The sequence below is a fragment of the Vicugna pacos genome, chromosome 14 (genome assembly GCF_048564905.1).
Source record: "Vicugna pacos chromosome 14, VicPac4, whole genome shotgun sequence".
Taxonomy (NCBI): domain Eukaryota; kingdom Metazoa; phylum Chordata; class Mammalia; order Artiodactyla; family Camelidae; genus Vicugna; species Vicugna pacos.
This window is the reverse complement of record NC_133000.1, coordinates 18213472-18357650: the sequence shown is the minus strand read 5'-3', so window position 1 is coordinate 18357650 and position 144179 is coordinate 18213472. Positions and strand designations below refer to the sequence as shown.

The following is a 144179-nucleotide window of genomic DNA, read 5'->3' as shown; positions in this document are numbered from 1 at the left end:
ACCTGCATTAGCTAATTATCTGATTGAGAAATACATTTCTGCTGTATTAAGCTACTGAAACATGGGGGATTATTTCTTACCACAGCTAGCATTACTCTAACTTTATCAGTGAACAATATATAATCTTTATCCCTGAGATGCTAATACCAGACTTGCATTTTAGAAGCTTCTTTCCAGCCCTGGGATGAAGTATAGACAGAAGGGGGCCACTTCAGAAAGAAGATTGGTATATAATAATAATAATATATCTCAGCTATTATTTTTATTTTTGCAGGCCCACCATTTATTCTCCCTTCTTCTTATAACAACACCCCAATTTTTCTTCATCCATGTAGTTTAAATGGGACCAATTCATCGAAGTTCTAAAGATCTGTGCAAAAAGATCAGAACCAATTAGAGCTACACTAGGACTTTTTCTAGAAGGGTGAGAGAGGTATTCTCTCTCCTCATTGGGTTACAGAGAGGAGAGATTATCGAACCAAAGCTCAAGACTCCCATCTTGCCTCCATCAGGGGAGAAATTGCTGAGAGTGGAATGGATGAGGAAGAAGGGGTTAAAATACCTGGACTGTAATCCATTCTCTCCCAATTATTAGAGAGACTTCCTTGGAGAGAGAAGGCAAGTGACCTAGTTGAATCTCTTTCTAAATGGGCTGATAACTGACCTCCTGATAAATAATTAGCAATAGTTCAAGAAGGAAAGTCCTTATCTGTGGAATGTTCTTAGCAGGATGCTCCTGGTTTTGGATTGCTTATGGTAAACAACTCTAGAATGGATATGTGAGCCATGGCTCCCTGAAAAATGTCACTTAAGCTCAGTAACAATCTTGCTATAAAATGGAGATGCTCATCACATAAATATTCCCTGCTGTATAATATGAGCACAAACATTACTTAGAGACCACATCTCATTACTCTGAGCCAAAAAGCATGTCTTATAAAGGAAGGACCCGGGGAACCACATGGGCTGTTCCAAATCTCTCTGTATTCAGTTATCTATTGCTGTGTAATAAATTTCCTCAAAATTCAGCGATTTCAAACAAAATCATTTCATCATAAGTCAGGAATCTGGGCAGGGTGTAGCAGAGTCAAAATGTCTGCTCTGTAATGTCTTGCAGGGGTGTGGGGGTAGGTGGGGCAGCTGGGAGGACTCCAAAATTGGAGGTGATTCAGAGGCTGGGGCTGGAATGCCTGAGGCCTCATTCACTAACAGTGAAGGGAGATCACTGCTGCCAGGAGACTCAGCTAGAACCAAGGATGGGGTCCCCTTCCACATGGCCTCTCCATAGCTTGTTTGGCTTCCTCACTGCATGGTAGCTTGGATCCAAAAGAGTATCTTTAAAGGAACAAGCAAAAGCACTATCACCTTTAATGACCTAGACTCAAAAGCCATATAGCATCACAGCCAGATCCACATGCCCACCCAGCCACAGCGGAAGGAAATGTAGACCCCACCTCTTGAGAGGAAGTGTGACAATGTCATATTACAAAAGGAGCACGTGGGATGGGAGATCTTGGGATTATTTTGAAAATGCAATCTGCCTTATACTGCTTTGCCTATGTTGTTTGATTACCTATATTTTTGAAGTTACGAGTAAAGATTACTAGCAAAGGCAAGAGCTCTGATTTGACAGAAGAAATCAGAGCCAAGAGCCATGATGACCATGTTTGTGCTCTATATTTGGCTACATTTGAAGTCAAAATCATTCTTGCACTGCCCAATTGCATGAGCCAATAATGTCCCCCCTTTTTAAAGTGAAGCTGGTTTGATTTTCTTTCATTTATAATCAAAAGACTTCAAAGTAACATAGTGTGTATATATCATTTACCACCTTATTAGGTGGTATTTTAGGCTGCTTATGAAAATATACACGTACCACGCAGCAAGATAAAAATGTTTTTTAAAAAACTGAGGAAATTAGAACCAAGAGAATACAACAATAGGAAAAAATTTTAATTAAACTAAGACTGGGGTAAGAACTCATAATTCATGCTGGAAGATCATGAACACTTAATGGAAATAGAATCAACTAAGAAATTGTTGAGATAATCCAGGTAAGTGTGAGAAGAGAGATGAGTGGATAGATTCAATAGGATTTGTTGACTGACTAAATGTGAAGAAAGAGTAGGGTACATGGAAATTTCACGAGGATTCCTGTGCTTCTGGCTTAGGTGACTTGGGCAGGCAGAAGTACAACTCATGAAGATAGGGATATCTCAGTGAATACCAAGTTCAGGGGGATTACTTGGAGGTAAGGTGCTCTTTCTGGACATTTTGAAAATGTGGTACTATGATCATGCAAACGGAAATGCAAATGGGCAATTGGGTTTTTTATTTTTATTTTTATATATATTTTTTTTTTACTTTTTTGGGGGGGCAGATAATTAGGTTATTTATTTATTTTTTTAAAGGAAGTACTGGGGGATTGAACCCAGGATCTCGTGTATGCTAAGCACACACCACCGAGCTATACCTTCCCCCAGCAATTGGTTTTCTAAGGTAGCAAATGAGGAGTAGCTCTGAACAAGAGACACAAAATCAGTTAGCAACAAAATATTTTGTAAGATTCTAATTATGGGCAGGGAACTGTGCTAATTGCTGGAGATAAACGGATGAGCACAATAGGCAAGATTTCTGACATTCCAGCAAGTACGTGACGCTTGAGGCCATGGATGTGCATGACATCACCCAAGCACCTTGTCTTAGGCAAGAAGAGGAGACAGTCCTACAAAGGACAGTGAGAATGGCCAGAGAGGTGGGAGGAGAACCAGAGGGATATTCTAAAAGCCACCCAGGAGAGAGGATGTGGAGCATATAGTAAAGTATTCAGTCAGTACGATGTAAATATGTTTTATTATCATTGTCATTCTTGGCTCTCATCTCTCTCTGCTTTTTCTATGATTATTTTTAGGTACTTACCTAAGTTTCTTAAGGGTGGAGACATTTTGTACCTTGGTACCCCTGAGTAGCCTGATCTGTGTCTTATACCATAGTCAGTGTCTGTGAAAGTATCATGTCTATTAATTACTGTTCATGTGTGTACGTGTGTGTGTGCGTGTATGTGTGTGTGTATGAATCCCTGTCTGATCTCTCTAACTGGATCAAGCTGGCCAAGTGTCTGAGGACAGGGGCTGGATAGGGATTTGGGTTCTGTGTCATCAGATTTCCCATTCAGTCTCCAACATATTAAGTCACTCAATCTGTATGTATTGAACTAAACTTTCTCTCTTGTTCCAGAGGCTAAGCATTCCTGAATGGTCTCTGAGCATGAATGTACTACCTGTAGAGAAACAATTTGTTCTCTGTGCTCTGTTGTTCCTTTGCACAATGTGTTCTCACAGAACTGTTTTTATTCCAGTGTTGGAATCAAGGTTTCCAAGGTTAATAAGCAGGGCACTTAACCTAACCACGCCCCAAGCAAACCAGGTTCCCAGACTCCCAGGCCTTTGGTCCTTGCACTGGACCCAAGATTTCCTCTTAAACACCCATTATGGAATAATATTTGTGAAAACCTGAGGCTGGGAATTTCTCCAGACTCAAATCTTATACTCTTACTGCAAGACCTTCATACCACCATCTTTCTTTAACTGGCGGTCACTTTAGAATGTCAGGACAAGGGGAAATAACCCTAACAGATGCGAAAAACCAAAAAATTTTAAAATGATTGCTCACTTTCATTTACATCTCACCTGAAGTCCTAATCTTCTATTTGCAATGTTATAATTCTCTCCAGTAGCGACTAATCGTGGCGTCACAAAGAAAGGATTATAAGTCTGGTTGAGGAATAAGTAGTAGATGGAGAGGAAAGATCCTGTTTCCATGTCAGTGTTTCTAGCAAATTTGTTTTTAAAGGCACAAAACAAACCACCCACTTTATTCTCATATTTATTAAAAACAGTAATGTTTACTATCTCTTGAGTCTCTTGGTGAGTCCTTCACATATGTGATCCTGGTGGAAAGATGCATTTCTGCACCTGAGGCATGAATCCTCTCCTCTCAGTGCATCCAGAAGAAAGTCTCTCTCCCCACAGTTCCCAGAGGTTCTGGGATTGTCTCCCCTGACTCTAACTGGCCTGTGTCCAGTGGCCACAGCCACTGGAGGCCTGTGGCCTCCAACCACCATAGGCAGGTAGCACAGCGGTCACATTCCCACACCTGCAGCAGCTCCACCCAACCCATAAGGACAGTAACTGCAGGATAGCGAGTTTCTCAAGGAAAATCAGGATGCTACTGACTACTAGAGGGGGGAGGAAAGGAAACAAGAGATGTCTATTAAAGAGTCAAATTGCAGCCTAGCCTAAGCTGCCAAAGGTTGCAACAGAGGTTAAAAAAAGTCATCAAACAATACAAACTAAGTAAAGAAGCTCCCAGAATCAGAGCCCTATCTCCCATCTTCTGTGAAGTTTGGCTTTGCATCTACCACACAGACCTGAACATTCATCTGAAAAAATAAAGACATAGTTTGTTATAGAACTGGGTTTCTCAACTTCCACACTATTAGCATTTGGGGCTGAATAATGGTTTGTTATGGGAGGTCTGTTCTGGGCACTGCAGAACATTTAACAGCATCCCTCACCTCCATCCCCTAGATACTAGTCCAACCCACCCCCAGTTATGAAACTGAAAATGTCTCCAGACATTGCCAAATGTTTTCCAGGGGGCAAAATTGGCCCCCAATTAAAAACCACCATATTATAAGGCATGAGAATGATCTATATACAATGGAATATTACTTAGCCACAAAAAAGAGAAAAATAATGCCATTTACAGCAATGTGGAAGGATCTGGAGATTGCCATCCTAAGTGAAATAAGCCAGAAAGATAAAGGAAAATACCATATGACATCACTTACATGTGGGATCTTCAAAAATGACACAAATGAACTTATTTACAAAACAGAAACAGACGTAGAAAACAAATATGGTTCCCAGGGGGAAAGAGGGTAGGGAGGGATAAATTGGGAGTTTGGGATTTGCAAATACAAACTACTATATATAAAATAGATAAACAATAAGGTATAGCATAGAGAACTATATTCTATATCTTGTAACAGCCCACAATGAAAAAGAATATGAAAAGGAATATATATATATATGCACAATTGAATCACTATATTATACACCAGAAATTAACACAACATTGTAAGCAGACTATACTTCAATAAAAATCAATAATTAGAAGACAAGAGAACAGAAAAGAAGGGCTTTATTCACTAACCAGGAAGGACAAATCCAAGTCACCTGGTCCAGCTGGCCCCTCTGAAACCCTGGGGCCTGAATGGTTGGAATTCTGGGCAGAAGAAATGGACACTACTGGACACTAGGAGCCAGAGCCGGAGATCTGCTTGAAAACTTTGCTAGGGGCTGGCCTCAGAGATGCCAGGATCTCCCCTCTAATTCAAGTTTCATGTGGTCACAAATCTTACCACTTACTGAGTGCCTATGGCATGCAAGGCACCACCGGGTGCTTACATGCAACTTCTCACTTAATCACATATCAACATTCCAATGCAGGTGTTAGCTGCATTTCAGAGGAGGAAACTGAAGCTCTGAGAAATTAGTTGCCCTAATTTCGCACTTCGTAAATGGTAAAGCTGAGATTCAAAACCAGTTGTCAGATTCCAGGGTCCTCACCTCTCCTAACACACCCTGTGGCCTCCCTGCATGTCTACTCTGATGGCCAAGCTCCCATGACTTTCCATTTCTAGTCCAGTTTCTCTTTCCTTTGAGATCTTATTTTATATCTTTTCTTGTTCTTCTCCCTGTGCTCTCCGTTACTGCTTCATCTGCTTTAATCGCTTCATCTCCACAGGTCTAACGTAACAAAGGAAGGGAACAACAGTAACAACTGCTCACCTTCAGATGAAGAACCACACTTCACTCTTCTCTTGGCAATTTGGTCATTTTAGAGATTGGTTTCCAACTTAATTCTGCCTGAGTTTAAATTTATCATTTCAGAGACCTCATAGTATGATGAAAGGGCGTATGTTTGGGACTCAAAAGACCTGGGTTTTAATTTTGGCCCTAATACAAACTTGCTGTGTGACATTGGGAAAATGACTCAACGTCTCTGAGTCTCAAATTGGAAGCCTAGATTTATTCATCTACAAGGACTCTCCTAGCAATTTGGCATTAAATGTAAAATTAATTTCACAGCCATTTAAAAAGTCTAAAATACTTAGAAGAGGTTTGAAATAAGTAAACAAGGGCTGCTTCTCAGGGAGATGGCTGGAGAAGAGCCCCACTGTGTGGAATAACAGCTCGAAGCTGACTTCCGCTGTGTTCCATGAGGACAGAGAAAGGGACAGGCCTGTGTCACCTGAGTCTGGATATAAAAGGTGATTAGAAATGCATGCCCAGGCTGAAGGAGGACACCGAGTGAATTAGTGATGGCCCTCAGATGTCTGTTGCCTGGTGACAGCGAGGCAGAAGGTGGGGCACCTGGTAAGGCCCCGCAGAAGACTGGTGTGAACAGAGCGCCCCGCCTGGAGCCCCTGCGCGCCTGGTTGTGGGTGTAGCCCTGGCGCAGAAGGAGGCCGCCTCCAAGTATTAGGTGAACATGATTCATTTAGCAGAAGCCGGGCGAGCCCGGCGCCTGTCACACCCAGAGACACACGCGCGCCAACCCTCCCGCCTTCCGTCTCACAGGCACTGGCTGCCCAGAAAACAGCGACCCTGTGGTCAAAAACGGGGAGCCCCGCAGCAGGAAGGGCTCCCTGCAGAGATGACGGGGTGGCCTGAACCCCTGCCCGGAGCCGGAGCCGGAGCCGGAGCCGGGACCGCTGAGGCCAGGAGGGAGCTTGTAGAGCGGGAGCGCCCTCCCTCCCTCGGCCTCGCTCTCCCATCCCTAACTCGGCTGTCTTCACACTGTATTTTCTGTTCTGAGGCCTCAGAGGGAGTCTCTAATGGCTCCTCACAGCCGAAGAATTAGAAGCCCACTGAGGTGCGGGGAACCCACCCGAGCTTTGTAGTAAAGGTGGTCTGAGAGCTTGAGAGGAAAACCTCCAGGGAGTGGCCAAAGAAAGGGGCCCCTTCCTCTCCCTGGCCACGCCGCGCGCCATTTTCCCGGTGCCGACTCGGCGGTGGGGGTGGGGGTGGGGGGCGGCCCGGAGGATTCTGGGAAACCGCCCAGGGCCTCCCCTGGCTCCGCGAGTCCTGGGCGGATACAGAGGCCAAGCAGGTGAGGACAGGCCCTGGCGCGCTCGGTCCTGTGGACAGGGAAAGTCAGCCCCGGGCAGTGGAGACGAGGACACAGTTCAGCGGACTGAGTGTGAAGGGAGGGTGGGGTGGGATGTCAGAGGGCTCCAAGCTGGGCAAGGTGTCTGCGAGACACCGGTCACTGCGTCTGGGAAGCAGACACGTCCAGCCAGGGGTAGACAGAGGGCTTGGCACTCAGGGGTCATCTGGGGTCATCAGGGAGCAGGAAGAAGTTGACACGTGGAGGGTGGACCAGTTTGCACAGTGGAAGCACATAGGCTGAGAAGATGGGTAACAAGAAAAATGTCGTTTTAAAGTGTCCTCTGTTCAGAGGCTGTGTTTCCTGGGCCAGGTCACTTTTGAGTTACTAGGAAATGTAATGGTGATGATCACCACACAGAACCTTCACGAAAGTTTAAAGTCACGATTGAAAGAACAGTCAGCAGTCCCTCCTGAGCGTCTTCCAAGTTTTTACAGGTAATTGCGCTGAGAAAGCTGCCTGACTCCTCCAGGAAGGGATGCCTCCGCCATCCACTAGACAGTGCCTCCTCTGTTTCACCCAGAGAAGGCAACACCTTCATCTGTTTGGTGTATCCTTGTACCCTAAGTGTTAGAACAATCTCGATCACACGGAAGAGACTCAATAACTGTATGATGAATGAATAAATCATTTAATCATCAATCTTTAGACTGAATAGTAGACCTCCTTTCAAAAAATCATTTCTATATCCAAAGCCTCTAAACCAGTGCTTGATACACAGTAGGTGCTGAATAAACGTTTTTGAATGAGACAAATGTTTCCAGATACCAACAGCAGGAATGTTTGCTCCCTGGCTGCCCGGGGAATCATTTACTCCCAACCCAACACCCACCACGCCACCCCCTCATCCCTCACCTAAAATTTGGATACATTTCTGAGTTGTTCTCTAGACAAGCAATACATTCACTTCTTTCTTCTCTAAAAATGTATATGCAAAAGAAATAAATAAAAATAAAAATGTATATGCAAACTTTTTTTTTTTTTTGGCTAAAAATCAAGCCTGGTAAACCTCTGTCCTCCCTAACAGCTAGAAAATAAACACAGGACACAGGAAAGACATGGCTTAAAGGAGGAGAAAATGTCTACCTGTTTTAGGTAATTTGAAGAGCTGATTTTATAAGAGACTGTGTGTGTTTGCCGGATTATAAATGAGAGCTTCCAGACCCACAGGCTCTATTTGGTGATGCTAACCGCCGCCCCACCACCACCATGAATCCCCGCAGGAGCAGGCTGGCAGGACAGCACCTCAACCACCAAATCTGCATAATAGACATAATTACTACCATCAGGGTGAGTGACAGAAACACTGTCATTAACGATGTTGTATAATCTTCCTTTTTTGTTTTGGCCTATGGTAAATTAAGATCATTTCCCTCTCCTCTTGAAAGGATTCAGCTGTCCTGTTTCTCATTCTCTCCCCCACCTCAGATCCACAGCGTCCCCCCTCCCAACTCCCACCCCAGCCCCCGGGCCCCTCTCTCTTCAGCTCTCCCTCCTGTTCCCACACCCATCAGCCACTGACTCACCTCCCCATGTTTTCCTCAGGGATCTGACCACTAGCCTCCTCCTTTCCCTTTTAATTTAGGGTTGTGACATCTTCCCTGGCGAGGTCACTAACCTTTATTTAGGAGACCGGGAGCCATTACCCACCACCACAGAGGCTGCCCAACCCTCCCGCCTTGGAATTTGGTCTGAAGGCGGCATTACTGCCACGTGCGGGCTTCGGGTGGGAAACCTATTCCTGGCACTGAATTTTTGGTGGCAGTTTTTGGTGCAGTGGGAACTGAACTGAGTGGCCTTTTGTTTGAAGCCAATCCAGTGGTGGCCGAGCATGGGGCAAAGCCAACCTTTTGCTACAAGTTAATGCCAGTTCTGAAAAGCAGGGTGTTTCAGGCACTAAAGCTTGGGTTAATAAAAAAGCCCAGTGTTAATAAAAAACTAAAAGCAATTATAATATTACCATTTTTATTAGTTTCCTAGGGCTGCAATTACTACAAATTGCCACAAACTGGATGGCTTAAAACAACAGAAGTTTATTCCCTCACAGTTCTGGAGGCTAGAAGCTTAAAATCAAGGAGCTCTGTCCAAAGCTTTCGGGGGATATTTCCTTGCTCCTCTTAGCTTCTGGCGGCTCCGGCCATCCCAGGTCTTGTAGATTCGTCCCTCCAACCTCCGCCTCCATCTCCACGTGGCCTTCTTCTCAGTGCGTGCATCTCTGTGTCCTCTGCTCTCCTCAAAGGACATCATTCATTGGGTTTGGGATCCACTTTAATCCAGCATGCTCTCATAGTAACTAATTGCGCCTGCAAAGACTAGTTCCAGATCTGAGATTCCAAGTGGACACGAACTTTGGGACACTATTCAACCCAATGCATTACTTTAAAGACTTAGGAAGATAGATTTTTTTTTAAACATTTCTGAATTTCTTCATATTCTCTGGCATATCTCTCAAGTATCATCTAGAGGAGAAGGGAAGCAATGAAAGAATATAGTATGTTAATTTGGGGATTTTTTAATCCCAAAGTGTTCCCTCAAAGCTAATTTAAATGTAGGGACCTCTATATGACCCAGCAATCCCACTCCTGGGCACCTATCTGGAGAAAACTCTAATTCAAAAAGAGAGACAGGAGAGATTGGGAACACCAGATCATTTGTGTGCCTGTGCTCTGTGCTCTAAATAAAATTAGTTCCATTAAAAAAAAAAAAGATACATGCTCTCCATTGTTCATAGCAGCACTATTTACAGTAGCCAAGATATGGAAGCAACCTAAATGTCCATTGACAGATGATTGGATAAAGAAGCTGTGGTATATTTATACAATGGAATACTACTCAGCCATAAGAATGAAATAATGCCATTGGCAGCACTTGGATGGACCTAGAGATTATCATACTAAGTGAAGTAAGTCAGACAGAGAAAGACAAATATTATATGATATCACTTAGATATGGAATCTAAAATATGATACAAATGAAATTATTTGCAAAACATAAAGAGACTCACAGACATAGAAAACAAACTTATGGTTCCCAAAGGGGAAAGTAGGGGGAGGGATAAATTAGAAGTTTGGGATTAGCAGGTACAAACTACTATATATAAAATAGATAAACAATAAAGTCCTACTGTATAGCACAGGGAATTATTTTCAATATCTTGTAATAAACCAGGAATGGAATAGAATATGAAAAATAATACATATGTGTGTATAACTGAATCACTTTGCTGTACAATGTGCAGAAACTAACACATTGTAAATCAACTATACCCCAATAAAGATTAAAATAATTACAAAATTAAAAATTAAAAAAATAAACTTAGGAGCGTCAAGAAAAAAAAATCACAATCCTCCTTAGTGTTTATTTTTCAGCTCAATATACTCATCTCCTCTTTGGGTAGAGGCCCTTTCCTCTGTGCCTCACCTCTCCCACCTCCCAAATTCAGGTGCTGCCTTAAAGTACTTACTTACCTGCAAAGACAGGTACATACTGTACGAACAGCAGAAATGTTAATGTGAAGTGTGGAAGAAAGATCCCTTAGGGCTTTCAAAGCCTCATTTTAGAGTGAATTAAACCTTATTTGTATAAACTTTGCATAAGCTTTTCTTAAAATGGAGCTAAATAATATTCGGTAACTAGAACAAAGGTGGCCTTTCTACTACTTAAATTTCCAGTTCCTATGTCCACACAATTATAGTGAAAGGAGCAAAGTCAATGACCAGGGTACTTCAGATCCAAAATTCTGATTTAAAAAACAAAAACATAAAAATAAACCAATTAAAAAAAAAATAAAACACTGGTTCTCAACCAGGAGGAATTTTGCTCCCTGGGGAGCAATTGGCAATATAGGGGATATTTTTGGTTGTCATGCTTAGAGGGGTGCTACTGGAACTAGAGACCAGGGATGCTGCTAAACATCCTACAAAGCACAGGAAAGCCCTTCACCACAAAGAATGATCCAGCCCCAAGCATCAATAGTACCAAGACAGAGAAGTCTTGGTGTAACACGAAGAAAATCTTTCTACAACCACATTTGGATCACATTTCACTCCTGCTTAAATGGCTGCATGTTATCTTTCAAAATGCAAGCTCCTTGGCCTTTAAGACCTTCCAAAACTTTCCCCAGGTTCCCTTTCCAGCCTTCTCTCTCACTACTCCCAATATGAACTCTTCTTATCTACAACCCTGAGCCTGCAGTTACCCTGCTCACCCTACTTTGAAAATGTTTCCTCCTCTCTCACCCTCAGAGCTCATCTGTCCTCCAAGGACCAGCTCAAGCTCCTCACCTTCCAGAAGTCTCTGGGACCAGTCTTCTCCTCTCAGTCTCATCTTGCCTTCCTCTCCCCTCACTCAGGACACTCCAGCCACACTGGTCCTCCTTGCTGTGCCACTAACACACCAAGCTCTGTTCCTCTCTCCTCATCTGGCTCCTTTTATGACTGGCAGCTTATTCTTTAGATTTTCAGCTTAAATGCCATCAACTCAAAAAGGCCCTCCTTGAGCCTCCTATTCACTGCCCAAGTGCTCTGTCATCACTCTATTTGGTTCCTTCCTAATATTTATCTCTGCTCAGTGTCCTGTTTATTCACCTGCTTGCTTCTTTCCTGTCTTTTTTCTCACACTAGGATGAGCACTCTGAGGGCAGGAAACTTGTTTAGTTTTTTATCAATATGTCTCAGCCCTTTCACAATTAGTCTGACTCATAATAAGATGTTCAATAAATATTTATTAAATGAATAAATGAATGAACTCATAGGCAGATATTGTAGAAATTGTTTTCTAATGGAGGTACTGCGGATTAAACCCAGAACCTTGTGCATGCAATTCATGTACTTTCCCACTAAGCTATACCTACCCCCACCATTGAACTCTTGAGGAACATATCTCTCATTCTCAAGAGCAGAACTGCCCCACCCCCACAGTACAGCATGATGCTTTGGGTAAGTTTCTAGTAATTGTGCACTGGATGAGTAAGTGCCTGCCACAAATTTATTATCTGTAGAGTTTACATTCCAGTATTTCTAGATCTAGACCCCACAGTGGACCTGCTTTATTGTTCGTTCTAAGTGGTGGGTGTGGGAGCAGGAGGCAATACTCTGACTGATGAGGTAAATTACCTGGTAGCCACTACATTCTGATGAGGATTTCAGAATTGCTCCAATTCTGTTTTATGGCACTATCATGCCTTGTTTATTATCGCTAGTCTTCATACTCTTTCCAGGAATAAATTTCCATTGATCTGTTTATCTAAATCTATGCAGTTCCTTGCTCTGCAGAGAGGCTCTCAATTCTTTGATTTTTCCTCCCCCGAGGCAGTTGCAAAGATCCAACAGTGTTCTTACGAGGCATTGTGCCATATTTCCTCTAGTCACCTATGGCAGAGATGCTAACTATCTCCTGATACTCCTTTTCCTCATGGTTGTAGACTGTTTAGTTGGGACACGGCCGCCCCAGTTGAAGCCCACATTTCCCAGACTCCTTTGCACTGAGGTACGGCCATGAGACAAAGTTCTAGCCACCGGAATATGCATGGTATGTGTGCGGCTTCCTGATGGAGAGCTTGAAAGGTGAATGCTTTCCTCTTCTTTCTCTTTTCTGGCTTAAATGTGGATGAGGTAGTGTCCACCCTGCAGATGAGGGCAATATTCCAACAATGGCAGAACAACAAAGTTGAAGGCAATCAGGTCAATGACTCTATGGCTGCCGTGCAGGCCTGGATTCCTTAGGCTCAGAAGATTCTGTGGGAGAAAACACTTTCTATCTTGTTTAATTAACTGTTATTTGGGGTCTATCAGATGACCTGATAGCCTTACCCTTTCCTACCTTCCCCACTAAGAAAGTCAGCAGTACCGTCCCAGTTTTGCCAAACTGCAATAAAGAGGGTTTATGCTGCTCTCCCCCCTACCTCTCTCCCCCCCATCCCCATCACCCAGTAAAATTGGCAGAAATGGGAGCACTGAGGCAGGACTTCCCGCCTCTCTCTGCTGCCTCTCCTTGGCTGCTCATAGCTCCTTCCAACCTCGCTCTTATCCACGGGCACTGATCAAGGAGCACAACACAGTATGAGTAAAGGATTATTTTAAGGGACCCTGAGCAGGCTTATCTCCAGCCAGCAGTGCTTTTTTACATTCCCAGGTGGAATTCACCCCATTCCTTTTCCTCAGCTTTCCCTGAGGTTTCATTTACCCGCACCAACACTGAGCATGGTTCCTTCAGGTTTTAAGGATGCCTCCAGAACTTGTGATCTGAGTCTTGTCTCTGTGGATTGTTTTCAGGTTATCAGAGACCACCCCCCCTCAAGCACGAATACTCTTTACCGGCATCGAAGTGCCTTGCGGTGGTCTCCATTTACCATTTGTTGAAAATAGATGACCTTAGTGTCCCTCAGCTTTCTCAATGAAAGCAGCCAAGAAAAAAGATGGGACAGTCGACTTGTTCATGTGACAAGTGTAGGCACTGAGAATGCATCGGAGAGTAAGACAGACAAGGTCCCTGCCTCCCAGAGCTCCTGTTTTAGTGCAGGAGACAGGCGCCCAAGAAAACCAGGAAGACCTAGGAAGGAGAGAGAAGGAGATGGGGAGCTAGGACAGGGAGAAGAAGAAGTTGGCTCACATTGTGATGAACACGCTATGAAGAAAACACAACGGGAGGTGGGCCAGGCAGGCCTCTCCTAGGAGAGACTGATTGAGCAGAGGCTTGAATGACACCATGCCAGTTGTGGGGATAAAGATCTGGGGAAGGATTCCAGAAGAGGGAACAACAGATGCCAATGCCTGGGGATGGGAACACGCTGAGTGTGCTGAGGGGCAAATGGATGACCCTTCTTGGCTACAGTGACACGACTAAGAAGGAAACGCATGAGATGCATCTGCTCAGCCTCCTCCCAGCCCTCAAAAGTCCACACGTGGAGTTGGAAAGGTGGGCTTGAGGGTCAGGAAAAGAGGAAACGAGAGGCCTACCCTTAACCAATGTCTTTCCCAAGGAGAAAGGAGCTTAAGGATTCTCTGAACATCTGTTTCAACTGCGCCCAGGCCCTCATGATCTCAGGGTCCTTTAGAGAGGGCTCTGCCTGTGTTTACACTTGGATGTGTGGTGATTATGGTGATGACGATAGGCATTGGCAATTGAAAGTTTCGCTAAACTTTAGTGTTAAATGTATCCTCTTCTAAATTCTCTAAAATATGTACCTTCTAGCACAAGCAGAAAGTAGAACTTCCTCTTCTGGGGAGGGGGTAGCATGCACGAGGTCCTGGGTTCAATCCCCAGTATCTCCATAGGAAAAATAAATAAATAAAACTTCCTTTCTAAGACTCACTACTTAATAGAACAGCTCATCCTAAAGCAGAACCAAGAGTATAAAAAGGCAGATTCTTGCCTTGACGCCATTTCATTCCCCATTTAGGATGTTGTAGCCCAGATGGCCTCAACTTAGCTTGAGTGACCCAAAACAAAAGTTCTGATCAGGTCTCTGAGATGACTGAGATGGGCTCATGTGACTCATTTTATGGCTTTGGGCCTCAATTTTATCTTTGAAATGAATCTAAATGCCTTGGAGACTAATATCAGCTAACTGGTAAGTAGCCTCTAGAGTCTACCTGTTCTCATTTTTGTAAATCATGCCTCTCTCTGTGGCATACTTCCCATAATTTTCCAGAAATTCCTGACAGATCTGTGATCAGTTAGTCATTCATTGCCTGGGCAGTCAATGGCCAGACCAGGATGGACAGGATGGCCATGGTCCCTGCCTTCAAGAAACTAAGTCTAGTGGAGAACACAGATACTCAGCAAGTAATTTCTAGAGTAAGTGCCATGCAGGAGAAATTCAGGTCCTTTTGGAAACAGCCAACTACAATGCCCAGCCCTAGGCTTAGAGAATTCAACTCTCCTTGAAGGTCTCATTCATCTTGGGAAATTGGTTCTAGCCTTTGAGGATTGTTTTGCTTCCTGTCACCTATCTCCCTAAGCATGGCCCAGCCCTATCTTTCTCTAAATATACTTTTGAGCAGTGTAACAGAAAAAGTGATGTGGGGTGATGGAAAGACCCAGCATTTGGCCTGAGATGCTCTGGGCTCAAATCCCAGCTCTGCCTCTGAGAAGTCCCCCCACACTCTGAGGACAATAACTCCTCCCCCTCCCACCCCGCAAGGATTATTGTGAGGATCCACGTGATCATTTACATGAAAATGCTTCGCAAACCATGGAGCATTATTCTCGTGTCAGCTGCTATTTCACAAGTCTTAGCATATTCTGGACTTCAGCTTTTCCTGACACTAATATACAGATTCCTGCTATTCTTTTGTGGCACCCTTCATTACATGCCCCTCCTTCCATCTTTTGTTGGTGTTCATTTAAAATCAGAGCTACAGCAGCCTTCGCCCACCGCCCCGTTGGCTCTTTTAGCTGCCTCTTCCTTTTCTTCCTTGTGATTTTTTTTTTGTCCTCGTACAGATACGGTTGAAGCTTCATAACCTTCCCGGGGTCATTTCAGAGTCATCCTCAACTCCAAATTGCAGACATCCCTCTATTCCGTTTACCAACTTGGAAAATCAGCAAACTCCCTTTAATCCAAATCAAAATGATCTCTCACAGCCTGGGGTCAAGCAAGAATCGGAGTAGCCCTGGCTTTTCCGTGAAATCGCTCCCATTTGGTGGTGGTCGTGGAGGAACTATATGGAAGCTCTGGGAGTCAAAATTCCCTTGAGAATCGAAGGAGGTTTTCAGAGAACCCAGCAGCTATCTATCTAGGGACTCCTTCTCACACCCCAGAGTTTCCTTAGGGCTCCCAGACTCACCCCACAACTGGCCTCTTCAAATGGAGAAGCTGGGTCTCCGCTCGCTGGCCCACCACCACAGAACACCACCTTGGCCTCCTGGGCAGCTGGTGGTTGGTGATGAGGGCAGGCTGGCCTGGGGGCAGGGCATTTCTCCCAGGACCTGCCAGAGACAGTTCACACTTGAGCTTCCCTTCCTCATCCAGGCAAGCCACTACTGACCCTGATGTCACCCAGCCAGCTGCATTCCTGCCCTCTCTGTTCCTGACCATCACAAAGGGCTTTACATCCGAGCACTTAGAGCCAGAGCAAGTGTCTCCTAATCTTTCACTCAGGGAGTTCAGCGATTGCCAGGTGACTTCACAGGCAGGATTGGGGAGAACTCCTGAGGCAGGCAAGCAGGGAGAGACCGTGGATTAAGCTGGTGTTTAAGTACAAACACATGAAAACTCAAGCACACAGAAAGGAAATTAACATCACTTTTTGTCCCATTTCAGTGAAAGAGATCCCTCCTGTGTAACTGCAGCTCAGGCACAATTTCTTTATTGGAAGTGTCTTGCCACCAACGACAATAGACAGAGAAGCAAGTGGGATGGATTACAAAACCTCGGGTTGTTACTGTGAGGGGAGGGGCCTCGCATCATACTGGAAGGACTCCGCTATGGAAGCAGCCTTTCCCAGCTGTGGACACCTCGGCCACAGTCCCCAGCCCAGAATTCACAGCTTACTTCCCTGGCCAAGGCAGTGTGGTCCCTGGAAACACAAAGAAACACCCACAAAGAGCAGCCCATTAAAAAGGATGAAGCTCTTGAGTAAAGAACCAAAGCATGGTGGGGCCATGGCTGCTCCCCAGCTCCCTGACCTCTGCTTTACCAGGCGACAGTAGCTTTCTCCCGAGTGACTTGTGAGGAATCCCGGGAGAGGGTGCATGTGTTTTCAAACAAAGACACAGGAGCTCTTTGGTTGCTGCACAGGACTGAGACTTTCTCTCTCTCTTTCTTTCCTTTTTTTAGCCTTCTTAATTCAATTTACCCATCTTCCATAGTCATTACCAAATGTCACTGAATCCCCCGTGTCAGATGGAAATAACTACTGTTTGCCTGAAACCTAGGTTCGTTTATGTGCTGGAATATGACACATCTTAGAAACACCAAATCAAGAAGCGTTCTGAGAAATAAGCACTCACAAGAAAAAGAGAATGTAACTGTATAGTGTCCAAAACATTCAACTGGGAAATAGCTTCATTTTCCTTTGGCTGCAGTCAGAGCCATTAAAGGGGTCTCATCTTTCTAATTCTGAGTACTTCTTAACAATGTGTGAACCTATAGGTTCTGGCAAGACTGAGGGCTTTGTTGTTGCTTTGGTGATGATTTCAGAACTGTTTTAAGAGTTTCTTGGAGTTGTTTAGGAAAGTTTTTCTTTATTTTCTCCTTTTCTTTTCTTTTTTTTTTTTCTTTTTCTTTTTGGTTTTATGGAAATATTGACCCATGAGGATTTACTTAAATCCTCCTTGGTTATAGGCCTCCAAAGACAAAGGCATATCCATGGCAACCACAGGCCGCCCAGCAGAAGAGAGAACACACCAGACCCAGAACATAATAGCTCTGTTTACTGATGACTAAGATCTTGAAAGCACTACTGTACATGCCGACTCCCGGCTCAGGGCAGGACTCCAGGCTGTCCTCACCCTCCAGACCCAGGAATCTATAATCAGAGCCACAGAAAGGGAGAGAAGCCCTTTTCCCAGCCCTTGGATGTTCCTCCTCCCTGGGAGGGAGGAATGTGCCACTTCTCGCAAGGCTCCCGATAGTCCTGCTGAAGAGGAAACTGTGAGCCAACAGGAGAAGGGGGCAGGGACAGGGCAAGTCACGTGGAGGGGAGCGCACCAGCTCATGGGAGCCCGAGGTGGGGGCTGGTGTCCTGCCCAGCTGCGAGCCCTCCGAGGACACCCTCGTGCCCAGGCCACCTCACCTCCAGAGGCAGAGGCACACCTAGCAGGAGCCCTACTAGAGCCGCGGTCACAGCCAAGCTGTGATTTACCCGTTGACCCCCTTCTTGCACCAGCAGACCTAATTCTGTGCATCTCTTCCAGGTGTGGGTAAAAATCTGGCAAACACACAAACCCAAGTAAAGGGTTGTGTGCACGATGCACCTCCCCACTTTCCGATACACGCCAGTCAAGTCTCGGGCTTAGGAAGCGCCCTCACATACCTAGCCCTGCCGTCCCTCCAGAAAGTGAGTCCATCCGAGAAAACACCAAAATGAAAAGAACTCCTGCCCAAGATGCATTAATTTCAACCCAAAACACACTGGAGCCCTCCCTGGGAGGATTTCAGTTACCTAGATCTGGGAAGGAGAAGGGGTAGTGAAAGATGGGGAGGATGGAAGGGGCCAGCGATCCATTCCCATCATGCGCCTGCACTCCCCCCAGGGTCTCCCAGTAAAGGAGAAAGGCCATCCCCAAGGCACTTAAAATTGCTGGAAACTTCTTCCGAAGAAAAGATGGTGGAACAAAGCAAGCACTTCCTTTGTAAGCAGCTTGGGGGTTTTATCAGTTTTCTTTGCCTGGCATCTACATACATATTTATTTGAATGTTTTAGAAGTTTCAGCCATAAGAAGTTTGAAAGTCACAGCTCTAGAGACAGGAAAAGGGGATAAACAGCAGGAGGAGGAGGAGGAGGGAGCGAAGAGGAAGGGTCTCAGAGTGCCTACTGGGCACCTTTATATTGGTTTGTTCACACTTCCATTGACCTGATCACATGGGCATTGCATTTTCAGCTGGCTTTTACTTGAAGAACTAGTATTTGAAGAAAATACAGAATTTCCCCCTAAAGTCACATATTGGCAGTAGAATCAATTCTAAGCCCTGTGTCAAGTTGAAGCTGTAACCCAAGGCTATTTGATTCACCTCCCAGCTTTATTTCTCTGTAAAACTAGTAGCTGTTTGTATATGATTACAGATGACAAAATAAAGAAAGCTTACGCAGTCTGCCAAGCTTTGATGAGAAATTCAGAATGTTTGGGGACCTGCTAATATCCCCACAGGTCCTACGCTGAAGCAATCACTGTGATCAAACCCTCGGTGCCATATTTACTCTAAAGTCTAAAAGCTCTGCTGAAAAGTGGGATTCTGTTTCTTGTCACCAGTGCCCCAGGTGCTCTCTGTTTCAGATCCCAGTGCTTCGGAGATGTTTAGGTTGCTCCGTTTTTACCATCACATAGCAAGAACTTGCTGGGAAATGGAGCCAGCTCTCTATGTACAGGGAATTGTCCACAGTGTTCTTCCCAGAAAGGGAACATGGGCTCCGGTTATGAGGCAAAGTGGAAAGGATTTTGGAGAAGCTCCGTTCAGAGCTGTGCGCTGGGCAACCCCTTCCTGCACAGAACCAGCTTTTGTGCTCAAAAAGGCTCATGGAAGCAGCCACAGTTCTTTGACCAGAATTGCTAGCTTTTAAAAAATTTTGACCAATTGGGAATCTCGCCAGAGAAGGTTGGGTCTAGCTTCAGCATCCAGGGCAAACAGAGTTGATGAGGTAACATTGCCCCCAGGTGCACTGCATCTGGTCACTGAGATCATTTCATTCATCAGTGGCTTGTGGCCCACGCAGAAGGTGGAGAATGAATCCATGACACCAACTTAAAAAAGACTCTTCCATTAGCTGCACACTTGACCCCAGAACATCCACAGGAACTGTTGACCTTGTTTGACCTAACTCAGCCCTGGGTGGAACAAGCAAGCAGTTGGTGGTGAGCAAAAGACAGAGGACCTCGGGTGTCTACACTGGAGTTCAACAGCAATGCATCTACCCCTGCGTCTATACCTAGTCATCTAAAACTAAACAGCCCAGAGGGGAGGGGATAGCTCAGTGGTAAGGCGCATGCTCAACATGCATGAGGTCCTGGGTTCAATCCCTAGTTTGAAAATAAAAAATAAATAAATCTAATTACCTCTCTCCTTCCAAAAAAAATAATAAAGTAAATAAAATTTTTTAAAAAATTAAAAATAAACAGCCGAAACAAAACAAAAAACCCATACAACCAACCAACATTATCCTTCCCCTTGTCATACCGCTCCCCCCTGCCCCACCCCAAGTATTCACAGAAATACTACTATTGCTTCCTCTGTCTGCTGGCAGAACAGTAAAACCCTAGGCTGTCTCTTTTGGTCTCTCTACATCCCCTCTACCCACTACTCCCAAGCCAGTTACCCTCCCTTCACCAGCACCTAACTACCTCTGTGTCGTGCACCTAGGGATGGTGGCCAAAGTCATTATAAGGAATCTTTAGTACTTAGGCTCCTAATGTTTCTTGTTCTCACTTAATTTCTTTTAACTTTTTATTTTGAAATAATTGTAGATTCATAAGAAGCCGCTAAATATTTAAATGTTAATACTCATTTATGTGAGAGGAGAGCTGTAGTCACACCCTCTTCCTCATAGGTCTCTTTGCCCCTTGGAGGACTCAACCTGAGGAAAAGAGTCATTGGAGACTGGAGATTTATGAACTCTTGGTGGGGAGGGGTCTAACCTTCTTGGAAGCAGAATGGTTTTCTACATATATACATGTCTATGTATATTTATATCACATCCTCAGAAGATCATGTTTGAAAAATAGAGTGCTCTCTCTAAATATCCAAGTTATTATGCTTTTATTACTTCTGAGCCTAACATGGAATGAATTCTATTATCTCTTTTTACTGTTTTATTTGTCATACCTGACATTGACCTCTTCCCAGCTTATGAAAGTAGCCATTATTTCGGCTAACCCTCAGCTAAGAATTCAAATTATTGTGATTCTTGATATGAAATTTCATTTTGATAAATCTCCCAGGGGTTTCCATACCCAGCAGATCAGAAATCCACCTGAAAACAATTAAAAAAAAAAAAACACTCCATGGACCTAGAGATTATCTACTGAGTGAAGTAAGTCAGAGAAAGACAAATGTCATATGATGTCACTTATATGTGGAATCTAAAAAAATGACACAAATGAACTTATTTACAAAACAGAAACTAGCTCACAGACATAGAAAAAAACATGGTTACCGAAAGGGAAGAGGCAGAGGGGTAAATTAGGAGTTTGGGATTAGCAGATACAAACTACTACACATAAAATAAACAACAAGGTCCTACTGTATAGCACAGGGAACTATATTCAATAGTTTGAAATAACCTATAGTGAAAAGGAATATGAAAAACAACTTTTACGTATAACTGAATCACTATGCTGTACACCAAAAACTAACACAACGTTGTAAATCAACTATAATAAAAAAAAATTTTTTAAACACTCAGATTTTCATTTGTAAAAGAGCAGTAAAGAAAAGCAGCACTCCGACGAGAAATTACCAGATGGGGAAGGCTAATGGGATCTGGGTTAAGCACTTAAAAAGCCTTTGGATGCTAGAAAAGAGCTCACAGTGAATGGCTAATGGACAATCTTGGTTAACTAAGAGAACGTCACTTAACAGATAAAACAGCATTTCCTGTGCAAGACCGAGGGCATCCAGGTTTCGTTCTCCAGTGAGAAAGGGGACTACCCAGGGCACCCTGGGTGAGGGCATGAAGGGGCAATTAGTGGGCCTGCACCCTTGTCCCTTCAGCCCCGCCCACTGCAGGGATCAGCCCAGAACCTACATCTAAAGTGTGAAAGTGCCAAATAGAAGCTTTCAAAAGGTTGGACAGCTCTGAAACTGGGAACACATTATAGAATATCTCATGCCACTCAACACAGACTCCCAAGCCATATGGATTTATTTTGGGGGAAAAGTTCCTGACTAGGAAAGTAATTATATACCGCTTTCAAACATAATTTGGAAAACTGAAATAAGTACAAGGAAAAAATTAAATGTAACCGTACCATCCAGAAATAGCCACTGCTAACTTTTTGGTATATTTCCTTCCTGTGTTTATGTATGTGTGTATATTTCCTTCCATACAAAGTTGGACAGAGTTTACGATTCTGCTTTTTCCTGTGTCATTAGATCATCTTGGCTGCAAATAATCAGCTGTACAATATTCCACCATATGGATGTACCATGTGTTCGCTCATTCTCCTGTTATAGGATCTTGTTATCATTTTAGCATTTTTTAATGATAGATGATGCTGTAAGGGAAAAAACTGCCTTGTTCATCAGTCTATATCTTTGCTCTTCTCTGATTCTTCCCTTGATGTCAATTTCTAAAAGTATAATTACCAGATAAAAGGAAGAAGCATCTTTATGGCTCTCGATATGTATTACACGCTAAACAGTTTTCCATGAAATTTGTATCAAGTCAGCTTTCCAGTGGGCCCCACAATCACACACAAAGCATGTGCAGCAAATGCAGCAAACATGAAAGTACCCAGTTTATAAAATAATTAGCAGCTCAAAGTCTTTGACTGATTCTTCCCCCATAATGTAACAAGATCAGAAGGGACTGAAAAATTTGCAGGCTTTATTAACCAAGACTTTTTTTTTTTTTTAAGACAGCCTAACAAGCAGCCTAGAGCCTCTGCCAGCTTATGTATACCTTTGCTCAACTTGGAAAAAGTCACACCTTCCTCAAGACATTTTACGGCCATCTGCCAGAAAATTATCATGGTAAATATCAAATCCATGATGACCACAGAGGACCGGAGGCCCTCTGAGCTGCGCAGTGCACAGTCAATGCCTTTGAGAAGCGTCACTGCCGGGCTAGAGGTCTATGTACCAAAGTTTGTGTCTGTCACTTCTGGCCAGGTACACGACAGAATCTGTCACATCCTCCCAAGCACACACCCTCTCTGTAAGACCCCACTGCTGGCAACTGCTAGGCACCATTCAGTGAGAAAACCGAAAACCCCAAACCCCGAAGACTCTTATTTGCCTGAAAATGACAATTGCCCCCCGAGGGGTCTGCTTTCGCAGGTGTTCCAGCCTGAATTGCCTGCACTCTTCATTTGCTCCATTTAGATGTCCCAGCAGTGCCTCAAATTTGTCAGAGGAGACACATTTCATTCTCTCTGCCCCACTTCTCTGTCTCTCTGGGGATGCTTATCATCTTGGGGTTGTCAAAGAATCATCCCTTCCTTTCACACCCCACCGCTGAGCTGTTGCCAAATTCTGATTATTCCTCCTTCACTTCCCTTAGTGCAGTGCTCTCTCTGCCTCCCTTGAATCTATTAACCCCAATCAGGACATTAACAAGCACAGGCCATGGAAAATTACTTTAGCTTCTGATAACTGTCAGATTCACTGTTCCCACCTCAGACTCAATGAACACATTTGATGCTTACAAAATCTCCTGCCTTCCTCTGCACACCGCACCCTACTCCCTGGCATCTCCTGTATTAGAGCTTAGAAAGGAAAACAGCACCGACTGAACAGAGAGGCACCCAGAGGCAAAAAATAAATGGTGGGTCTCTCTGCATTTGGCAAATGGACTTGCTAAGTTTATACATAATGAAAGAGTCAGGGTCAAAGGTGACGCATACAGACTGCTTCAGGTGTTGGGCCAACATAGCTAAAACCCACTGAGGGTGGGGATAGGGGTTCCCTGATAAGAACAAGGTGGACTCCCCAAGTCCTCTGTCAGATGCTGCAAGATCCGGACAAAATCCTGACAGGCCTCCATTTTCTGCACGTGATTCTGTAATTTTTGCTTTGGCGCTTCCAGTGAAGATCCTAATGCAGGTGACATCCATCAAACTAATTGCAGTTCTGATGAGACAGAAACCCCCAGCACCAGACACTCCCCCAAAGGCCCACTGTTTCCATTTAAAAGTCAGACTGTGATGTGGGGTACCCCACAGCCTCTCCTGACCCCTCCTTCTGGAACTTTCCCTTAGGGAAAAAGATGGAGGAGCGGTCACAGCCATCATGAGCTGGTGCCCTGAGCACTTACTTAACGTTTTGGTAAACAGTTTGTGGCAATAACCAATCCCATCTCTTCTCCATTTCCATTGAGAAGAAAACTAGAAAAAAATGCTGTGTAGTGAAGAATGCGGCCTTGCCCAAAGAGAGGTCTGGCCTTACCCTTGGCTTCTGGGAAGTAATCGATGTCATACCTGAGAGGAGTGTCTTTGTTTAGGGCAGGCGCTGGCCATACCTGATAGCTTTAGGGTGGAGCTGGCCAAGCCAGAAAGACCAACCATGTGACTTAGGGTAGGGACTTTGGCTCACATGTTGTCAGGCAGCCTACAGGAAGAGTTCAACCACATGGGCAATGAATGAATTAATCATGCCTACATAATGAAGCCCCAATAAAAACTGAGGTGGGTGTCCCTGGTTGGCAGTATTCCATGCATGTTGTCAGCCATCAATCCTGGGAGGGTAATGCATCCTGGCTCCACGGGGAGAGAGAACAACAGAAAGCTGGCACTTGGGACCCTCCCAGACTCTGCCCTGTGTGCCTCTTCCATTGGCTGATTTCAATCTGTATCCTTTTCCTGTTATAAACCCTAATTGTGGATACCTCAGCTTTCAGTGAGTTCTGTGGGTTCTTCCAGCACATTACCAATCTCGAGCATGGTTTTGGCAACACCCCAAACTTGCAGACCATGTCCAAAGTGAGGGGAGTCCTGGGGACTGTGTCTCCAAATATTGCAGTTTGGCTAACTCCAGAAATACGGGCTGAAAGCAAAGTATAATGTGATTTGGTTTAGTCTACAAGGAAACTTTATTTTATGACAAAGTTGCCAAATTCTGAAAAGAGGTTATGGAAGCCATCTCAAAGACCTTTTAAACATTCTCATCTTCCTATAAAAGTGTGGTCGGTGCTGACCACAAACAGAGAACCTGCCCAGAAGACTCTCAAAGCCCCTCAAATCCAGGGAGTCTCATCTTGGAAGTAGAACCCAGCCTCTGCTTAAACCTCCAGAGTTATCCCATCACATTTAGAATGAAACCCAGACTTCTTACCTTATTCATGTGTTTTTGTGTGTGTGGAAGATTCCCCAACTAAAATGTAAATCTAAATGGTGCTGGCACATACCAGCTGCCTATAAATATGTGCTGGATAAATGAGCAGCTCAAATAAAAGGAATATAAAAAATGATTATTTTGCCAGCGATATTTTATTTCTGGCTTAATTTTTTTTCTTTTTTAAATTGAGATATAATTCATATACTATAAAATTCAGCCTTTTACATTCAGGGGGGTTTTAGTATATTCACAAAGTTGTGAAACCATCACCACTATTTAATTTCCTTGGCTTAATTTTAAAACCTGTTCCTCCTTCCTCTCCACCACGTGGTTCTAATGAAGGCTGCCAATCATAATACCCCACATGCATCAACCATCGGGAGGGCACAGGGCCCAAGGAAGGCCATGTTCCTCCCCAGCACTTTCCCACAGAAACTACAAAAAGAAAGACCTTCCCTCTTGGTTGGGGGAGCTGTGAGGAATGAGTACGGAGCTGGTGGTATCCGGATCCCTGCCATGTGGAAACAGCTGGTCCATAGTAGTTGAGAATAAATCTGACACATGGACAGACAGAGAGGGAACACTGGTTCTGGTTGTCCCCGAGGCCAGCCACACCACTCCACTTTCCACAGTTTGGTTATATAAGCCAAGTATTCTCTCTCAGGCCTGAACTAGATCCAGTGGCTTTCTGTAACTTGGAACCTAAGATGTTCCTTGGGACAATACAGTCCTTGTCCGGCTCACACATTCCCTCAATGCATGTTTATTAAGTATTTACTGTGGACAGGGAACTGGCCTTGGAGCATGCGATCTAGGGAGGGCCATGGCAAGTGTGGTAAATATGAGAGGGAATTGTGCAGAGCAAGCATCTCCCCCCGTGTCAATGAGGCAGGAGAGGCTTCTGGAGGAAGTAACATCTAAGCTAAGACCTGAAGTTAGAGAGAGGTTAACATCAGAAGACAGGTACACAAGATGCTAAGGGGAATTAGAAGAGATTCCCATCAGGCATCTCCCAGCAGGAGAGGTAAGGGATGCTACGTAAAGAACCAGACATTTGAATTAAGCCTTAAAGGGTGGCTAAGATGCAGACATTTAGAGAAAGGGCACAAGAGCATTTCAGTAGAGGGAAAATTGAGCAGAGGCCAGATACAGGGCACAGTGAGAAATTACCCGGCATCTGGGTGCATGGAGGGAAGAGGTAGGAGTAGGTTGCAAAGGTAGGTTGGGAGCACATGGCAGGCCAAAGCCCTGAAGGTACAGGTGCGAGGGCAGCACCCTCAGCTCTGTGCTAGGACGGGCAGTATGATGTGAGATAGAGAAGATGGGTGAGATGAGGGTCAGAGAAACCAGTTTGGTGTCTGGTGCAATAATCCAGGGACCAAGATGATCTGAACCAGAAAAGGGGCAGGAGAAATAGGTAAGAACATACCTGGGCAGCACTGAAGAGGTAGAAATGATCAGGTTTAACGTTGCAATGAGAAGTAGAGAAAGAGGAATTCAACATGATAATGATGACAATGATGATGGTGGTAATGACGGCACACAATGGTCATTGGCCCTAAACTGAGCCAAGCAGTTTATATCCATTATCTTATCTAATCTCCACAACTTTATGAGGTAGATCCAATTAGTATCCCCATCTTAGGGTCTAGGAAACTGAGGAACAGAGAGATGAAGTAATATGCACAAAGAAAATCTGAATAACATTAAAAAAAAAAAAAAGGAGCCCAGGCAGTAGAGACTTGGGAAGGACAAGGTCATTTCTGACTAGAATGAGGGTGGGTTGCCTATCTGGGTGAAACTGAGCTCTGAACTTGGATTTGAATGTGTCACTGCCAGACAGCAATAGCCTTACCTACACTTTCTTCAGGAGTACCCAACACAGAACAAAATTTCAAGGTTTCTTCAGTCAGGATGGATTATCTTGACTGCTCCCTACATCCACCAAGCCTGTCACTCTGTGACAAAAGGAAATTAGATTCACCTGATAAGCTTTGTTTTTCACAAAGCTATGTAGGATGATTACCCAGTACCCTGTGGTCTTCTAGGGGTTTGCAAATTGATTTTTTGATTATTTGTTCCAGTGATTTTCCAAGTATTCAGTGTTTTTCCAAGTTCTTCAGTTTTACAACGTAGGTGAGTTAAAATTCACATTTGCCTTCCCTTTCTTGTCATAATACGAAGTTTTAATGTTGCGATTATTTAGGAAATTTTTTTGCATGTAGCATATACCTCTGAGGGAACACACATGCAAATCTATGTTACTCTATATACACATGTAGGTGGGCACCAAGGGATCTCTATGCAGACTCGCTCACTCAGAGTTTATGACCATATGCAAAAATGGAAGCATGTTGAAAACCTATGACTAGTTCAAATAACCCAAATAAAGATCATCACTCTCTAGAAAATATTTGAGTTTTAAAATGGGGGGGGGGCGTTGGGTATAGCTCAATGGTAGAGTGCATGCTTAGCATGCCTCAGGTCATGGGTTCAATCCCAGTACTGCCATTAAAATAAAGAAACCTAATTACCTTCCCTTCCAAAAACAAACAAACAAAAAAGACCAACTAAAATAAAATAAAATTTTTTAAAATCCTCAACATTTCAAATAGAAAAATTGTTACAACTGTGTTCATGTAGCTATCCTGTGAACACTAATCAAAAGCGAGATACAACAGAATTTCTCAAATTCACCTTCTCTGCACCCTATCCCCTTTCCTGAAGCCGGGTTTTGGAAGGACTGGTATCTGTCCAGGACACTATGCAAAATTCATTTTGAGGGATAGAGTCTAAAGTCCAATACTAGGGAATCAGAGGCAAACAGTCCCGGACCCATGCTTCAAGGGTGAAGTGAGGGGCTCGATAAAATGACTGCAAAGGGCATCTGCAACTCAAATAGTCTATGCATCTAAAGACTGATTATGACGATGATTAATGAAAACTATGGCAAAATGTTTTGTGAAAATACAAGGCTTTAAGAAATGCCAAATAGACCTCAAGGAACCATGTCTCCATAAAGTCACACTCTCATTTTATTAAGTACTTGTCTGTAGAAGTATCTCCTCTGCTCTGGGTCTCTTAAGTATCGTATGCACCCGAAGGAAGCTTTTGTCAACTTTGTGAGGCCACAGATCTGTTTTATGGAAATGAGCAATTCATAGGATGCGTAGATTTAACAGCCTTCATGTGAATGAATTCACCTGCCCTATGAAAACAAGTGTTAAGACAAACAAAACCCACAGCTCCTCAGTGGCAGCCCTCTCCATCAGCCACCCCAACTCCCTTACTCATTTTAGGCCCAGGAGCCCTGAAGACTAGCATTATTCCTTGTTGTTTTCCTAGACCCTAAGTAAAACCTAAATCGTACCTTGATTAAACTCATTAAGAATCATCAGTTTCCTACTGGGCCTCTGGCGGATAGAGACATAACATTTTAAACGGTGCTTAAAGCATTCATCCTGTATGTGCTCAATAAATACTGCCTACTATTATTAGACTTTTTATTTTCTTATCATTTTTGTCCTACTGGATTCAAGAAATGCAGGTTACCTGCTGATGATCAATTGCTCCCCTAAGCTCCTTATTAGGAATTTTGAATAAGCATAGATTTATCCTAGTGTTTTTCCCATGAAGGATGACATTTTTGTGCCCCTGAAAATCCCAAAGGACTTTAAAAGGAGCACATTTCAAAGTCACATGGATGCCAAGTCTTTTTCACAGACATTTCTCAGTGTAAAAGGCAGTCTGGGAACAATCGGGGGACGCTTCTGAGTTCAACACCAGTGGGAAAGAAGTGTGACTTCTAAATGCCTGGAGGTTTTTCCTAATGGCAAATGTTTGGAGAGGTAAGCCAGACAAATGAGCACAGCAGAGGAGGCACTTATTTGGGTAACAGTTGTAAACTGTCTTGTCACACATCGGTACTAAGATTTCTAATTCTAGAGATCTTATTGAGCATATCATGAATTCTTGAAATTTTTTAAACATAATGTGTCAAATAAATATGTTAGGGCGTGAGAAGAAAGTGTTGCTTTTACCATTGCCTCACTCCTCGGTATTTGTAATAACCTAATTTTCTTTTTTCTTCTGCCCCACCCCCACCCCGCAATAACTGGTTTAGTGAGTCCTTTGGATCGCAAACACAGTAGATTGCACACTGAACCACTCTGCCCTTTAATGATATGTTGTTTTCTGGAAATCTTGCTGTCCTTCTCAAAGGAATAGCTTTAGGCAGCTTAAAAGCCCTATAATGTCCTACAATGTGTCTTTTCTTTTTTTTCAAAGAAGAGCACTTTTTGGTCATTTGCTCACAGTACAAGGAGAAATTACGCAGAAAAACCAGCTGAAACATGTATCTTAGCACGGGACCGGTTGGCTCCTGCTCCTCAGGTTTAAAGGCTTATTTCAAAAGCTAACTTCGCACTCTTTCGAGTTACCTCCTTACCGCCTGCTCCAGCCAGCCGACCGGGTTTGGGTTGGCTGTGTTCTCAAGCTCGTTCCAGGGCAGACTTGACTCTCTCCGGTCTCTATCTCTCTAGGCTGCTCTGAAATGCGGTTACAGGGTTTTCTAAAAACACTAGTCTTCTCCTAAATTAAAAGGGGACCTAAGTTAATTTTCCCCCCTGTAAAAAGGTTCCGCGTTCCCACACCGGGAGTCGAACCCGGGCCGCCTGGGTGAAAACCAGGAATCCTAACCGCTAGACCATGTGGGAGACGACAACAGCCGCTGCAAGCCTAGGCAAATTGAGTCTTCTCCACCGGCTTCCTCTCGCCCCGCCGCGCCCGCCCTCGGCTGTCAGACTTGCTTCTGCGCATGCGGGGGCCCCTTCCAGCCGAGCGCTATCCTTCCGCGCCTTGCAGAGGAAGCTCGAATCTAGTTTCTCTCCACGCTCGTGTCTTTGTGATCTTATTCTGTCTCCTGATTCTGGACACCATTATTCAGAATTCCTCACGAGAAATCCAGCCAAGTAGCATGGTAGTAGTGTTTGGACTGTAGACTCAATAATAAGAAACAAGTGTCTGTTAAGTGAAATAAGTCAGATACAAAAGAACAGCTGTTGTCTGATTCCACTTACATGAGGCACCTAGCATAGGCAAGTTTATAGCGACAGAGCCCATGAGAGGTTACCAGGGGCCGAAGGGACGTGGGAATGGGGATTTAGTGTTTCATGGCAGTTTCTGTTTGGGGGGATGTAAAAGTTTTGCAAACGTTGTGAGTGTAATTGTTCACTTAAAATGGTCAAAACTTTTAGGTTATGTATATTTTATCACAATTTTTTTTTAAAAAAAACCTTTCAAAGGAAAAAAAGAAAAACACGTGTCGTGTGGAGCCGTGAAAGGGCCACCGCAGAGGCCCGAGTGGGCTCGGCGCTCGGTCCCTGGTGGCCGCTGACCAGCCGCTCGGAGCGCAGCGGGCACGGCCTCTGTGCAGCCCGCCCGGCTCGCCGAACGCCAGGCACAACCTCCCGCCTGGGCAAACGCACGCGCCGTGGGCCCCGGGCCGATGGGGCTGCAGAGCCCGGGGGTCCCTAGCGTCCAGGCTTGTGTCTCTCCCCTCCGCTCTGTGCAGGGCCGGCCGCAGGCCATATCTCATCCCCGGAAAGTTTCTTTCCCCTCAAGAAACAGGAGCGAGGGCCGCCTGGAAGCCTGGAACATTCGAGGTTCTGTTGACTCAACGGCAAAAGGCAGGGCTTGTGTCACTGAAGAGTTGGGGGATGGTGGGTTGTGAAGGTAGTTTAAAAATCTGGAGAGAGTCCCTCACTGCAAGCGGGCGTGATTGATGGAAGGTCCCGGTGGTTTCCCAGCCTGGTCTGGACTGGAAGCAGCATCTCGCTGGGAGCAGTTTTTCTGCTTTACAATCTGCTGCATGGATTAGGGAAGCACAAAGGGCCAGTTATTCGGGCAGCGGGTGTGGGAGAGCTGCGGTCCTGGGGCCTCGTGGCGGCTTAAACTACATAGAAGTTGTTTTCACTTGCGCCGGGCACTTTGGAGCCGGTTTAAAAGCTAGTTCTGGTTCTCCTTTCTCGCCTCCTCTCTTCCCACCTGTCAAAGGGTCTTAGAAGATTCTCGCTCTAAGGCTTCCATTGTGACATTCATCAGCAAGAGAGACCTAAAATGGAAAGAGACCTAAAATAGAAACGATTCTTACATTTATTAACACGGATGAAGCTCCCTGAGAGGGAATCAACATAATCCACCAACACTGAACCTTAATGACGCTCTGAAGGAAAATCACAACCTACTGACTGCGGACCTACTATGTATATTAGACACGTTCAAATGTTTGCTCTTTTAACCCTCACAGTATACCCCTGAGGTAGGTCTTATCCACATCTTTGAGGGTTCTTCCTGTACTATCTTCTAACAGTTTGTGGGTTTGTTGGGGGTTTTTTGTTTGTTTTTGTTTTTGTTTTTGTTTTTGTTTTTTTGATCAGTGAGACAGCTGCCTTCCTTTGGGGGACATCTGTTTTGGAAGAGTAAAGAAAACTCTCCGAAACAGACCTCATCAACTACAGAATATCCTACGTCTGTGGTTCTCACTCTGGGGCCAGAGATATCACCTATACGTTTCAGAATTTTGTATTTCCACTTAACGATAGTTCTTTTTTAAAAATATCTTACGAGTTTTAAAGATAAAAGTTCCCGATGTAACCTATACATTGGACAGCACCATCCTTAGAATATAACCAAAATGAAACTTTGCTTTGGTGTCTTACTAGCCCCAGACTGAAATTTGTTCAGTTTTTCCCTTGTCACTGGATGAGAACTTGAGCAGTGACAGAAAGCTCTGTAGTCACTTTAACTCTATACTCTATAGCAGGGTGCAGGACAATGTTCTATTCAGCAACTCAGTCTTCATTCTAGATAGTTCTCCCCCACTGCCCCATCTTGGCCATGACTTTGGGCTATGAACAGTGGTGAGCTGGGTCTGGCTTCTACCAGCTCACAAGATCTAATTGTAGGCATCTCTTTCTAACCCTGCATCCAGTGACATCACATTGGTAGCCCCAGATGGCCATGCTGCGAGAGTATTTACACCACGGAAATAGGCAGATACTCCAAGGCAGGGCTGTTTACTTTGGAGGGCAGTGTGCTGGTCAAAGACTAGTGTTGTGCTAGTTAAATATTTACCAGCAGACAGGGGGCCAGGGTCTGCTGTCCAGGAAAGAGGGTGTGATCTACTTGTCATTTCTTTCTTTGGCCTTCCTCCCTTTGGGACTTCAAAGGCCCTCCAAGAATGGAGTGTAGGGAGGGCAGGAAAAAGGGGGACTGAAACTTCCCAATGGACTGGTACTGTCGAAAGTCCGCTTCCTGCTGTCTGGGCCTGAATGTGTTTCAGGCCTGACTTTTTTTCTCAGCGGTTCTCTGCTAGTTCATCAGGGGCTTCCCTGCTTGGACCCCTTAGAAAGTGTCTCCCAGAAGGCCAGCAGTGGTCTCCCAGTGTGGGTCTTACACCAGTGACACCAGGATCACCAGTGCCTTTGTTTAACTGCAGATTCCCAACCCCACCCAGAACTTCTGAATGGGAGCTTCTAGGAGCAGGGCCTGAAAGTCTGAATTTTAACAAACATGCTTCCCCACCCCAAATGATTCTGATGCCACTCTGGTTTGAGAAACACTGAACTATAAGACTGTAGGTTCCTTTCAACCTCCAAAACCCCATGAGCCCTGAAGCACCACTTCCATCATTTCCCTTTCCTGATCAAAAACCTGAAGAAATGGCTTCCGGTTGCCTATTGAGTAAAATCTAAATTCTCTGGCCAAGTCGTCCCAGCTTTCCCTAATCCAGCCTTCATAGAACCACTAATATCGTGCTCCCTAATGCTGCCAATTACCCTACTTTCTGTGTCCCATTGCCCCTCGTGCTTTCCTGCCCTGACCCCTTTGTTCCACATCTTTGTGCTGCCCTCCATCCTCTTCTCCCCCCATCTGACCCCCAACTCCAAGGCCTGCTCAGCCCCATAAAACTGCTTCAGGTCTACTGGATTCATTTCCTCTGAATCCCAAAGCACAGGCCTTTAAGAATGGTGAAGTAGGCTTATACCTTGTCACTCTTATTATTTAAGTTATTTAATAGGAAAGTCCATGAATAAAAATCAGATTCCATAATCCCCCTGGGAACCCAGTCCTGTACTCAATCATTCTGCCAAGTAGTCCTTCCTTTTATCTAACTTAAATACTTCCTGCTGTACTTCTATGTGAAAGCTGCCCCCTTTTAACCACCAGCGTGAACAAAATGTTCCTGGGAGGAGGGGAAAAAAACCACAAATTTTTGAAGTTTAGCCAGACCAGTAAGTGAGCTGCATTTCTTTAGTTCCGCACACACAAAAAAAGCCTCCTTGTTGACACAGGAACCACTGCTATTCCTGTTCCCATGCATCTGAGGTTGACTCTCCCTGGGCAGCTCTCCCATTTCATCCACCATTTGATACATTTGATTCTGGAAAAAAGCCCCAAATACATTATACTTGCCGGGCATCTACATTAGCCAAAGCAGCGGGTGCAATTCAGGTCCCCTGCCTGCCGGTCACTTAGGAGTACAAATGGTTTCCATTTCAGTGGGCCCAGAAGTCACCCTTTATAAGGGCATTGAAAATAAGTGCCAATTAAATTCCACTCTCCCAAGGAGAGCTCTGGCCAGCGCAGACCCAGCCTACGGCATGAAGTTAACCTCAAAGCTCTTTTGGGTAACAGCATCTGCCCCTGCTGACCAGTTGGGGTGAGTTAATCTTCATGGCCTAACACTAGGTTCAACTTCTAAAATTGGATCTGGGCTCAGGCGGCCACTGGGATAACAGAGCTTCCTCAGGGCTTGCTTCTGTTACAGAACTCTGCCTTTCACCTCTACCCCAAATCTAGCAACTCCTACTCGTCCTATGACTCAGGACAAGTACCCTTGAACTCTCAAAACTGGGTTAGGTGCTCGCTCTGCGGGCCCACCCCCTTAGTCACCGGGCTGGATGAATTTCCCTGCTTCCCTCTCCGTGGTCGACTGTAAGCTCCTGATGGCAGAGTCTGGGTCTCATTCTGCTGTATCTCCAGCTTCCAGCACAGTGCTTGGCAGGAAGAAACTGTTCCTCAGCCAGGTAAAAATATCTCCACGGTGTGGTGTGTTTCCTGACACATCAGCCACACTCAGTATATGTTTGAGTGGTTGCTTACTCCATTCATTCATTCACTTAATAATCAGTCAGTCTGTCAATCGCAGGGGAATAGTCTTGGTTTCCACCTAGCACCCAAGTGGCAAAGCAAGTCGCTAAGAGTTTCAGGGGGGGCCACAATTTCAGTACCTGAGCACCTACAACATCGAACGTGAAACCACATCTCTGTCTCCCAGTGTCCTTCCCCACCTCATAGACACACTCTTCCCGCACCACTCCACCTTCCCTTTCTCTGCTCTGATCGCACAAGACAGGGAGGCCCTATTTATACTACCCCCATTGTCTGCTCCTACCAAGGCTCAGCCCTGGGGCAGACAAGAGCTTTTCTCGTTTTTCTGGAGGACTGCTCTCTGGAGTTGTGAGGTTCAGATGCTCCACAGCCTGGCATCTAGAAAACTTGCCCAGCATTGTGGTTTCCTATTCCACATGGCAATTGCCCACATATTGAAAGTATGGCCCTCTGAGGCCCTCAAATCTGTTGCTTTACCACTTAAGTGCTAGGTACAAATCAAGGTGGACCTTGTGTGGAAGGTTAAAACTATTTCTGATTCATTTCTGGACTTCCCATTAGCAGTTCTGAGTTGAGTGAGCTTTCTAACCTCATTTTCTTCTTTACCTGTGAGATAATCTGTCTCAATTATCATCAGTAGATCCACAGCCAGGGATTATGTCCAGTTCAGTGTTCATCATGGCACCCAGAATATGAGACAGTGCTTGGTATAAAAAAAATAGTTATCACATGTGTAAGAGTCACTCTGTGCCATATAATTCTAAACACTTAAATATATTAACATTTTAATTCTCACAATGACTCAGTGGGATAGGTACTAATATTATTCCCATTTTAAAGATTAGAAAACTGAAGCATAAGAAGGTTTCTAACTTGCTAAAAGTCTTACAACTTATAAATAATAGAAGCAGGATTCAGATCCAGGCATTTTGTCCCCAGAATCTTAACTCTTAATATCGAACTGCCTCTTCTGTTATATGTATTGCATAAATCAGGGGACTGTCATTGATAATAATAATAATATAATGGCATCAGCAACAATGACAACATGCAGGGGAGAGCAAAGATGTTATGGGCTCTTTCTAAACCAATGAAAATAAACATGTCATGATCTAAGACCTCACAGATGCTGACGTTGACCCAGAGATGATACCTGTGGTCCCTTCCTCATCATCTAGTCATTTTCAGAAATACCACCTTCATTATTATCCAAAAAATAGTATTTTCCTTCTCTCGAAGTCTAGGATTAGAAATCTGGGCAGGTGGGAGATGGAAGTATAGCTCAGGGGTACAGCATGTGCTTAGCATGCACAAGGTCCTGGGTTCAATCTCCAGTACCTCCTCTAAAAATAAATAAATAAACCTTAATATCTCCCCCTCAAAAAAAGAAGAGAAATCTTGTAACTTTTCCCCCTAATCTCTATTCAGAATTATTGCTCACTGTTGATTAAATGATTCACACAATCCAGAGAGGCACAAAGGTTCATGCCTTTCCAAAGCCACAGCCTACTTGACAGCTGCATGTGGATGACTGCTGAGCATCTGAAACTTAACATGTTTAAATCTGAGCTCCTGAGAGTCCACTACTCCCATTGCCCCAAACCAGCAACTTCTGCCATCTTCTCCATTTCCATTCATGGCTGCCACATTCTCCAGTTGCTCTGACTCAAAACCCTGGAATCACCCTTGATTCCATTCTCTCTCACATTCCACACCCCAGACCTCAGGAGATCCAGTTGGCACTATCATGGAACTGTATAAAGAATTTGATCACGTCTCCCCACATCTTCCTCTGGCCCAACTCACCATCCTCTCTTACCTGAAATAGTCTCACTCCTGCTTCTGCCCAAAGCCCCCCACCTCCCACAGCCTATTCTCAACAGCACAGCTAGAGACTTTTAAGACAAATCAGATCATGTCACTTCTCAAAACCCTCCAACGGCTTCCCATCTCACAAAGAATAGAAGCCCAGATCCCGACTATGATCTACAAGACCACCCTCTCATTCATTGTCCCCCTGTGCACCGGCCTCCAGCCACACGGCTCTCCTGATCATTCTTCAAATCCCTTAGGTATGCTCTCATCCTAGGGCCTTTGCACCATATAGGGAAGGAAGAGCTTTCTTCCCAGGTAGAGGAAACATGTTCATGGCTTGCTCCTTCACTTCCCTCCAGTCCTTTAGAAATTTTCCTAATAGGACCATCCCTGGCCACCCTATCCAGATTCAGGAACCTGCCTTTTCCTGCTTTATGTTTTCTCATTAGCACTTATTGACATTTGATATACCGTGTCCTTTATGTATTTATCTTTTTCATTGTCTTTCCTGCCAGAGTGTTAACATTTCTGCTGTTTTGTTCACGGCTGTATCCCCTGCCTTGAACAAAACTTAGAATTTCGTGGACATTCAGTAAGCATTTGTTGGCGAGGTGAACGAATGAAGACAGTTACAAAGATGACTGCATTGAAGGGCACTCTTGAGTAATGTGGACAACAACCACTGTAAGAATTAAGAGGGAAATGTCTGAGCTGAGCTTTTAGAAATGGGGAACCTTTGGGTAAGTGCAGGTGGAGGGGAGAGCCCCATTGTGAGAGTGGAACAGGAGCAGGTACACACAGGGTGTGGTGGGAGGTAGTGTTCAGACCAGCGTGCCTGAATGGAGGTTCCTAGAGGAAGAGAGTGCCGAAGAGTGAGGCTGGGTGACTGAGAAGGCTTCTTGTGCAACCCAAGAACTTGGATGTCGTGGATCAGGATTTCACATCAGTCTTAATTTACCACTTCATTTGTCCAGGCCATAATCATAGCTGGCTCCACCACCACAGTGTATCTAACACCTCTGTGATGCTAGGGCATAAGGAAGGTCAAAAGGATTTCTCATCAGTCAGAGAGGAATATTTACTGACCACTCGCTAGTCACAGAACCTGTGTTGCCAGTTAACTTACTGTTCCCAAGAACAGAAAGGCAGCTTTGACCCAAATATCTGGAGGCTCGGACTATGACTTTTAGCAATGCACATATCAGAGTTGTAAAAACAAATTGGAATTCATCTTCCAGTCAGTATGTTATGATTTCCCTCATATTACCATTAAGTGTATCTTTCTGAGATGCAGCAAATTAGAAAGCAACTGAATTGAGTATTGTCCCAAACTTATAAGCAAATGTGATTTTTGGAGGGGGCATTCAGTAGAACATTAACTTCCAAGCAGCTGATAGTTCCCACTATTAGACGCTGTGGAGCAATAATAATATCCTTCTTTGGAGCCACCCTCAGGATAGCAAAACTTTTATAAAGAGGGCTAGGATGTAATACTGAGTACAGGATAAGTCAACTACTGATTACTGATCCAAGAGGAGCTGAACATCCCCTTAACAATGTCCCCTTAAAATTAAAAATCTATTTGGACTACAAAAAAAATACACCTGTTAAGTATAATAAAGGCTGATGTAACAGCATCTCATACGACAGCGCTCCTTACCTAGATCCAGATCAACTCCTGGAACACCTCCAGACTTAAAATTATCCACCATGAAAGCCTGGTGTGGCATGAGATTTGTCCAATTCCTGGTATCAGACCATAAATAAATTCCATTCAATTAAAATAAGTGGATTCTAAAAATAAATGTCTATTATGAAACATTCAAGCACTTTCAAAGTCAGTCAAGCGCTATTTTTAAAAATTTTTTTCTCTTTTTTGGGGGGGTAATTAGGTTTTTATTTATTTATTTTAATGGAGGTACTGGGGATGGAACTCAGGACCTTGTGCATGCTAAACACACACGCTACCACTGAGCTACACCCTTTCTCAAGTCATGCTATTTTAAAATAGCAACAATTCATGGACTAGTGTTCTCTATTGAGATATTTGTCCAATTTACCTGGGTCCAAATTCTGGCTTTGAAAAGAATAGTCAGGAGGGCCATTATTTGTAAACATCAAATCTTAAAAGTGTAAAAACCACTCTTAATTTTGTAAGTTCTGAGCCTTTACTCTCTGTTCTCTTTATCTCCTCTGAAATCCTCCCTTGGATACAGAAACCCATCACTTCCCTAGAAACTCAGTTACGGACCAGAAAGGATACATATAATAAATACCACTTCTCATTTGCATCATGCTTTGCAGTTTATAAGTCAGGTCAGACATAATGAGGTCATGTGGACCACAAGTTATGGGTGAGATACAATCAAACATCTGCAGTATTCTATCCCTTAACAGATACCAGTCATTATCAGGGGGTGGGACAGACATGGGAATTTGCACAAGCTCTAGGACAAGCCCATAAACTTGTATGCAATCTAATAAAGTTGCCAGTGGGCCCCTCTCCCTGGATCACATGAGTGTGTTCCTTCCTGCCTCCACCCAACGTACCCCATAAAATGGTTCAGGTAACTGCCCAAGCTACTGAGTAACAATACAGGATTTCGAAGTCAGCTGTCCTTGGCTACTTCCTTCCCTGACCTAAAGAAAGATACTAAGTTCAAGTTCGTGCTGAAGACTCCTCCAGCTGCCCCAGGAAATGAATTGTTCCCTCCTCCTCCCTCCTTCTAACCTCTAGTCTAATAGGCTTTTTAAAATTCTGTGCTGGTTATTTCTCCCCTCTCCTCTGAGATGCTGGCTGGGACATCACTCTGCAACCCTGCTCCCTTTGCCAGGGCGTACGTTTGGCTGTACCACTAGGGAGCACTAAAGGGAGACTGGGAAACTGTTTCCAGTTGCCCAAGTTGACCACAACCACCACATTTGCTCATCTTAGTAGCAGCTTTTGGTTCCGGTAGCAGCAGTTGCTTCCAACACTTCTAGAACCAGCCTGATCACCACCTCCTCTCTCCGCTCAGAGACACCAGCATTAACTGGCCAGCATCCCTTCATCAAAGGTCTGAGTGCCAGCTCCACAGTCTTCCTTTTAAACTTCTGAGGAACCGGGACCAACAAAGCAGGATTTCCTCCAGCCCAGAGGGCTGAAGCAGGGCCTGCCCCAAGTGTCTAAGTTTCAAAAAAATCCAAGCCTCCGACTTGTCCTAACCCAGCCCAAGGGGTGATTACTGTTTTGTGACACCTCAGTGTCCCCTCTTTGCCTTTTTTCTTCCCTAATACTTGACTAGCAATCCTTTATATTAAGTTTCCTATTAAAATATCTCCTGTGATTTCTGTCTCCTGATTGGACTCTGATTGATTCAAGTCCAATAAAGGAACTCTTTCCATCTGATTTCATATTAACAATTGTTTAAGAACACAAGTGCTGGTTACTATGTTCCAAGAGGTCTCTATTTACTTCTAATTCATGCTCCAAGGTCAGGGATCAGTCCTCAATCTGATAGGATCAGAATTGACTATGTCAGTAAATAAAAGCAAATCAGTCCCTCATGTCACCGCCACGAGGAAAGAGACACCTGAGTCAGCAGTAGCCACAAGTTAGCCTGACCGGTTTCATGGATGCTGAAAGACCCAAAATTCCTGGATCAGAGACAAAGGGCTTTCTACTCATGGCAATAGTACAGCCAAGTGTCAGCATTTCCAGCACTTCCTCAAGCTCCACTTTCCACATGACACTAAGAAGAGGACTGCGTGACACCTGTACATGCAGTGGATTGAGTTATAGGACAGGAACCCTGAGTTTACGGAACCTGAATCTTTTTATAACATGCAGCAAGCATGTCTGCCTTATGCTCTAGAGAGACAACAGCTCTTTTCAAGGCTGGTTGCCATACAAAGATCTTTGAAAAGACAGTCCAGAAAAAAAAAAGGAAACACAAGAGACCCTAGGAGAACTGTCTCCCAACATTGATCTGAAGCTTGCATGTAAACATAGACTTAGAGGGAGGACAATTCGCTGGATAATTGAATTGTTCACATTTCCACACTAGGGATCTATCTACAGGACCCAGGGCTGAGTCTTTGGGCCAGGGTCCCCCTTTCTTATTTAGTGCCCTTACGTCTCTCTGAATCTAGATTTTTCTATATTATAGGATATTGATCCCTTTTCTCATGAACATAGATGTAATTTAGATACACAAATATTGTTGTCAAGTCTTGTTCTGGCCAGTAACTAAACCATCCTGTCCCTATAAAGTGCACACACTGTCCAATGTTCCTCATTATGAAATTTATGTAGAGAGGACAGTCATATTTGCAAGGAAAGCAGTCCCCCCTTACCCATGGGGGATACGTTCAAGATCCCCAACAGATGTCTGAAACTGTGGATAGTACCAAACTCTATAAATACAATGTTTTTCCTTATGCACACATACCTATGATATAGTTTAATTTATAAATTGGGCACAGTAAGAGATTAACAATAACTAATAATAAAATGTAACAATTGTAACAGTATAATGTAATAAAACTTATGTGAATTTGCTATCTTATTGTACTGTACTCACTCTTCTTCTTGTGATCATGTGAGATTCTTGTCCAGGGCAGGACAAAGTGGGACAGTGTGAGATTTCTTCATGCTACTCAGAGCAGCACACAATTTAAAACTTATGAATTATTTATTTCTGGAACTTTCCATTTAATATTTTTGGACTGTGGTTGACCACAGGTGACTGAAAACGCAGAAAGTGAAACAGTGGAAAAGGGGGGAACACTGTAGCTGGAACTTAACTTACTCTTCCTTGGTACCACCCATCCTCAATCCCAAAGACCACCTTAGAGATCCAGTTTGAGCATAACATTGCTTCCTGCAGTTTTTCCTTAATATCGAGCAAAGGAAATTTATCTTTTATCTATAGATATCTTTACAGTACACATTGGTTTTTAGACTCTTAGGAGAAAGTAATGCCCTAGATACTAGTCGACTAAGATTCTTGACCTAGATCAGTGTCAAATGTGAGATCATAGCTGATGCCTGACATATATAGGAAGCACTCAGTAAATAGTAGTTGTATTGTCAGGGCTCTGGCAAGTAACAGAAACTGAGTACATTTGTGCAAAATAGGAGATTTATTATAAGAATAACAGGGTGTCTTCTAGAAGCCCACAGGCAGGAAGGCAGCCAATTCTGGAATGCCCACCCTGCCCTTGCTTCTCTGTTTGTACATTGTGACCCATTCATCACCATTCATACAACTCCTATGTGCGAGGCACAGTGTTTGCAGCTGGAAAACAACAGCAAAGACAAACTGATAATTTTTTTTACAGTGTAAGTTCCAGAGCTTACAGTCTAGTAGGGAGAGACAAATCAAATTATCACACAAGTAAATATAAAACTGCAGCTTCGACAATGCTGAGAAAGACAGGTACACGGTGTGAGTGTATAAAAAGGAAGGAAAGGATCTGACCTACTTGGGGTGGTCAGGAAAGGCTTTCCTGAGAAAGAGAGAATTGAGCAGAGATCCAAGTTGAAGCCAGCAATAATAAGATGTTAGAGGAAAAGGAAGAGTCTTTTGCTTGTTTCTAATGGAGGTACTGGGAACCCAGGACCTTGTGCATGCTGTGCATGCACTCTACCACTTGAGCTACACTCCCCACCCTGGAAGGTTTTCCAGGCATGGAGAGTAGAGGCCTCATAGCAGGAGGAAGATGGCAAGGAACCATTACTGGAGCTCTCTGGCTGGACAGCAGAGACACCAGGCGACCTGCCCAAGGTCACAGTAAAACCCAGGTCAAAGGACAGGGACTATAGCACAGGTCTACACAACCCTTCGGCTCTTTTCACTGCACTGCTAAGCCACCCTAGCCAGCAAACATCTTCTTTCCACTCGCAACTTTCCACGAGGACAGAGGTTCACCAATTAACGCTCACTCCAAAGGATAAAAATGACCAAGGAGAACACGAAAAAGAAATACAAGGCTTGAGCCGCAGAAACTGAGAATCTTGCCACAAAATTCCATTTTTTGTTTCCCTGTTGAGTGTGACCCGCCGGGGACTGGGGAGTCCTGGGGTCAGTCTATGTCAGTAATACTTAAAGTTGGTCCCCGGGCCAGCAGCAGCAGCAGCTCCTGGGAACTTAATAAAATTGCACATCCACAGGCCCCATCAAAGACCTATGAGTCGGAATCTTGGGAGATGGACTCAGCAATCCGCAGTTATTTATTTATTTACTTACATTTTTAAACTGAAGTATAGTTGATTTACAATGTTGTGTTACGTTTCCAGTGTACAGTAAAGTGGTTCAGTTTTATATATAAATACACACACACACATATTCAGATTCTTTTCCATTATGGTTTATTATAGGATATTGAATATAGTTCCCTGTGCTATACAGTGGAACCTTGTTGTTTATCTATTTTATATATATAATAGTGTATATCAGCAATCTGTATTTTAACAAGCAAAATGTCCTGAAGGGGCTTCTAATGCACACATGATCGTCTACATCAATGATTTCCGAACCCTTCAGACTATCCTAATCACCTCAGGAACTTGTTAAAATATTCCTGGGCTACACCTCCCATTTCTACAAAAATCAGAATCTCAGGGTAGGAACCTACGCTCAGATGATCAGCCAGGGTGTGGGAGCCACTGGCCTACATCAAAGTAACACCGTATCTGATACAGCAAATACTTAATTTTCAGATGCCATTTTTTGTTGCTAGGTAGTTAAGGGCACTAAGTCTCACAAGCTCTACAAGCCAGAATCAGCACATAATTTGATTGATATCTTCTATCGTCTCAGCTCTTCAATTTTAAAAGAGTATCTTTCAGAGATTTCTTATTTTGATGTTTTTTGATGTCTCCTTGTCTCAGCCTCGTATCATATCCACCAAAAATCATATGAGATCTAATAAGTGCTTACCAAATTCAGACCTTGTTATTATAGTTGTGGTCTAAATATCTGGTCTTGAAAATGTCCCCAAGCTTCAAAATATTCAAAAGAAAACTGCCCAGCCTTGTAACACAAATATGCATCTAATTCAGAGCTTTTCTTTTTCCTGTTTCTGCAAGGAAATGGATTTCCTATCATAATGATTCAGCATTGTTTTAAGTAAACATACAAATAAATATGGGAAGAATTGAGACAGTATTATATATAAAAACAAAAACGAGAAAATATCTCAAGAGCTGAAAGCAGAAATATCGTCCTAGATTAATTGTCAAGCAACAGGATTCTCAAGAATTTTCCCATATTAGAATTCTTCCATATCCTGAGATTTATGCAGTTCATCTGCAAATAATATTGACTGGTCTACGGTAGGTAAGTTTACATATCTCATAAACTCTTAAGCAAGAAATGATATATTGTCTTATATCTTATATATCAAGATATAAGAAGGCTGCAGTCTAGTAAGATAGGATAAAAAAATGAGTGGTCACGGTAACATTTTAAAAAAGGCCCAATTATTGGTTATCTTCATACAGTTTAGTGGTTAGGGTCAGTCATCTTTGTGTAAAACCAGAAATTTGTGAAGTGGCTGCTGCTACCATTCCAATAAAACAAGGAAGCAATTTAAATACTTTTAAGAAAATGGAAAAGAGCACAGGAAAGAAGAAAATGTAGGCTTGATTAAGTAACTCTGCCTCTGAAGATGTTAAAAAGAAATCACTAACTGTATAATTATATAATAATAATGGATTGTTTCCTATTATACAGAATCATCTTAAAGAAAAAGAGAAACCCTTCTGTAGAGCAGAAGGCAGTACCAAGAAGGTAAACCATTTTACCTGTAAAAATAAAGAGATAAGAGCAAAAAGAAAATACAAGTTCCTCTTCTATAGTTCTACAGAATAGGGAATTAAAAAAAATTAGCAACTTCCTATCTTATGCTACATGCAAAATAGATTAAAGAACAAAATATCACAAAAGTATTAGAAGAAAAAAATATTTGTATGACACAAAGCCCCAAAGCCATCAAAGAAAAAGTAACAGATCAAACTTCCCCCAAATTAAAATACTAACAAGAGATTGAAATACTAACAAAAGATTGAGATCCGTAACAAAATGTCTGTACAAATCAAAAAAAAAAAATGTACAAGAAACTAACAGGGAAATAAAGGATTAGAGCAGGCAATTCACAGGGTACAGTGGCCAAAAAAATACATATATGAAACAATGCTCAGCTTCACTAAAATCAGGGAAACGCAAAAAAAGAAAAGAAAAAAACTGGTCTCTCACCTGACAGAGTAAAAAATTACTGTATTTGCTGTTTTCAGATGTCCTCGTCCCTCAAAAAGGTCATCTAAATGTAACCTGTGTTACATGTGAAAGTAACACTGGGGACCACTCTGCTACTGCTCTGACAGGACCACCTTCAGGGCAGGAATGCTCTAAGGAAAGGTACACCTGCCCAGCCAGCACCACGTGGGCCATGGAAAAGGAAGCCTGGGCACCACCTAGTCCTTCTTACAGCTTCCCATTCTCCTCAGGCACCTGAAACGTAATGAACTCTGAGGAAATGTTTACTTTTTTTTTTCTTCACTTTTGTCTTTAAGTCTTATATCCTGGCACATTGCATGTATCAGCAAAACCAGCAAAAGGGTTTGTAATATACTGGTAAGAACATGGAGAAAAAGAAGTTCCTATATACTTATCGAAGAATAATTTCTTTAAAAGTTGGAAACATAGTTAGCACAGGTCAAAAGATGTGTTTAACTTCTTACCAAAGGACCCTGAAGGATGACAAAAGAGGATACCAGAAAAGAATGTAGGAATAACATCACAAATTTCGATGCTAAAGTGGTTAATGTCCTACAAGGCTAAACAACAGTAATTCCCTTTCTACTAGAGAAAAATAACTTGTCACTCCACCAAATAAAAATCGTTCACAGCTTATTAAAACTGTACAAGTCTGGAAATAATGTGCCAAATCGTTAACAGTGGTATCTCTGGGGAATATGAGAAAGGAACAAATCTCACTTTATTTTATATTCTACCAGATGATTTGAATTTTTACAATGAATATATTACTTTTTTTTTGAGCATATTACTTTTGTCACTAAAAAAAAAAAAGCAACAACTAAAACCAAGATAACTAAGAGATATAGCTAAATGCAACATGGTATCCTAGACCAAATCATCAAAGAGAACATTTGTGGCCAACTAGTGAAATCCAAAGAAAGCTTACAGTTTAAGCTCCTCTTAGGATCCTCTACGGTAACAGCTATAAAGAACAGAATTTCATCTTGGGGGTCTTTCCTCTGTGCATTCTGAGTGTCTTCTTTATTACTCCATTTATTCACATTTACCAATTTTTCTCCTCTTCCCATTTTGAGAAAGAAATAATTATTCGTTCCCTAAGCCACTCCCAAGCTGCCTCCAGGTGTGCTAACAGGAGACTCTTCTAGAGCAAGTCTGCCCTTTGACCGCCAGAGATGAAGTGGCTTCTCCTCTCCTGATGACCATTCGGTCCCTGTCAGCCTTGTGTAGCAAGCAAATAGTCACTGGACAATGGAAGTAAACAAGGCAACCTTCAGATGCTAATTCAAAGCGTGGGCGGTGGAGTTTAGAAAAGCTGCCCGGCGGCTTCCATCCACGGAGCTCTCTCCTCCCCTCTCTCTGAGGACTCGCTGGCCACCTAGCACCTAGCAGCAGTGACAGCCCTACTGCACACAGCACCACCATTCTTACATTTGAATTAAAATAGCATCCACTTCAGAATTTAAATGTCTATTTTTTAGCGGAAGAGAGGAAGGTGTTAGTAAATTCAAGAAATAGGTTCAGATTTTAAATATGTCTAAAATATTGTTTTCCAATATGGCACTTCTGATATACAAAACAAGGCACAAAATGAAATATACAGAATGATCTCAACTATCTTAGATAAAGTTATAGGAACTCAATTTGTCATATTGGACAGTTGATGGTCTTAAGGAATTAATTTGTAATGATACGTGTTTCTTTTTTTAAGTCTCTAACTTCTAGATGTATATACCAAAATAGAGAGAGATAAAATAATAAGATGCCTGGGCATTTGCTTCAAAATAATCTCACGTGGGGTGGGGTGGGGTGGGGTAGTGTGGGCTGGAATGGATGAGACGGAGATGAAAACAAGATTGGCCACAAAGTGTTGAAACTGCACAACGGTTGGGGAAAAGGGTATCATTACATTATTCTCTTTTTATACCTCATATACTTTTACATGTGTTTGAAATTTTCCAAAATAAAATGCTTTTTTAAAAAGCCATAAAAAGGAGAACGAAATTTTAAACAAAGATGCTTATCCAAAAAACTGAGGAATACAGTGAACAAAGAGATTCAGTTAAAAGTCTAGATTAAAACAACCACTATCTCCTTATGCTCTAAATTCCTTGAAATGACACTTTAAAAAAAATGACTGAAGATTTACAATAGGTAAGAAACACAAGATAAAGAGTGATGACAGGACACCAGCGGTTTTGAGAAACTCCTAATTCCTCAATGTGGTTTCTCAAGATGTGGTCCCCCAGACAAACCACATCTGCATCACCTGGAAATTTGTTAGAAAGGCAAATTCTCAGGCCACACCCCAACCTTCCGTAAGTATAAGTTTTGGGGCCCTGCAACCTGGTTTTAACAAGCCATCTAAGTGATTCTGATGCACACTGAAGTTTGACAACCACAGTAAAGCTGATCAGGCTGACAAGAAATAAGAGAGGAAGGCCTCAGCCCAAACCTGCCCCAGAGACAACAATTAGAAAAGTAAAAGCAACTTCAGGGGTACTCTGTCAACAAGTGACAGAAAGCTGGAGACCTCTGGCTACAATAGTCAAGTCTTACCTTGCCCACCTCAAACACCAAGTGGTTGGTGGGGGTCGGAGATAGTTCTGCCCGGGGGGGAAGAACTCCATTCTCCAATTAAAGTCCTTTATAGTCTGGCAGATGTGGGAGTGAGGCTGGAACAAGAGCCTAGATCTTCTGCCCACTCTCCATCCGTGAATTCTAAGAAGTCTGCATGAACAAGCTCCCTTTTCTCAGCCAAGGTAAACATCTTTTGAAGCAAAGGCTTATACAAAAGTATTAAAAATTCACAACAACTACCAAACCATTAATCAAGTGAATCTCTTTCATATGTATAAGTGATCCTTTACAGACAAGAAGTAGTGGTAAAGATAATTAGTAAAATGAATACACAGAACAAATGACAATTGGTAGGGAAAACAGAAATAATTCAAGGAATAGAAAATAACATGAAAATTCTAACTGGTATCCTTAGAAATGCAAGGGTACCAGATCTAGGAAAAAAGAAATTAGAATAATAAAGCAATCTTGAGGAGATTTCTCAAAAGACTAGGAACAGACTTACCATATGACCCAGGAATCCCACTCCTGGGCATATATCCAGAAGGAACTCTACTTCAGGATGACACCTGCACCCCACTGTTCATAACAGCATTATTTACAATAGCCAAGACATGGAAACAGCCTAAATGTCCATCAACAGATGACTGGATAAAGAAGATGTGGTATATTTATACAATGGAATACTATTCAGCCATAAAAACCGACAACATAATGCCATTTGCAGCAACATGGATGTTCCTGGAGAATGTCATTCTAAGTGAAGTAAGCCAGAAAGAGAAAGAAAAATACCATATGAGATCGCTCATACGTGGAATCTAAAAAAAAAAAAAAAAAACAAAACATAAATACAAAACAGAAACAGACTCATAGACATAGAATACAAACTTATGGTTGCCAAGGGAGTGGGGAGTGGGAAGGGACAGACTGGGATTTCAAAATGTAGAATACATAAATAAGATTATACTGTATAGCACAGGGAAATATATACAAGATCTTGTGGTAGCTCACAGCAAAAGAAAATGTGACAATGAATATATATATGTTCATGTATAACTGAAAAACTGTGCTCTACACTGGATGACACATTGTAAAATGACTATAACACAATTAAAAAATGTTAAAAAAAAAGCAATCTTGAATATTTAAAAACAAATTACTAAACTTAAAAAGTAAATAGAAAAGCTAAGTAATGATGTAATGGACATGCTTGAAAAGGAAATTAGCTATATGGAAGAAAACATTTAAAAAAATCTTTCAGAAGAGAGCAAAAAGACCAAGACAAAAAATATTAGGTCCAGTGAGAGGATAAAGTCAGGAGGTCCCACGGTCACTTGATAAAAGGTCCAGAAAAACAAAACAGATAAAATGGAAAGAAAATAAATAAAGAAATCATTTTAGAAATTGCCCTTGGTCCAAGAATGGTACAATTTATCAAAGTGAAAGGAACATGAGGTAGGCAGAATGAATGACATATATCCCATGTACCTAGACATATTACTGGTAAAATTTTAGGATTCCAAGCATAAAAAGAAAACCCTTAAAGTTTTCTTTTCCATGAGGGGGAAAAAATAGGTTTTTACCAATAAATAGAGAAAGAGAGAGAATCAGATTGGTGTCTAACTAATCAGCAATACCGGATGCCAGCAATCATGTTACAGCTTCGAAATTCTTAAAGGAAATCATTCTGAACCTAATGCCCTAAACCAATTTTTTTTTAAACCGAAATGAGGATTCAACACTTACTACTTGATGATACACTGCAGTAAACCAAACAACTAACTCTGGGATGAAAGTAAAAGCCGTGAGAAGGAAACAGGAAAACTTCACAACTGTCTAAAGAATAATGCATAGCGTCAAAACACACCCAAACACACACACCAAGATAATTGAGATTAATCTAAAACAAATCTCACGTGATTATATCAGAAGAGGTCTGGGTGGGGAAGTGAAAGAATGCTAGGGTAATTGACTTAATTGGGAGATGGAAGGAAGATATAGCTACTGATTAACTCTACAGAGGAAAACGGTAACCCCTAAAGGAACAGCAATAGGTTTAATTATTTTCAAAGGACTAGGAGGAAAAACAAGGAGGAGAAAACAACAATCAATCAAGCCAATAAAATGCTGAAATAAAAACAAGAAAGCACAATATACAGAAAATATAAAATACGATGGCAGGAATAGTCCAAACATTTCAACATGAATGGATTAAATTTCCCAAAGACTCTTAGACTGAACTCCCCCAAAGTCGTTTTGATGACATTAACTGGGGAAAAACAGAAGTCAATGCAGGAAGTATTAAGGACAAAAAAGAATATTTCAGTTATAAAAGGCGTAACTCATCAACAGTCATAATGCTTTCCCATCTCAGAAATCAATTCATTAAATGCACAAGAAGATAAGAATGTAGAAGGTTGAACAATTAACAAGGTAAATCCAGAAAAGAACAGGCAAAGGACCCCTCCCAACCAGCTCATAGAATATTTACAAATATTGACCATGTATTCCGTAAGTAGAAACCATACAGGTTACATCCTATCTGCTTGGAAATTTTAGACACATTTAAATAATTACTGAATTACATATAAAGGCAACTGAATCTGAAATTATCCACTAAAAATAAAGTCACCACAGCTTAAGACTGTCAGACACAGCCAAGGCAGTACTCAGAGGTGCATTTGCAGTCTTAAATACATTTATTAGAAAGCAAGAAAGATTGAAAATAAAACTTTGCACAATACACCTTTAAGCAGTGATTGTCAACATTCCTGGAGATATGATGGTTCTTTGAAAGTAGCCTAGGAATCTGTGAATTAATTCATGTATTTAAAATCTATGGAATTTGCATGCTTACCTGTGACAAAACTGAAGACTGGTCAAATTTTGAATATTAAGTCAGTTTGTAACATTGGTTAATTCATCCATCCTGATGAGATGAACTGGGTTGGAAATCACATCTTTGAATAATGGAAAGCCTTATTCATTTTTATAAAAATTAGGTTAATTTATTTATTTTGTTTTGTTTTGGGGGGGGAGGGAGATACTTAGGTTTATTTATTTACTTTTTAAAGGAAGTACTAGGGACTGAACCCAGGGCCTCGTGCATGCTAGGCAAGTGCTCTACCACTTTGAGCTATACCCTCCCCCTGCCTTATTCATTTTTATATCTTTATTCCATTAAAGTATTATATGAACTGAATTAACTAATGAACTGGATAGATAATTTCCCCAAATATGAGGGGAATAGAGTAAAACAGTATAAAAAGGTCCACATGGTGGTTACAAGGCTGGGAAACATTGACCTCAACGTGAATTTTATCTCAGGTCTGTGATGTCACAGTGCCACATGCCAGGGGTTCCAGGGTTCTCGATGGGATCTGACAGGTCTACGTGGAGAAGCCAGAGGGCTGAGAGCTGCTGTCAGCTTGCTTGCCCTTCTTCATGAAGGTAAGATTTCATGGATTTCAATAATCACGATGCAGATAAAATTAATTTCCAGCTACAACAACAGACTAACTTTAAAAAACCTAGCCCCTTTGGCTATATGTCAAAGAGCAGAGAGCTCTAGAACAAATGACCTGTTGTAAGATCAGAATCTCTGGTATTACAGGAGATAAAAAGATTTCAGGAGCTGTTATTTATTTAAGACATTTTTAAAAGTTTCAATTACTATCTTTATAGGACAAATTTTACTTAAAACTCAAGTAACATTTCACAAACTACTGTTTATGCTATAAAAAATTAATTGAACCTCATCAAATACTATACATACTTTTTTCACAAAAAATTTTCTAAAAGGTCCAATACTGAACCCTAACAAAAAGAAGCACTTCAACTAAATCAAAACATAGAGGCCATATCTGTAATATTTCAAACAATCAATATTTGAACTACTTAAGAATGTGCCACTTCGTGAATGTGTCCTTTGAAATAAATGATGAAAATTCAAATTGCAAGAACTCCTGATTATATTAATTTGATCTGGTTTATTTAAAAAATATTCCCCTTATTAAAGAATGACTCTTTCTTCTCTACATTAAAAACAAAATGATTGTATTTCTCTCCCCAACCTACAGCTTTGCTCAGCTGAATTAAAAATTTTTAAAGCTTTTTTCTTTACTAGTAAACCAGTATCTTCAATTCTTAACTGACCCAAGAGCAGACTTCCTTACATGACAGCAATAAATACAAATAAAAAGTAGAACACTGCCAGCAAATATTCTGTATGATCCCAACAATACAGACACAGCCTTAAAAATCAGTTACATATTTATTTGCATAGCATCAAAGGGAAGACTTGAAAATTCAACATAGTATCCCATGAGGCTTATGATTAATTACTAATCCAGTTTTTTTAAAAAAAGGTTTTCCTCTACAAACATAAGGATGTTACTATTTTACATGCTTCGGTTGTATGTGCTAAAACATCAGACACCTATACATCTTCAGTTTTCACAGAATTAGAATTAAGTCCAAAAAAGTCTTTTTTGATGATGTACCGAACACACTGCAAAATCACATTTCTTTCATGTCGAATGTCCGGAGCTAAAAGCTAAAAAATGATAAATTAAAAAAAGATTAGCTGGTAAATAAAATACATCAAAAAAACACCATCTAAAATAGTATGCATGCCTTCTCTATATAAAGAACACGGAACTATAAAGATGTTATTGTATTTACTAATTATCTTAGTGGAAAAAAAAAACAATGCAAAAAGCATTTCCTTTTAACTCACACCAAAACTATCTAACTTTAAGCACAAATGTTTATATTTGGGGTCCTCTCTAGGAGTATCTAGCAGGAGACAGGAAAAATGAGTTTAAAAGTTTACAATTCACTTTCATAACTTCCCATTTGGGGGCTTACTCTAAGTAAAAGAAAGCTGAAATCCCTGATATCTAGAATACATAACCAAGGAATCCTATGTGATTTGCCAACAAGGAGAATATAACCACTCATTGTATTTTCTAGTGTCACTAATGTAGTTCAGAAACATCCACACAGGAACTTTGGAAAGTGGAAAGATGATTTAATTTACCACTTAAACAAGGTAAATATTTTAAAAATGCAATTTACTTTACATAGAACTGAAATTTATAAAATAGAGAGCACACTTCAGATGAAGCTTAGTAAGAAGCAACTGTGTCTATATGTAACATGACATAGACATAGAGTGTGGCCACAGAACACTCCAGCTACAGCAGAAGCACTTACTTGACCAGGAGAAAATAGACTATGAACAGAATGTCAATAGATAGTTTTACAATTTCACTGAAAATTTCATAGTACTTCTATCACTCTCAGACATGAGAGTCTTGAATCTCTGAACAGCTTCATGTCCATCACTTAGAATCAAAAGACACACTGCTTCTTCTTTATAATTTGAAGAAACGTCATAAACTTTCGAGCACATCACTATAAGAGCAAAGCCAATAATGCATAAAATAAACACATTAAAAACCCTCTTCCCCCTTCAGCCTGCATTATATTTAGCTGTGCTTTCAATGAAAACTTTTAAAAAAGGCCAGTACACCTCAATAGATATTTCTTTACCAATCAGTTGAACCTGGATTCTTTTATTTTAATCAGTTATAAAAATCGTAATTATTCCACATTTACTTATATAATCAGCTATATACCAAATACAGCTTCAGAATTAAAACACATAGACGACTGTTTAAGGAACATTATGTCTCTAGTAATCTTAAAACACACACACACGCACACACACACACAAGCCCGGTGGCTCTACCTTCATGACATGAGAACACAAAGATGAGAACATAAAGAAAAATCACTTACCATTTCCAGGAGATATGGATGGTGTGTTCTTGGTTCAAATAGTGTTTGATAGTTGTGATACTTGTTTTTCCTCTTAGGATTTGTCTTTTTAAAACTTTTCTTTTGGCTCTCATACTTGGCTTCTGAGAAATTTCTAACAGTTGCTTTAACATCTTGACTTGGTTTCTTAGGAGTATTATTGCTATGAAGAACCTGGTCTTCTGCCAGAACGTCTGCCTCAGTCTTGATGGGAGCTTCTAAATGTGATGAAAAACAAACACAAAAATAAAAAACAAACAAAAAAGAAACACGCAGAACTTCCAAAATAACCCCAAAACCCCCATAATAATCCCCTTCCCTAGCCGTAATACTGGCTACTTATTAATTAAAGCTGAGCATTTACAATGTATTACAAAATTTTTCAAATTGGAAGCTGTAACTGCCAAGAATTGAGAAGACTACCACAAAGAGCTACAGGAAGTGATCTCTATGAAAGAAGTAATACCAGATGGAAACTTGGATCTACACAAAGGAATGAAGAGTGCCAGAAACAGCCAATATGTGGATAAATACAGAAGATATTTTCTTTTCACTTGAAAAATTTCTTTAAAGATAACTGACTATATTAAACAGTAAGTTTATACTGTATAGCACAGGCAACTATATTCAATATCTCATAGTAACCTATATGAAAAAGAATATAAAAAGGAATATATATATATGTGTGTGTATGTATGGCACCAGAAACTGACACATTATAAACTAACTATACTTCAAAAAAAAGAAAAAACTAAAAAGATAACTGACTATTGAAAGCAAAATAATAATAACAATGTATGTGGGGTTTATAATATCTGTAGAACTAAACTCTAAGATAATAGCACAAAGGAAGGGTAGAGGAAAATATAAGTGTACTGCTATAAATTCTTAAATTACAAGAATACCTCGTTTTATTGCACTTCAATTTAATGCACTTCACAGATACAGCATTTTTTACAAATTGAATGTCTCTGGCAACACTGCATTGAGGAAGTCTATTGGCATAATTTTTCCAACTCACTTTGTGTCTCTCTGTTACATTTTGGTGATTCTCTCAATATTTCAAACTTTTTCATTATTGTTATATTTGTTATGGTCATCTTTACTCAGTGATCTTTGATGCTAGTATTGTAAATTTTGGGGGTTGCCATGAACCATGCCCATATAAGATATTAAACATAATAGATAAATGTTGTGTGTGTTCTGACTGCTCTACCAAGCTGCCATTCCCCTATCTCTCTCCTCCTCCTTTGGCCTCCCTGTTCCCTGAGACACAATATTGAAATTAGGCCAATTAATAACCACTCTTCAATGGCCTCTAAGTGTTCAAGTGAAAGAAAGGGTCAGACATCTTTCACTTTAAATCAAAAGCTAGAAATAATTAAGCTTTGTCAGGAAGGCCAGTCAAAGTCTGAGACAGGCCGAAAGCTAGGCCTCTTGTACCAGCTAGCCAAGTTGTGAAAGCAAAGGAAAAGTTTTTGAAGGAAATTAAAAGGGCTACTCTAGTGAACACACAAATGATAAGAAAGCAAAACAGCCTTACTACCAATAGGGGAAAAGTTTTAGTGGCTGGAATAGAAGTCAAAACCAGCCACAACACTTCCTTAAGCCAAAGCCTAAACCAAAGCAAGGCTCCCACTCTTCAATTCAGGAAGGTTCAGAGAGGTGAGGAAGCTGCAGAAGAAAAGTCTGAAACAAGCAGAGGTTGGTTCATGAGGTTTAAGGAAGAAAGCCATCCCTGTAACATGAAAGTGCAAGGGGAGGTAGCAATGCTAATGCGGAAGCTACAGCAAGTTATCCAGATCTAGCTAAGATAGCTAATGACGGTGGCTACACTAAACACTGAGTTTCAGCATAGATGAAACAGCCTTCTATTGGAAGAAGATGCCATCTAGGACTTTCACAGGTAGAGAGGAGACGTCAATGTCTGGCTTTAAAGCTTTAAAGGACAAGCTGACTCTCTTGTTAGGGGCTAATGCAGCTGGTGACTTGAAGTTGAAGCCAATGTTCATTTACCATTCTGAAAATCCTAGGGCCCTTAAGAATTATGCTACATCTACTTTGCCAGTGCTCCATAAATGGGACAACAAAGCCTGGATGACACAGCACATCCATTCATGACATGGTTTACTGAATATTTTAAGCCCACTGTGGAGACCTAATGCTCAGATAAAGATTAATTAAGTGTGATCTTGGGGCAAGCTACTTATCTCTGCCTAAACTTCCTCATAAATAATGGCCCCTCCTTCATGAGGTTATTGTAATAATTAAATGAGTAAAGCACATTAAACAGTGCCTGACATACAGTAGGCACTATGTAAGAATTTGCCCTGATGATAGTGGTTTTGATGTGCCTTCAAAGTAATGGGAAAAAGAGAAAAAGAAGATAAATGTAAGCATGAAAGAATGAAGCGAAGAATTTACAAAATGGTTTACAGAGTTCAAAACCATGAGAATAATAATTAAAGGCAAAAAGAAAAATGAGGGCACTGCTTTCTGTTTTTCCCTTCCCCTTCAAGTATTGATCTCCCAATCCAGGAATACAAAAGTGAAGCAAATCAGAGCAGTCAATTTTATGCTAAGGCATGAGAAACTGGGACCATTTATATATTTTTTAAGGTTCACAGCATTTCCCAGTTTAGTATCATATTTTAATGTAATAATTATCAATCCAAATAAACTTAAAATACAGTCACTGAGTTTTTTCAAACCTAAATCAATCTTGTGGTTTGTGGCCTTTTTAATCAGTTTTCAATTCAGAAGTACCCTCATCATAGCCAGTCTGAAAAAACGTAACAACTTTGGGAAGTTGCGAAACTGGGCTTAACTTCTCATACGGCTAAAACAAAAAACAAAAAACAAAAAACTAACATGCAAAACCCAGGACAGATAAACTATTTGTAAATACCGCTTGTTGACACTTTCTTTCCTATCTGTATCTTAATGATTCTGACAGCCCCAGAACCACGTATAGCCTCGTCTTTAGTTCAGTCTTTCTTGAGGGATCCTTGTTCAAAATTAATTCTGGAAAAGCACTATTCATGTTTAAGATCCTCTATACACTTCCATGTTAATTCCTAAGTTGAAACAGATCTTAGATTTGAAGATACAATTGTTAAAATCTGTAAGAAAGAATCAGACTGCTTCTCTCCATTTAGAATCCACTTAAATAAGAAGCCTTCTAAATGCTATTTCATGGTTCAGAGAAGGCTCACTTTATTTCCTTAGTTTGTTTATTCCAAGTCCCTCTGTGTCAATATCCTACCCTATAGCCCAGAATTAACACTGAAAGCTAGAAATCTGCTAGTGAACAGGATAGCTTAATAAAGCTAAATTCAAACTACATAAAATACTTCTTAAGGCTTAGGAATGTGATGCAAGGACTCTTTTCCTTAAGGCAGAACATTTTAGACAATTAGTCAAAATGAATTCATACAAAATCAAATACATCTTTTAATAGATAACACTCTCTGTTACCTATTTAAAAAGAAAAGTTATGTATTACTGTGCAGGAAGACAGCAAATGCCACACAGAGAAAAACTGTAATGGAAGGTAATACAGTTGGCTTCTTTGGACTTTTAAGTCCCTAAACGTAAACTTCGTATCAGCTCTAACTATATACTTAACTAGCTTTGCAAACTTTAGCTCTATAAATTGGAGAGTTGGGACCCCAAAGATCCCTTCTAGTTTCTTTTCTTCCTTCTAATTTAAAAATAGTGGCAGCCGCAACATGAAAGCATGAGTATAAAAGTATTAAATGTTTTACTTTAGAAGGGAGAGAAGAAAGTATTAGTACAGCTTGTTTTTTTTGGGAGTCAGTAATCTGGGAATAGCTTTCTTTGCTATCACCTGTCATAAACACAGCTGATAAGCAGGAAACGTAATATGCGTTTAAAGAATAACTTCCATCTTCATATCAGTGTTATTAGAAACAAGAGTAAAGAAATAAATACTGTTCCTCTTAAAATTAAAACAAAGAGGCAACCATCTGTTAAGGAGTACTTTGATAAAGCCAAAGTAGTTCATATTTCAAAATTCTAGTAGCTTTTAACCAGCTACCAAAGTAAACCACAGCCCATTAAAAAAAGAAAAAAAAATTCCTATGTTACAGGTAGATCTAAACCTTAACTTTCATATTAAAGTCCAACTCTTCCTTCTTCAACATCTTCCAACTACACACACACACAGATTATCTCTAGCCTTCATCCTACACACTCACGTTTAAGACTCTGTATTCTTATCCTCAGTACAGCCCCTATTGTGATTACGTATCTGAGATACACACACATGAATTCTCCCATGGCTGGTGAAGCCTAGTAAAACGACTGTGCAGAGCAGGATATATAGGCACAACAGGACACAGGCTGACTCACTAAACAGATGCTGGATTATTGCTATCAACCTTGGGTTAAAAATTGCCCCTCCCCACCTACTCGCATCTCTTTTAAGGCAACCTAAAGATTGAGCTGGTTTATCATTACCTTTAAAGGTGAGGCATATATCCTAACTATTAACTTCTCAGAAAGACTCCTGAAAGGATTCCACGTCTTCCAACCTTTAAAACATACAGGCTAGTGCACACACAGTATAGGGTTGCTGTGTTCACCAAATGAGGGATAATTTACATAAATGTGCTCTATAAAGACCAAAGCCCCATATACAATGTAAGGAATTTTATTATCCTCTTTGTCATGAAGGACCTCTCTTCACCTACCAAAGGTGCAAAACATGTGAAGACAAGGGTTCTTGAGATCTTGAGAGTAGAAAGAAGTAATTAACCCTTCTTTCTATGTCTTTTAGAATTTTCTGATTTCATTACTGGATATTATCTCTTCCCCTTCCTATTCTTTCATTATATTATTTTTGCCCTTTTCTCCTAGAGTAGCATCACATTTTCCCATTTCTCTCACTTCCCTTCATTCCATGTTAACTTGACTTCTGAGTCAAATGAAAAAGGAATTTGAGGATCAAATAAAGAATGCGCATGACACATCCTGTCCTCAGATACATACACATGAAAGAATGCTACTGATGCACAGTGCATATCAAAGGCAAAAAACAAGGGAACAAAACAAACCTCACTGTAATGACTGAGGTCATACTTACCTTCTGGCTCACTCTCTGACCCTGAGAGGCTGCCGTAGCTGCTCATTAGGGAGCACAGGGCTGGCGTCACTTCCTTGGGTATGACAGTACTTTGTGGTTTCTCCTCTTTATCAGACTCTGAAATAGAAAGAACTAAGACTAAAACTGTATACTAAAAATACCTACCACCATAAAAAATAAAGCTGACGCCCCCTACTCCATCATGTGTTAGTGAAAAGTAATTTTTGATCATTTCTTCAATCTTTCCAAAAAATGAAATCCAGGAGACTTGAGAAATTTCCCCTTCGTTTAAATCTTTATGGTCTGAGAAGCTATTTGCCCCAAAGGGAAGACAGAGGGGCAAACGGAAGCTATACACTACTCAGTTTCTTCCCATACTCCAAGAGTTACAGCATCTGGGCCTTCTCTAATTACTCAGTCTTCACTACTAATTATTTTATTTTATTTACGCTATTAGTTAATTTTATTAAGGTAGTAGGAAGGCCAGAAATTTATTTAACTTCACTGGGTTAGGACATGGACTAAAAATTAGATGTAGAATAAATAAAATATTCCCCATTTTTATAGTTTTTAAGACTGGTTTAGAGGCACAAATAACTTTTAAACCATTCTATAGCTCAAGGAACAAAGAGTATGCTGAAATGAATCTGTCCCAAATTTTTATTATTTAGAACTTCTAAGAACTTAAGTAAATAAGTCAAGCATGAGAATTTAGCAAGAACTAAGAGCCTGCCAAAAGGTAAAGTGTTTGATCAGAGCCCAGCAAACCTAGTTATAGCCCCAGGACACCAAACATTACATTTATTTTTGGCAGCTCTAAAAGTGTATTACATCTATTCTAAACAACCAATAAAAGTAATGCTTGACTGAAGAATGAAGACAATAAGTAACTTGTCTGTGTAATGAAGTAACTCAACCCACAACCAATATGAAATTATTCAAAACAGGATTTAATGTCCACCAAGTCAGTCTAAGGGAAACCAAAACATGCCAGTAGAAAACGGGAGTCTTCTTTTATGTGAATATGAAACCACCACCTTCTGGTGGATGAAGTTAAATCCTTTCTCCTCTCTCCTCCACCAGTCCATACTACCTAGCACCACCCCCTCCTAAAAATATCCCTGACATGAGCCTGCCTACCTCTGCAGTCCATTCTGTACCTTAACACATCACATCATCTCTCTGCTCAATCTGAGAGTAAAGTTTCAAGTCCTTTCCTGCCTACAAGGCCCTAGTGATCTGGTCCTTTATCACTTTCCTCCCTGCTTACCCCACTCCAATCTTGCTCTTTCCTGAGTACAGGAAACATGCTCTCCACTTGAGGTGTTAGCACTTGTTGCTTTCTCTGCTTGGAGAACTCTCCTCTCAGGTATTAGGTCCTAACTTCATTCAGATTTCACGTCACCTTATCAGAGATGCCTTCTCTGATCATATAAAATAGCACACCTCTTTCTCCAGTGGCCATTCTCTATCCTTTTACTTAGCTTTACTCATCTTCATGATGGAAATCAATCCACATTTTATTTATTATAGCTCCCCCAAGTAGAACACAAGGTACAGGAGAGAAGGGGTTTGGCTTAGTTCAATACTGTATCCTCAGAGCCTAAACAGTACATAAGTGCTCAACAAATATTTGAAGTTTGAAGAACAAACTGTTGCATGAATGAGTTAAGGACAAGTTCAAAAAGTTCAAAAAGGCTCACTGGTGCAGAATGACAAAGCTGTGCAGAGGCGGCACCACAACACAAACCTAGTTTTGTCTGACTCAAAGCTCATTCTTTTCCTTTTCTTTTTAATAACACGATTCCATTTTTATTTTAAAAATCACATGCACATGCATGAGAAAAATACCGAAGGATATACAACAAAATGTGAGCAGTGGCTGTCTCTGTAACTTAAGAAAGTATGTTGTTTTGTTTCTTTTATTTTATGCTTTTCAGTTTTTTCCTCATATTTTCTGCATTACTTTTGTAATCAGAAAATAACAGATAAAGCAAACACAGGAAAATAAAACCTGGAAGGAAGCGTTTCCTCACAATTCAATTCAAGTAGTGGAGTGCAAGGCTTTAATTGGCCTACGTATCACCCCTGTTCCTGCCTCCCTTCTCCCTAAACTTTGTATTTTGTATTTACACAAGTGTTGCAAAGATAGTACCAAGAACTTCCATATACTCTTCACCCAGCTTTCCCCAATATTAGCATCTTACATAACCACAGTACATTTACCATAGCTAAGAAATTGACATTGGAAAGGTACTACCACCTAAACTACAGAACTGTATTGTAACTTCACCAGTTTTTCCACTAATGTCCTTTTTCTCTTCTAGGACGCAATCCACTATAACACACCACATTCAGTCACCATGACTTCTTAATCTGTGTCTCATCCAAATCTATGACAATTTCTCAGTATTTCCTTGCCTTTTATGAACTTGACTTAAATATCTATCTTTATAACAACAGAAGCCCACCTAGCTCATGTTGACGCACAATGAGACTGATGTCCCAGTGTGCTATGACAGTAGCTATATTTATGTTGCAAGGAATAATTAACAAATTGGATCCTCTCTGTTTTGTGGATGCGAAGGCACTTGTCAGTGGTGCTCAAGGCCACGTTACTGACCAGCCCCCTGTCTATCTAGCTCAGGCAAAACTTGTTAAAACCATAGGCCAGGAAAGCCATAGAACATATCGCGCATACAGTTAAACAACAGCATCAAAATAAACATGGTCGTAACTAATGAGATCTCCAAAAAAAATGAAAAAAAAAAAACCCTGAAGAGTAGACTAGTCAGTAAAATAAACAGGGAAATAAAAAGCACAGTACCACCAAAAAAAATCTAGTAACACCAGGCCATACAGAACACTCTTAAAGCTGGAAGACTCCAAATGACAGGCTTTCCTTTTGAAACAATGTCAATTCCCAGTTTAAAGTGTCTGCACAATTAATGAGAGTTCACATACTATCAACTATCACCAAAAAAAGGTGGGCTCAGGCAATGATTTTCTAAGCATGATATGAGGTTTATAGAAATCCTCAAGAAGTACTGGCTTGTCTGAAACTGCACTAACAACTTGAATAACAAGCACAACTAAATCTTAGTGAAGGCTGTCTGGCTGTGGCCTATGGTGAAGGAAGCTGCCTCCAAACAAGGTACAACTGAGACACTGGAGAGTGGAGATGCTCAGAATATTTACGTTACATGAAAAAATGGTACATACAGTTTTCTGTAGCTATACTGGGAGTGGAATGCTGAAGAACCAACACTCTAAAATATTGATTTGGAAAATATAAAAGTCCAGAAGAGATCCCAGGTAAACAATAACATGAATTTAAATGGAATCTTTCCTACAAAATTAAGCGACCATAATTTGATCACTGGTATTTTGGTGGGGTTGTTTTTGGTTTGTTTGTTTTGGTGGGGGGAGGTAATTAGGCTTATTTATTTATTTATTTATTTTAATGGAGGTGCTGAGATTGAAGAGTAAGTCTAAAGAAGTATGTGGGCTCTCTCCAACATTTTTTTGAAGGGGAAAAAAAATCAGTGCCCAAGAATAAACTCAGCCCTGGCCCAGAATAGTTTCTGCCTTTTCCTCCCTATCAGCAAGAATAAGATGCCTTTTCTAAACTAAACATCTCAACTATCCTAGACTTGTACAATACTCTTTTTTGGTCAGATTCAAATTTCACATTTAGAAGACATGGAGTATACTAGGAGCAAGACTCCTCTAAGTTCAAATTCAGGCTCTGCCACCAACCAGCAGCATGACTAAGGTAAATCAAGTTCCTCAGTTCTAAAAGGAGTAGCAACCGTACATATGTAAAAGGCTGTCATGAGGAAGAGTTGATATGTACAAAGCATTTAGAGCACAGTAAGTACCTTACTCAGAAGTGTTAGTTGGTGTTAAAATACTTTATTATTTTTCCTCCTAAATTTTACCTTACCATCCTTAGCCCAACATTCCTTTATGCCAAGATCTTTTTCTATCCTGATTCTGTCAATGAATCAGTCATTCCCCCTGTTTCTTCCCACCCACGAGTTCAGTAACTTGCCATGTGATTATCATAGAAGCCGCTATCTTCCAAGCTGAGCAGAGCCTGTTAGCAAACCTACAACGTAACATTAGTCCACTCACTAATATCCCTTTGCAGAAGAGGAAGCACAAAGCAATTGGATAAAGCCTCACATTGTTACTGAAATGAAAGGTGGTAAAATATTTGCATTAACATTTTCACTTTTCAGAAGGAAATGAAGCCTTAGAGATTGAATGGTATCTTTCTATGATAGCAACATTTTGGTCCTTTAGTTTTTCAACTTACAGGCAGGAGTAAACTTATCTCTTAAGTCCTAAAGGGAATTCAAGAATAATCTACAAGCATATATATTCTATACCCTGAGGAAGAATAATATTATTCAAATATATTGAATTAATATTATTTACCCAAAGAGACCATGTTCATGCTGAGTAGCATAAATAACACTGGGTTCTATTGGAACTACTGCTTTCTAGGTGTGGGGAAAATTCACATAATTGTGCAAATTTGAATCCACAGCATCAATACATTCAAAACAATCTTAAGAAAATTCTCAAGTTTATATGATACTATGGAAATTATCCAATAAATAAAATCTTTCTCCCTACATTCTGCCTGCCTCATGCATTCATCTCCAAGATTCAGAAAAGGTTTCTTAAGATGAGATTTTTTGACAAAATATTCCTATTAAAAACAAAAAGGATCATTTTACCTTTTTACATATTTGCCATTAAACTCTCCACAAACAAGGATGTGAAGAATCAACTTCTGCATCATTGTCTATGGTCTTATAAACACGTTATTTTCCTGATTAGCTTACCAGAATCAGTATTTACCAAAACACCCAGAGGGTCTGAATTTGCTTCAGGTGGACCTTCGAGGTTTGAATCACACAAGGGATTGCCTGACCCATTGGCTGCTCTCTGTCCAGCATGGCCATTTTTCCATTTGTGATGTTTGCCAGGACTTTTGATTTTTGCCATCTGTGAATGTCTGGACATCCCCTTCATCTTGCTGGAGTAAGAAAAATGCAATTCTCAATATAAAAGGCACTGACCTTTCAGGAAAAATTTTAAAAAGACCACTGAATGCAAAAGAAACTTTGCTGTCAAATCAATCACTTGTAGCCTCGTACATTAAAGAGACCAGAATAAAATAAATTTAATGGCTTCCAAAGACAGAAAACTCTACGGGAGAACTTTAAAAGATAACACACCACAATATATCATACTTTATCAATTCATTCTTTAATCCCTTTGAAATTGGGCAATGTGGTACAATCAACAGCAGGTGAATTTAATTGGCAGCATTCTTTCACTCCTGTTATACGTAAGATAAAGTGTTTCTTAGACTTTAAAAGTGTGTTAACTCTTGTCTACTTAATGTTAAAGAGCCTTAAAGTTTCTGAAGTATTTGCAGATATGCTACCTTGTTTTGTATTTAATCAAGCACTTACAAATATGTCACTTTGTTTCTTGATTAGACTGGTACCCTTCTCTTCGTATTATAGGAGGATAAACTTAAAGATCATAGACCAAGCACAGTTTCACAGTCAAGTGCCCTCTCAACCACTGCAATTATCACTCTTAGGAGGAAAACAGATATTTAAGTGAGCATATACTAATGTAAGCTACATATAGGGGGAAAAAGGTTCATTACATATATTCTCAATAGACAATAATACAAGGGTAAGAAATACTAAGGCACATAATAATCAAATTGCTCAAAGTGATAAAAGAGAAAATCTTACAAGTAGCTAGAGATAGAAGAACAAGGTAATAATGACAGTAGATTTCTCACTGGAAACAATGCAAATGAGAAAACAATGGGGCAACATCTTTAAAGTACATTGTAACTGACTATTTCAAATTAAATTTTTTAAAAACTGTATACCTAGAATTGCATATCTAGCAAAAATATCTTTCAAAAAGGAAAGTAAAATAAAGACCTTTTCAGACACACAAAGCTGAAAGAAGTCATCTCCAGGAGACCCTCACTAAAAGAAATGTTAAAGGAAGTCTTTTAGTGGATCAACACTAAAGAATGGAGAGTACCAGAAATGGTAACTATATAGGCATCCCAGCCATCAGCTAACCAACCCCCAGCTGTCACTGAGCTTTGTCGAGATCGGCAGATAGCTCCCAGTAGACCTCAGACATCTGAGCAATTAACACTATCATATGAAAAAAAAAAACCCATTAAGAATAAAAAGGCAAGTCACAAATTGTAAGACTACATCTGTACTACATATACTCTATGCAAAAAAAATTTGAAAAGAAAAAGTCTTTTGTATAGCACAGGGAACTATGCTCAATATCTTGTAATAACCTTTAATGGAAAAAAATATGAAAATGAATGTATGTACATATATGCATGACTGGGACATTGTGCTGTACACCAGAGATTGAAACATTGTAACTGACTGTATTTCAAATTAAAAAAATAAAAATAAAGAATTTATATCCAAGTAAATAACTCCTAAAATCAAGAAAAGCAACCCAATTAAAAACTGGTCAAAGACTTGAACTAGTACTTCACAAGAGAATATCAAAATTGCCAAGAAGCATATAAGAAGATGTCCAACATCATTAGTCATGAGGGAAATGGTATGACATGAGGAAAAGGTGTAACAATATCATGCACTGACCAGAATACAAAGCAATTAGATGCAGAGTCAGTAGGAGTGTAAATCAGTATAACCAGTTTGGAAAACTGTTTGGTTGTATCTGTTATAACTAAACATATGGGATGACCCAGCATAGATATATATAGATATATACACATCCATAACCAATGAAAACAAGTACTAATGTCCACAGAACACACTTAAAAGAATCTTCTTAGCAGGTTTACTCATAGTAGCCCAAATTGGAAACAACCCAAATGTCCAAAAGTAGAATGAATATATATTCTCACAATTGAGTTCTATATGGCAATTAAGAATGAATTTACAGCTACATATGGATGAATCTCACAAAAAAATTTTGAGCCATAGAAATTATACACCAAAGGAGACACACTGTATGTTTCCACTTACACAAGGTTCCAGGAACAGGTAAAATAAACCTGTGATGACAGAAATCAGAAAAGAGGTTACCTTTGTGGGGAGGCACTGAACTAGGGAGGGCTTAAGAGAGAGAACTTTGTAAAGTGAAGATGTTCTGTATATTATTAATCTACGTGGAGGTTGCGTGGGTAAGTAGGTATGTGTATGTGTTTAAGTGTATAAATTTATTGAGTTGTACATTTAAAATGTGTATATTTTACTTACATTAAAAATATATCTCAATAAAATATAAAATGGAAAAAATTCTATGAAAGTGAGTGATTGGGGATAATAGGATGTCTCATACATTGCTGGTGGGAGAGTAAACTAGGACAACTTCTATGATACATGTTTGGCAGTTAGCTATCAATATTACAGTCTGCTGGGTCATATGTCTTTTGACCCAGCAAATCCACTTCTAGGAAGCTATCCTCTAAAATACCTGCATATATGTAAAATGTATGTACAACTTTTTATTAGTAAAAGATTGGTGAGAACTTACATGCTTGTCAATAGAGAACTGGTTTAAAAAATAAAAATAAAAAAGACCCTGTGGGCTATCCCTAGACTTCCTACACCCCCTCAGAGAGTAAGGCGGCTTATTATATATTAACATGGGACGATCTCCAAGTACATTATTTGGTTCAAAAAGCAAGGTGTAGAGCAGTGTCACACACAAGAAAAAAAAGACTATTATCTACACGCTGTATACAAATGAAATATCTCTAGAAGGATAAAATGGGTTGCCTCTGGGAAGGAGAACTGTTTAGCTAGCAGACAAAGACAGAAAAAAAACTTGCTACTGTAAATCTTTTTCAAAACTACATGAATATAGGGTATTATTTATTTTAAAATGTAACTTAAAATTTTTTAAGTAGAAAAGCTACAAAAACAAAGATTTCAGAGTTGGAAGTATGGAGGTTTTCGGATTTGGGTGTATGCTCTTTTTTATTATTTGTAAGTACATACATTCATTTAAAAGCACTGACAGCACCAGCCATTACAAGGAACTTACCCATACTGCGTCGTTGTCAACACTGCTCCTCTCTTTTCCTTTTCAAGTTTTAACTTTTTCTTCCTTTCAATATTAGCCAGAGTTGGATAGTTTCTAGAAAACAATAAAAGTCAATTATAAAAGGGCTTTTAGAGCACAACTTTAATTATGCAATCAAGCAATTGCTGAATTTAACAATTTTTGTTTAACAACTAATACAGTAACTCTATATAAACTTTTCATTCCTCCCAGAATTTTTTTAAGGGTGAAAAAGTAGACTATAACAATACTACAAAGTAGACTATAACAATACTACTCCAAGTGTAGACCAGTTGCCAGTCCACAAACTTTGCTACCAATGTGTTACCAGGTAAGGAACTTACAACAGAATTTAAATCAGATATATCATATAATGCACTGAAACTGATGTAATTCATTTATCTAGCATGTACCCATAAATAATCTAAGGAAAAATGTATTTCTTATGCATTTCTTTACACAAATACATACTAGTAGGTACGTCCAAAGTTACCAAGATCAGGAAGAGACAGTTTTCAAAAGATACAGTCTATCAGGAAGGATAAGAAAATCACAGTTTATTTCTAAAAAATATAACAAAGGGCAAATATAATAATCACCCCAAGGAGTATAAAGATTGGAGAGTAGGAGGGAAAGATCATATCTAGATGGAGAAATCCACAAAGAAAGGAACATGAAAGACATTGGTCTTAAACGATGTTGACGGACAGAAATCAGATGGAAAAGCTTCACATTGTTCTAAGCAAAGCAAACAACGCAGACAAACCAAGGCCTCAGCAAGTGTAAGGGATATCCAGGGAATGGCAAGCGGTTCATTTTGGTTTTGTTTTCTTTTGGGGTTTTTTATTTGTTTTTTGAAAAGCTATTAGCATTTATTAACGAATACTGTTGAGACATTTCTTAAAGAGAAATATGCATTCCTAGCAAGCTCTGTCTCTAAAACTGCGAATCAGTTGTACAAGTGGTTCATTTTGGAAGAAAAATAGTTATAGGTGAAGACCAGACAGGGAGGGTGGGGCCAAAATGTGCCTTGAATGCCAGACTAGAAAGTTTATATTTAATTCCATGGCGATGGGGAGCCACTGAAAGTTACGAATAGGGAGAGAGATGAACAAGGAAATAAGATTAAATCTGACGGCAAGATGAACTGCTCTGACAAAGCCTTCTTTGTTCCTCAGCAGGGCTGTGTGGAGACAGGCACCAGACTTTAGTGGTGAGAGGAATAGATTCTAGGCGTATGGGAAGCACGAAGGAGGGGAATACAGACAGCCCTCTACCACTCAGCCTGGCTGCTCATCAGAGCAAATGTTGAGAAACATCAACAAATCGTGTTCTGCCATTATTTCTAGGACAGTTTCCATCCCCTTCTTTTTTTAACATCTGCCTCACTGATTCGGATAGCACAGACAGTTTGAAGCCCATGGGTCAGGTACACTGGCAGATAATGGAAATGACATTGAGTACGTGGTGAAGTAATCAGGGGAAAAAAAGGCAACGAATTTCAATGAGGACAGTGCAAAGCAATCTACCCAGCCAAGAAAAATAAACTCCATAAATAAAAGATGATTAATGTACAAGCTATAAATAAACATAAGAGGAAAAGATCAAGGTCATAAGAGATAAAAATCTGACAGTCAGCACCACATGACTACACTTTTGGAAAGCAAACACAACCTAAGGTTATACAAAATGGACTCTGGCACAGGTACCCGTGTGAAATCATCCCCTCGCAATACTCAAAAGTGATCAGAAACTCGCGGGGCACCGCTTCCAGTTTTGTATTTCTAAACTGAAGAGGAATGCTGAAGAAAAATAACACTTGGGAGGGATTCAGAAGAGACTCACAGATGATTAACAGGATGAAAAATAAAACCTCTGGAGAAAGATGAAAGGAACTGGAACTATTTGCAGCCTTTAAAAGAGAAAGAGAAGTGACAATAATCGATCTTATGGAGAAGGTGGCAGCCATCTGTTCTCAATCTGAAGACAGACTATACAGAGGCAGAACTGCTGAGGGAAAAGGTGATGACTTTCACAGGCCCTACAGTGTCTAGACATGTGACTCACAGCTACTCGGCACTCTTCACATCTCTGAATTGACTTATTCTTACTGCATGTGTTTCATCAACATTTTCTTCTGAGCATTGCGGACCAACCCTTAACACACTGGGCCATATGCTAAAAATAAAGACTTGGTCCTACAATGTTTCATGCATAAGCAATCAGATGCAATGTTAAAAGTGCTTCTCAATGGTAAAGAATGTAAAGGTGGGTTACAGCAAGCAGATTTTAGGTGAGATGTAAGAAAGAATTCCTTAAATGAGACATCAGGAATGTTATGGAAACTCCTTTGGTGGAAGTCTTTTAAAACTACTCACTTTTTCTTTCTGGCCGATTAAGTATCACTTTCCTAAAGGTAAGGGAAAAGTTGTAAGATTCTATTTTTCAGTGTTTAAGTTAATAAAATCGTCTTCCAAAGGTTATACCATTCTTATTTACACAGAACCTAGACTTAAAACTAGGAAAAACAAGGGTACTAGAAAGCAAATTATCCCCCCAAAAGGAAAACCAGAAACACAAGACCTAGTTATACATACAATTATAATTAGGAACCGCTTCCAGCAACATACTACTGAGATTCAAGAATAAAGAAAAGTCTAGATCTTTGTTGAAGGACTCAGCTCAGGTTTTTAAAGTATACAAACCTAAAGAAAACTGTTGACAAAAATCAAATTGTCTTACACTGCACAATCGCATACTGATAAAACTTAATACAGTATCTTCTGTCAGAGAATGGATGTTATGAAGCGATAAAGACTGACTGTTTTAATCTACTAAGATCACTTTTCTCCCCAGTTCCATCTTACCCCAAAACCCCAAAAGGAACTGGCCCTGACACCATATGCTCTTACTCCTCTCTTCTCCCTCTTTCATTCCTTATCCCCTCTTCGGCTTCCCTTTGCCTAAACCTTATGCCTCCAGGGACAATCCTTTAGCCCCAGAGTCAATAAATGCTATTATTTTAGCATCTCTCATCTTGGTGACATCTTACTCTTTAACCCTTTCCTGATCCCCAAATCACCACCCACTCATTGGCTTTTCCCCCAAGCCTGTTCTCTAGAAAAACACAATCCCTCCTCACTCTCACTGAACCACAGCTGCTTCAACACAAGCTATAGTACTGCATTTTTATTTCAGTCTTCTAGAACTTCAAAAAGATGGAGCATTCCTAGGAGCACACCTCCTCTGTTGGAATTCTGCAGAACTGGGGACATAATTATACAGGATTTCCTTAGAGCCACGGTGACGACTGAACTAAACATCACAAAACTACTCCACCTAGTGGACTCCCAATCTGCTGGAAGCATGTCTCAATGCCTCTAAAATCCAGGTTGTGGAAACAAACCTCTATCACTCATTTCCCCTAATGCCAAATCAAATACAGCATTTGTACTCCAGGAATTAAGAAAGAATCACTTTGGGGTTTTTCGCTGGGGTTTTTTTTTTTTTTGCAGGTTATTAGTGGAAAAGCATTAAAGTTTTTAATTAAACACAGTGGGTACCTCCAAGTTTGGCTAATCTGAAAAAAATAAAGATGAATGAATACAAAGAAGTATTTTCTTTAAAGAGTAATACACCAAGCAAATCTTTATAGTTTTCTTTCAGCTCAGAAATTCTTACTCTGTGAAAAGCTTTTACAAGGTTTTCGAACAGAGCAATTACACAAAGATTACCCTCCTAGCCTGTCAAAGAACATAGCGGCTTCCTCAGAAAGAATGTAGCTCTCATAAGAAAGGTAAAATTCAAGACATAAGGGCTACTCTGACGTGTCAATGTCAAACTTCCTCTTTTTAGGAGTTCAAATAACATTTTATAAAAATTGAGAATGATAAAAACTTAAATATGCCAACAGAAATGTTTCCCATACTTTTTATTAAAAGTTTTATTAAAAGTACACACATACACATACATAGAAATAACACATGTATATGTAAAGTGCAAGAATGTGAGAATCAAGAAACGGAAGAACCTCAGATGAAATCATCAACTGCCGAAAGATAATTTCGGAACCCTTTATTAACAAGGTGACATCACAGATACAAATAAACTTCATCCAAAACTGTCATCCTCGCCCAAACTCCTCATTCTTTTTAAGCATCTCTAACCTCTTATTCACTCCATAGATTTTACCCATTCCTCTTCCAAGTCATTTCTTTCCGCCGTCACAGTCATACTGTTAGCCTACATTCTAAAAACTAGAATTTGGCTCTATCCGCTCTGCTGCCACAAATGCTACGTGAAAAGAATTACCAATAAGCATATTCAACGCTTGCTCAAGTCTCTCCTTCCTTCAGGATAGAGCTGCTTCCAAGTATCATTTAGTTTTGAAATTCAAACTTTAAAGTTCAAGCTCATCAAGCACTGAGGCAAATACACCCAACTGTTCATTCTCCCCTCTTCCTTAATAATTTTGTTTGGGGACATCCCATTGGCTCTGCTGCCACTAAAGATGGCCAAGCAACCCACTGGTAGCCAGTAAGAGCTACGTGGAAGTCTCCTGGTTGGGGTTAAAAACAAAGCAATTGTTTTTCCAATGGAAAGGGGATAAACTCAGCCACAAGTGCCTTTTGTCTTTTCCTCTTCCTGCCTAGTCTGTGGACTTAACATTTAAACTGCAGGAACCTTCTGGCAGATATGAAGGTGAAAACCACCTACTGGGGTGCAAAAAGAGAGTGCCTGCACCCAATGGTACTGTCAAGCAGCAACTGCAGCCTGGACCCTTTTCCTTCTTGGGAAAAATAGACCCTTTTGTGCTAAGCCACAGGAATCAGGTTGCTGTTCCACTTCTGGAACATGATCCTAACAGAGGCAAGCACCACCGCACCCTCGCTGTCCTCCCTAATCTGAATGCTTTCCATGCCTAACTAGGCATATCTTGATTTAAAAACGCACCTCCTGAAAGGTGTGGCAGCTTCCTATAAAGTTAAACATATGCTTATCATAGGACCAGCCAATCCCATTCCCAAGTACTGACCCAAGTCAAATAAAACTCCACATTCCAAACCAAACCTGCATGTAAATGTTTATGAAAGCTTTATTTGTTATTACCAAATACTGGAAATGTTCCAAATGTCCCTTAACTGGGAAATGGATAAACAAACTGGGGTACATCCATTTAATGAAACAGAATAAAAGCAATAGAAAAGGACAAGCTACTGCTGCAGAAAGCAACATAAATGAATCTCAAATGCACTATACGGGGTCAAAGAGACTCAAAAAGCCACACACTGCATGAGTCCATTTATACAATGTTCTGCAAACACACAAATATGGGAACAGAAAACAGATGAGTGGCTGTCAGGGGCTGGAATTGGCAGAAGAGGTTGACCGCAAAGGGCATGAGGCAATATGGGGAGTGACAGAATCTTGATTTTATATCTTGACTGTGGTGGTGATTTCCCAACTATGTGTGTTTGTCAGAACTATGCACTAAAAAAGAATGAATTTCACCGTAAGTATAATTTACCTTAAATAAGTGGTGGGGGTTGGGGGGAGGTCTGACACTACCCCTCTTACACAACAAACTGACTACCCTGCCTTCCAAAGACTCCAAGTAATCCTTGATGGGACACTGTCATCCCACGTGGCGAAGGTTAATGCTTCAGTGCCTGTGGTCTCGCGGCCATCTCACAGGTATTCTTCCTACGTCTCCTACTACGTCTGCTCTCAGTTACCCTGGCCATATATAATAAAATCTTTGCCTTTTCAAATAATGAATGTTTACCTCTAATTTCAAGCTAAATCTTGCCAAGATTTTCAAAGATATAATATACATGAACATAAATTCAAAGGTGACTGAGATTTCTCAGTAACATTAGAAAACCTAACTAGTCTTCTACCAACGACTTTATATAAACACATGCTACCTAAGCTAGTTTGCATCTTCAAATTTAATATTCCTTACGTTTCTCTAGCCAGCGGAATTTTTTCCTTTAAAGCACTTGTTGCACAAAACCACAAGGTGGCACAGTTCACCTTCTTATGGGGAAAGCTACTGTAGAGAGGAAGGCATCCAAATACAGATCCATTTGGTTTGTCTCAGTGATGATCTGTCCTATGTGGTAAGAATCAATTATTCAAAACTACAGCGGTTTAAGTACTATTTGTTATATTACTGAATTCCAACCATAGTTATTAATCGGATGAACACATTTCTGCCCAATTTCTTTAAAAATGACAAAGGTACAGTTTAAACCATAAATTAAAAACAAGAATCTTAGCAAGATTTTTCCAACCACTTACTTGTATGCACTCAAAATACACCCATAAAAACTTTTTTCAAACCCCATCTACATATATCAAAATTTGTAAGCATCTCATATCTACCAACAGTTTGGGATACAAACTGTCACTTGGTACATGGTTCTTATATTACTAAAGCTTGTAATTTATTCTTTTTAAAAAACACATACTCAAAAAACTTCATCAGTAGGACCATAATAAGAGGCATCTACGCTAAGGAGGCAGAAGAGATACCACATTCAAAGGACAAGATATTCCTCTAGGCAGATGAGGAAAACTATTCCCCAAATTTAATCTGGCAGGATTTCAGCTGGACTAAAAGCAGTGAGCAAAACTTGAAGGATGGAGAAGGTTAAGATTTTTGAGAAGCAGCAGCATGATCAAAACTGAGCCTGAAGACTCAAAAAACCTGTTTGGGATATGATTAAAAAACAAGTGTGGCTGGGACAAAGCTCCTATAACCAAGTAATCTGGGGAATAATCTGAAAAGATGTATTAAGCCTACATTACAGTACCCTGACTGCCAGTTCTAAGGCACTCTGTTTTCACTGGCATTTTAGCTGGCTAAAATAAAATCAGTTTAACAGATTTATATTTAAACCTTATTCTACATAGCCACCTACATAAGAAATATTTGCATACTAACATCTAATGTTGCACAGTAAAAGAACAAACACAAAGAGAATAGCCTAACCCCATTGGTCAAGTCCATCCCTTAAGTGTGATAACACTGCTGATATTCACTCGCAGAGCACACGTCAACATGCGGTTCTCTTAAACAACACTCAGCAACTGGGCCAGGGCTGAGATTTTGCCAGGTGAGTGCAATGGAGGGTGTTGGCATCAGGGAGCTGAGATGCTGAGAGTGGTGGAAATGATTTAAACCTGGCAGGGAAGCAAACAGAGCAGGGGGATGAGAGACAGAGAAGGTGAAGAGGGTAAGGGGTGGGCAGCCTCAACTAGTCCAGGACCAGGCAGAGGTGACTGAGAGAGCTGGATGCCGTAGAAGTTACGCCCAAAGAGGAGTAAGCCCAACTTTAAGATTTCTGGGGCAGAGAGTTCAGAAGATAAGATCCACGGTGTGGCCATGAAATTAAGAGGCTAAAACTGCACGGAGGTAAAGGACACTGGAAATCGGAAGGTAAAAAAGATGAGCTCTTTATTACAGCAATCCGCCTCATTAAGAATCTTGGGGGAGGATGTCAGAGCTGCAGAGAGCTGTCCAGACAGACGGCAGGAAACTCAAAGAGAAGGGCAAAGGAGCAATATTTAGAATCCGCATCAAGGAAGCCCCACAGGTCGCAAAATCAGTCACTTTTTGTTTTTGGTTTGTCTGACCTTCCCAACAGCAACGTGCACCGATAACCATACCTTTCTTCTTGAAATCCTCCCCTCTACCGGCTTCCATGACATGTCACATTCTTAGTCTTCACTTCCCCGGCTCTTGCTCAGCAGTCTTGTTGGCTTTACTCCCTGTCAGGCTACCTTCTGTCCCCACTTTGCCCTCTCTCTGTGGGGAAAGTCTGCGTTCACGGTTTCATGATTTTAAAACACCTATCTCCAGCCAGTCTGCTCTGAGTCCCGATGTCTCAGAAGCGCCTCATACTCAGCAATGCCCAAAATCAACACCTACAAACCTGGTCCCCTGGATCAGTAACAGGCGTCACCTTTCCCAGAGGTACTCATACCAGGAACTTGGATGTCTCCTCAAAACGTCTTTCCTTGATCCCACAGTTGTTCAATCAGCAAATACTGCCCATTTTCACCTCCCAAATGGTTTATATCCACCTACTTCTCTCTGTCCCTGCAACTGCCATCTTCCAAAAGCTTCTACCCTATCTAACCTACACTCAAGCCAAACTGTCTGAGCACTGCCTCCCTTTATTTCTTCATAGTTAGGTCTAAGTTAGCTCAACCTTCCTTTGTCAGGGAACACCCCCACCCCACTCCTCCAGACTAGGTGAGGTCCTTTCACTGATGTGCTGAGGAGGGCAGTGTGGAGGATGCGGCAAAGGAAAACAGCTACAGACATAGTGGAACAGAACCACTGAAGTTGGCTACCACTAATTTAACAGTGGCTCCAATCTTCCCAGGGTTTATATAATGATTTAATTTAAACACGTGCTAGAGATAAAAGAACCAAAGTCGGCAAATCAGGAACTCTCTTCAGATCTCCCTATTGACCTAAATGAACTCAAAATTTGAGAAATTCAACACTTTAGTTAACGTCTTAGTTGCTTTATAATCATTGCTGACTAATAACCATTGTCATTCTCCTCAAGAGATTTAAACACATACAGCAGGGGCCAGCACCACTGAGCTGAAACAACTTCCAACTGACCAAGTCAGGGCAAAGTAGCAGAGAGACAACATCAGCAATTAGGCCATTTCCATCTCACCTAGCAGGATATGATCTTCAATACCGTTATCATCAGCTCTTCAAAAACCAAGTACCAGGAAGCAGAGCTAACGGACCCAACTCTTTGACTTCTAAGTTTGACAGTGCAATGGCTAAGGCTCCCTAATAAGTGCCAAGACCGGGTCTACACACACTACACCACTGAACAGTAATTCAGTCGGAAAATACTTATTCTCCACATACTAAATCCCAGGCACCATGCAAAGTGCAGCAGAATCAAAGCTGTCTAAGACCAGGCCACCTATAATATAATGCAACAAATGCTACTGTGTTTGTACTAAGCTATGTACTAACAAAAGGACACAGTGAATGATGCATTGCAGTAGGTTGGTCCACAAACTGGCAGCCAATCCACACACTTATGCCTGGGTGTAAATCAACTGCATCCCTCAGCAAAATATTTAGTTCAGCTGATATTTTCTTCTTACCAAGACTTTCTCAATGAAGGAAGTAAGGTATAGATTTATATTCTGGTTCAAGTTCCTTATTTGGTTACAGACTGGAGCTCTGGCAGCACTGAGACAAAGGAAATGAAGGGTAAGAAGAGAACGACAAATCAGGTGACATTTAAGACAAATCGTACAAGATAAGTAAGATTCTGCCAGGAGGTAAAGAGGAAGAGGCATTCTAGTATACCCTACTCCTGCTGGCCTAGATTCTTACAGATGTTAGACAAAGATGCACTTGAAATTTTGATAAATCCATTGAGTCCATGTTGACAGGCTGGACCCAGGCTTACCTGCTTAAAAATTAAATTCCTCTGATCATCTCTTCACCCTCATCCAACTCTGCACACAGTATTAATAACTGGTGTCTATACACATTTACTGAATTCTATTTGTTCTCAGCTGGTCCTAAATCTTTCATGTTTATGCTGGTTTTCCCCAGAATTAGCTCAAAAGCTTTAAAAGGCAGTGACTCACTTTTTCACATACAGTGTAAGGTTTGGCAAAGCACTATGCATACAGACATACAGTGGATTTAAAGTGAAAACTTTAACTAAGCTCAATGAAGTACAAGTTTAACCTGCTGGCCAAAAGTATTAAGTATCTTTCTTGACCTTTGAGGATAACCCTTCCTATCTCAGGCTCTCCTCATTTTTTTAATTCCAGCAAAGTAGCTACTGACTTGAAAGTGCAGCTGACCATCCTAACAGTTCTGACTTAGTCTTCTGCTTTGGGATGAGGTATCCTGGTCCTTTCTGAGAAGATAGTAATAAAATAGTATCCTTGTGGGATTTTTCATTAGATTCTAGCTAGACATCTACTAAGCTTTCTTCCCTAGTAAGTAGAAAGCTACGACTCACATGGTGAGGCTCAAATTTTAATTACAGGAAAACGCTTCTGGTTTTTTATAGTGAAGGACAAGCATGTGAGTAGCTTGTCACTGCTGTGCTCCTTCTGCCTCGCATACTGCAATCATTCAACAATTTTTTATCCTTTTTTTTTTACATAGCATCCACCCATCACGGCCTCAGCACTGAATATCTAACACAGGTGGCGGGTAGTAGCTCCCCTCAAAGAGTAAAGTCCCATTATGACATCAGTTATTTACGAAGAGTTCCTATTAGGTCTACCAAAAACTACATTCAATAATAGCCTCATACAATACAGTTTACAGTCCTATGCCCTAGTACCAACATTATAAGGGAATGCAATGAATCAAAATAAATATAAATATAAATTAAATTAAAATTGTGTGTTTATCATACATCAAGTAACAATATTCTCAAAGTCACTATATGCCAATTCTGCAGAATAACAAAATTAGGACTGGTCATTTTCAGTTGAGTATTTGCAATGTTATAAAAGACCAAATTTCCTTTTTCAAATTATTCATTAGGGCCAGGACAGTCATTATTTCGAAGTACTCAGCCTTGCCACAGTAAAAGAAAGTTGTTTCACTAGTTCTGAACTCTTTACTCACTTTCTTCTTTCTTCCCTCCATCTTGCAATCTCCTCTGGAGTGTCTAACTTGATTTTCTTCATACCAGGAGCATGCATCTAAGGGGAAAATGCCTGCTGAATATCAGGAAGCACACTGTACGCTTTTGACTAAATGCCAAATATTACGGGGGCCAATAGACACTCTGCAGCCAACATTAAATTTACTAGCAGAGACAATTTTAAAACTAAGGAAGCAGGTTTTATCTATCCTTATTATGACTTTTCCTTTAAAGGAAAAAGAATTTCTCGTGTATTTAGATTAGTGCTATTGATAAAAAAAGGAGTAACATAATTTTGGTTACAAAGTAAATATGTCACCCGTTTCTCAACTGACATTAAATACCCAAATGAATGACCTTCCAACCACAATTGAGGGAGACAGCTAAAGAAATAATGAAAACACAAAACGATCTGGGGCAATGCGGTGTATTAAAACAAGCATAGAGGGGGAGGGTATAGCTTAAGCGGTAGAGCGCATGCTTAGCATGCATGAGGTCCTGGGTTCAAACTCCAGTACCTCCTCTATGAATAAATCAATGGATAAACCTACATACCTCCCCACACCAAAAAAAAAAAAAAAAAAAAAAAAAAAAGCATAGAATTTGGAGATAAGAGACCCAAGTTCCAGAATCAGTTCTGAGGCATTAGGGCAAATCATTTTATAAATCTCTTAAATAGAGCCAAGGTTTATCCACTTTACACAGTGGTTTCTGAAAAACAGAATAATAGATGTAAAAATGCTGTACAAAGTTCTCCATGAATGTTACTTACTATTTATTAGACTATGTAAATGAAGAGCTGTGAAGATTATAGACCAATGAAATTTTAAAAAGCACATTAAAAAAATGAGACATAAAAACTTACATTTTTCCAATGGAATTGGACAATCTTCTCATGTGCAGTAAAAGAGCAATCTACTTCAGGACACTGTAAGAATTTTTAAAAAGACTATTCAATGTTTTCCATATTAAATTTATCCTACTACAGACATATTCTGGTCAAATTACAACTGTCATGTTATCACTGCATACTTATGTCAATAGCAAAACAAAAATCACTCCAAAACAGAGTTGCATTCTCAAAGTATACAATACAGTAATACATATAATTTGCTTCTCTACTTCAGTGAATGCATGATATCAGCAATGTTGTAAAACGTTCTTCTTCTTTCTTTGACTCTTTTTTTTTTAACTGGTGGTACTGGGAATTGAACCCAGGACCTCATGCATGCTAAGCATGCTCTACCAATGAGTTATACCCACCCACCGCCCTAACGTTTTTAATCCCTAAAGTTGAGGGCACTTCTATAAACTGAAAGACAACTTTTCCAAACCAAGAGCTTCCTTTTTAACCTTTTTTACTTCTCAAATATTCTAGTTAAAAATCCTTTTAAAGTACTTAATAAGGTCCAGACCATCCTTAGAGGATGCCAGACCATGGCAAATTATACTGTGTGGTTAAATGATCAAGGGCAGACTTAAAGGTCAAAGAACTCACAAAGGTACATGGAGCAACTGGAGGAGAGGCCCAGCTCTCTTACCAAGCAGAGGAAGTACACACATACAGACAGCTGCCAGACCCCACCTTCTCCTTTGCTGCCACTTTTCCTCTTTCTGAAGCAGTGGGCTCCCCACCCTCAAACTGCAAATCCCAGGGTCAATGTCCCCGTTAGCCAAGTCATCAAACAACATGTCTATGAAAAATATGAACTTGCATGGAAAAAAAGCTCAGAATTTCTACCGAATATACCCATTTTGCTAAATAAGTTTCAGGACAATCAAAAAAAACCTACTTTTGTATGTTCAGACATGTGTTTATCATACTTCTCTTGATTTTTAAAACCACGATCACAGGTATCACAAAAATAGTGAAAAACTGGTTCCTTTCTTTTCTGTAAACAAAAATGAAGAGGCATTAGGCTTCTGGTAAGAAATCTTTAATCAACAGTAAAAATATAACTATTCCTCTAGTAGTACATATTTTGATTTTTCACATAAACCTTACATGTGGGAGAAACTTCTGAACACATTTCTAATGAAGGGATGATTCTGCTTCTTTCAAATTTTAACAATCACAAAAGGGTCAGCATGATAAAAATGTTAAAATCTGAGTAGTGCTAATATAAACTGTGAGTAGATTTCAAATTGGTAATCCAATTAAGACTTAGTATAGCAAACATCAAAATGACCTAAGAATAAATATTCAGGATAAAAACAGCATTTCTTCTTTTAGGAAAAACAAGTACACTATATATTTTTTAAAGTACAGAAGAGGAAAAAAATACAAGTTTCTTCTGTATAGCACAGGGAACTATACTCAGTATCCTGTCATAACCTTTAATGAAAAGAATCGGAAAATGAATATATGTATGTATATTCATGACTGGGACATTGTGCTGTATACCAGAAATTGACACATTGTAAATGACTGTACTTCAATAAAAAAAATAAATAAAAATAAAATTTTAAAAGTATGGAAGGGGGAAAAAAGAATGATTTAGGTAAATATTCATTTTTTTTAATTCTCAATTTGCTGTTTTTACATTTAAACATAAAACAGAAAAGATTATTGCAATGAGAGATATATAGGCAATGGTCTCCAAACGTTTAATGTTGAGATTATAATAAATGTATCACACTTTCGCTATATTTTATATATTAGCTACATAGTTTTCATGCCACACAAAGGGCACTAATTGCATGCTGCAGACCTTACTCAACTTATTCTAAACTAATGACATTATTTATACATCTTATAAGTTGAAAGACCAGATTGTAAGCTACATCAGAATAAAGGAAACCTATTTTAAGACTTGGTTACTGAACATAAGCAACTGATCCTCAATGGAAAAAGAAAAAACTTTTAATGGCATCCTTCCCCTCCCAATTTGCTAGTAATATAAGTATAATACATTATGTATAATTTATATTTTTTATTTAATTGAAGTTAAATAACATTTACATTTATCTATACTCATAATTTCCAATTATATTTACTCCTGATACTATATTAAAATGGATTTAATGTTTTCTTTTTCTATAATTTCTCCATTTATTTCTCAAAACGATTTTGGTTTACTTAAGCTAAGATCCTTAAAGATCCTTTTATAGCAAGGCTCTGCAGTGTCAATAATGGATGCAAAACACTAAGACAGTTATGACAGAAACTCAAGACATAAAACAGTGATATAGCAACCAAAGTGTCACATTCAAGAACATCTTTAAAAATACCTTTTTTTTCTGTTTTCTCCTGGGAGAGAAGCTGTTGAAGTTATTGGCATCTGCATCATGTCTTCGTGGAAAATAAGAATGTTTAACTGAAAAACAAAGAGATCCATAAATGTTCGCAATAATAAAATTATTGAAAATGTTATTTATTATAGCATGTTACAAGTACTTGAGTAAAAACAGTGGTAAACTACCTCTCCTAGGAAGACTAGTAGTTCAAACAAATTAACAAAGATTAAAAATAGTTTACCAAATATTTTTCAAATCAATACATATTGGTAAGATTATATGTCCATAGATGCTTCAGGCATTTAAGTAAAGGAATGGACAGGCTAACCTGGTAAAATTTCTATGTAACCTGATAAAACTCCTTGTAGTTATTTCTAATGTAGTTGTTTCTAATGTTTGACCATTAGAAATGCAAACCTTTAAAATCCCTGATACAGCTCTTTCAGATTCTATTTTACACAAGGAAAAGAGAACTTGTGAAATATCTTTTCTTTCAAATTCGTTTCCTTTCTTATTATCATGACCCTACTCTGAAACTTTGATCTTTCACCCAGATTACTGTGACAGCCTCCCAGACTGTCCTCCAGTTCCTAAACCCTCTCTTCCAGCAGACCCTGCATACTGACACTACAAAAATCATCCCCCAGTCACCACAACCCTGCTCACAACTCTGGAAGCAAATGGCTTCCCAGAGTCCGTCAATGAGATCCCACTTTATCTTCTCACCCTGCTCTTCCCCCATAACCTCCACATACTCGGCTTCAGTCACCACAGAACACTGCACCCTTCAGAACTCACCTTGTACTGACACCTCTTTGCCTGTATCTAAAAAGTATCTTTTCCTAAATCCTAAACATCCCCCAAAACGCTTCTTCCAAGAGCTTTTCCCAACTTCCTCCACACTCTGAAATCTCCTCCTACATGCCTCTAATACCAGTCACACTGTATTGAGATTTATATTTATGAACCCATCTCACCCGACTTAGTATTATCTTAGGTACATTTAATCCCCAGCATTTGGCACACAGTAAGCAATGATCTGGATTCAATTTAATGTAACTTGAATCTTGTAGAAAGTTGGAGAATGGTTTAAAGTGAACAATCTTGTAGCTTTAAACATGATCTACATGCTGATGACACCCATATTTACAGCTCTAGCCTCAACTCTCCCCTGAAAATACTAACTAATAGCTGTAAGTCAGTTCAGTATCTCTACTTGACACCTCCTGGTCTTCTTTACAAAGTTGCTCCATCCACACCTTTCCACTTATTTAGCAGAAAAACGTTAAGCTATTCTTGTCTCCCCTTTACCTCACACCCATATCCCGTCCTTCACCAAATTGGGTTGGCCTTACCCTACCTGCAAAATATATCTAGAATCCAACTACTTCTCATCAACTGCGGAGCTCCACCCTGCTCCAAGTCCCCTTTTAACAGCTCTCACTTAGTTAACTCCATTAACTTCCTGTCTCCCTTTCAGTCAATTCCCATCAACAGCCACAGTAATCCTTTTAAAACATAAATCAAACCACACCATTCCCCTGCACTAAGCATATCACAACAGTAAAAGTCAAAGTCCCATGATCTACAAAGACGTCTTTCCCAATCGCCTGCAAATCTGCCCCAGGCTCAGTCTTCTCTAGACACACTGGCTTCCATTCTGATCTATAGGTCCTGCCTCCAGGCCTTTGCACTTGCAGGTCCTTCTGCCTGTATCACCAACCCCCAGATGTATGCATTGCTCCATCCCTCACCTCCTTGAAGTTTTTGCTCAAATGTCACCTTACTGATGGCTGACACTGACATTTAAAACTGCACTGCCTGTCACTCTTCTCTGCTTTCCCTCTCCAGAGCACTAGCTGCCTTCTAACACACAATGCTTTATTTTGTTTTATTGCCTGTCTTCCTCCACCAGGGGATGTTAAGCTCCTTAAAGATAAGGTTTTTTTGTATGTTTTCTTTCCTGCTATATCCCCTGTTCCTGGTCCATAGGTGGAATTCAATAAATAATTGCTAAACTTAATGAACAGGGTGGGAAAACATAACTAACTGTGGGACAAATTGGGAGACATTAATACCCAGCCTCCAAGAATGCAGGCCAGTATCAGAAAGGGAGGAAAGGAAGGTGGATGAAATAGGAGCGGGGAAAAGGGAAGAAGTAAGGTAAGGAGTGGTACAGAGAGGCGTAACGACCTACCTGGAGTGTTGTGGGACTTCTGATGCTGAGGAAAGACACCCGGAGACTGAGTCCAGTACCATGATGTCGAGGCTTGGAAATTCCAGGAAGGCTGGCCATTGAGTTGAGGCTGAGAATTAAGAGGCAACTGAGCGACGAAGGAGGGCTGCGCCCCGGGAAGAATCTGGGTGTCCGAGTGGGGAGGCGCCTTGGGGAGAGCCTGGGCCTCCACAGCGGGCTGCGCCTCTGCGGAAGGCTCGGACCCTGCTGCGAGAGGCGACGAAGGCGGCGGTGGCGGCGGCAGCATGGCCCAGAGCATCCAGTTGTTCGGCAGCGAGGCACTGTCGCTCAGAGGTCCCGACGTGGGAGTCAGCTCGGGAGCTGGAAACCACCCGGTGGGAGTCACGAAACCACTTGCCGGTTCAGCCATGCCACCCGCCAGGTAACTAACCCAGCGTGCGAATGTGGCTCAAGCGTTAGGCATCACTTCCTTTAGCGTTGATGATACGGAACAGCCAATCACGGGCCTCTACGTCATTAGTCGGCGCCGGAAAGGCTTCCCGTATTTGCGGCGAATCGCGGGCTGCTTTGGGGAGAGATTTGACTCGGCCTGGGTACACTTGTATGTAGGACCAGTGTCTGCCACCGCGGATGGCGAGGGATCTGATCGGGCCGGCGCTACCGCCCGGCTTCAAGGCCCGCGGGTCAGCAGAGGACGAGGAGCGGGACCCCAGCCCAGGTAAGCGGCGTGTACCCTGCCCGCCAGACCCGCCCCCCTCGTCTCTGGCCCGGCCCAGCTTACTGAGTACCGGTCCCGAGGCCTAGGAGGGCAGAGAAGTGGCGAATGTGCTCAGCCCGACTGGAGCTAACTTTCCTTCCCAGGCTGTGGCCGTGGGGAGGCAGCCATGGGGGCTGCAGAAACGAGCTTTGGCCGGTAATCATTATCCTGATGAGGTATTCCCATGTAACGCTTAATGGGCTGGACGCTGTGCTGAATGACGAATACAGATTCAGTCATTTAATCTTCCTGGAAACTGTATAAGGTAAAGATTTTATGTCGTGTTACACATGGAGACAGTTGAGGCCCAGGCTGTTGCCCAGACCACACAGCTACTAAGCGGTTTAGAACGAAGCCCGTGCTCCTAACGTTTGTGCCGTCTTGCTTTCTGACTTACAATGAATGCCGTTGGCTCTTGCAGAAGATGCTTTGTCCTCTAGCCCCCGACCTGCCTTTGTAGCCTCTTATCCTGTCATTGCATCAGACAGACACAGCCCTGCTCAAACCAATCCAAGTTTCTGCGCACTTCTTCAGTTCTCTAGGGTCCTTCAGGCCTCATTTTGCGCTTCTTGGCATCCCTGACAAACCTCTACCCTATCCTTCAAGACACAGACTAAATGTCACTTCAGTGAAGCCTTTCCAAACTCTCCCAGGCATTGTCAAACCCTCCTCATTACCCACGGGTTTTTTCCTACTTAATTACATCACATATTTGATACACTGTTTTTGAATAACTTTTTGGCATATCTGTCTCCACCATTGCACTATGGTCTTCTAGCCTTAACACATAGCAGGCACCCTCTATTTGCCAAATAAATGCTTCTCAGATTCCTCCATGATGAGAGTCTAGCTCCCTTAATGTTTGTTCTAATTTGTAGCCTGGGACTGACTGAAGTTGGTGAAGCTGAAAAAACAACCATCCCATTTCTGAATCTAAGTTGCATTCTTTGACTACCTAGAGGCCATGTTTCCACCTTGAAGTTTCTTTCCAGGTCTCATTTCTGCTATAGCCTTTAAAAAGTTAGGCTTTTATTTTAGCAAGGAAGATTCCGTTCAACTAGAGTTGAAGAAAAGTAGGGTTAACCAAAATTTTTAGTTGGGTTCCTATGCTTACGTTGGTTTTGGTTCACCATATTGCCTGATTTTAAACCAAGGCAGGATTTGCTGGTAAGCAACCACCATCCAAATAGATACTAGTATTGTGATTTGCTTCCATCATTCTGCCAGCTTTTACTTTAGACACTCCTTCTGTCTACTCTCTTCTGCTCGTTTCTTTTGTACAGTCATTCTCTCTCCACCCCTACCCTCAGCATTTAACATCGTGTCTGTGTGTGTGTCGCCCTCTACCTTGACTGAATCTTACCCCAATCTGCCTGGCACATAAAAGATCCTTGGTCGTTATCAGCTGAATGAGTTCACTTCTTCATCAAGCACAGTATCTTGCACATAGCATGTCATTTTTTAACACGCAGTTCCCCTTACTATAATATCATTCCCTTCATAACCTCCTAGATGGCTGATGCTAAAACAGTTGCCAAAATAATCTTGAAATACGATCTTTTTTTTAATTGAAGTATAGTCAATTTACAGTGTGTCAGTTTCTGGTGTACAGCACAATGTTTCAGCCATACATTTACATACATATATTTGTTTTCATATTCTTCTTCATTATGAGATACCACTTTTTATCTCATTATTCTTCCAGAATAATAGAAGTTTATTAGTACTAGTATCCTTGAAATTCACTGTATGACTTCATAGAAGTTCCCCTGGTGCCATCTTCCATTCTGCCTGCTTCTCCAGGCCTCTTTCAACCAAAGGGTCACCACTCTCCTGACCTATAACATTAGAGCTGAGTTTTCCATGCTTTTGCTTTTTATGTAAATGGGAAAATACAGTATGAACTCTTGTAACTGGCTTCATATTTTGGAATGGCGTTTTGAGAGAGTCTCCATGTTAATGAATTATTGTTGATGTTATTATAGATTGTTTACTGTCATTGCTGTAATAGTCCATTGTGTGAATGTCCTGCAGTTTCTTTCTCTATTTTACTACTAAGGAACGTTTGAATAGCTTCTTCTTTTTTGGCAGTTAAAAAAGTGCTGTTGTACATTCCAGTACATGTCTTTTGGTGAGCACATGTTGCATGTCTTGTGAAATTGTTGGGTCCTTGGATATGCATGTATTCGGCAGATACTGCGAAACAGTTCCCAAAGTCATACCAATTCACATTCCCACCAGCATGAATGAGAATTCTTGTCGTTCCATGTTCTCACTAATACTTGTTTTTTTCTGTCTTTTTAATCTGGTGATTTGTAGCAGTATCTGATTAGTAGTTTTAATTTGCATTTCCCTGGTGACAAATGAAGTTGACTGCCTTTTCATATATTTTTTGGCCATTTGGGTGCGTGTCACATCCAAGTCATTTGCTAATTTTCCACTGAGTTACCTGTCTTTTCTTACTGATTTGTAGAATTCTTTATATACTGAGGACAGAAGTCATTTTTCAGTTATGTGTATTGCAGATATCTTCTCTGATTCTGTGGGTAGCCTTTTCAGTCTCTTATGAGTGTATTTTGTTGAACAGAAGCTTTAAATGTTAATATATTCTAATTTCTAATTTTTCTTTTTTTATGGTTAGAGCTTTTCATTAAGTAATCTTTATGTACTCCAAGGTTACAGAACTGTTCTCCTGTGTTTTCCTTTAAAAGCATTATGGCTTCAGCTTTTGTATTTACATTTGCAGTCCATCTGGAATTGATTTTTGTGTATGGTGTAAGGTAGGGGGTGAAGTTTTTTTTTCACATGTGGGTGTCCAGTTAACCCACCACCCTCCCTTCCCCACTGTGCTACAATGTCATCTTCCTTAAAAATCAGGTGAATAGTGTATGTGCATCTAGTTTTTTTTTTTCTTTTTCATTCTGGTAAAATATGCATAACATAACATTTATCATCTTAACCATTTTTAAGTGTACAATTTATTGTTGAAGTACATTCACATTGTTTTGCAATCATCACCACTATCCATAGAACTCTTTTCCTCTTGCAAAACCAAAACTCTATAACCGTTGAACACTAAGTCCTCATTACCCCTCTTCCCCTAGCCCTGGCAACCACTCTTCTACTTTCTGACTGTATGAATTTGACTCCTCTAGGTACACCCACGTAAATGGAATCATGCAATATTTTTTTTGTGTTTGATTTATTTCACTTAACATAATGTCTTCAAGGTTCATACACATTGTAGCATGTGTTAGAATTTCCTTTGTAAGGCTGAATAATATTCCACACATGTACATACCACATAGACCACATTTTGTTTATGCATTCATCTGTTAGTGAGCACTTGGTTTGCTTCCACATTTTGGAAATTGTGAAAAATGCTGGTGTGAACAGGGGTGTACACATCTGTTTAAGTCCCTACTGTCAGTTCTTTTGAAAATACATCCAGAAGTGGATTTGCTAGATCATGTAAATAGTCTGTTTGATTTTTTTGAAGAACCGCCATAGTGTTTTCCACATTGGCTGCATTTTACATCCCCACCAGCAATGCACAAAGGTTCCAGTTTCTCACCATCCTTACCAGCACATGTTGCTTTTTGTCTTCTTTTTTATAATAGCCATTCTAATGGATGTGAAGTAGTAGCTCACTGAGGTTCCCATTTGTGTTTCCCTAACAATGAGTGATTTTGAGCCACTTCTCATGTGCTCATTGGCCTGTGCATCTAGTTTTAAGAAACTTGAAGTCTCCTTTCCTAAGGAAAAAAATCTAAATAACAGTGCTGTCCCCAGTGTGTCAAATTTGTAATTGTCTAAAGATACACATTATGTGATACTCTGACCCTAAATCAACAAAAAAGAAAAATTATTTTAAGAATACTTTGTTTTGGAAGAAAATATGGTCTTTTAGAAAGCTGCGAACTTCGTATTTTATCACATCAGGAGGCCCATAACACTTCAGTGTAAAGAATGAGTTTTGAGCTGAGCTGTAAATGCTTAGTAGAATCATTGAGACCAAGAGGTGTGAGGGAGCATTTGGACCAAGGAAATGACATGTATGAAGACTTTAAGGCGAGATGGAACAAGGTAGGCTCCGTGAACAGAGTGGACCAGGTGACTGAAGCAGAGAAGGTGAGGAGATGAGATTGCCCCTGCCCACCTGGATGCTCACATTCTAGCAGGAAGGCAAATAAGCAGAACCTCAGAGACCAAGTTAGGGAATTTTGGTCTCTATTCCAGGAGCAACAGATGTCTTTGGAGGGTTGTGGGTTTTTTAATATTTTTACTGAAGTGTAATATATACAGAAAATATACTTAAGGTGCACAGCTTCATGAATGTTCAGAGCTACACACAACAGTGTGACCAGTGTTTAGAAGGACCCTTTATGCCCCCTTTTAATCACTACTCCCTCCAAGAGTAACTACTTTCATGATTTCTAACAGCATAGATTGATTTTGCCTGTTTTTATACTTTTATGAATAGAATCATACAGTATGCAGTTTTTTCTGTAAGAAACAATTTTAAGAGCTTACAACAAAGGTCTGACATCAGATTTGCATGATAAAAAGATGAGATCCTTCAATGTCCCACCTACTTTCCATCCTCCTCTTCCCTCCCCTTTCAGGATTTGAATCTATTGCACAGATATTCACCAGGTGAAAAAGACTGGATTAACCTCTCAGTGCCTGGGGCTGTCCCAGTTTGAGCACTGAAAGTCCCACCTCCCAGGAAGCCTCCAAGTTCCAGGCAAACCAGCACAGTCAGTCCCCCTCATTTCTGTCTTCTGTAATAATGCACCTCAAACTTGAACAGGCACTCAGATCACCTGGAGATCTTGTTGAATTCATAGATCTGGATAAGGCCAGATGTTCAGCATTTCTAACAAGTTCCCAGGTGCTGCTGCTGCTCCTGCAGGTGCCAGGACACTGTGTAGGGAGGGATGGGTGCGTCCTGTGCTTGCTCTGTCTGTAGTTCTCACATTGGTTGTAATGTCTTATTTACTGGTTCCCCCACTAAACTGGGAGTTCCCCAAGGAAAGGGACCATGCCCTAAGCCTTGTGTAATTCCGGACACTAGTACTACTCAGTAGCTTCCTTTTGGGCAAGTAGAGGAGACAGTAGAAATTCCGTAAGAGAAGCCCAGGATTCAGGGCAGAGGGCCAGCCAGGACCAGTATAAATGTAGTTAACCAGAAGTCTTTATGTAGGAGCTGGAAGGAATTTTATGGCTGGCTAGGAGTGCAAATTTGTGTGTATGTATGTGATAAAATACACATAACATAAAAATATATCATTGTAATCATTTTTTCCTTTTTTTTCTTTTTAAATTTATTGAAATATAGTCAGTTACAGAGTATCAATTTCTGGTGTACAGCATGTTTCAGTCATACATATACATACATATATTCATTTTTATATTCTTTTTCATTATACGTTACTACAAGATATTGAATGTAGTTCCCTGTGCTACACAAAAGAAATTTGTTTTTTTATCTATTTCCATTGTAACCATTTTTAAGTGTACTATACAGTGGCCTCAAGTATATTCACATTGTGCAGTCATCACCACCATCCTTCTCCAGAACTCTTTTCATCTTGCAAAACTGAAACTCTCTACCCATTAAACAACAACTCCCCATTCCCACTTTTCCCCCTTCCTGGCCTAGCAACCACCATTCTCCTTTCTGTAAGTGGGATCATACAGTATTTGTCTTTTTTGTGACTGGCGTGTTTCCCTCAATATGTTGCCCCCAGGGTTCATCCATGTTGTGGGCTGTGTCAGGATTTCCTCAGGTGGTAATTCTTGAGCCTCATCTGATATCTACCCTGTGTTCCTCATGCTCAGCTACCCCTGGGAGAGATCACTGACTCGCATGACCAGGGTTCAGAGGAGAGGGGAGCACACAGGTCTGAGATGGACCAAATTAACTTTATTCGAATACTCTGGAAAATTGAATGCTGGGAAATGTCCCCATTTAAAGGTCATGTTAAAAAACCACTGGGGTGCAAGTGTTTTCTTGAGACCAACCGTACTCCAGATGCTGCTCTGTGAAAGCCGAGTGCAGCCTTGGCTCTTGTGACTCTAAGTCCATTCTCCTCACCTGTGGTGATCTCCACTCCACTTGTCTCAGCCACATCTGCACTCACACTCTGGCCCTGTGCCATCCTGAAAACCTAAATTCAGATCTTGTTCTGAGCCAGAACCCCTTAGTCATCCATTGTCCTTACTCAGATTCTCTCATTACACTTTTTTTTAATCTTTTATTTTTGTTTTTAGCCTCATTGAGCCATGTGATCTCTGCCTGTCATTATTGGCCTCCTTTAATTATTTCTGTCCCTGACTTAGCCTCCGAGTAGTCTATCCATTCATTCCTTCTCTTGCCAGTGTTTTCAACTGCCTTCTCCCCTTCAGTATTCTGTTAAACCCATCTGGCAAAAACCCAGCTGTGGATCAGTCCAAACATGCAGCCTTTGTGAGCCCACACCCAGGCTTCCAACTGTTGTTCGAAGAATTCTCACATTTCCTCAGGCTAATGCTGCCGAAAACTGTAGTCTCCTCCCTGGCTGGGTCCCCAGCGCTGCCCAGAGGGTCCCCACACAGCTCCTCCCCATCATCAGCCTTGGCTTTTTAAAACCTTCTCTTTCTTAGACTCACTCTCATTCTGCTTCACAGAAAAAGTAGGGGCCGCCTTAAGAAAACTTCCTCACTTTTCTGGCACTTTGCCTAAAAACTTCCCTGACTCTGCCAGGTTCTTTCATCTTCCCTTTGATCATAATGGAAGAGGGATATTACCTCCTCCCAAGGCTAATCCTTCTGCTTTTACGTGGAATCCCTTCCCTTGTCTGCAGGGCTCTTTGCCCTTAGCATTGAACCAGAACATTCCAATTGTTTCCATCTTCATGAAGACTACTCCACATCCCCCTGTCGCTTCTTTTTCTCTGACTAGATCTCCAACCAACACTTTTTCTAGGAAACTTTTCTCTGACATCACTATCTATTCCCATCAAAAGACAGTTGGATGCTCTTTATTTATATTTCCATGACTTAACCCTGTCATGGGACCAGCAAGCTTTTCCTGGACCAGATAGTAAATATTTTAGGCTTTGCCAGTCAACAGGCAAAATCAGGATTATTATGAAAGTATGTGTATAACAAGAGAGAAAACAAATTTTTATTGTTGAAATTCAAAACTCAATGGAGTACAGTTTTTTGTAGTATAAGTCTACTAATGAGAAGAATGGAATTGCTTTGGGGGCAATAACATTTTGTTTAATTGAGGTTCAGAGTTAGCGTTTCCTATTAGCATTAATTGATCGCTGATCTGTAATGAGATTTGATGTGTTATACTGAGTACATCTTTTTGTATGCATAATTCTGTGTGATAGATGCTACAAGGGAAACATAATGGAATATATAAGGCACGTTCTCTCTATTCACATGGCAGTTACAATCTATTTGTAAAACTACCATTGCAGTGGGAGATCTATCTTAATAATGAACATCACTGCTTTAGGAGAGAGATGGAATAGATCATTTTAAGTGCCTAAAATAATTTTTGAGACATTGTATATAGTTCTGAAGAATGATACCTATAAAAATGTGAAGCCAGGCACATCCTCAGTTTTATTAGTAAGTCTGTAGTGTGGCTTATAGTAACTTATGCTTTCAATATTCTTCTTATTTAATATTATCATTTCTTGGTATTATGTTATTATGTAAATGATTTCTTTTGACACAACCCAAATGGAAAATAAATAATTCTATATTCTAAATGTTACTTTATACATTATTTTTCCTATGATCATTTAAAAAATAAGGCCATATATTCTTCTCAGATGAGATTATATTCATCTGTTCATTCCCTTCTTTAAAAATGCAAGGCAGGGGAGTGGGCATAGCTCAGTGGTAGAGCACGTGCTGAGCATGCAGGAAGTCCTGGATTCAATTCTCATTACCTCCATTAAAAAAAAAAAAATCAAGGCAAACTTATCTGTTAGTTATAATCCCAAGGACAGCACACGTTTAGCCCATTTAGCATTTTAATCATTTGAACTATTTAAAAGAATAAAATCTCTTAATGATCTGAACCAACCCAAAATTAGCCAGTAGTGTCATATCGACAAATTACATTGATAACACCCACATCTAAGAAAAGAAAGGAGCAATGTAATCCTCCAGTCTGTTTCATGTTAAACCGTGACCCCCTAGAATTTTGAAGAAAAGGGCATTCATGGAAGGCAGTGTCTTCCCCTTCTTCTCTGGGAGTTAGTAGTGCATACAAAAATAAACCAGAAATCAGTAAAGGCATTGTTCATTGCATGCAGCCAGAAGGCAGATATAATCTGCATTGATAGCTGGGAACATTTACATGCTAAGACATTAACTATTCTTCAGTCTTACACAGCAGTTGGAGATATGAATCCTATCCCTTAATTCTTTTCTGTTTTTGTTTTTTCTGGGGGGTGATAATTAGGTTTAATTATTTACTTATTTATTTAGAGAAAGTACTGGGGAATTGAACCTGGGACCTTGTGCATGCTAAGCATACACTCTACCACTTGAGCTATACCCTCCCCTCATCCCTTAATTCTTAAGGTTTTCCCCTTTTTGCTGCTTGATTGTTCTTTCTATGCATGCTGTATTACAAGCTTAGCATTTATTTTCTAAATTCCTTCCTTTGTTTAATGATGTGTAGAAGAATGTAGGAAAAAATGCATCCAATTTTTGAAGATAAAAGTTTAGATTTTTTTAAAGTCAGTTTATTGTGTATTGAGCACTTGATCTATAGTAATACACCAAGGGATGATAGGAAAATTTTTTCAGAAGTAGATAAATGGTTCTAAAACTGACCTCGACTTTTTCCTTGAGCTTTCTGCTAGTATAACTTGGGTACCACTGAAATTTTTAACAGACGTGTTAAACTAAGATGCAAAGAACAAGGTCTTGGCTCTTCCCCCAAACCTGCTTCCCTTCTAGTCTTGCCCATGTTAGAGAATAGCATTACTGTCCTCCCAGCTAACCAGTCAGGCCAGAAACCTACGGCTCATCCTCAGTTCCTTTTTTTTTTTTGGTTCTCATTTCTTACATGCAAACCATTGGCAAGTCCTCTTTGCCCTTCCTTCAAAGCACATTGCAAATCAAACCATTTCTTACCAGTTTTCTAACTCATCTTCCTACTCCTGACCCCTCTGTTAACTCTACAGCAGACAATTATTTAAAAAAAAAAAAAGGTAACTCAGATTATGTCTTTGCAGACTTAAAACGTTGCAGTGACTGCCTGTTATAATTAAAATCCAAACTCCTTACCACATCTTGCGCTCACATTTGTGGAGTGCTTACTGTATACCAGATACTGTGTTAGGTGCTTTGAATGTATTAACTATGTAATCGTCACAACAGCCCTTTGAGATTGGAACTACTATTCACCTCATCTTACAAATTAAGCATATAACACAGGAAGGTTAAATAACATCCAAATTGCTCAGCTAGTAAGTGGCTGAGCTGGAATTCAAAGCCAGAGAGTCTGGCCCCAAAGCATACAGTGTGGCCCCTTTGTAACCATCCAACAGTGTCTTATCACTTTGCTTTCTTTGCTTTAGCTGCACAGGCCTTTTTGTCCCTCAAGCACATCAAGCTTGTTCTTTCCTTAAGACTTTTGCACCAGCAACTCCTCCATCTAGAATGTTCTTTCCTTATATTGTTGCCTGGCCACTGTCATCTCATCATTTAAGTCTCCATTCAGAGGTCTTCTAGGGGACCTTCCCTGACCTCTGGCTTTAAAATTACCCTCCAACATATTCACAGTCACCTTTTTTATTTGTTTCTTTTTAAAGTTGTTTCTCTAGAAGTAGTTACTTAAGTAATATTTGTTGGATGATGGATGCTGACTCTTTGTTGGGTGTTGTTTAGTACAGTGGTTAAAGGTGTAGACTCTGAAATCAGACTTCTGGGTTCACATCCCAGGTCTGCTGTTCAGTTGTGTGAAATTGGGCAAGTTACTTCTGCCTCAGTTTCCTCATCTATAAGACAGAAATAAATACCTCCCTAATAAGGTTGTTGTCAAAATAAAATAGGTTAATGTGTGTAAATCTCTTTTTGTATGTCTGGTTTTTAATATTGAATTAATAGTCTACCTGGGAAGCTCTTTGGAAAATCATATTTCCAGGCCATCTAAGTCAGACTCTCTGGAAGTCCCCAGGAATCTCTCTCTTTTTTTTATATATTTTGGTGATTCTGATAAACATCCAGGCTTGGGAACTCTGGCAGTAGAGGTTTAGCATCACTGCTCAGGATCGACATAGACAGTTGTGTCTGTGTGACATCATGACATCATGCAATAATCTGTAACTTTTCTGAGCCTTAAAGAGAGAGCAGTTCTCTTCTTGTGGGCCCTGAAGACCCTCACTCATTTTCGAGGCATCCCCAACTCAGTACAGCCTCATTCTTTTCTCTGAATCTCGACTAGTGAGCACTAAAACTTAAAGTGCCTCTACTTTTGTTTCTGTGTGGAAAATCATCGGTAACAGAAAACTAACCGAAAAGTATAGTAATGCCAGTAAAGATATCTTCTTCAGTGAAAATTCTTAGAAACCAGATGGGATAATTTTGATTTTTAATATGTTGGAGTATGGAATGGCAAGTTTGTTGTTTGGTTAGCTCTGTGATGTAAATATGGTCTACCATATGTTGTCTGTAAGAAAAAAAAAATCATGAAACATTTTGGCAGATGGACCAACCAAAATTACAACCAATGCAAAAACTGGAAGATGTAAACAATTACACGCTATTGCTATATTTATAAGTTTGAGTGTTAAAGATTTTGTAAATCTCAAAATTAATATTGTGTAAGACATGATTTCTGCCTTCTTGGAGTTGGAAAGACAAAAACCACTATACACAAAACAGGAGCAAATGAGATTCAAGTCCGTAATAAATGATAGCCTGCCAGTGCTGTGAATTTCAGAAAAGAAAGTGTGAAGTGTCAGCTGAGGTTCACTGAAACAGTTGTGACTACTTATGACATACACAAGACATCTTCTGTAGTTGCAGGACCAGCTCTGCCTCCTAATTATAAAAGCAGTAGTTCAGAGTCGTCAGACAGCGATGAGGACAGCAGTTCTTTGTATGATGAAGGAAATCAAGAATCTGAAGAAGATGACAGTGGTCCCACTGCAAGGTCAGTCACTTATTACGTTAAATGATAGACCAAGCTTCAAACCATATACATTGGCTGGAACAGATAGCTACAAAGGGGATATCGTATCTGCATTTGTGTAGCACAGGAAGAAGTCACTTCATACGGCATTTCCTCATGAACTACACCTGTTACAATGAAATTTGTTCTAGTAGTCTATAGCTAGCTCCCCAGATATCTAGAATTTCAATAAAACTCTAACATAAAGGATTTTTCCTTAAGGTATTAGTGAAGTGATTAAATTATTCTAAATAAGCCAGATGATTACTTTTAAAAATTATGCATGCAGTGTACGTTTTTGTTTAAGCAAATGAATGATTTCCCTCTGACCTAGCCATACTCAGCGCAGGTCCATGTAAATAAGAAGTTGAATCTTTGTTTATTATTGGTTAGCAAGGTTTTTTAAATGTATTTTAATAATTATGATACAGAAATAGCAACTGAAAACCCTTCTTTAAGTGAAATTAAAAGCCAAAGTCATAAACGTTTTGCTGAGAAGTATCTAGCAAATAGACTATTTGAAACTTCATTGAGTAGAATCTTTAACACCACAGAAAATGTATAAAACTGATACATTACTTCTGTAAAGAAGTAACCATCCTCTATTTTAGGCCACAGATAAATTCCAGGAAAAGATTAGTATAAGACCTGTGGTAGATTTTTTTTCTTACTTGGCAAGATTAATTTATTGTTTCATTGTTTATACAACTAGTTGAGTTACTGTTCCTTTAAAAATTAAAATTTCTCTATGAAAACAATTCTGACATACATGCATAAAATTATACTGTGTTTTCAGAAAACAGAGAAGAAATCAAGATGACGATGATGATGATGATGATGATGAAGGGTTTTTTGGACCAGCCCTGCCACCTGGATTTAAAAAGCAGGATGATTCTCCTCCAAGGTGATAATGTGTAATATTTCAGGCCAGTTTTTTTTCTAAATATGTCAACTAGTGTCTGTTAATTCATTAAAGAGTTATCTGAAATTATTTTTAACTTATATATTTATAGAATGTTTGAAATAAATTTGATATAAAAATATTTATAATTTCTTAATTTCTATAAGGAAAGTAATTGTTTACATGTTTATGGCACTTTTATAATTTATTAAAAAAACTTCCCTATCTCTTATTTGATACTCACAAGAGTGTTCTGTGGTAGGCTGGGCAAAACATTATCCTTCTTACCCCTTTTTTTAAACAGATAAGGTTGTGCACGTAGTAAGTGTCAGACCTGGTGCTAGAATTCTGGTATCTGACTTCTAATTCAGATGTTTTCTTAATTATTTATTGAAAGATTAAACAGATAGCTATGTGCCAGATTAGATAGTTAACTTCACCAAACCTCCAGTTTGTCATCTTAAACCAGGATAGCAACACGTACCTTACAGAATTGTGGTAATTGAGAATTCATATTTATACACATGTATATACATGTGTGATTCTTATATGGTGCCTGGCACAGAGTAAACATACAGTAAATATTGATTCCTATCTTCTGGGAATTATAAAATTTTTAAATGCTGAATATGATATTGCACACCAAATTGTTTTATAGGTCGTAACACTGTATCCCAATATACAAGAACAAGTGGAAAAGGCTGTTGCACATTTTATATTCAGAGGTTATAGTCACGCTAGTCAGCTTCTAATTTCATATAACTTTGTTCTCTTAGAAATAAGAGGGATGGACAATCCACTACCTGTTTTACGTGGCCCACTAGCTAAGAGTGATCTTGAAGGTGTCATTAAAATACAAAGACAGCTCTGTGACAGAGACCCAAATATGGCCCTCAGAGACTAAAATTTAATATGGCCCTCAGAGACTAAAATTTCCTATCTGGCTTCTTATAGGAAATTTGCTGACTGCTGGGATATAACATTTCTTCCAAGAAAATACATTATTAAATGCATAGCAGTTTCTTTCTTGAGAATTATATTTTGGCAGCAATAAAATATATGTTTGAAATAAATAGGTGGTAGAATATATTGGAGGGAAAACCTTACATATCTCCATAGCATGCCACGGTTATGTTCCTGTACTGTATTTTCAGATTTTATGTATTACTAATTTTATCCTCACAGATTCCCTGAGGCCAGAAAATGGAGCTGTAATTGCATTTGTAGATCTGCTAGAAACTGTACTCAGAAAAAACTCATACAGTACTTCCTTATACTTAAAAAATGATAACTAATTTGCTCTTTCTAACAATGCCACATTTCTGCATTTTTCATTTGCAAAATTGTTTTGGTTCAAAGCAGTTTTATGAGCAAAGGCAAGAAGTAATTGGCCGGAATCAGACCCTGTGACTCTTAGTACTGTTTTCGCCCTACCAGGAAGCATGTCTGTAAGACTCTAAATGAACACAGCGCAATCTGGAAAATTCAGCTTAAGACTTCAGTGCCGTCTTAGTTGGTAATACTGGCCCAGGGACATCTCTAGAGAAAAAACAAAGGAAGACAGGAGAAACTTTATGAAAGAGAGTAGAAAGTATCATTCCTCTTTTATTTTTTCCATACATAAAGTAAAGCTTTCTCTTTTTTAGACCCAGAATTTAGGCAGTTTTCCCTTCTGAATAGATGTCAGTTCCCTCAGAATGTGGCAGTGGGGCAGCTTGAAAGAAAGTGAACTTTGGCATCAGATAGACCAGGATTCAAACTCCAGCTCTGTCACTTACTAGTTTGTGTTATTCTTGGGCATTATTTTGCTCCCACAGAAAATGGAGTGACTTACCAACCAGGGTTTTTTAAGGAAAGAGAAAAGTGCACTGATTGAAATATCCTTCACATATTACCTTTTCCTTATCTGTGGATCTCAAATTAGCTATTTTCGTTCTTACACATTTCCATGTCATTGTCGGATTCTTTGTGAGGACAGTGTTTAGATTTTTTTACTGCCTTGGCGCATGTAACCATAAACGTCTATGTATGTCTTTAGGGCTCAATTTATACCAAAGTAGTTCTGACTGTAATTATAATGCCCCTAAGTGTCACTGGACAGTAAATAGCAACACTGAAAGCCATGGGACAAAATAGAAAAAGACCTTCACAAGCTTTAGTCCATAATAAGGACTTTTTTTTTTTTTACATTTTTTATTGATTCATAATCATTTTACAGTGTTGTGTCAAATTCCAGTGTTCAGCACAATTTTTCAGTCATTCATGGACATAGGACTTTTTTTAATTATGATTTTTATTTAAGATAATTCTTTTAAGAAGTAGGAACACACCACTGCCAGAGATTGAGAATTATAGGTTTAGTATCTAATCATTGACTAACAAGTAGAAAGCTAAAATGCAAAAATTAGATTTTTTATGATAATAAGTGAAAAAATATTAGGTTTAGAGTAATAATAATAGTATTGAATAAAATTCTCATTTTCAACAATTGTATTTTCTGGATTTTTATTGTTTGTGTGAGGTTTTATTCTGAAAGCTGACTTTTTAGTCAGGGAGAATGATAAAGGTTCATTTTATTTTTCAGGCCCATAATAGGTCCTGCATTACCACCTGGTTTTATTAAATCTACACAGAAAAGTGACAAAGGCAAAGGTGATCCAGGACACGTGTCATCATATTTCAACTCTGAGGTTTGGAAATTTTTCTATTAAAGAATGAGTTGTAGCGAACTCAAGACTTTACATAGTAGTGACTATAATCATTTGACTCAAATGTAATGAAAGATACGTCATATTCAGATTAATTTCAGATTGTAGCATAGGTAGGTGAAATCAAAAGGTGTCATAGACCTGAGATTCTGTTTGAAAAATACCATCTCAGTGTTGACAGGGCATTACCTATGCATGGTTCTCATCCTTGAAGAGAAGCTTTAAAATGCTAGAAAATAGAGCATAATGAAAAGTTGAAGGAATTTTTGTGATTTGACTCAGAAGAGAGAAAGCTGAGGAATTTTTTAATAATGATCTTTATCTCCTACCCGGCTTTGGTACCTGTGTATAGGAAGGTCACTGCCGGATACATGATTTTTGGAAAAGAGAGATGGCATGATTTTGGAGTCAAGGAGGAAGTCTGCTGTCTTGTTAGAGGCCTGGTCCTTAACAATAGCTGAGATTTGCATTTGCCTTTGTTTTTCTGTTACCTCTTCTCAACACAGCAGCTAGAGTGGCCCAGGTGAAATAGTCAGATCGTGTCACTCACACTCAGAACTGTCTTGTTTCTCCTCTCTCTGCGTAACAGCCAGCGTCCTTACAGGGCCTTCTGCAATCTGACCTCCATTAACTCCTTGATTTCCTCTCTTACTTTGATCTAACTACCCTGGGCTCCTTGCTGCACCTCCTTAAATATGCCTGGCAGGCTTCTACCCCAAGCCTTCATACCCGTGTCTCTCCAAAATGGCCCTCCCCTAGATATTTACGTGGCTTGCTTCCCATCAGCTAGAGTGCTTTTAGCTGCTAATGACAGAAAGTCCAACTCACAATGAAACTTTGTCTTAACCTCCTTAGTTAGCAAATGGGTTGTTTATAGAACTTTCTGGGTGGTCTATAATCTGTATTCCCAAAATAAGGAAAATATGTTTCATACATAAGAAGAGGTCTAGAGGTAGGGTCATTCCAGGCTTGGCCAATTCAGCAGTCCAGTGAGAGCACCCAGGCCCCAGGTTTTTATGCCTTCTCTGACATCCACAATATGTTTATTCCTCTTAGGCTGACCCCTTCGTTATACAAAAGCCTACCAGCATTGAGATTCACATGCAGATGGCAGTGTCCAAGGGTAGAAGGGGAATGGTCCTGTGCATCCTTTTTAGAGAGAGGAAAACCTTTCCAGGTTTCCTGTAGACCTCTCCTCATATTTCTTTGGCCAAAATTGAATCATAGGCCCACACCAAGCCAGTCAGTTGGGCAGGAGGAATGAGACCAAAGTGATTGACTTAGAATTATCAGCATTTCCCCCAGAATTAGAGAAGGTCCCAGTTTCCTCAGAAGAACATGATTCTGAAAAGAATGTGCAAAACACAGGGTTACCTTAGCAGCAGAGTGGTTATTGGTTGGAGCTATTATAATCCCCAACTGAAAGACAAAACCAAGCCTAGAAAGGTTGAATAACGTGGTTGAGGTCACAGGGCTGATAATGACAGCAAATTGCAGCCTTGAAACTACATCTGTCTAACTCTCCAGTCCAAACTGTAAACCAGTAAAGTTCATAATTTCTCTTTATTTCTGGATAAAATAACCGAACCTTTAAAAAAAAAGAAGCAAAATCCTCACCTTTTAAAAAAAAAAAATACTCATCCAGGACACCAAAATGATTTGATACCTAGATTGGATTTGGGTTTATGATTCCGAGTTCTCGTTTTCAGTTTACTGTGTTGGGTTTGATTTTATCTGTTCCTTCATCTACCCATTTAATTTATGTCTCCCACTGTTCTAAGTGATTTTTATTTCAAAAATTTCAGGCATTTGCCTTTATAAAACCATCTCTTATTAGATGGAAGTATGAATATCATTAGCTTATTACCCCATCATCCTAAACTTCAATACTATATTGATGTCATGTCTCTTATAGTATTAAAAGTTTTGTGTATTTTTTTTTTGAGAGGGAGGTAATTGGGTTGGTTTATTTATTTTTGGAGGACGTACTAGGGATTGAACCCAGAACCTTGTGCATGCTAAGCGTGTGCTCTACCACTTGAGCTATACCCTCCCCCAGTGTATCTCTTTTTTTTTTTTGATTGAGGTATAGTCGATTTATAATGTGTTAATATTTCTGGTGTACAGCATAATGATTCATTTACACACATACATATTCCTTTTCATATTCTTTTTCATTATAGGCTATTATAAACTTTTTTTTCCTTGAAGTTTTATTGAGATATAATTGACATACAATACTGTGTACACTTTTTTTTCATTGGGGGTGGGCGGTAGTTAGGTTTTACTTATTCATTTATTTATTTATTTATGGAAGTGCTGGGAATTGAACCCAGGACCTTGTGCTTGCTAGGCACGTACTCTACTACTGAGCTATACCCTCCTGCTCACAAGGTATCAAATACAGTTCTCTGTGCTATACAGTAGGACGTTGTTTGGGTGTATCTTTTATAGCTATTTGTTTTATATCACCAAGTATTATATTTGTAGGGGACTATAAATATGTTTGAGATAATGTCTTTGCTGAGAGCTTACTATTGTAAAGGTAAGCTATAAACATTTAAAGTTAAATCGTTGGCAGTTGAAATAAAGAAAATAGAGGGACTGCTATAGTACAAGTAGAAAAAATACTGGCCTTGATCTTAGAATATGAGTCTTGGATACTAGTTTTATAACCTCAAAGAAGCTGTTTAACCTTTCAAAATATGCTTCTCTAAACCTAGGTTTCCCCAAAAAGGAAACAGGAATAATAATGCCATTTCACAGTTTTGTTATGAAGTTCAAATGAAACACTGTATACCAAAATCCATAGTTACTAAGGGGTGTGTGAGAGAGTAAGGGTAAGCCACAAGACTGTAATTATCTAGTTATTTGCACCAAAAGCAGTTGCTATCCGGGTTTGGAGAAGAAACTATGGATAGAAAGTTACCACTGAGTGGTTAGCAGGGAAAACAAACAACACAAATGAACACCTAATCCTGGTAGTTTGAAAAAATAAGAGGAGGAAGCTGCCTGTCAGAGCTGGAGAACAAACGTCTTATTGTTCTTTATCTTTCTCTCTCTCCTGCTTGAGGACAAGAACTATTTTAATCCCTACTGTGTATAGCATCTAACACAGAGTCTTACATGAAAACCCTTTATTAAAATGATTTACTACGAACTAATTGAATTCAATTATTGGAATACTAGTATGTCTTTGGGGGTAGAAGAGGGGTACTTTGGGAACCAAATTAACTCATTCAGCCCAGCATTTTGTGAGGTATTGCACAACATTTCCATTTCAGTGGACTATACTAAACCATGAAGGCTGACACAGCTTCCCAGAATGTCTTACTTGTGTGCATCTTACAGCAGGAATGAAAATGGTTTCAACTTGTGTCATTTCTGATCACTTGTTACTAATTTCCTGGAATATTAACGTTGAGAGGAATTGTGAGGCCACATCTGTGTCCATCAGGAAGAGAGCTGAAATAAGTCACCGAGGTCTGCCATAGACATAGGAGAGGAGATGGGACAATCCACATGCCCTGGATTTGTCATCTCTGTACCTGCACTTGAGGAAAGCCCAGAAAAAGTGCTCACTGCTCAGTGATTAGCCAGCAACGCAGTGTTCACTTTTTTCTTTTGTAATTTTAGGATCATTTTCTATAACCTGTAGCTCCAGTCGATTTAAAAGTAACGTCTTATTTCAGAAGGAAACAGATAGCAGTGAAGAGGAGGACATCATTGGACCGATGCCTGCCAAAGGACCAGTTAACTATAGTGTAACCACAGAGTTTGAAAAAAGAGCCCAGAGAATGAAAGAAAAACTGGCTAAAGGAGATGACGTAAGTCTTAAATATACAATACACTTTACTCTGAGAAATCGGCTAAATAGATTAAAAATCTAAATTTGAAAAATGGACTTTAAAAAAACATGTGTATGTACATTTGTAGGTATATGTATGTATATAAAAATTTAGGATCTAGGTAACTCAGAAGCTATAAAAGGAAAAAACTGGCAAATTTGCCTACTTAAAAATTTCTGTATGGCAAAAGATAACGTGAAGTCTAGGGAATAGTAAATTAGATGAAAATATTTATAACATGACCACAAACATCAATCATCTATTAAATTCTTTCTCTTAAAGTCTGTTAATTAATTTTCAAGCCTCAATTGAGAAACAGTCACTTGTACAGTATTCTACATACATACAACATTTTCCAGGCTACTTTTTTTTAATTTAATTTTTTATTTCTCTTAAAGGATTCATCTAAACCAATTACCAGAGAGTCTTGGATGACAGAACTTCCTCCAGAAATGAAAGACTTTGGTCTTGGGCCCAGAACTTTCAAGAGAAGAGCAGATGACAAGTCTGCAGATCGCTCAGTCTGGACAGATACGCCAGCCGACAGGGAAAGAAAAGCTAAGGTGAGAGGGTCTGTTTGTTCCTGTATTTCTGTCCAGGTTGGCTCTATTTTGAAAACAATATAAGGCAGAATTAGGTAAGTGTACTATTTTTTAAATTATAATTTCAAAGGGAAAAGATTTCCCCTGAAGAAAAGTTCTAAGAAAAGAAAGTGACACCAGTTACTTCCTGAGTATTTGCTTACTATTTCCCAATAAATTATCCCATTTAAATCTGAGAAGAACCTGGAGACATAGATTCATTGACCTCATTTTATAAAGGAAACTGTCCTCTATGAGGTCAATTTTTCTGGAATTAAATGTGGTAAGTGGTGAACAGTAATCCCATTATAGACTTTTCTGACTCCAAATCCCCTTCTTTATACAGCATACTATCTCCATGAAAGTTTATCTTTTAAAGTATTTTGAAAAAAGCCAAAGCCACGATTAAGGTAGCAAGTTAAGTGATACGTAGGGACTCTCTCTGAAAATGACAGTAGCTCGAGAGCACTAAACTCCATGGTCCCACCAAGATAGGCAAAAAGCACTTTCATTAATACATTGAATAATTTACCCAAAAAATACCCCCGAAAGTATGCATAAAATACATTACTGTTAGATTTTCTTTTTTTTTTTTTTGCATCTTTCCATTTATTATAAAATATTCCATTGTAAATTACAAATCCAACCAGTGTCCTCAGGACTGCTCCTTAAATTTACTCCATTTGAAGGTTTCAGTTTCCTTAAACTGTCCCTTTGAAATCTTAAATGCTTGACTAATTGGCACCTTATGATTATAGCTGTGTCAGTTTTGATTTAAACAGTTTCACACTTAATTCATTCCTCTAACTCTGTTTATCTTGTTCATGAGTACCTAGAATCATGAGGAGTTCTGTTTTCATTCTGTGACTCAAAATTGAATATCTCCTCTGCCAGGCATTCCATTTGGTTACAGGTAATAGAAAAAAGCCCTGAAGGGTACTTTCATTTTAGTGAAGAATTGATTGTGAAATAGACGATGTTGTTCTTAAAACATGGAAGGTATGTGGAAATCTCCACGTTTTAGCACTGTACCTTGAATAGATGGCAAAATCATAAATTCTCTTTTGCCCTGAGGATTCAAGGAAATCCAAGAGTTGTAATAGAAAGATAAGGTGAACCAACACACCTGAGGGCAAATAGGTAACAAAAGATGTGGTATAGAAGTGAGCCACACACCCTGAATGACTAGTGTTGAAATGCCTGTCTACTCTTTCTTAATTGGTCTTTTATAAAAGTAACATATTGGCGCTTTTATTGTTTAGCCTTTAAGATCATCTCCAAAAAGACAACTTCTTTCCTTTGCTTACATGAACTTTTTATTTGTGCCTACATTAATTCATGCTTTTTTCAGTCCTCGTGTTCCTCATTGTAGGTGAATAGACATCTAGCCGAAAGCCAGATAGGCAAGAATTGTTCTTCAAAGGAAAATACGACAGAAAAATGAAATAAACAGAAGCTAGTCAGTACAATTTGAACTTCAGTGATTTTAGGCCTTCTGACTGAGTTCTTTAGATCTCGTCGTTTATTTCAGGGCTGGAAGTATTTTGTTCTGTATTTATAGCAGACTCAACAAGGGATTATCGTACCCCTTAAATTTATGTGGTGCTGTATTATGGCATATACTCACAGGCTTATATTTGTTGTACAAATGATACAGCATCACAGAGCTATCCTATATGAAGTTCATGACTAATTTTTGATATTTGTAACAGATCTTGTCAGATTTCCTTTTTTTTTTCCCTCCAAATTTCCTTTTTGTAGGTTTTCTCCACCACTTCATCTTACTTTTTTATATTTGATTTCCCAGTATTCATCTCCCATTAGAACCACTACTGTTTTCACATTCACTTAGCCAAATGGCCTAAGTGAAGTAAGATTGCTCTTTAGGAAGAAATGGAAGTGTTATGCACAGATTAACTGAATAAGACCTGTTATGTTCTCACCTCCCCGTCTTGAGTAGATGGACTAATTCTTAACTGGTCAGGTTTTCACCTCCATCTTAGCAGAGCATCATTTATCTCTTAATATTTACAAGTAAAAGAATCTGTTTCTGAGAAAAAATTTAGGGAAAAATAAGAAATGAGCTATTCCTATGTTTTTTAACATACTTTATTAAATACAGTGTTGTTTCAGCCCATTATTAAGATAAAGATTATATGGGGGCCTCCTTGGCTTTCTTGAGCAAATAGCAACAGTAATAATACTGTTTTGAGGACAGTAAGTATGAATACTATTAAATGCTTTGAGAAAAATGGTTTTCAATTGTTTTTATGCGGGCCTTCTTCATTCCTGGTTGGTACTATATTCTCCAGAATTTTGTTTTCCTAATTAAAATTTATTGGAAATGTACCTTAGTATTTCATTTGTGTGTGTGTGCTATGGTACATGGTGTTTCTTTTTAAATTTCAGATTCTAGTTGTTCATTGCTGGTATATTTTGTATGTTAACCTGGTATCCTGCAGCTGTGCTATATACTTGCTTACTAATGTCCGTAAGAGTTTTTAATAGATTCTTTGGAGTGTTCTACATAGACAGTCATGTCATCTATGTTATTCATTCAGATAGTTTTTCTTTTATTTTTTATTTTTTCTATGCCCCCTTTATTTCTTTTTGTTTTTTTTTTCCTTTTAGAGTGCTTCTCCTAGTTTTTGAAAACAGATAACATAAAATCTCTTAAGCCTTATTTTTTTTCTTTCTTTCTTTTTTTTGTTTTTGTTTTGTTTTTTATTTCGGGGATGAAGGTAATTAGGTTTATTTATTCACTTATTTATTTTAGTGGAGGTACTTGGGATGGAACCTAGGACCTCATGCATGCAGAGCGTGCGCTCTACCACTGAGCTATACCCTCCCCGTCTTAAGCCTTATTTTTCTTCTGCATTTCATCTTGTTTGTCAGACTCATCTCTGAATTTGATAAAACCCCAATTGGCTGTTGGATAGGGGTGGGTTTTCTTTTCTTGTTTTCAGGAAAATCTTAGAGTAGGACACTAACAGATCCTTTATCAAGTATATTAACTTAACATTTCTAGTGAGAAGAGATTCAACAGGCCTGGCTTAGTTTAGTCTCTTATTACTCAATCTGAGTAAAAATAATTGTATGTCTTTTTTGTTTGCTCTTAATTATATGGTTCAGTAATGTGTTATCTGTGTTCATTCCTCAGGAGACACAAGAAGCAAAAAAATCATTCAATAAGAAGGATGAAGAACATGTATTGTCAGAAAGGGAAAAGAGATTGGCCGAGCAGGTGTCCTCCTACAATGTAAGTCAGAGAATGAAATATATGACCTTCCTTTTTTTTTTCTATCTGCTAATGCTCTTCTAATTTTTTCTTCTTTTCTTGCTTCTCTCTCTTTTTTTTTTTGAATGTCTTCCTTTTCATCTCAGTCTTTTTCTATACATCTGTTCTGAAAAATACTCAACTGTATTATGTGTGTGTGTATAAAATCCCTTTGTGTAGGGTTTTTTAATGTATCTCATGTAATATTTTCAGTTCGTTTTTTACTTCAGTCATATATCAGAAATCTAATTCCTAGAGATGGGTAGCATATGATCAGAAAGTAAGAGCCCTACTAACTCTTAGAGAGCCTCAGTACATACATTTTAAAATTTTAAGCCGATTTGGAATGTTTGATGTAAAGATTTAAATATGGGAGAAAATATAAAAATACGTAAAAATACTAAAAGACCAAACAACTAGAATCAGTATGAATTTTCAAAAGCTTTTGAAAAACTATCCCATTCAAAATAAATTGCTCTGTCTTGTACAAATTGGTATAAAACACACACATTTTTGTTAAATGATTAAATTAGGTAAATCAGCACATTGGTCATTTGGTAAATTGATCTCTACCTGAACTGGAGTTTGGTGCGATTTTTACTGAACTGACTGCTTCTAGGTGTTTTATTACTTATTTATAGTCAAGCATTCGTTTGGTCTTCTGGGTTACAATGTGCAAATTATGCTAAGCCAGACAGACAGAAAACTTGAAACAAACTAGTATAACAGCTCATTTCTTTTATCATAATAAATTTGAGCACTTGAATTATTTGAATTGACTATAGTAGTCCAGTGGTTTAATTTATTCCTCCGTTTTTATTGATGTTTTATTTACTAACATAGAGGATCAGTCCGTTGAAACCTACCATCTTTATTTCTCCATTTGTGTTTGCTTTTTGTTACCTTCTGCACGATTTTGCTCATCAGTGCAGGTCATTTTCCTCAGCAGCGGCTCTGGGTAAATAAAGCAGAGCTTCTACAGCTTCCCTCTTTCTCATGTCTGCACGCAGCCCCTCCAAACTTTGCTGTTTCCTCCAGCTCTTTCCTATATCCTCAGTCCTTCCCCTTGCAACGCTTGATAGCCTGTCTGCCTTCATCCTTATCATCTCACTCATGAGTTATTATCTCATTTGTGGAAAAAGAGAGGAAGAATGTGGAGAAATGATGTTGAAAGTTCAAGTTTTCATAGTATAGATTTACATTTATTCATTCACAAATACTTGTATTTATACTTCTCCATCCTAAAATTAACCCTACTCCACTTCTCCTTTGTGTTGTCACCTAACTACCAGAAAGAACACTCTTACAGGTCATCTGTATGAGGACCTGGGTGGCTTTAAAAGCATAGGTTTCTGAGACCCATGGTTGGCAATTTTGATTCACTAAAATCTATCATGGGGTTCAGGAATCTGTTTTTGTTTCAACTGGTCAACTGGTCAAGAGACCAGTACTTTTATTCAGTATTCCCTCAAAGAAACCTACTTGACCTTGAAAAATGTTCATTATACGTTTCAATAGTTACCAGCGATGAAATTTATAGCATATTGAATTGCTCTCTTAAATGTTTCAAATGGAATCAAAATGCCATAGCAATTTAATATTTACTATTATCCATTAAAAAAATATATGAACAAGTACTTCCTTAACAGTTGGAAATTTTATTTCATCCTTTTTCTCCTTGAATACATAATTTCATTTCTCTTCTGCCACAGAATTTTATCTTAATGGGCTTCATTTTTACGCTTGAAAGTCTTATATGATTATATTGATAAGCCATATTTCACTTCAACAAAAATATACACATAAATTGAAATGAAAAGATTTTTTTTTTCAATTTCCTGTGCCTAACTCTTTAAATGTCTATACTTTTCTTTCCTTTTGGATGAAGGTGTAATTTCAGTTGATCAAAATAATTTAAATGTATTACAAATTTTGATAAACAGTTATTAAACATAGAAAGTAAAGTGTGAACTTATCTTAATGAAAGACTTTTTTCCAGTTAGTTCCTGGTCTTTGAATGAACATTGCTTACTTAATGCTAGAATAAGAGAGGTTTCAACATTAAATGTGTTCTTTTGTTTGTCTCTATAGTTAAGAGTTTTATAATTAAGAGGGGAGGGTATAGCTCAAAGTGTTAGAGCGCACGCTTAGCATGCAGTAGGTCCTGGGTTCAATCCCCAGTACCTCCTCTAAAAATAAATAAACCTAATTACCGCCCCCAACCAAAAAAAAAAAAAAAAACCTAAAAAAAAAAATTAAAACAAAAATACACAGAAATATACACAAAATGTTATGGTAGCTCACAGAGAAAAAAACGTGACAATGAGTGTGTATATGTCCATGTATGACTGAAAAATTGTGCTGAACACTGGAATTTGACACAACATTGTAAAATGATTATAAAGCAATAAAAAACAAAAAAAACAAAAATACACAAATAGTCAAGTAAAAAATGATAAATCTAAAAAAAAGAGTTTTATAATTAAGAGTTAAGAAACCATGTTCACATAAAGAAGTGGATGAGAATTGAACAGAGTTTGCTATAGTGCTGTCATTCAATTCTTTAGACAATTTCTGAGTTATTTTCTTAAACCTCATAATGCTCTATTAACAAAAATTATTATAAGTGATCTCTCAACTGGGGCTCAAGCTGGCAGCATCACCAGCCCACTGGGTACTGAGGGCCGGGGGGTGAACAGGGCGAAGGAGGGATGTAGTACCCTGACTCTTCAGCCCCTGAACAGGGCTTATTTACTCATTTGTACTTTTCCAAATCTGTGTAATAGGAATAATAACATTTAATTTACAGACATGTTGTGAGGATTACAGTATAGTAAATGCTCAGTAAATTGAGAGCTGAGGAGGTTGTGTGTGTGTGTGTGTATGTGTGTGTGAGGGCGGTGGTAATTAGGTTTATATATTTATTTATTTTTAATGGAGGTACTGGGGATTGAACCCAGGACCTCATGCATGCTAGGCGTACCCTCTACCATTGAGCTATACCCTCCATGGTGAATTAAACACTTAGCATTTATTGAATAATTATTATATATCCCAACACTGTACTAAATCCTTTGTATTCATTAGATATTAGATCATTAACTCCTATCTCACCCAAATATTTGGACATTACTGTTATGATTTATTATTTTACATCTGAGAAATTGAGGCTTAAATTACTTGCCTAATAAGATCACCAGTGTTGAAAATAGCAGAACCATCATTGCTACGTAGATTTTTCTGAATTAGAACTTAAGTTCTTAACTGTTTCTCCATGCTGTATATATTGATAGCCTATTTTTTTTCAATATTTGATTTTTTACCTCAAATTTCATTAAAAATAAAGAATTAGAAAGCACTTGATATGCGAATCAATTCATTTCCTAAAGACTTTATCAAAATTTATGAAATGACCAATTTATAAATTAAATGAGAGGGGTTAGGAAAATGGAAAGAGTGCTAATTTAAATAAATATTTACTAATACTGCATCCAGATTGAGCTCAATTTATAGGAAATAACTACCACATAACCTAGCTGACAAAGTCAGATCTGATTGTCATTCTGGGCATATTTCTGACCTCCTTTCTGTCAGAAAATCTGACTTCATTTTTCCCTTCAAACAGATGTGATTATGACCATTCCTATGACACTTCTGAATTGTGAAGTAGGTGGGCAGGTACCATGAGTTTGTCTTCTGGAAAGAAGATGCTGCCACCTTGAATATTTCTTTTTTTTTTTTTAATTGAAATATAGTCAGTTTACAACATTGTGTCAATTTCTGGTGTACAGCACAATGCTTCAGTCATACATGAATATACATATATTCATTTTCATATTTTTCACTATAAGCTACTCTAAGATATCGAATATAGTTCCCTGTGCTATACAGTATAAACTTGTTTATCTGTTTTATATATACCAGTCAGTATCTGCAAATCTCGAACTCCCAATTTATCCCTTCCCACCCTTTTCCCCAGTAACCATAATTTGTTTTCTAGGTCTGTGAGTCTGTTTCTGTTTTGTAAATAAGTTCGTTTGTCCTTTTTTTTTTTTTTTTCAGATTCCACATGTGAGTGATATCATATGATATTTTTTCTTTTTCTGTCTTCACTTAGAATGACATTCTCCAGGGCCATCCATGTTGCTGCAAGTGTCATTATTTTATTATTTTTTATGGCTGAGTAGTATTCCATTGTATAAATATACCACAACTTCTTTATTCAGTCATCTGTCAATGGACATTTAGTTCACCTTCAACATTGCTTACCAATTATATTGCTTTCACTGAGCTCCTTCACATCTTTGCTCTTTACTATAGTCTTTGCCAGGAGGCTGGGCCTGGAAGAGAGGTGATTGTTAAGCAGGAATTGCCCTTTCTTTCCTTGCCCCATCTAGCAGCGAATCTGATTTCACAACATTCCAACAAAAGCCAAAATACCCATTACAAAAGGACATCACACTCTTAAGAGAAATAAGTTTAAGACAGAAGGACACAAAGCCTCCTGGGTTTACAGTTTCTTGATTAGAAGTTTCATTTGTACCAGTATTTCAGATTTTTTTACTTGATGCTCTGGAGACTTGCTCTTCAAGACAGTATTCTACAATAAGATTCTGAAGGGCCTCTCCTTTGTTAAATGGGAAAGGGCTATCATGAAAGGGAAACATCCTTATGAGACACAGTATCAGACAAGTCAGTTTTAAGTAAGGCTATGTGAAAAAGTTGAGAATTGTGGGTGGATTAAACTTCCCTGTGCCTTCACCCCTCATGGAATGCACTCCATGTGGCCCCCAGGAATACATAGACTCCACTTTGAAGGCTGCTGGTCTGTACTAGCTGCACCTACTCCTGCACTGCTTCCCCAGTCCAGGGCCATCTGCCTTTTACTTTAACCAGTACTGAGTGGTCTGTAATGAACTTTTTTTATGAAACCAATTGTCTGTGCTCAGACCTCATCCTACTAGATATATTGGAAAATGTGAAACTAATATAATAGTGGAAATCAACCATACTTCAGTTTAAAAAAAGGAAGAAGAAAATGTGAGCACTTCCCCCACCGAGCACCTGCCCCAGCTGAAAAGAAAATGAGAAAGCAATCAGAAAGAAACACAAATTCTCTAGGCACACAGAGTGTGCCAGTGTACCCTGCATAGGCCCCGGACTTTGTCAGCAGTGGCCCGTTGTTTTGCTTCCGCTTCAGCCTGGCAGTGCCTGTCTCTTCTGTTCCAGCTGTTCAGGCTTCACAGACCAGGGCATCCATGGAGCTTTAACTGGGCTCCCAAGTGAAAAAGTAATTGCTCTTCCTTCTCACTGTGTTCTTGGTTCAGACTCTAATTTTGACTTCTCACACCATGCTTTTCCTTATGGTTATTTAAACATTTGTTTCCTGTCTTGCCCTTTCTTTATTGTGTGGCATGTAGTTTTAGATACCCACATTTTGGTTGAATTGAACTTGCCTCTGATACATATTTTCTTCAGAGATGCTATCTTGGATTTAGAAAAACCTAGGGGGTTGTAAATAGCCCTCCTTCATGTTCGCCATTGCTGCTTCATTATTTTGTTTCCTGATTACATTCTGCCAATGATCTATACACATTAAAGATTTTTATTTTTATTCTCTTGCTCTCCCCAGGAATCAAAAAGGTCAGAATCTCTTATGGACATTCATCATAAAAAATTAAAGAATAAGGCTGCTGAAGATAAAAACAGGCCCCAAGAAAGAATACCATTTGACCGTGATAAGGATCTCAAAGTTCATCGATTTGATGAAGCTCAGAAAAAAGCCCTGATAAAGAAATCTAGAGAACTAAACACCAGGTTTTCACATGGCAAAGGCAATATGTTTTTATAAGTAAGTATATTACAAGTATATTTTCATATTGATGAATTTGAGCTTTACTGAATACTCTGCTGTCTATAAATAATTGTGTATAAAAATTCATTTCTCTTTAGTAATAAAGTAGGTTATAAACCTGTAGATCTTTTTTTTCCTACGTAAACTATGATTTTTTTGAAAATTCAAACCTGTGGAATAAAAAATGTGGTACACAGGAAAAGTAGCCTTGTCCTCATAATAACTTAACAGGACATTACTATTCAAAATGCTAAAATGAAAGTTTTTTCATTTATGAGAAACAGCAAAGGAAAGTGTGGTTTGAAGCTTGGATAAATATGCATGCTTTATTTAAAAATGAGATTTGCTAGCAGTCTTTTTATGTTAAACAAGATCACAGTTTGAAGATGTTCATTGCTTTTGAAAGGTTCTCTGTAACTTAAGGTTCAGAACCATTACATCACTAATCTGTAGCCCAAATTGACATGGGTTTGTCATGTTGATTACATAAAAGCTACTTCCTAAAAAAAATTACTTCCTAAAATCTTTGTGATTTTTAATTGTATGAAACCTACATCAATATTAAAATGTGACTTTAAGGGAAAATACAGAGTTAGAAATATTTTCCAACTTACTGAATTTTCTTATTCTTACTTCAGGGGGATTTCCCTGTGCAGTGAAGAAGAGTTGAAGAATACTCTTTTTTTCTGTCTGTCCACCTTTATTCCTTGGTTTTGAAGTTCTTAAGATTAGAGGATTACTTTAGTCTTAAAAGCCACACAGACTTACTTTGTTCTGTGCGTCCTTTAAAGTCACATGGAAATGTAAAATCAGCGTGTCTTGTGTGGAATAGAATCTGTGTCTTCGGCTTCTGAGGAAGTGTGGGCTTTTCTTCAAATAACTATTTTGAGCATCCTCCCACCCCCCAACTCCCTAATTTTTGTGGTGTCTCCAAGATCTGATCTGGACCATCCACTGAGTATCCCACAGCTCGGATCCCCTTGTCAGATTTTACAAACCTGCCCAGAGTGAGTGTGTTGGGGTCCTTGCAGAAAATCCATGAATTAGAAATCATTTGCGCTTTCCCTCTAACCCACAGCCAATGAATGTATAAATTTACTTGAAAATAGAGAGTATGGAGGCTTTGTCCGTTTTGTTATCAGTTTGCTTATTTGGGCAATCAGGACTTTTTATTTGTGGTCTGGGATTTTTGGTTTGTTTGTTTTTAAGTCAGAAAGAGGGACCTCTGCATGATTCCATGTGCTAAGGAAAAACTATTTGCATTTTTCCAGCTTTATGAAGTATCTCTATGGAGGCAACCTGAGGAACAAGATATGCCGTTAGCCATTAGCAGTGTGAAGTCTAAGACTCAGTCTCTCAATCTCAGCCAAAGCTTTCTAAGTCTTTAAACTGCTCTGGGATGATCTGGCTTTGCCCATTTATCTTTAACAAATTTTAGCTAATTGATTGGGAACAGATCTTTTATATCTATCATGAATAGCTTTTTAGAAAAATCAAACTCATAATCCTTGAATACAAAAATGGAAATGGAAACTATAATCAAAACCACCCTGATGGATTATTATAAGTTTTTGATGCTTTAAGCACTGCCTCTTAAGATGTTAAACAGAAAATTCTGAATTCTGACTAGTTAAAGCCTAAATCCAAATTCTGTAAGTTATATTTTCTTACTAATTAATTCTGATTGATCTGCTAGTTCTGTGTTCTAATTTTGACGAAACACACAATTTTAATGGGAAAAGATTCTGAGTTCTAGTTCATTTAGACTTTATGAAAATTGAGTAAACTTTTCAGTCAAGTTATGGGACAGCTTTTTCTCCTGATCATAGAAGGACAATGATAATTTCCATAACAGTAATCTGCTCAAGGAGTGTTGCTATTAAAAAAATGAATTCTTCTCCTGAGCAAATTGAAAGAGCTTCTAGTGCAAGCAGAATTGAACAGAGCTACCTTCTGACTAAAGATGTCATTTTTAGTGAGTGATATTGTCCAAACACAAAACTTTGTACCAGAGCATCTATTACTTTCATTAATTTTGTTATAATTTTTTTCCCTGATGAAAGGAAGAAATGTTTTCTAGTCCCTCATCCTTATATACATTCCTAACATGTTTTTAGGGGGGAGTTTTGCTAGTTTCTAAAGTAAAAATGTCATCTTTGGATGCTTATTTTTGCTTTGCTTTTCTCATCTTGAGGGGAAAATAAGGATGTGTCTATAAAGGATATTTACCATTTCTTCCCTCACCCTTGGAATATCTGTGACCTCAGCAAAAGCAAGAAAAGTCTCTTCTGCCTAACACTTTCCATGAGTGCTACCTTACTGGTACCTCAGGTCTAGTGCTCTTTCATACACCCCGAGGGCAGTTTTAACAAAATATGAGACCAGGCCAGAGGTTTTTTGCCCCGTGGAGAGACTAAACCCAATATAACAACATTGACAATGAAGAACAGAGTAGCTCTTTGCTCAGAATGGGAAGCTGGTCTTCATTTCGTCCCCTCCCCTCGTCCAAAGCTGTGAAAGGCCAGGCTAAATCAAGTCTCCATCTGGCGGAAAATTGGGATTATTGACATTATCTACTAGGAACTTTTTAATTTCCTATACTTCTTGGCCAAATTTTATAGAACTGTGACCTCTTGAAACTTAAAAATGAAGAAGAAAAAAGAACAACATTTGCCTCAAAAAATTGAGCTGATACTTTCACATTCTTTGCTGTTTGGTGAAGGTGACATTTAAGTTCATTGTACCTGAAATTATATGATTTTCAACTCTCTAAATTGTCTCAGATAGACTTTGATGCTTTGAATAATAACCACATTACTGGTACATAAATGGCTTTAGCAAGTGGGGGAATTGGGAGGGGAGACAAAAGGTGAGAGAAGGTAGCTACACCCGTAATAAGACTGTATCATCAGATAAATTTTTTTGTATTGGGAAGAATATCATAAATTAAGCCCTGTGCTAAAAAAGAAAAGAAAAGCTACGGTTTTACTAAGAGTTTTTTTTTAATCTTGTTCAGATGTAGCAGCTACTTGACAATTTATCAGTTGAATATTTAATGGTTCTTGGAATTAGTGATTTTTTTTTTTGGAAGTAATGTTGAGATTTACATCACACTAAGGCCTACGTGCTTCAGAATAGATGAACAGTTATTTGCTCCCAAAACATCATGACACTTTTTGTTCCTTATATAAGATGGATAATGTTAACATTATTACTCAGAAATGTATGATCATGGGAGAGAGTTTTTAGACTGTTTACAAGAGCCCTTATCACTTCTCTTCACTTTTTCCATGGCAATGATAGGTATTGTTTGGGGAAAAAAAAATTCTCAGTTGGTTATATACTTAAGAGGTAGGTGCATGTAACCCATGTAACATCAATACCAAGTCTCCTGTTTCATAATATTAATTTTTCTACTTTGGCTTTTCATGCCATCATGTGATTTTAGCCTACAGTTAACGAAAGGTCATGCATTTCCTATTATAGGAGAGGTATATTTTTTGCAGCTTAAAAAATTAACTGTGACTATAATATGTACAAAATTTTAAAGCTATACACTGCCCCTTTCAATCTTTTCATTTCAAACTGTACAATTAAAAGGCTGTTTTTAGAAAAGAAGAATTCCTGAGGTGTACTTCTTTTATGTATAAATAAAATGGCATCTCTATCTGAGGAAGTTGTGGTCTTTTATTTCTCTTTTGTTTATTGTAACATTGTTAACTGATCTGAAGCAGACAATGCTTGTAAAGAGAATAGCCTGTAAAGATTTGTTCTAACCAATCAGATCATGGTGGGCTATCATGGAAAAAAAGTCTTGCACCCCAGACCACTTGTGAGATTTTTATTATCCCAGTATAACTACAAATATTAACTGTTTAGAAACACAAGACAAATTGGAGATCCTCTTAAGAGCACCGTGGCACAAGAGGGGCTGGCACTCGGTTTCTCACCAAGATTCCATTGTTTTGCATGTCACGGGGTTACAGGACAGGTGGTGGGTTTTTTCCTGGATTGGTTGTTTATGAGGTTTTGTATTCTTTTGGTTTTTCGTCTTTTTCTACTTCTATTCTTTCAGAAAGCATGTATTCTTTTATAATTTCAGGGGGAAATTAACCTCTTTTATTTTCTTAAGTCCTGATTTTGTATTATATAGGGTCAGAGTTAGAACCTGAACTACTAGAGAGACAGGACTGCGGATTCCTCTCTTCCTTAACTGGGAAAGTGACTGAAAGAGATATTTTGCAGTACAAAAGCTAAGCATTGAAATGATAGCAATCTAGACATATAGGGTCAAGGAAAGAGAGCCTTTGAGTTTTCAGATCATTTCCCTGTAAAATTATTTCTTGAGGAAAGAAGGTGTTTGTTCATTCAGTAAACATTTATTAAACACAGGTGTGTCCTCGGTGCTGCGAACACGGTGCTGAGAACACAGTGGTGAACCGGGCATTCGTATCCCTTCTCCTTGAGAGGAGGTTCTGTGCTAGTCACTACAGAGTGTCCACAGGTGAGTAACACAGATTCCCTGCCTCATGGTTTTATATGAGTGGGAGAGCAGAAGATGTCAGTAAAAAGGGTCAAATAAGAGCACAACACAATGACTATAGCCAAGACTGCTGTACACGATGTATAGGGACGTCAAGAGAGTAAATCCTAAGAGTTCTTATCATAAGGAGAAATTTTTTTTTTCATTTTTTTCCTTTTTATTGTATCTATGTGAGAAAATGATTGTTAGCTGAACCTGTGGCGGTAATCATTTCACAATCTCTGTAAATCAAACCATCCTGCCGTAAACTCATGCAGTGATAGATGTCAACTGCTTCTCAATAAAAGTGGGGGAACAATTCACAAATTGTAGTGGGTGCTCTAAAGAGAGCAGAGTCACGGGACACTGTGACAGGTGGTTGAGGATGGGAAGCCTAGTTAAATAAAGTGATAAGAAAAGTCTCTCTGAAGAGATGTTATTTAAGGAGAAGCCTGAAAAAAGTGAAAAAAGCTAGCAGTTTGAAAAATGACTGACCATCTATGCGAAGGCCCTGAAGAATCACACCAGTGTGGGTGGTGTACAGTGAGATATGCTCGGGGTTGATCCCTGTATTAGTGGATACTAGGGAGCCCTTGTAACTGCATTTAACCCAGTTTTAGAAGGTGAAAGGAGCCTCCCAGAGGCGCGTGGCTCCTAGTCAAGTCATAAACATCACATAGGAGTTGGCCTGATGGAGCCTAATACCAAAGGTCTACCTTACTGGTCTTCCAGAATTTCCTACTCATATCTGAATTCATGGCTTAGGCCCTTGCTCTGAAAATCTGTGTGTAACCCCACTAAGAACAGTCATCAGTTATCAGAATACTAGTACATTGAACTTCTGCCTTACTTGATCATCAAAACTGCAATTAGTTAAGTAGAACTGTTTGGGATTTTTTTTATTTTTTGTTTTTTTTTTCGGAATTTGTGATGAATTATTGTTCATTTCCTCCTCTTAGGCCTAATTATTGAGGATTACATGCATTCTTTTTAAGAGCCAAATAGCATCAGATGAATTCAACAGATACTAATTGATATCAATTAATCTTTAGAATTCCAGGACATGGCAGAACTTTTTCATTTGGGGACTGGAGAATGCAGAACTATTTCTTAATGTGTAATTCTCAAACCACTCCATTAGAATCACCTGGGGAGCTTGCAGAACTACAGACGCCCAAAACCACCTCTAGTGGATGGAAATCTTTGAAGTTAGAATCAGGACATCAGCATTTTTAACAATTATTCCCAGTGATTACTTTTGTCTCAAGTTTGAGAATCACTGCACTCATGTTCCTATAAGCATTCCCCTCTCCCTTGTTACACATTCCACTTTCCTATATTAAATATTCTTAAATGCATAGTCATTTTATGCCACATGGGTATAATCACTAGCACCGACAGTACTTGCATTGTGAGGAGTGGATTACTTTCCACTGAGTGAATTGATGCCTAAAAGTTTCTACTCTTCAAACGTTTTTACCAGCCAGCTGCTACAAGGCTCAAGATGATGCTGTCAATAGTAATTCAGTTTCATTTAGACTTCTCCATTTTAAAAGGTGCCTAAGAGAAGGCAAAATCCCTGGGAGGAATAGTTAGGCTCTAAGATCCTTGTCCCTGGCTTATCGGGGCCCCATGAGATCACTGAAGGCCCTGGAAATACAGAACATTGAACAGGTGAGGGGCTCGGTGGGATGCTAAAGATGAACTCCAGGGTTGGTCTCAGCTTCTGACTATTCTCTGGGGGGGATTAACCAGCTAATGGTACTGAAGTACTTTGAGGTCTTAGGTAACTCTGCTTTAGCAGCTAAGGTATTATTTTAACTAAAGAACTTTCAAAAGCTAGCAAGTTTACTTTTAGATACCAGTTTCTGCATTTGCTAACATAGCTATAGATAAAAGAAGAAGGCAAAAAGCAAGGGTACATACAATGATTGTATTAATGAAGACTGAAAAATGTCAAGGACCTATGCTAGAATGTTGAAAAGCATTTCAAAGCTCACTTTCAAGTCTGTCTGATCACCGCCTTTCCACTTTGCAGCCCTTTAGAGAACTTCCTCTTGGTTTCCTTGGGATGGGGTAATGTCAGCTGAGCAGGCCTTGTGATAAGGTATGTGGTCCTGAAGTTTTCTCATACAGTCAGTGATCTGAGATGAAAATAAACTTGCTCCTTGTATCACTGGGCATGAAAGATGAAATGGAATTGCCTAAGTGTATAACTTATGACAGTTTCTTTTTGGGTAATGGCTAAAAGCAACACATTTTGCTCACTTAAGAAAACATAATACTATATAATACCTCGTCCACACTACACACATAAAGAAAGCAATTTATTAACCTAAGGTTGCTACCTTTGACAATAAATACAGACATAGTTAATTTGACATTGGCCACAAAATGAACTAGAAATTATGACCATTCTTCAGTCATCATTTTAACTGGATATTTTATGCTCTTTTAAATTAGCTTAATTTTCCTTATCAGCTTGTACACTGGCTTATAAAATTGTCATACTTGGAAACGGAGACTCTTAGAGTTAAAAATGTTTGCCAGTCAAACTGGTTTGTCAATAAAGACTAGAACTCACCCTATTAATTTATAAGATGTTAGTTGATACTGTGATACTTCTAAGAAAATAACATGAAAAGATGGATTCAGAGTATTTTCTTTTACCAGCTAATCATAAAGAGCTTTTTAAAAATCATATTTATAGTCCTTCTAGTAGGTCCCAAAAGGACTGCATCCTTACTTCCGCATTTACCAGCACTGACTAATACCTAGGTTTAGAGGGATGAGAAAACAAACATGATGTGGACCAATTTAGACAACAAAAACCTCAAGGTCAGTATTTTTGAAACTTTGATGTTCATCAGAATCCTCTGGGAGCTTATTAAAAACTAGAGATGCCCTAGCCTCATTATCAGACATTTTTTGAGTCTATAGGTTTTCACTTGGGTTCAGGCATCTATTTTTGGTAAGATCCCCAGGTAATTCTAAGACATTCCGAAGTATAAGAACCAAACTTGGTTTGGTCCAAATATGGCATATTAAGATTTCTAGAACAACAACAACAAAATGCTGTCATGCTGTGGTCACTGAGCCTCTTGATTCAAAGGATAGAAGGCAAAACTCATTTCCTAGCCTCCCTTGCTGCTAGAGCACAAGTATGTCATCTGGGTTCTGCCAATAGATGTACCCACATAGGATGGGGATTCCAAGGGGAGAAAAATGGAGAAGCAGACCTTCCCAGAATCATGGTGGTGGAGGTGGCCGAATTTTCAACAGCAACGAGGTGGCACTTCTGGTACTCAGACCCAAGCATCACTAGTGTGAACCACCATGTTGGGACCTGTGATGTGGGATGGAGTGGTGGTGACACTGGAACATCACAGAACATATCCCTGGTTATATAGCTTCTGGACCTGCTTAAACTGGCCAGCTATATTATTTTGTTTGCAACTAAGAGCCCTGAGTAACATAAGGGAGTTATACTATGCTAGTTAAGAGCATAAACTTTGAAAACAGCAGCCTAGAATAAAATCTTGGCCCAGCCACTAGCTGTGTAAACTTAAGAGAGTTTCGTAACCTAGCTCAGCTATAATTTGTCTTAAAATGGGAGGCAATGATAAACTTCACAGAGTTTTATGAGGAATATGTGAGATGACACATTTAAGCAATTAGCACAAAATCTGGCCATAAACGATGGTTATCGTTATTGTAGACCCGTGGATAATAGGGCCACTCATTTCTTAAGACCTCACATAATTCCTATATTGATCAGGACTCTTGGCAGCTAGTGATAGAAACCTAACCCAAACTGGCTTCAGAAAAGGATAATTTATTCATGTAATGAAAAGCACAGAAGTTTGCCTTGGCTGGGGTACAACCGAATTAGGATGCCCAGATCATGTCACTGGGATTCTGCTCCTGGACCCCTGCCTGCTTTCCTTTGTGTGGACTTCATCTTTAGGTGGGCTTCCCAGGTGGTGACAGGTGGAGATAGCCCTTCTACAGTGACCCCCTACCAGCTCAGCAACCAATGAAAAGAAAGCTGCTCTCCCACTAGTTCCAGCCAGTAATGCCCAAGGACTGATGCTGATTGACTCTAGGGACCAGCTTTGGTCACTTGTTTACCCCTGATTCAATCGCATGGTCAGGAGGTCACCCAATAGCCCAGTCTGGTTCACGTCTCCACCTGTGGAGCCAAAGGGTAGATTAAACCCTGTCTAAACCACAGAGACTGAGAACTTGGGAGGCTGGTTCCCTAGAAGAAAGTGGAAGTGCTGTAATTGGAAACAAGGTAACACACTGTAAAGGACAAAACATCTGATAATGGCAATAGCCCTCCTCTCACTTTATATGCCCACCAATTTGCTGATGAGAATCCCAGTATTTTGTCTACTGAAATGGGATATCACCCATCTACCTGTCTGTTCACCCCCAGTTTACCAATGATAGTGTCCAGCCATTGTTAATCCCCTTTGCATTGGGTGTCTACTGTTCCAGTTCTCGTGGTTAAGAATCTGCATGTAGGGGTGTGTGGGAGGGAGCAAGCACACGCTGACCTGCTTTAGAGACAACTTAGGATGGGTTCTGCCCAATAAGATAGCACTGCTTGTCCCCCCCTTCTCTGCTTCCATGAACTCCTCTGACATCAAGAAGTACATTTAGCACAAAATGGATGAGAAATGAGGCTGTCACAGTTTATTCACCACATTCTGTTGCAGTGGACAAATCACAATACCATTCCAAATGATTTGCTTAGCCTTTCCACTTACAAACAAGACAAGGAAAAAGAAGGGAAATAAGATATAACAAATTGCAAGCTTCAACCCAATCAATAGCAAGGAGGCTTGCCTGATGTTGCAAATTTATTATGGATCTTGATAGGTGTCTAGTGTCTGAGACAGTCCTTGAGAAAGGTTAGCCAAAGTTGGGGTCATAAACCCTCCAAATCACAAAACTAAGTGGAAGCAGGGAAGGGAATAGGAGATTCTCAGATTCATCTCCTGAGTACCTGGATATTGGGGTCTGGAGGAGTGTCAGAGGCAAGTGTAGTGGGCTGGATGGTGGCCCCCAAAAGACGTCCACCCAGAGCCTCAGAATGTGAGCTTATTTGGAATAGGGATCTTTGCAGATATAATTCAATTAAGGATCTCAAGATGAGACCATCCTGGATTTGGGGCAGGCCTTACATCCAGTGACTGGTATAAGAGAAAGGAAAGACAGATGTAAGACACAAAGATACACCAAGGAGAAGGCCACATGCAGATGGAGGCAGAGATTGAAGTTACGATGCCAAGAGTCAAAGAACTCTACAAGCTGCTAGAAGCTGGAAGAGACAAAGAAGGATTCCCCCTAGAGCCTTCTGACATCTTAACTTCAGATTTCTGGCCTCCACAACTGAAAGATAAATTCTGTTGTTCTAAGCTACCAAGTTTGTGGTTGTTTTGGGGTTTTTTTTTTTTTCAGCAACCCTAGGAAACTAACCTAACAAGATAGGAACCAAATCCACCTTCGCTTCAAGCCCAAGATGAGGCCTGGTGTTAGCAACTTTCTCGTTAACCATCATTGTTGATTGAGGGTCCAGGTGGACCACCAGATTCATCAGATGCTCTTGAGGGTTCTGGTCTCTGTGCATAATGGAAACTGGAGGGATTGGTACCAAAAGAAAATACACTCTAGGCAGGCAAAAATTGGAGGGGGGGAAAAAAAGAACTGCAATCAGTAAGCCTGTTAGGGAGTAGTTAGAAATGATTTCTTTTTTTGAGTAAGTGTTGTCAAGTGGAGGTTGTTCTTTAACAAATAGTTGTTTAAAATTAGCAACCAAATACGTTGCCATAGTGCTCCTGGCCTCCTATTCATGACAATTAGATCATGTATAAATATAGCATGCTGAAGAGAAAAAAGGTAGCGTATTTTTCCTTACATAGGTAACTATTTCTAAATGAGCTTTGTCTGCACTGCCTTACAAGTAATTAAGCTTCAGTGTTAGCAGTAATGACGTTAATTAAGGCAATAATAATACGAATTATACTTATTAGACTATGAGCTTTGAGTTCTCAGTTATGAGGCAGAAAAGGGTTCAGGAGTCATTCAGACCAACTCAGTGCACAGTTATAGCCCCAAAAAGCTAACAGATAATTGGATAATAGGTGAGAAAAGAGATACAAGAGGAAGGAAAAAAAAAAGACGTGCTTCTTTTGTACAAACCTCTGGAGTGTCTACCTAGAAAACTACTTCCTGTTCTAATTTCTATACCTCAAGAAAAGACGTAATAGAGAAGGAGAAAGTCTACAGAAGAACTAAATTTATTGTCTCGTCTACAAATATTTTTCAAGCTCCCACAATGTTCAAGACCCTGGTCTAAGGGATGCAGGGAGGGTTTAGCTCAGTGTTAGAGCGCATGCTTAGCATGCATGAGGTCCTGGGTTTAATCCCCAGTACCTCCTCTAAAAGCAAATAAATAAATAAACCTAATTACTTCCCTCCCACCCCAAAAAAAATTTTTTTAACTTTAAAGACCCTGGTCTAGGAATGCAAAAATGATTGAAAGGTAGTCTTCTAACTTCACAGCCTAAAGGGAGAGACAGATGCAGAGAAGTGGCTGTAATAATGCATCGTGGCAAGAGCAGGACCAAGGTACACGCAGGACACCAGGAGATCACACAGGAGGCTCCAGGCCCCCTAGAGGTGAGCTGAGAACAGCACAGACCAAGAGCAGCGCCGGCTCAGGCCGGGGAGGGGCTGTTTTAATCTGTGTGTTCAGGGCTGAGAGGGACCAGCTGGAGAGGCAGGACAGTGGAGGGGAGAGCTGGGGAACTAAGAGAGAATAATCTCCCCAAAAGGCTGAGATAAAGGATGATAAATAGAGGTTAGCCTTGAGTAAACAACATCCCACATCTTCCAAAAGTAGCGAAAAGGAAATGAAGGTGGTTATGAGTATTGAAAGGTTTTAGGTAAAGTTCAAAAAGCTGAGGAAGGTTACTCCTGGCATACTCAATTTGCTGAAATTGAGGGTTTTTTTAACCTTTGGGTGTGTTGAGAACGTGATGAACACTCTGGATGTTTTTACCTCTTAAAAATGCACATTACAAGGTGGGGGAGGATACAGCTCAGCAGTAGAATGAGGGCTTATCATGCAGGTGATCCTGGGTTCGATCCCCAGTACCTCCATTTAAAAATGTGCATATATACAAATAAACCTAATTACCTCCCCCCCAAAAAAGTACACAATTTTTATACATAATTTCAGTTTCTCAACCTTGTGAATCCCAACGGTGGACTCCAGGTAGACAACCTGCATTCCACCCAGAGGAGACAGGCCGTTTGCTGAGAGGAAGGGGTCAGAGGCTGGAAGGTTTGGTATAAACACTGAATGCAGGTGAGAGGGTCCTACAGAGAGACCAGCAGAAGGCAAGATGAGTCGTGGGAGCACTGATCCAGGTTGGGATGTTTGTCAAGTGGAATCCCGTGAGGGAACACAGCGATTAACTCAAACTCAGACTTGGCGGGCAGAGGAAGAGAGGCCGAGGAGAGACTGACAAACAGGGTGGGGGCTACGTGAGCTAGACTTTTAAATTATAATTTTAAAAAAGAAACTCATGTATCCTTAGTGGATGAGCCTTATACTTTCATGAGACTTTCATAATGTTAAAATAAAAACAAACCTGCTTCAATTCGGCATTCCTAATTAGTCCACTAAAAGTGCTGTCATTAAGATTTTGAATGACCTTTTTGAGGCTCAATTTAATAGTCTTCAACTTCTCTGCAGTTTTGGGCTGATGACGGCCTTCTTAAAACTCTTTCCCTTCTGTGATCCCACTGTCCAGCTTCGCCTCCTACTGGTTCTGCGTGGTCTATCTAAGTCAATAATATTAGTCAGTACTCCTGTTAACAAAGGGCAGAAATCCAAGCTGGACTAGGATGGTTTGTTGGAGAAACCCAGGGTCACTCGGAGGCTGGAGGGAAGTACACTCAGAGCTCAGGTAGGGCGAGGATGCTCTGGGTTTCAGCGGCTGCTGGAATCCACATCTCCAGGCCTGGGGCTGGTCCTGTTCTTAATCTGCTCTGCCACCACCCCCCACCCCGAGTTTCTCTGTCATTAGTCTCGGTCCCCACAGGCTGATCTTTTCCTCGTGGTAGAGACCATGGCCATTAATGACTTTGAACTTGACATTTTACAGCTTCAGCCACACCAAGGACACTGGCTCTTTTTCTCATTTCCGCATGAAAATTCCCAGGGAGGACAACCTGACCCTCCTTCTGCCCTCCCCCAGGCCCTGGTCACTGTGCACTCTGTCCAGGCTGGTGCCTCGGGCTCTGTGCTGTGCCTGTGGCTCATGTCAACCTCGTCATCTCCCAGGACCCAAAGATCTGAGACAGAAAGGAGGCAGCCCGGAGCAGCGAGCTGCAGGACGCTGGGCTGCTGGCAGGGAGGGATCTCAGGCAGCTTCTCTCCACTCTCAGCTTCCCAACTCCACTCTCAGCTTCCCAACTCCACTCTCCCAAAGGGCCTTGAGCTTGTCCCCAGATGTCTCCTGTACATCAACACCACTTCCAGAGACTGACCTCAGGAGTGCTCCAAATGGGGTGTCAGAGACCTAGTATCGTTACTCCACGTGGAAAGATGATCACGTTCTGCTGGGACCTGCCTGCTTCGCCAGAGGGCTTCGTGTCTTAAGGGTGGACAGGAGACAAAGGAGCAGAAGGCTTGCCTTCCTGGGAGTAGGTCTTTTGAGCATCTTTGGAACAGAGTGAGCCCTGGTATCTGGATCCTGATACCTGAAACCCAGCATCTGGGCCTTCTAAGAGTCTGTGCTGGGAGCGAAGGGTGACTCAGCTCTTCCTGCCTCCTTGCGGACGGGGCAAACTAAGTACACCCACTCTGTCCCCAGGCCAGGGTATGTGAATTACCCTGAGTATTAAAAGTGTTTTATCTTTAAAAAAAAATTATAATTCCTTAGGAGGACTCAAGCTGGGCTTGGGTCAGCTCAGTTGCCTGCCCCTGGGTCACTAACTGTGGCCAGAATGGAACGGATGAACCACTCTTGTTCTAGGTTTTGTTAGGGGCCCACTAGGCTGGATGGGGTTGGGGGTGTCAATTCAGAATAACATGGCAGTTCCTTCAGTGAACACGGTGTGGGTGGCAGTGTTGAACCGCAAGCCCATATGTCCACCACAGGCCTTCAGAAGTGTCATTTGTCTACCCACCCTTTTTTTTTTCTTAACATTTTTTTATTGAGTTATAGTTATTTTACAATGTTGTGTCAAATTCCAGTGTAGAGCACAATTTTTCAGTTATACATGAACATATATATATTCATTGTCATATTTTTTTTTCGCTGTGAGCTACCACAAGATCCTGTATATATTTCCCTGTGCTATACAGTATAATCTTGTTTATCTATTCTACATTTTGAAATCCCAATCTGTCCCTTCCCACCCCCCGCCCCCTTGGCAACCACAAGTTTATATTCTATGTCTATGAGTCTGTTTCTGTTTTGTATTTATGTTTTTTGGTTTTTGGTTTTTTTTTTAGAGTCCACATATGAGCGATCTCATATGGTATTTTTCTTTCTCTTTCTGGCTTACTTCACTTAGAATGACATTCTCCAGGAGCATCCATGTTGCTGCAACTGGCGTTATGTTGTCGGTTTTTATGGCTGAATAGTATTCCATTGTATAAATATACCACATCTTCCTTATCCAATCATCTGTTGATGGACATTTAGGCTGTTTCCATGTCTTGGCTATTGTAAATAGCGCTGCTATGAACACTGGGGTGCAGGGGTCATTTTGAAGTAGGATTCCTTCTGGATATATGTCTACCCACCCTTTAAATACAGACATTCTTCAAAGTGTCTTCTCTTCCCGTTTTGCTCTTTCGCCTATAACTTTGCTTCTCCTCGAGGTACCCAAGACCCCCGCAGCTAAATCTCTAGACAGCTTGCTTTCTTTAACTCCCGATCCCCTGCTGGCCTGCCATCTCTATGACTGAGCAGGACCCTACGGGGCCTTACAGGACAGACCTCTCTCCCATATCCTCTGCTACAGCACTTCATTGAAGTCCCCAGATAATAGTATCTCGTGTATATTTCCTGAGTTTTTCAGATACTAAAAACAACCATCAAATGGAAGATATTAACTACTTGATGATCATGAGCACGTAGCCCCCAGGACTGCTGGTGCCTAGGGATTGATCAAGAGAATTGTGCACAGCTGATCACACACCCCGTGACACCCCTCCCTCAGTTGGCCTTTAAAAAGGCTCAGCTGAAACCTGTTAGGGAGTTCAGGGTTTTTTGGACTTGAGTCACCTGTCCTTGCTCAGCCCTGCAGTAAATCTTTCTCTGCTCCAAACTCTGACATTTCAGTATTGTTTGGCCTCATTGTACGTCGGGCACACAGATTTGCATTTGGTAGCATCACTTGGAAGCTCCACAGGTGCTTCAAACACTTGACCAACACAGAATTTATCATTTGCTTTAAATGAAATATGCTTGTGGAAGAAAAGAATATCTCTGGGAGGTCACGTGAGAAACCAGTAGGTATAGCTACCATGTCCCAACCTCTCTTCCTGTACTGTTATCTCTTTCCGTGAATGGGCACCACTGTCTATGAAGTCACTCAATCCAGAGCCCAGGAGTCACTCTTGACTTTGTTTATGAACATAATGCTATAAAAATGACCTTTGTAATATACAAATTCGATTATATCACTCCCTTACTTAAAATCCTTCAGTGACTCCATAGCCTTTGGAATAAGGCACAATCTCTTCTGATTGCTCACAAAGCCCTTGCTGCTGGGGGAGGGCGAGTGGTGTCTGTGCCTTCCTCCTCGCCTGTACCTGTGCCACTCTGCATAATAAGAGCGCACACACACACACACACACACACACACACACCCTCTGCCCAGTGATCAGCCTAGTCCTTCCAGGAGATGCCTGTCATTTCTGCTCCAGATGCCCCGTAACTGTCAGCCGATGATGCTGTGTTGCAGTTCGTTTAATACTGACACATTCTTCTCTGGTTTCTTTCAACAGCACAAAGTCTATGTACCTACTCCTGACTGCAGAGCTGCTTTGAAGGTAGCAAACATATGAACTCAGATAAAGACAGGTATTACTATATTTTATACTCCAGTTTATTTTGATGACAGAAATTCCTGTTTGATAAAATATTGCCCTTTTGTTTTCATCTTGCAACCTTGAGGGACAGGATCCTTGAACATCGAGCTCAAAAATGTCTTCTAGCTTAAAAGCGTACAGAGCTTCCCCAGCCAGTGGGTCCGTGCCTCTGTCACTCTCTCGTAGCTCTTTGTGCTGTTAGGAGCTGTTCATGTATTTTGTCCTCTCCCTATATGTGGACTGTGAACTGTGTGACAGCAATAGCCTATATTTTTTATTAGGATTATTTCTAGGGCCTCACTGAAATATAATAGATACACAGTAAAACTTGTGGGAGAGAGAGAGGGTCGGGTGGATGGATGGGTGGATGGATTGGTGTATGGATGGATGGGTGGGTGGAAGAATGGGTACCTTAACACATGAAGAAAGACTATTTTTGCTTCCAGGAAAACGTAGAGCTGGAAATGTTAGAGGTACCACGAGGAGGCACTAGAATTCCACGTGGGTTCCCTCTGCCAAGAAATGCCAGATCCAACGAAGTGTCTGGACTTGGGCTGATGTCTTGTGACAGATGCCTGGTTAACAAAAAATGGGTCAAAAGGGATGGTCTGAAATGAGCACTTGGAGGGCAATTAATGCTAGGAGACCACAGCGTTGCTCTGGCAAAGAGGAATGAGCATTTTAAAGGAACTCTAACATGGAAGAATCCCCTCCACCTTCAGAGGACATCCTGCCCTTGCCCCAGGAAGCCATATCTGAACATTCATATGCTGTGCCCTCTCGCTTCTTCCTCCTCCACTAATTAAGCTAAATACTCGGGCTCATAATACAGCAATTTCTTCCTACTGCCACAATGTTTCCCCGTTGAATCACAAGTATTACAAATACTATTACCATTTCTCCCTTTTCTTCCCCAGAGGTCACTCGAACTTTTATCCCAGACCTTGGAACCTTGGATTGCTGTGTAGGCTAGCAAGAAAGAAAAAAAAATCCTTTTAAATTTCAAATATATATTTCTCACTCCTGTGAGGGACTGGGAAATGTAACCATGGAAACCAGAGCATGCCTGTAACCATGGAGACCCATTTAAACCAGCTGGGCCATTACCCGCTAGAAGCTGGTAGGACTGTGGCTGTTAAAAGGACAGTTAATATGGTTGGGTGATTTCAGTTGTTTAGGTGAGTGCTTTACAGACGTTTAAGTAATTTCTGGGGACTGCCAATACTGTAAAATGTAGGAGAGAAAGCGTTTTAGATAGGATGTCCTCTGGTAGATTAATTTCTAAAAGATCCCCCAATCTTTCTCCTTCGTCTTCCAGAGCCATCACTTTATCAGTCGTTTATTCAGCAAAGACATGCTAATCACTTTGCTGTGCCAGGTGTGTATCCCAGATAATACACATTATCAGTCCCATAAACTTTAATGTGCCGGCGAGTCCTTGAATAAAGGGTCCATTTATTCAAAAGCTTCTTTTACCAAACCCCATCGCAGTCTGGCTTTGTCTTTGCACTGAGATGCAAACTAGTGTTTTTTTGTGTCGAAGGAAACTTGCACTAGCCAGTGTCATAGCAGTGCCTCACAATCAGATCACCCTGTTTGTTTTGTTCTCTCCCCGTGCGTGTCACAGTCCCTCCATCACCCCTGCAACCACAGCTCCAAACGGCTGATGACAGTTTGGTTTGTGAGCTGCCTTGTGGTGTGTTTTGTGCACCAGACTGGTTAAAAATCAGAGCACTGGAGTCAGATCACTGGGTCTGCCCCTCACCAGTGTGTGACCATAGGCAGGTGACTGGACATCTCTACACCTCAAGTTTCCTCATCTATATAAGGGAAATAAAACCCATGCCTTTTGGGGATTCAGTGATAACGTCACACAGCTGTGAAGATTTACAATGTTAGCAAGTTTTATCTTTTGGTCTTATCTGTACCTCCAGTATTGCTCAGCAATCTTTCATGTTCTTACTCCCTTCTCCTATTTTACTCAACAACTGGTCCAAATCTTTATAGCCTCCAGCTTACACCCAAAACCCACTGGCTCTGCAGATAATGATGATGAGACAAGGCTAGTAACAATAGATGTTATACGACACTTATTATATGCCCACCCCTGTTCTAAGCCCTTCACATATTTTAACTCATTTTATTCTTACAACCATCCATTACAGATTATTATCATCTCCATTGTACAGATGAGGAAACTGAGGCACGTGGTGTTTGGGTACGTTTCTCCAGGGTCATAAGCTAGTGAATGGCAGAAAGAGTATGCAGCCCAGCAGTGTGAGACAGTCACCCTCTCTCAAGTGACCGTGTTTCCCAGCTCCCTGAGTACAGAGTCCAGGGGCACAGATCCCCTCAAAAACCTCTTGTCCTACCCCTACCCTTGGCTCTGCCAGCCAAAACCTCAGTAGCAGCTGTCCCCACGGCCTTCCTTGACGTTTCAAAGATCAGCCTTCCTCCAATCCCCTGACCCCTTCCAATTCCTCCCTGCCCCAACTATTCCCTTCCTCCCTGAGCCTCCATCCTGCTTCTCATTTGGTTCTTTCCCCTCAGCATGTAAGTAGGTCCAAGTCTGTTCTCTCGTATGTAAAAAAAATTGTTTTGACTCTCTCTTTGTTCATCATCTTCTCTTTCCTTTTCACAACCCAATTTCTAGAAAAAGTTTTCTACCTTTGTCTTTAGGCCTCCTGACTCCCACTCCACAGCAGTTGCTCTTCCAGTGGCCCCCAAAGTGGCTAAAATAAATGACCTTTTTGAGGTCCTGCTCCCCTCTGCAGCATTGAACTCTATCACTTTCTCCCCCTTAACGCTTTCATCTGGCCATGACCTTCTCCTATTCTTCCTCTCCCTGGCTTTTCCTCCTTCATTTCTCCTTTGTTAGCTATTCCTACATCTGGGCGTCCCTGGAGATCCTGTAACCTGTGGTCCTCTCTCTGGGAACTGTCAGTGTCATGTCTGTATCTTTAGCCAGAACTGTCTTCTGAGCATCAGAGCAGTAGATAAAAATGACATTAACCATCCTGACCTGGAGGATCGTGGGCTTCTCATCCTCAACTCACCACCGCCATCCACCCAGGACCCCTAGTCACCAAACCAGAATTCATCCTCCTCTCCTTCCCTCTTACCCACGTCACCAAGACCTCTTACATTTACATCTTAAGTATCTCTTCTTTATGTTCCTCATCCCATCCCCGCCACCAGACTCTCACCCTTTGTCTTTTATAAAATTACCTCTTCACCAGTCTTCCTCAACCTTGTCTCAGTGTCTATCTACCATAGTGATACCAGCAAGGTCTCTCTAATATGCATATCAATCCATTGCTCAAGATTCACAAAGATCTCAGTGCCAACATAATGAGAATGAATTCTTTGCGTAACAAGAAAAGCCCCTCATGACCTGACTCCTGCCTCTGTCTCCGGCCCCATCAGTTGCCTCTCCACCTCCCTAACCACTGCCTCTCTGGTTGCAACACGGGATTGGAGGCAATGACCACAAGCGTTTTGCTCTCACTTCCTCGCTTGGCACATCCCATCCCTTCTTTCTGGAACTGCTTCCCCAGTTTGCCCAGCAGGCAAACCCCTCATCCATATTCTCTGCTCCCTCTTTGCCACCACGCATCCCCTCCCCACGCCTCACAGGCCTGGCCTCCCTTGGGTTTCTACATTCTCCCACCCAACAATCGTCTGACTGTACTAGAATTGTTCGACTGGTCTAGCTCTTTTTCTTAACTTACTAGTTCCTTAAAAACAAGTACTATTTTTTTTTTGTCCTGGCATTTTTGTCCTCCAGTGACCAGCAAAATGTCTTCAGAGCAGTAGACATTTACTAAATATTAGATGTTAATATTGTTATCAAGAAGATGGCAGAGCAATTCCCTTGGCAGCTAACACTTTCCATCATGGTCACAATCATCCCCATCAGAAAGCAGAGAGCAAGTGCTGTTGATTACTGAACAAGGAGGGTGACCGAGCAGTAGCGTGGAACCAGAGGGAGGTATTAGTATAGAGACCTGCAGGTATGACATCAAAGCATTGGCATACAGACATCATAGAGTCACACACCAGATGACTTCTAAGATCTCGTCATACTCTGATGTTCTATGAATGAAGATATCAAACCAAGACATCCAATCAATTAACCACCATAACGTGCCATTGTGGGCAAACTATTTCACTAAATGGCTATACTGAATGGAATGGAATGGAATCTCACGAGCATTTAAATCAAAGATAAATATAATTAAAGGCCATTTTGATGTGAAACTGGAGTAGTTAAACAGGGGGAGACAAAGGAGAGCACTCATCCCATTTGTCCAGCTAACATTTCCTAGTACCCAGCTCTTTGCCAGGCTCTGTGTCTGTTACTGAACCAAACTTGAGTCTGCTCTCCTGACTCACAGCAAATCCTGTCTACGGACACTGGGTTGTGATGAAGGAAAGTATAGCATTTATTGCAAGGACAAGCAAGGAGAGTGGGCAACTCATGCTTAAAAGACCCAAACTCCCCGACGGCTTTCAGGGAAGGGTTTTTAAAGGCAAGGTGAGGGAGAGGATTGCAGGGTACGTGATTAGCTCGTGGTCATTCTCCTGATTGGTTGGTGGTGATGTGACGAGGTGGTATTTCGGGAGTTAACATCATCAACCTTCTGATTCCAACCGGTGTGGGGTCTACGTGCTGGTGGTCAGCATGTAGTTAACTTCTTCCGCCCGGTGAGGGGTTTAGTATCCACAGAACAACTCAAGGATATGGCTCAGGGTGATATCTCTAGCCCTTGAGGAGGAATTAAAGGTCCCTGACTTTGTTTAATGACTAAACTATTATTATTTTGTCTTGCTCAATTATTTTCCCTTGCTTCTGCATTTTCTCACTTCTCTGATTAAATTTGCTCTTTGGAACTCAGGGAAGGTCTAGGCTAAAGCTTTTCTACAAACAGGAGATGGGGGACGTAGAGGGGTCTGTCGCCAGGAAGCTCAGTTTCATGTCAGGAGCCAGCACATAACAATGAAAACCATGCTCTCTCTGCCTTCATGTGCTCGTGGCCCAGCAAAGCAGACCGACACATAACCATCAGATACAAAAGGCAGGGAGAGACTGCTGGGATTAATTCTGCCTGGGGAGGGAACACAGAAGGGAGCACAGGTCTCAATAAATTTCCCAGTCATGGCATTTGCTCTGGCTCTTGAGGGGCGAATGAGTTTTTTCAAGTGGAGAAAGGAGAGCTCCACAGCACGGGAACTGGATGAACAGAAACCCATCGTGTTCAAGGCTGAGGCACCTAGGAAACCATTGATTTTTCTCCAGGACACAGACAGCAACAGCTGAGCTACTTGCTCAGAACTCCATAGGGTATTCCAGGGCCGAGTGGTGACGTGTGCAAGCAGCCCAGTGTGGCTGAAGCACATGGAGTTCGTTGGAAGGTGGGGAAATAGAGCAGGGTCACAAGAAGTTAACTCAATTTCTGGGCTACGCAGAAGGAAAAATAATTGTTTAATCTCTCACTGATCTAGCCTTCCTTCTCTGCCTTGTCCACACCTCTGCCAGGAACAGAAGAAACTACATATCTAGCACAATAATTTGACAGTCTGTATGGGTAACCTTGTGGCCTTCAGATAAGTCATCTTGCCCTCTGTGTCTCTTCCTGAGGGAGTGTTGAGTTCCATGGTTTTTACAACCTTATGATGGCCACGTGGGACTTCAAGAACCTGATGTTGCAGGAAAATGGGGTGTGAAAGGATGGCCATGTCCCAGGTCTCAGGTGAGTGCCCGAGACGTGCTCCATCAAGTGAGGGTCCTTGGCTTCCCACAGGAAAGAACTCAAGAGCGAGCCATAGTGGAATGAAGGTAGATTTATTCAGAGATACATACTCCAGAGTACAGGCTGTCTCAGAAGGCCAGAGAGGCCACGAGGTGTGGGGGTGGGTGTTTAGCTAAAAGTAAAAGTAGACACACACTGCACAGAGTGCTGACTGTCTCAAAGGGCAGCAGGCAAGAGGTGGCCCCAGAGCACAGCGTTGTCTGAGAAAGTGAGATGGGCCACGAGGTATGGGGGTGGCTAATTTTTATGGGCTCAGTAACTTCATGTCTTAACAAGTGGGAGGATTATTCCAACTACTTTCAGGAAGAGGCAGGGATGCCCAGGAACTGGGCCACCACTCACTATTTGACCTTTTATGGTTAGCCTCAGAACTGTTGGGGTGCCTGTGGGAGTGCCACTTAACATGCTAATATATTACAATGAGCGTATAATGAAGCTCAAGGTCTATTGGAAATCAAATCTTCTACCATCTTGGGCCTCAAGGTCCACTGGGAGTCGATTCTTCCACCATCTTGGGCCAAGTTGGGGTTTTGTCCTGCCCTCAATTGCTGTGTCGTTCTTTGTATGGTTGTGCCCCCTTGCCTCCTGTCTCACTGAGACAGCATCTTTTTCCCCTGGGGTGCTGCCTTCCCTGCTGGCATTTGAGGCTGAGATCCACAGTTACTCTGGTCTCACCTAGACAGACCCCGCCCAGCAGCGCTCCCTGGTCTATGAGCCCTCATAGTGCTCTGAGGTGTGCCTGTGACTCCTGATCAAACTTTCACTGCATGGGTCTTCATCGCAGAACTGCCTCTTCTCCACCACATCAAACTCCTCAGCTACACCCTAGGTTTTATCTGTGCCACACTGGTGTCCAGGGAGGCTTTGGACCACTAAACCTCAGAGACTCCCTCTGCCTCACCAAGATGAAATGGTCCTACCCAAAATACTCCAAAATATTGAAAATCTCTGGAAGAGGCAACTGCATTCCCATGTTCATAGCGGTGTTTTTCACAATAGCCAGGACATGGAAGCAACCCAAGTGTCCTTTGATGGGTAAATGAATAAAGAATAAATACATCCACTGGAATATTATTCAGCCTTCAAAAGGAAGGAAATCCTGTCACATGCTACAACATGGATGAATCTTGAGGAGATTATGCTGAGTAAAATTAGCCAGATGCAAAAGGACCAATACTGCAAGAAGCCACTTATATGAAGCACCTGGAGCAGTCAAATTCATAGAAACAGAAAGGGGCTGGAGGGAGGGAGGAAAAGGGGAGATTTGTTCAATGGGTACAGAGTTTCAGATTTCCAAGACTAGTAAGTTCTAGAGATCTGCTCCAACAATGTGAATGTACTGAATGCTACTGAACTCAATTTAATAATGGCTAAGATAGAGGGTGGGTATAGCTCAGTGGTAGACTGCATGCTTAGCCTGGACAAGGTCCTGGGTTCAACCCCCAGTACCTCCATTCAAAAAATAAAAATAAAAAATAAATAAAAAGAGTATTCTTCTAAGAAAAATAAAGCTAAAAATAATTTTCTTAAAAATAATGGCTAAGATGGTAACTTTTACATTATGTGTTTTTTAACCACAATTTTAGAAAACTAAAAATTGATAATACTTAAAAGCCCAGAGGGCACAAGCACCATGCAGTCCAAATGGACACTGGTCCTTAACAATCTCCATCGGGCAGTCAGAACCAGCTGCAGACTCCCACACCGGCTCCGTGTGTGCAGACAGGCACAGGGGTGTCCTATAAGAAGGCCTCTGCCCTCCTCAACTTTTCTAATTCCATCTCCTCTCTGGGCACAGTTCTGCCCACTCTGTTCTCTCCTCTCTTTTCTTGTTCCTCTCTCCACAATTCCTCAAGCCTGAGAAGGCTTATATTTCATTTATCATTCACGGTTTGTCCGTGCAAGGAACAGAACTGACTCTGATGTAGTTAGGAGCAAAGGAACTCATCAGAGTGATATCAGTAACTTCAGGGCCCCCGGAGCGCCAGAACCAGGCATTGAGGCTCTGCAGCCAGGATCGATGCTCAGGAAAAGGCCTTAGAAAGACTGCTGTTGCCATGGACACTGGACCCCACAGCTTTCTCCACTGATAACAACACTGGACACTGGATGCTGCCAAGGTCACTGTCATCACCTATCACCAGAATGGGCTCCACACTGCACCTGCTTCTTCCAAATACGAGCTTTCGAGTCAAATCCGGGTAGATGTACCTGCCTGGCATAAGCCCTCATGTATATTTAAGGAAGGCTGGGAAAGCAAGTATCCAGTACTTTCTGATTCTACACTGAGTACAGACTCTGCTCAAAGAGAGAAAAGGGCTTTAAAGTTTGGATGGTCAGTGTGATTAACATGCCCTAGATTTCTATCACATCTTATTTTCCTATTACTGTATAGTAGTCCATGCCTCACTATCCTAGACCTAAGGGGTAGGATTGCCAGGTTTAGCAAATAAAAATATAAGATGCCCAGTTAAATTTGAATTTCAGATTAACAGTGAATTTTTTTTTAGTGTAAGTATATCCCATGCAACATTTGGAACATACCTGTACAAAAACAAAGTATTCATTGCTTATCTGAAATTCAAATTTAATGGGGAGTCCTGTATTTTATCTGGCAACCCTCCCTAGGGGTATCTCTTCTATATTACAGACTACAGTTCCCTGCACTGTACCAAGCCCTGCTTCCTGGGCTTGCTAAAAGTACTGACATACAAAATCCATATTCAAGACGAGAGCCTAGCTGCCAGATCCTGGTTTTTGAATGCCAAAAATTGGAACCTACCCCATCCTCCCATAACAGATTTTCATCTCCTCCAAATCAGATACATACCTTCACTGAGGTGAAGGTTATGTCCTTGGGAAAGCAAAGGAGAGAAGCACATTAAAGCTGAAAAAGAAATGATTACCCAGTTGCAATAAGGAAAAATGGAGTAAACAGTGCAGAAAGATTTCATGAATTTTTTATCCTGGGCCCTTTCAAATTCTAAGACCTCAAGTTTACTATGACTCACACTTAACAAGGATTTAATAGAAGGTGAAATTATAAAGTAAATGAAACTGATTTTCATGTGCAGTGTATGGAAATGAGTCTCTGTGAGTCAACGATTATTGTTGCTCTCGCCTCCCACGTGGTAAGGTGGATTCATTACCCAACTGCCAATTTGTTCCTTTAATGCAAAGAGGCAAATGATTTTCAAAGCACCGAATTTCAATACATTGCAGACAAAAATTATAGTACCATGTCCTAATGTTATTTAAAATCATAAGGAACACAAACCAGGCAAACAACTTTGTCAAATTCTTCTAAGGAAACACACAAAGACTTCACTCACTGACCCAGGTCTTCTATGAGGAGTAATGAGACCTTCCCAAGTCAATGTCAGCTTTCTCTGGGCTGCCAGACAAACCACAGTAGGATACTTCCAAGCTATGGAAAATAAATGGTGTCATTTAGTCCATTCGGTGTGCACATTAGAGTAGATTTCACTAGCCAGCTTCAAGTCCCTGGGAAGAGAACTGATTTATGTATTTGCTTAAATTAAACCTTTTTTCAGTTCCTCAGACATGCCTTGTGCCTCCCCATTGTACATGGTGTTCTCTCCTCCTGGAACCCTGTTTCCTTACTTCATCTAGTGAAGTCCTTTAGCTCTCTGCTGAACAAAGTCAATTCCTTGAGCCTCCCAGACTAGATCAGGGCTCCTTCTGATGCTTTCAGAGTCCACTCTGGCCTTCCTTCCTAGGTTTTGTAAGGCTATAGCTGTGTGTGTCTTGGCTTAATGTCTGCCACCCTGTCTTCTTTGGTGATGGAAGTTTTAGTTGTGTGCATGCCTGCCAGAGACCACATTTCCCAGCCTCCCTTGCAGCTAGGTGTGGCCGTGGGTGTAGACCCTGGCCAATGGGATGTGTTCAACTTCTGAGTGTAGCTGTTAGAAGGAAAGACCCACACCCTCCCCTTTCCTTTATCTCCCTCTAGCAGCCTGGAAGGCAAATAAAATGATGAATGGCTTTTACCTTGCAGGCATGAAGGGATGAAAGAACAGCATGAATATAGTGCTGAGCACCAGGGAACCACCAGACCAACCCTCAGCTAATGGTCAGGATTATTGCTTGAGAAAGATTTAAACTATTGTTTAAGCCACTGTATCCTGTCTCTTAGGAAAGCAGCCTATATCCAGCAAATGCAGATTTGAACCCAAAGCCACTTGACCCAAGATGGCAAGTCCTGAACCGCCACCACAATGTTTTTGCACATCATCCACCTCTTCTCTATCATACACCTTACATCGTATAGTAGAACACTTTGATGAAAGTGGTTCTTGTTCCCTGGATCTATAGTAGATCTCAGGGTGAATAAAACATGACATCCTCCAAGGGTTTTTTCTATGCTTTCTTGCTCAATTTTCATGTTTTCACCTCTAGAAACTTCTCGTAAGGTCCTTAGGGCCACCTTAATTTCTATGATTATAAATAAGTAGTGGGGGGAGGGTATAGCTCAGGTGGTGGAGGACATGCTTAGCATGCACGAGGTCCTGGGTTCAATCTCCATTACCTCCTCCAAACATAAATAAATGAATAAACCTAATACCTCTCCCTCATTAAAAAATTATACAAATAAGTAAATAAATAAGTAAGTAATTTGGCTCCCCACATGCCAGGCGGCAGGCCCTTCCCCGATCACGTCAGGAGAGAGGAAGGCCAGCCACCATCAAGTCTGGATCTCTCCCAGAAGTCACTGTTGCATAAGGCTGTCCCTCTGCCATTAACATGAATATTTCAGAGATGATGGAATCAAAGCTGAAGAGCAGCCCCTTGATCTGAGGAAAGACCTGCATCGCTTTTTTAACTTAATTTTTTCCGTATCACATATAATGTTACATAAATATGTATCGTGTGCTATTACTGTTTTGGTGCAATGCTTTTTCTTTTTTTCCTACTGGGTTTCCTCCTTTTCCTCTTCTTTTTATTCCCCTGCAACACCAGTCATTCCCCCATCAACACACACACACACACACACACACACACACACACGATCCAGATCACCAACCAAGTATGCGTTCTGCCATGTTTTTCTCCATGGTCACAAAATCGCATACAGAGTATTGGAGGGTTTTTGTCTTTTTTTTTGGCTTTACAAAAGTGAGATCATTATTATATATACTTTTCTGCATTTCTTTCTTCTCATTCAACAGTACCTCTTACAAATCTAGGTCAATTGGTTTAGGTTTAATTCAGTCTTTTAAGTGGCTGAATAAAAATTCATAGTGTTGTGGGGAGGGATATAGTTCAGTAGCAGAGTGCGTGCTTAGCATGCGTGAGGTCCTAGGTTCCATCCTTAGTACCTCCGTTAAGAAAAAAAAGAAAAAATTTATGGTGTTGGTATGCCATGAATTATTCAGCCACTGGCTTTGTTTCCAGCTTTTTGTCACTACAAATAATGCTGCAATACTATCCACATACATGTATTTTTATGAACTCTGTAGGAGAGAGTCCCAGACGTGGGCTTGCTGGGTCAAAGGCATATGAATTTTTAATTTTAATAAATGTTATCTTCAACTGCAGTTGATAGCTCCCCTACAGCCAGGCTTTTCTCAGTCACTACAACTCTCCTCTTTCCCCACTTCCCTGCTACATCCTTTCTCTCTTTTATTTTCTATCATTAAAAGGCAAACATGTCCCTTTTAGGTCTAATCGTACAGGCTAAAATGTAAACTATTTGTGCGAACCTGTGAAAATCCAGTAAGTACTATAAAATTTTTTAAATCATCAGCATTTTAAAAGGCTCACCAGAAAGAAGCCCTCATCTGCAGGGGACCAAGTGACTCAGAATGTGACTATAAGTATGTAACATGATACTACTTTTTCCTCTTTCTATATTTAATCAAGAGCTGTGTTCACAAACACCCGAGCACTATGGCAACTGAATATTATCAGCAGCAAATTTTGTGAATCCCTGCCATTGTCTCCTAGATCGTTCATTACATGGGGTATTGCTTTTCTGAGGCGTGCTCTGCCCCCAGATCCCATTCCCAGGTCCATTTATTCACCTGACAAATACTCCAATGAGTTACTCCTATGAGCTGGGCACTGTACTAGGGAAAGACATGAAACAACCAATTACATGTGTGTTTGGACAATCATTTTATGGCGATAAAATACATGTAACACAAAACTCATTTAAGCCACTGGATTGTGTCTCTTATTAAAGCAGCCTCTATCCGGGAATGTGGATTTAACCACTTTTAAGTGTACAGTTCAGTGGTATTAAGTACATCCACATTGTTGTGCAACTGTCAACAACATCTATCTCCATGACTCACCTTGCAAAACTGAAACTCTGCACCCACTAAACAACTCCCTACTCCCTTCTCCCCCAGCCCCTGGCAACCACCATTCTACTTTCTGTTTCTTTTTCATTTGTTTGTTTGTGGCTTTTTGGGGGGAAGGGTGGCAGAGGTAATTAAGTTTATTTATTTTTTTATTTAGTCCCCAGGACCTCGTGCATGCTAAGCACACATGTTACGGAAATGACAGGCCAGTCAAGAAACAAGCACCACTTGGGGGGGGGGTGGAGTACTCAGATGTATTACGCCGGCGGGCTCAGAGGGGCTTCTGCTCCGAAGCTCTGAGCACCTCCAAGACGTGCATATGAGGTTTTATAGGGTAAAGTACAAGCTTGGGGTATTAGGCCAATAGGCATGGAACAGCTTTAGCAGCATTATCATCACAAAGGTGGAGGCAGGGAGGCAGCAAACCAACATTCCAAAGCCAGATATATATCTTTGAAAACCCAGCTGGCTAGCAAAAAACATGAACAGCAAACCAACACTAATTAACTTAGATTTACAAGTTAGTCTAACAGAACTCAGATCAGTATTCCAATACTTAGATTTGTGAGTTATCTTGTTAGCCCAGCCCAGCCTCTCCTTCACATTCCTAGACTAGTGAGTTATCTTGTTAGACCAGCCCGGCTTTTCCTGCACACACATACTCTACCACTGAGCTATACCCTCCCTGCCTCTACTTTCTGTTTCTGTGAATTTGACTACACACTCAGGTAAGTGAAATCACATAGCAGGTCTTTCTACGACTGGCTTATTTCACAGATCATGACATCCTCAAGGTTCATCCATGTTGTCGCTTGTGACTGGATTTCCTTCCTTTTGAAGACTGAATGATATATTGTATGTATAGATATTTTGTTTATCTATTCATCAGTGGACATTTGGGTTGCTTCCACCTTTTGGGTAATATTTTAAAACTTTCCTTGACTTTTTATGTTTAAGGGGTTTAAGATTCCACACTAGACTTACAGAGCAGGTAAAGAGTGGCAAATTATATCTCCCACGTAACTTTTCCCACACATTTCCAGAGAGAGTAAATACATGTTTGAACTACTATTTTTAAAATATTCAGCAATGTTTTCTCTCTCTAGCTATTTCCTTTCCTCTCCTTGCTTTCTCCCTCTAAAATAGCGAGGCTGTGTTCATTACCCCAGAGGAGGTGGGGCAGGCAGGGCAGAAAGCTTTCCAAGGATCTCTCTCTGTGCTGTTGCTTTAATGCTTAAGGAAGGAGAACCAGATAGGACTATAGGCATGTTAGTAGACAACTTAAGGGGCAGATGACACTAAAGACAAAGTGGTCGCCCTCTGCTCTTCCTTTCCTCCTCTTCCTCTCTCCAACTATAGACCCTGTGTCCTTCAGAACTACAGAACCCTTTGGGACCCCAAATTGATTGAAACTATATTTCTACCACCATGGTCGAATGGGATCTTGAAATATGAAGTAAGTTATATTTCTAGCTCACTTGAGCTGAGGACTAAGATCTCTACACCTACGCACAATGAATGATTTAATTACAATGGTGTGAAAAAGGACAGGGGTCTCATCTGGATGAGGGGAAGGGGATGGCAGGTGATGATGAGGTTAGGTTTCCTTGGATTTTAGCTGAGAGCTCCAGGATGACCATGAAGCACTCAAAGAGAATCTAGGCAAGCACATTTTACCTCTAATTCCGCTAGCCCCCGACATTCGCATGTCTTTTGCCCGGGTTGCGGGGGCGGGGGCGGATTCCCACCATTGCTTTGCTACCACGAAAATTTGTCCAGCACATTCCCTGGCAATAGCCCTGGTTTCCCAATTCTTATTGTTGAGATGCCAGTCTCCTTGTGGACGGTATCATTTTCTAGGAGTTTTGAGAATTCTCTAGAGGTTTCAAGATGCCGTCTTGGTCTTTGCAGCATATCTGCTAAACATCTGAGCATTCTTCATACAATATAGTCATATCAGTTCACATATTTTTTTCCCTGTGGTACTCATAGTCAATCCTAACACTCCATCCTTCATCATGCAAACGTATCATGTTGAAAAGCAAATAAAGGAAAAAGATTTTTCCCACATTGTTAATTACTCCATTTTTAAGCAGACACACTTTTCCTCTTTGGCTTTGGAACAGCAACTATGGCTGCCAGCTGAGACTCCTGGGGGCTTTAAAAGCGTTAATCACCAGAATAAGCTTTGTTCTTTTTAAGGAAAATGAGGCTAAAGTAAAGGCACATTCCGATGTTTTCCCCCTAGTTAGAACAGGCACAAAATTTGGTGATTAATTTCTCGTATACCCACCAATAATTTTATTTTTCAGTAACTATAATTTTGGTAAATTTTTGCTGAAATATAAGCAAATTATAATCTAACTGGCCTATTTTCTGAGTTTCAAACATGTTTACGATTACCTACTATATCTCCCTTTAAATATCTCATGGACATCGGGATGGCCAGGCTGCTCAAGATGGCTGTTCTTGGGGGAGGGTATAGCTCAGTGGTATAGAGCGCATACCATTCATGAGGTTCTGGGTTCAATCCCCAGTACCTCATCTAAGAATAAATAAATAAATAAACCTAGTTACCTCCCCCCACCAAAAAAAAAAAAGGCTATTCTCTTGTGCTCTGCATACCCCCTGCTGGACCACCTACACCCACTCACCTGACTGACCTTCCTACACACTTGCTCGAGGCCCAGCTAGTGATTGTTCTTATCAAAGGATTGGTGAGGGGCGTGCCCTTCTGCTGGTTTCCCTGGTAACCGATGAGCCAACCTGACATCAACGGGGAAGTGACGTCATATCCTCCCCCTCCCCTGGGGCGGGAAGCCGGCCGCCACATCCTGCTCGCTGACTGCCACCCACCGTGGGGAGTCGCTGCCGGACCTTGCTTCAGACACGTAAGACCCCCTCCTGTCCATTAAGCCATTCATTTCTCTGTTGGAGCCTCCGGGCTCTTTCTTCCGTCTTGAAGCTGGGCGCGTACAGGCCTTTGGCCCTGCGGCCTGCAGCCCAACAGCATCTAAAGGGAAAAAAATTTTTTCTAGACTCACAATGTATCTGACCCCAAATTCGTGGGGATTTTCCCGATACCAAACAGTTTTCCGGTTCTCCTTGGCCGAGCCCCTAGAACAAGATGAGGGCTCGAGACTTGTGGCTGGGCTTCAAGTAGCCCAGGAGCTGCCAGGCTTTCTCCTGCATGAAGAGCTGGTCCCTGGTTCCCTCTCGGGCCACCGTCTTCCAGGCGCTGGTCATAGCGGCAGAAGTTGGAAAGTGGCCTCGGGGTTTCTGACCCCAAATGTGTGGGGATTTTCCCCAGAACAGTTTTCCAATTCTCTTTGGACACCAACTAGGTGTCCTACAATTCATTTCAATTCTGACACTGTACTTGGGAGTTAGCATCAGATGCCAGGAGTTAAGGAATCAGTTCCACAAAAGCCCCCACTTCAGACACCAGTCACAAAGCCCCAGGGTGCCACCTGTTCTGACCAACGAGCTGTAAGTTAGGGCTTCTCACAACTCCCTTCTGGGATGCATAACTTGATACAATGGCTCACAGAACTCAGAGAAAGGTTTACTTACTATTACCGTTGTTTTTGGAAAGGATACAACTCAGGAACAACCAAATGGAAGAGCTGCAAAGGGCAAGGTGTGAGGGAAGGGGTGTATATGTACTGCTTCCCCACCCTCTCTGGGTGTGCCCCTGCCCAGCACCTCCCTGTATTCACCAACTCAGAAGCTCTGTAAACCGTGTTGTTTAGGGTTTTTATTAAGGCTTCATTCCGGATGCCTGATTGATTAATAAATTGGCCAGTGGTTATTAAGTCCATCTCCAGTTCCACACTCCTCGCCAGAGAGGGGGGTGTGGAGCTGAAAGTTCCCACCCTCTGGTCACAAGCTGGTTCCTCTGGCAACCACCGCATCCGCCAAGATTCACTGCAACAGCATAAACTCAGGTGTGGCTGAAAAGGACTTAACTGGGAGTAAAAAAAGGTTAGCCCTATTGCTCCAGAAGTTACCAGGATTTTAGATACTCTGCCAGGAACTAGAAGCAGAGACCAAATGTGTTTCTTATGATGTCGCTGCATCTCAAGGTGATGAAATCTTGATCTTTTCTTCCAAATTAATAAATATTGTTGCTATCCCCCATTGTGCTGTTTCTGGACTCTGGAAGGCATTTATACCTAGAATTCTGCCCACTCAACACTTGATTGGCGTCTACCCATGTTTCAGACTTCAGCTTAAATGTCACTTTGTCAGAAAAGATCTTCCCTGAACATCTCCTGGTCTAAATGCTATTCCCTTGCGTTTCCTACATTTCTCCTTCATAGCACTTAGCACATAGCACAGTTTTTTAATAATGTGTTTGATGACTATTTGAGTAGCGTCTGGCTCCCCTGCTGGTGTGTTAAGTGTGAAGAAATAGGAGACCTGACTCTCTTGAGACCCCAGCAGAGCACTGGCTGCATACTGGGTGCTCAGTGTGTGTTGGATGATGAGTGAATTGTCTGTATCTGTCTCTTAGAGTAAGCGCCACAGAAGTTGTTCTCACGGATGATGATATATGTTTGCTGACAGAAGGGTTCTGTGGTCAAGTAAGTTTGATGAGTAACTGAGTTAAACAAAGTCAAACAGGTTTCAATACTGCAAAACTTCTCAGGGCCTATAGTTTGTTGGGGAACATTCTCAATACAGCACCTGAGAAGGGAAATGAATTGTAAGACCTTTATATCACAGAGTGTCTTTGAAGATAAGTTGTTTTTTTTTTTTAATCGGGAAATTCTAGCAAATAGTAATTATTTAGCATTTAATTTAATAAACACTCTTTGTAAAAATATGTATGTATATATAATATCTCCATTCTGAGGTCATTATCTAAGCCTTCTGTAAGCATTATTTCATCAATTTTTTAAGACTTTATTGTTTTAGAACAGTTTTAGGTTTACAACAAAATTGAAAGGAAGGCACAGAGATTGCCCACATACCCCCATCCTCACACGTCCACAGTGCCCCTCATTATCCATATGACTCAGTAGAATAGTATATTTTTTACCAAAGACAAACCTACACTGATACATCAGAGTAGTCCTTAGCTTACTTTATTATTCACTCTCAGTGTTGTACACTCTACAGGTTGGACGAATATATTATGACATACATGCATTTGAGGTTCCTCCATGTCTTTGCCTAATTTGACAGCTCATTTCTTTTTAGTACTAAATAGTATTCCATTGTCTGGAAGTACTACAGTTTATTTACCAATTCACCTACTGAAGGACATCTCGATTGTTCCCAAGTTTTAGCAATTACAAACAAAGCTGCTGTAAACATCCATGTGGGAGGGTTTTGTCTGGACATATTTTTTCAACTCCTTTGGGTGCCTAGTAAGAAATGCAATTGCCAGATCATATGCTAAA

General features: G+C 40.3%; 2 protein-coding genes, 3 long non-coding RNA genes and 1 other non-coding gene across 9 annotated transcripts; 3 read left to right on the top strand and 3 right to left on the bottom strand.

Annotated features, from left to right (window-relative positions):
* Positions 1-29532: 29532 nt before the first annotated feature.
* TRNAE-UUC (transfer RNA glutamic acid (anticodon UUC)) lies at positions 29533-29604 on the bottom strand. Its single transcript has one exon. It is a non-coding gene; the product is annotated as a tRNA-Glu (tRNA).
* Positions 29605-50080: 20476 nt separating this feature from the next.
* LOC140701130 (uncharacterized) lies at positions 50081-53153 on the top strand. Its single transcript, XR_012080007.1, has 3 exons — positions 50081-50169; positions 51694-51772; positions 52695-53153. It is a non-coding gene; the product is annotated as an uncharacterized lncRNA (long non-coding RNA).
* Positions 50974-82330, bottom strand: NUFIP1 (nuclear FMR1 interacting protein 1). The gene is made up of 10 exons (XM_006209429.4): positions 81866-82330; positions 79663-79748; positions 78225-78323; positions 77297-77359; positions 76413-76489; positions 65747-65839; positions 62506-62699; positions 57650-57766; positions 52525-52760; positions 50974-51274 (listed from the first exon to the last, which is right to left on the bottom strand). Exons 1-10 carry the CDS (start codon positions 82272-82274, stop codon positions 51158-51160), a joined length of 1491 nt encoding a protein of 496 aa, XP_006209491.2. The 5' UTR covers positions 82275-82330; the 3' UTR covers positions 50974-51157.
* LOC140685493 (uncharacterized) lies at positions 66041-68245 on the top strand. The gene is made up of 2 exons (XR_012058739.1): positions 66041-66095; positions 66943-68245. It is a non-coding gene; the product is annotated as an uncharacterized lncRNA (long non-coding RNA).
* A 60-nt stretch (positions 82331-82390) lies between the features above and the next one.
* On the top strand, positions 82391-114657 carry GPALPP1 (GPALPP motifs containing 1). 2 transcript variants are annotated; one of them, XM_031684532.2, is made up of 9 exons: positions 82391-82583; positions 93666-93798; positions 94613-94720; positions 97302-97407; positions 101121-101252; positions 101672-101836; positions 105015-105113; positions 110764-110982; positions 111624-114657. In XM_031684532.2, the coding sequence occupies exons 1-8, from the start codon at positions 82496-82498 to the stop codon at positions 110980-110982; spliced, it is 1050 nt and encodes a 349-aa protein (XP_031540392.2). In that variant the 5' UTR covers positions 82391-82495; the 3' UTR covers positions 111624-114657. The 2 variants fall into 2 exon arrangements, with proteins under 2 accessions (XP_031540392.2, XP_015099194.2); XM_015243708.3 differs by having other exon boundaries at positions 101118-101252.
* Positions 101792-141471, bottom strand: LOC140701131 (uncharacterized). Of its 3 annotated transcripts, none has more exons than XR_012080009.1 (5): positions 141426-141471; positions 135782-135872; positions 127527-127601; positions 109401-109471; positions 101792-101879 (listed from the first exon to the last, which is right to left on the bottom strand). It is a non-coding gene; the product is annotated as an uncharacterized lncRNA (long non-coding RNA). The 3 variants fall into 3 exon arrangements; XR_012080008.1 differs by lacking the exon at positions 127527-127601 and adding an exon at positions 117508-117683; XR_012080010.1 differs by lacking the exon at positions 127527-127601.
* Between the last annotated feature and the right edge of the window lie 2708 nt (positions 141472-144179).

Excerpts from the sequence above, each read along its gene's own strand:
- NUFIP1 (XM_006209429.4), bottom strand. The coding sequence starts at position 82,274 with ATGGCTGAACCGGCAAGTGGTTTCGTGACTCCCACCGGGTGGTTTCCA. Across the intron at positions 62,700-65,746 it reads TTGACAACGACGCAGTATGG|CAAGATGAAGGGGATGTCCA; the intron begins GTAAGTTCCTTG and ends TTCTTACTCCAG. Across the intron at positions 51,275-52,524 it reads ATCCATATCTCCTGGAAATG|CTTTTAGCTCCGGACATTCG; the intron begins GTAAGTGATTTT and ends ATCATTTTTTAG.
- GPALPP1 (XM_015243708.3), top strand. The coding sequence starts at position 82,496 with ATGGCGAGGGATCTGATCGGGCCGGCGCTACCGCCCGGCTTCAAGGCC. Across the intron at positions 101,253-101,671 it reads AACTGGCTAAAGGAGATGAC|GATTCATCTAAACCAATTAC; the intron begins GTAAGTCTTAAA and ends TTTCTCTTAAAG. Across the intron at positions 101,837-105,014 it reads ACAGGGAAAGAAAAGCTAAG|GAGACACAAGAAGCAAAAAA; the intron begins GTGAGAGGGTCT and ends TTCATTCCTCAG.